This window comes from Mauremys reevesii, linkage group 6, assembly GCF_016161935.1.
Source record: "Mauremys reevesii isolate NIE-2019 linkage group 6, ASM1616193v1, whole genome shotgun sequence".
Classification (NCBI taxonomy): Eukaryota; Metazoa; Chordata; order Testudines; family Geoemydidae; genus Mauremys; species Mauremys reevesii.
Window position 1 is genome coordinate 2,761,478 of NC_052628.1, and position 121,896 is coordinate 2,883,373.

Genomic DNA, 121,896 nt, shown 5'->3' on the forward strand with positions numbered 1-121,896 from the left:
TCCCCATGGTGCGGGCAGGGGGAGGAGGGCTGTGGAAGGGGCACCGAGCGGCTGAGCTTTGCAGGTGACTGGGACCGTATGTCACTGGCTGGAGAAGAGAAAATTGGGAAGATTGCAGAGGGCCTGAATACACAGCACTGCCGTTCTACCCCGGCCCAGCCCCTTACCCCACCGTGGGGCAAAGGTCCCCGAGTCACAGAACACCCTCGCGGCCCTGCCGCGGCCCCCAGGTTGAATCCAGCCTAGGGCAAGGGGGCACATATGGCCCCACAGCTCTAGGACCAGGCCTCCAGGCTACCACCCAGCAGCCGCTGTGACGAGCTGTAGCCCTGACCTGCTGTGCACACAGACCATGGGAAGTTCCGCCTCAAGGGTTTGACAGACAGCAGCCTCATGGCTCCTGATTGGCTCCCTGCCCTATATAAACCCCAGGGGCATTCTGGGACGTGTCCAGATAATGGTGTGGCTCTTCTGTTGCTGCTGTGACTGTTCCTGCTCCTGAATTCCTGGCTTTGACTGTGGCTTGATTTGCACTTCACCTTGGTATTGGCCATGGCCTGGAACCTGCCTATGAATTCATCCATTACTCCCAGCCCAGGGTGACCAGGAGTCCAGTTTTCACCCAGAACACCCGGTCAAAAAGGGATCCTGGGTGTCTGGTCAGCACCACTGATGGGGCCGTTGACTGTCTGGTTGGCAGCGCTGCACAGTGGGGCTGGCAGGCTCCCTGCTAGCCTCTGTGCCATACAGCTCCTGGGAAGCAGCCAGCATGTCCCCCTCCCCAAGGTCCGCGCCCACAGCTCCCATTGGCCAGGAACCGCAGCCAATGGGAGCTGCAGGGATGGTGCCTGCGGACAGGGCAGCGTGCAGAGCTGCCTGGCCATGCCTTCACGGAGGAGCTGGAGAGGTAAGTGCTGCCCGGAGCCTGTGCCCCTGACCCCCTCCCGTGCCTCAACCTGCAGCCACAGCCCTCCATGACATTGAGAAGAATACCAGCCAAACGCAGTGTCTGCATCGGGGTGGGCAAACTTAGTGTCCTGAGGGCCACATCTGGGTATGGAAATTGTATGGTGGGCTATGAATGGCGGTGGGGGAGGGGGAATCTATGGGGTGTAGCATGGGAGGGTTCTGTAAGGGATGTTACTGGGGGGGAGGGGAGACTCATGGGGTGTGGCACGGGGGGTCTCTACAGAGGCAGTACCAGGGACTCCTAAGGTCCCTGCTGGCAGTGACACCAAGGCGGCTGTACCAGGCACCATCACAGACAGAGGCACCCTAGCTAGGATGAGGCTCTTGAGGGTGGGGCCATAGGAGATTGGGAGGGGACTGGGTGCGCTGCCACGTAGGGGCGGGTTCCGATCCCAGAAACAGCACGATGAAGTCGCGCTGGCGCAGTGCGGCTCTGTGTGCCGGAAGCTGGAGCGCCAGGTGAGCGGAGTGGGGCAAGGCGAGATGGACTAGCTGACCAGTCGGTGCCTTCTGGGGCTACATGTCTGTGAGCCTAGGATTTTTGTTTAGTTGTAGTAAAAGCGTTTCTTTTGGCTTTCATTTCTTAGGCGGGGAAAAAGGAGGGGGAGGGGAAAGAAAGAAAGAAAGAAAGAAAGAAAGAAAGAAGGCAAAACACACCAAAATCCAAACCACTCATTGATGGGAATGAAATGAGATTCTTTTTCTCTTCATTTAGTTTAGTTGAAAAATCCCATGAAAATGTTGAATGAAATGAAACATTTAAAAATTGTTCGAATGTCCGGCAGAAAACGCTTCATGCTTTCCGTCCCAGTGGGCTCTGTTAGAAAAATCATCCCATCTTGATTTAAAATCTGCCAGTGATGGTGACTCCACGACAACCCTTGATAAATTGTTCCAGTGGTAAATCACTGTCACTCTTAAATATGTGCCCTGTATTTCCCATCTGAATTTGTCTAGCTTCTCTTTCCAGTCAGCGGGTCATGTTAGGCCTTTCTCTGCTAGAGTGAAGAGCCTATGAAATATTTATTGGTTGTGATCAAGTCACCCCTTAACCTTCTCTTAAGCTAAAGCGACACAAGGAGCTCAATCTAAAGGTTTTCCAGTCCTTCAATCATTTTCGTGACTCTTCTCTGAACCCTCTCTGGTTTACCAACACCCTTCTTGACCTGTGAGCACCAGAACCCGACCCAGGATCCCAGCAGCGGTTGCGCCAGTCCCAAACACAGGGGTAAAATAACCTCTCTGCTCCTACTCGAGAGTTCCTGGTTTATGCATCCCGGAATCACATTAATCCCTTTGGCCACAGCTGGGAGCTTATGGGCAGCTGATTATTCACCCCACCCCTCCTAACCTTTGTCAGTGTCAGCTCTTCCCAGAACTGAAAAACCCAAACCCAGTGATGTTCCAGTCAGAGCTGTTTAAGAGCTCGCTGGCCAGGGGGTTCCCACCCCCCCATCTGGGGAGCCAAGCACAAGCTTACGGAGCTCTGAGCTTTTCGTTCTGTTTCTTGGCACCCAGTCACACTCATTTTTGTTTCAGCTTCTGAATATTGGCTTGAGTCCAAACACGATCTGGGAAATGGAGCTCACAGAGATGGCGGAGCAAGCGACCTTCCCAGGGCCAGGGCTGAGGCGGGTCCCTGCCATGGCTCCGAGGAAGGCCGTGCCTGGCTGTGTGCCCGCCCTGGGGTTGGGGAATGGGGTGTGCTGCTTCCTTGTTCCTTAGGGAAGTCAGAAGCACCCAGGGCTAGATTATGATGCCGGCTGCTCCTGGGGCCAGGGGAATACGCAGGGAGACCCTGCCCTGTAATGCAGCCAGCGGGCGGCAGCCGTAATGTTGCAGGTGGTGACTGCAGTATTTTGTAGGGGGGGCCTAAGCTAGAGCTCTGCCGTCAGTGGGTTTGGGTCTGGCTAGCGACGGGCAGTGTCCGGGCTTAGTAGCATTATTCCTGGGGTGGGAGGACGGGGTCTCACTAGTGCTCCGTGCCCCAGAGCAGGCATGTCCCGGTGGGGCGGGCACTGGCCGTGGCCCAGCCTGCCTGCACACTGGCAAGAGACTGTGCCGGGGTAGGTAGGGGCCTGCTGCTCCACTGTCCTCCCATGGGGAGCTCCCCCCCACACCCTGCCCATGTCCCCACTGGCATCCCTGGCCTCCACAGGCCTCACACCACCCGGCTGCGCTGCTCGGCCAACGGCCTCTCTTCTCCCACCCCTCAGGGGTAGCCCAGGCCCCTGGAGCCAGGCCCGAGCCTACAGAGCATGGCATTGGGACTGGCATCGAATGCACCGACCTCCTGCTTCGGAGCAGGGACACTGAGCGCAGACACTAACACGGTCCCAGCCGGGCCTCGTTTGAGCCAAGAATGCCCATGAATGAGGCAGACTCGGAGCCTGGACCTGCTCAGTGCTGGGGCCGCGGCTGCGGTCTGGAATTGGGACCCGGATCCGATGCTGTGCCCTGAGCCTGGCTCTGCCCCGTGCCCCCGCCTGTGCAGGACAGCAACTCAACCGGAGAGGAGGGAAAACCTCGCCGAGCAGCAAACACGGCGTGGGGTGGGGGAAGGAACAGCAAACAAATGGAGGGAGCATTTCTGTCCTGCTGCCAAAACCCAGCCTGGAAAGTACCTTCCCCGGCACCTCGCCTAGGAGCCTGAGCCTCCAGGAAGTGAGGCCGGGCGGAGCGGGAGAGCGCACCCAGCAGAGTTCCCCTCCCCATTCCCGCCGGATGCCGCATCGCATGGGCCCGATGGCGATGTGAGCTTGTGTCGCAGTCCTGTCAGTGCCCCCGCCCCTCCCGCAACCTTGTGTCTCCGTTCATTGGGGTCCCCACCAACCAGGACACCCCTCCCCTCTGCCCCGGCAGTCCCAGGGGTGGGTGGGAAGCACAGAGTCCAGGGCCCACTCACTCCTCGTCTCTTTGCCAAGAGCACCAACGAGGAGGCCAGCTGGAGGCACTTATCACTGTGGGATTTGGGATGTAAGGACACCACCCCACTGGGAACTAGAGGGAGAGCCACAGACTCATTTCCCACAGGGTCTCCAAAGAGGCGTCGGTCTCAATGATTATTCCCAGTCCAGCCAGCTTGGAGCCGGCCTCCCCGGGGTGAAAGGCTCCCTGTGCCATCACTGCTCCCCTGGGACCAGCAAACATGGATCATTTAATATCCCAGTCAAAGAAACTGTGTGTGTATGTGCAGAAGGAGAGGAGCAGACCCCTGAAAGTGACAGCCCCCACTAGAGAGCGGTTGATTGCCCAAGCTTCAGCCAGTTATTCAAAGCACGAGATCTGCACGTGTGCTGCTGCCACCTGTGCATTCACAAGTAGCCACTGGGGCGAGAGGAATCGAGGGGAATATGGAATATGGGGGGAGAGAGGCGAGCAGGTGGCTGGGACGGGGCGGCTGCAGATGTGCTGGTTGTCTGTCCAGTTTTTCTATTGGCAAAGTGGTTAGTGCTTTCTGGTCTCTGGGGTTTGGCTCTGGTTTCCATCTGTTTTCAAAAAGGGGAAACTGGATTTCACTAGGAGGAAACTTCACTTTCAAGAAGAACAGGAGTCCTTGTGGCACCTTAGAGACTAACACATTTATTTCAGCATAAGCTTTTGTGAGCTACAGCTCACTTCTTTGGATGCATAGAATGGAACACACAGACAGGGGATATTTATACATACAGAGAACATGAAAAGGTGGAAGTACCCATGCCAACTGGAAGAGTCTAATCAATTGAGATGAGCTATCATCAGGAGGAGAAAAAAAACTTTAGAAGTGATAATTAAGATGACCCATAGGTGTGAGGAGAACTTAACATAGGGAAATAGATTCAATTAGTGTAATGACCCAACCATTCCCAGTCTCTGTTTAGGCCTGAGTTAATTGTATCTAATTTGCATACTAATTTGAGTTCAGCAGTCTCTCTTTGGAGTCTGTTTTTGAAGTATTTTTGTTGCAAAATTGCCACCTTCAAGTCTATCACTGAGTGGTTAGAGAGGCTGAAGTGTCTCCTACTGGTTTTTGAATGTTATGATTCCTGATGTCAGATTTGTGTCCATTTATTCTTTTGTGTAGAGACTGTCTGGTTTGGCCAGTGTACATGGCAGAGGGGCATTGCTAGCACATGATGGCATATATCACGTTGGTAGATGTGCAGGTGAACGAGCCCCGATGGTGTGGCTGATGTGATTAGGTCCTATGATGGTGTCACTTGAATAGATATGTGGACAGAGCTGGCATCAGGCTTTGTTGCAAGGATAGGTTTCTGGGTTAGTATTTATGTTGTATGGTGTGCGGTTGCTGGTGAGTATTTGCTTTCAAGGGAAATTATTGGAGGCGCTCCAGGCTGCCCTGCTGCACGCACGGGGGTCCCAGGTGGTGGCTGTGTTACCCTTTCCTGGAGGAGGGAAATAGAACCAGTACAATATAAAAACCAGTGAAACTGAGGCAACAGGTTTAGTAGAAACCCGAGGAAGTAAGTTTCCACACAACGCACCACTAACCTGTAGAATTCATTGCTATGGGATGTCATGATTGCCAAAAAGTGTAACTGGGTCCAAAAAAGAATTGGATGAATTCCTGGAGGACAGGGCCAGCAATAAATTACTATCAATGACCATTAGTCAAGATGGTCAGGGATGCTAAACCTCTGACTACCAGAAGTTGGGAGTGAAAGACATGAGTGGATCTCTCCAAATTGCCCTGTTCTGTACACTCCCCCTGAAGCTCTGGTACAGGCTACTGTTGCAGACAGGATCCTGGGCAAGATGGACCATTGGGCTGATCCAGTGTGACAGCTCTTAGGTTAACCATGGTCCCAACAAGGATCTTCCAAGGTGGGACTGAACGGCTTTCTCTGACATACGTTTTCGGTGCCAGGAGCATGGTCAAGGTACACAAAAGCTGGGGGTTGTAGTGTAAAAGCCATGAAGGAACCTGGATCTTTGAAATCACACCCAAATTGTACACCCAGCGCACACATCTGAGCTCCAAATCCCAGGGTCAATATGTAGGCCTGAGATGGAATTCTGGGTTTTTTTTCACCTTTTAACTTTTGATACTTTTATATTCTTAATCAATTCTTGATTTAGTCCTAAGTGGAGCACAGGATCAGGTCCAAGAGGTGACTATAGCTGGACCGCTTGGTAACAGTGACCATAATATAATGAAATTTATCCCGCTATTGTGGGGAACTTTCCTGGCTTCTGTGCTACCCCGGTGAAGTGGGCTAGCGAAAGGATCTGAGTCCTCGCTCCCACTTCCTTTACCCAGAGGCCTCCCTGCCCTTGAGGGCTCCCCTTCCACTCTCCTGTCTGGCAGAGTCATAGAATCATAGAATCATAGAATTCAAGATCAGAAGGGACCATTATGATCATCTAGTCTGACCTCCTGCAAGATGCAGGCCACATAAGCCGATCCACCCACTCCTGAAATAATTCTCTCCCTTGACTCTACTGTTGAATGCTCCAAATCATGATTTAAAGACTTCTAGTAGCAGATAATCCACCAGCAAGCGACCCCTGCCCCATGCTTCGGAGCAAGGCAAAAAACCTCCAGGGCCACTGCCAATCTACCCTGGAGGAAAATTCCTTCCCGACCCCAAATATGGCGATCAGCTGAACCCCTAGCATGCGGGCAAGACTCTCCAGCCAGACCCTCTGGAAAAAGGCTAACAATATCCTATCATTGACCTCGTAACCTCAACAAGGCTGGGCCCAGGATTCCTGGGGGGCTCGACCCCCAACCCTGCTGTGGTCACCTAGGACAGGGGCTAGGGTGTCCCCACTCCGGGGGGCTCTCTCTGCACTGCGCACATCCCTGACCCACTGATCATTTCATACAATTTAAAGCAAATACAAGTTGTTTAATTAACAATTAATTTTAAAAAGGAATAAGGAAAATGGGAACGGTTAAAGGAAACACATCACCCTGCTCTGTGGCAGGGAACATCACAAACAGTGTCTCTGGACGTCAGGGCACTTCACAGCAGGGCCGACCAGAGGATTCAGGGGGCCTGGGGCAAAGCAATTTCAGGGGCCCTTTCCATAAAAAAAAAGTTGCAATACTACAGAATACTTTATTCTTGTGGGGGCCCCTGCAGGGCCCGGGGCCTGAGGCAAATTGCCCCACTTGCCCCCCCCTCTGGGCAGCCCTGGTTCACAGTCTGTTCCTTGTAGGTCCCAGGCCACCTTCTCAGGCCCTGGCTGTGCTGCAGGGACACTGCAGGTCGGACACTTGCCCGGGTGGTGGCCACACACTCTCAGGCTCTGGGTGGCAGGACCCTGCTTCCCAGCGTCGCCCCCGCCCCATCAGGGTTACGATCCCCCCCAAGTCTGGCCTGCAGAGCCTCTTGGCTGAGGCATCTCCCTGCGCAGGGTCCCCCGCGCTCTCCCCAGCTGCTCACTGCTCCTGGCTCCGGACTGCTCCAGCCCCAGCTCTGGCCCCACTCTGCCTCAGCGTGGCTGCTGCTGCTGCTCTGCATCCAGCTCCAAGGCTGCTTCCCCGGCCTCTCAGGTTCTGGTGGCTGCAGCTCTGCTCCCAGCACAGGCAGAGGCGGCGAGTTATATGGGCCCATGGTGCCCGTGCTCCACCAATATTCAGGAACTTGGGCCTGGCTCCACCAATGTTTGAGTTTATATTTTCAGAGCCATTTATAGGTACGGGACAGCTCTGCTTGGACCCATTTTGGGCACCACCAAAAATTATACAAACCTGGCGCCCATGAGCACAGCTCTGCTCTCTGGGCTGCTTCTGTGACTCTGCTCCAAGCTCTGACCTGCTCCCTGGGCTGTTCTCTGGCCCCTCTGGCTCTGTGGCTACAGCTCTGCTTCCAGCACAGGATCTGCTCTGTGGGCTGCTTCTGTGACTGCTCCCAGCTCTGGGCTGCTTGTCTGACTCTGGCTGCTACAGCTCTGCTTCCAGCAGCTCAGCTTGGGACCCTGCTCTCTCCTTAGCTCGGCCCCACTCCTCTGATTCAGGCAATTCCAGCTCGCATGGAGGCTAGGACCCCTCTGGCCTCCTGACTCCCTGATTAGCCTGCCCACCCTGTCAATCAGGCTGGCCTGGAGCATTGGCCTCTCGTCATTGTTCCTGGGGACTGTCAGTCTCAGGGTCCTGATTTCCCATTGACCCCTCCCCTTTTAGTGCTGGGAGCTAGCAACCAACCCCTCCCCACACACACACACTGACTGGTAGTAACGGGGCAACAGTGCCCTTACACTGGACTGCTTGGTAATAGTGACCATAATATAATGAAATTTAACATCCCTGTGGTGGGAAAACACCCCAGCAGCCCAACGCTGCAGCATTTAATTTCATGAAAATGAGGTCGTTAGTTAAACAGAAATTAAAGGGTACAGCACCAAAAGTGAAATCCCTGCAAGCTGCATGGAAACTTTTTAAAGACACTGTAATAGATGCTCAATTTCAATGTTTACCCCAAATTAAAAAGCATAGTAAGAGAACTAAAAAAGTGCCACCGTGGCTAAACAACAAAGTAAAAGGAGCAGCGAGAGGCACAAAAGCATCCTTTAAAAAATGGAAGTTAAATTCTAGTGAGGAAAACAGAAAGGAGCAAAAACTCTGGCAAATGAAGTGTATAAATATAATTAGGAAGGCCAAAAAAGAATTTGAAGAACAGCCAGCCAAAGACTCAATAAATAATAGCAAAAAATGTTGTAAGTCCATCAGAAGCAGGAAGCTGCTAAACAACCAGTGGGGGCCCTGGACGATCGAGGTGCTAAGGAAGCACCCAAGGATGATACAGTCATTGCGGAGAAACTCAATGAATTCTCTGCATCGGTCTTCACAGCTGAGGATATGGGGGAGATTCCCAAGCCTGAGCCGTTCTTTTTAGGTGACAAAGAGCCCCCAGACTCAAGACCGTCCAAAACGGAATATGGCCATAAATTGTCAGGGCTGGGACTAGGGGCAGCACTGCCGGTATAATTATACCTGCGAAACTGGGACACTGGGACAAGGCTCTGTGGCGTCAGAGCTCTGGATATGCTTGCTTGAAACTAACCCCAATAAACATCCCATTGCCTGTACTTCGGACTCCGGCCTTCTGCTTTCAGCCTGCGTGACAAGAACCAGAGGAGGGATGAAGGGAAAGCCCCGAACACCCAGTCACTGCCCCATGATGATGATTTGAATTTCTAGACCAATGGAGCCCAGTGTCCACATATGGATGAGGATACGTGTTACCCTGGCACAGTCGGCATTTGCTCTTTCATGCCCGAGAAAGCCTCAGGGTGCTGCAGCCACGGTGGGGTATTTGAATGGTGATGATTCATGGAGATCTGATCCAAGATGCATTCGGCTTGCCAGACAGTGCAGCAGACTGCCTTGTGGGATGATTATTGCTTGTTAGAAGCAGAAGATCTCATGCAATTTAGTGTCTTTCATAACGACGTAGCTAATTGGCAGACTAATTTACATTACCCACCCTTAGCGGATCCAGGAGTTTGCCTGCTGTATCCAACAGAAACTCTAAGGCGAGCACGGGGAGGCAGGATGTAATTAGTAGCGCTGGAGTCTGGCTGACACACTTTCATTGTTACAAAAAGCAGCTCTGGATCTTTCATGTACAGGCTTTCGGTTTTCATTCTCCTGCAAAAGCTGACACATCCACTGGCACTGCGCCCCTGTGCCTCATAGAACAGCGAGGTCCAGATGGAATCGGAGAAAAGAGAACTGTCAGGACGACACTGGGAAGCCTAGCACCCCCACCCCACCCCCCGGGCTATGCAAGGGCATTGGGGTCAGCACGGACCACAAGGGGAGCGCTTCCCCTACTGAGCCCCCCGCCCTGCTCCCTGCAGCACAGTGCCCCATAGTGCCACACTGGGGCGAGCACCCCCGGGAATCCCTCCCCCCACGCCTTGCAATATCGAGCTCCCTACCACTGCTCTGGGGAGCAGGGGCAGAACTGACTCCTAGGGGAAACCCTCAGTAGGGAGCCCATGTCCCACTCCTTGTGGTGCTGCACTGGGGCATGGAGTCAGCGCTGACTCTAAAGGAAGGGCACCATCGCCGAGTTACCAGTGCTGGGTCTCTCCAGCCCGTTGGCTGGCTGCCTCGTCGCGCTGTGAACCCAGCCAGCGCTTCGTCTGGCCAGCGGGACCAGACAACGGCACAAGGTGTGGTGGGCCCCAGGCCAGGAAGCCGTCTGATAGCGGGGCCCCCACCTCGGCAGGTCTGGGTGTTTGCTCGTCGCGCCTGAGGATAACCTGATGGAGGCAGCGGCCCGTGCCCACGCTGGGGTATTGGGCAGATTTATATTTTAAAGGGGACCCTGCTTTCTTTGCACTAGGCCCGGGGAATGCATGCTGCAGCCCCGGCTGCACGGTTACCCAGCGAGGCGGCGGCGAGCTAGAACTGCTGGCAGTGGGCCAGCTGCCTGCCATCACTCCCCGGAAAGGGAAAGCAGAGAGACTCGCCTGGTTAAGTGCTTCCCTCTAGCTAGGTCGCACCCTCGGGGGCCACTAACGCCCCGTGTCCAGAGCAAGGGGAGGCTGTGACCCCCAAGTCTATTAGTAAGAAAGCAGGGAGGGGATGAGAAGCCAAACGGACTGTGCACCTGGGTGACATTCTCTGGCCTGTGAATTCTATGAGTAGCTAGCGAGGTGGAGGGTGCTTGTCCTCTCTCTCTCTCTGCCCGTCCCATGCTCATGCCCAGGGCAGCCTCGCTGACTCTTACAAGATTATATTGGTTTTTGTAAAGCCCCAGCTCCTGGAGTCAAGTGAAAGCTGAGCTGGGTTCAGACTGCCACTTCTATCCCTCCCCTGGCTGATAAAATCTGGATCGTTCTATAGCACGTGAGTTTCGTGAATCCGTGTGTCTCAGTCTGCCTCTGGTTGGAAATGGCTCCCCGGGGTTGAATCGACGGGCACCGTCCGCACTAACGTGCTCCCCTCCTGGGCAGGCTCAGCAGAGAGCGGCCACGGGCTGAATGGGGCCTGGAGTCCTCTTTGCTAGAGGGCAGGGAGGGTGCAGTGCGGAGGCTCGTTTGCTGCCCCTGCTCATGCTGGACCCCTTCTTTAGAGGCTTCCTGGGCTGCCTTTCACAGCACTACGTCCACTTGAATACCCAGAGGGCACAAAGCAGGAGTGGCAGAATCGCAGGGCCATGTATTTGGGGTCCAGGTCGCGGATGGCTAAGGACGAGCCACCCAGGCTGTGTGGTGTCCAGGCTGGTTCGTTACAGGAACAACCAGTTATTCTGTGGTTTAGTTGAAAAATCCAGCTCTTGGGAAAGTGGGAGTGAGCAACCCAGCGGGTTCCGTGAAGGAGGAAAGGCCCCCGGAGGTTGTGTCTACACTCAGCCCCTCCTGCCAGCTTCCCAGGGCAGCGCTCCGGATGGGGCTAGTGTAGGCAGGGCATGGGCCTCTTCGTCGCCCTGGGGTGCCAGCCTGCTCCCAGCTGCTCAAGGCCTTGGGGGGAGGAGGGGGGTTAATCCCAGCTCCTGGACACGAAGCGGGGAGGGGGCAGCTGTAAATCAGGGCTGGCTTCTTCACTGCTCCCCAAGTCGCCCTGGGCTGTGCAGTGCGAGCTCGCCGGGGGTGGGGATCGGAGTACAGCCGTGCCGTGTGTTTGTGTGGGTGACTGGACAGTGGGCGGGTGAGTGCAGGAAGAGTGGGTTGCAGCGGGCAGTGTGTTAGCCACATGCCACAGAGCCCAGCCCAGCGGGCGCCTGGCACTAATGTGCTAACTCTCTCGCCGCATTCTCCAGTGCCTGTTGGCTAGGACAGGGGTTCTCCGCCTGGGGGTCCCAGCTCCCCAACAGGTATCTGGGGTTGGGACCACCCTGGCCTCCCCATATTGCTGCATGGGGGGAGCCTCCCTTGGCTAGACAGAGGCAGGTGCTCTGCTAAGAGTTTGGCTTCTGCTATGGAGCCAAATGCCTGCCTTGATTAGCAGCAGCAGCATGACGAGCACTAACTCCTTGGCCGAGATCAGACCCCCCCCCGTGCTGGGCGCTGCACAGGCACAGGGTGAGAGAGCTGCGGCCCTACGTGGGTGTCTCCTAGCTGCCCTTTGCTGCATCCTCTCCCCGCACCACCCCGATTGGCAGCAAAGTCTTACAAACCGCACTCAGGCCGCACCGTCCATGACAAAGCCCTGTGCCCCTCCCCGTCCGGCCCATCACTGAACCAGCACCTCACTGCGGCAGCTGGGGTCACTGCGCCGCCAAAGGCACGGGCCTTTAGGGAGGACAGTCAGTGAAAATATGGCCTCCTGAATGGGCAGTCAAGGATCTGAGGCACTCTGAGGAAGTGTTAAGCTTTGCCTTGGCTAAAATCCAGCCTGGAATCCCTGCCTTCCAAGTTCCTGACAGAATTTAAATGACGTGGGAAACAATGTCCCTCCCTCATGCCTGCCTTCATATCTTTGTCCTTTGGGAAATGTGTGGCGGCCATTTTGCGCCTCTCTCACAAGGTTTCTTTCGGTTGCCTTAGGCCCAAGGCAGGCATATTTTTATCCAGCCAAGTACATAGCGTGCCAAAGGCACAAAATGGCTGCTGCCATGCAGTCTGGAGCCACCGACGCTGCAGCATTTGTGAAGTGATCCTAGCCCCATGGCTCATTCTAGGTTGCTCTATTCTCCCACGAGAAACTTTCCTCCATGGAATCATGGATGTTGCAGCTGGAGAAGACCCTATGGCCTTAGGTCCTATTTTGTCCATCCGCACCTCTGCCGATGCAGGATTGTTCCTTTCATAGAATCATAGAAGATCAGGGTCAGAAGAGACCTCAGGAGGTATCTAGTCCAACCCCCTGCTCAAAGCAGGACCAGGGGATCCTTTGTGGATTTTGTTTCAATTGCTCAAGCAATGAGGCCCCCAGGGCTCCCTTGGGAGAATGGTCCACAGCCTGGTGGACCTCCCAGTAAGGAATTTTCTCACGATAATCAGCCAAAGAGTTGGCTTTGAGTGTGAACCAGCCATTGTCCTGTGCCCATGCTCCTGTTCCTGCCTTGTTTTTCAGAAGAAGCTTCTGGAATGCACCTTTCACCTCTACTGCGATGACTGGCCCAGTGCCACTTCAAAGGAAAGGAGAAGTGTCATCTGGAGATGCCTGGAGCTACTGTTGCTTTCTTTGCACACCACTGAATAGTTCCACTTTCTTTTTGGATGACTCAGCAGTTCCCCAACCAACCGCCTTCCCCCCGTCCCCGCCAGCCAGTTGGAGGAGGAGAAGAGAGTTTCTATACCCAACTGGAAACAAAAGCATCGGTTTAAGTGCCAAGACTCTCTGAGTGTCTCAAAGGCCGTGTCCGCACGGGATGCTGGGACTGAGCATGTGGGACAAGATGGTTGTAAGCGCAAACAGCTCAATGCCACCTCGCTAGCTGTGCTGAGTTGTTCTCTGAACCAAGGCCCTTTCAATTCCCCTCCTCGCTCATGCTGTTCTAAGCCACTTCAGGTGCTTTGCCCTCTGGCTACCTTGCCTGCCAGGCCCACCATGTGCTCTCAGAAGAGATTTTTGAAAGGCGCCGTGGGAGGACTATTTCAGCCATTTCAGTTTGAGCCATTTTTGTGCTGTTTGGATTGGGGCGGTTCAGAGTAACCTGGTGGCTAGCCCTGCTGAAAGCAAGTCTAATCCAGAGGGTATGCAGCAGGTGCGCACACCTCCTGTGTGCATGAATACCAGCTGCCTATTAGAAAATAGAAGCTCCTCCCAACAGACAGGGACAGGAATTCACCAGAGACGGGCATCTACCTCAGCTCATCCCTCGGCCCTTGCAGGAGTGTTCCCTCCAGCACGTGCTCCATGGCCTTCTCCAGCCCTCTTGGAATGAGCTCCCATCTCTTCCCCTGGGGAGCCTAGTAGATTTAACTACTAGCAATTTCCTTTCTGATTATTCAAGCTAAACTCCTGGTCCTGGTTCAAGTCCCAGCTGTGCTTAAATGAAGGCTGCATCTGCACACGGAGTGTGGCCAGCAACAGACGACTCCCCGGCCTGGCTGGTATCTGCTCAGGGCACCCTGATGGCAGAGGCCTGTGACGAAGTGGGACTGTTCGTACTGGGGGCTGGGGATGCTGGGTGCAGGCCTCTAAGTATCTAGCAAAGCAGAAGGCCGAATGCCTGACACTCTGTCTCCTAGCAACTGATGGCCGGGCCCCTCCTTGCAAAGGTGCATCTAAAGGTGTTGGAGACAAAGGGGTCAGGTGACCTCCTGGCCCGGGAAAGAAGCTGAGCAGAGAGGAGGGGCCGGAGGGGGTTGGGCAGACTGGAGCTGGCTGGGGAAAAGAGGGGAAGCAGGGAGAGAGGGCTCTGATCCCCGAGGGGGGTTATGGGGCCCCAAGATGGACCTAACGGGGGAGATCCGGTTATCTGTGCCTGCAAGACCTGTCCTGGACTGTGTTCCTGTCATCTAAATAAACCTTCTGCTTTACTGGCTGGCTGAGAGTCCTGGTGAATCGGCAGGGAGCCCGGGGGTGCAGGGCCTGACTCCCCTACGAGGCCACACAAGGCCGATATTTTCCGAAGTCCCAACTCATTCTGGGCACCTCCATTTTTGGGTGCGCAGCCTGAGACCCTGTGGGGCCCCCCCTTACACAAGCAGGGAGCCCTTTGGAAGATGTAGCATGAGGACCAGACTCCTCTGTGCAGTAACTCCATGGACTGAACCAGGGTTCCCCCCGGGACGAGCGTCGGCCTTGGCCAGCGCTGGGAGAGGCTAATAGGCCTGGCTGGAGAAAGCAGCTGCTCCATCTCCAAGAAGAACAGGTCATTCATGCCCACGTACGAACCCCCACCCTGCCTGAGTGGGCCAGGCGCTCGCTGCCGGGGCACGGAGCACGAAGACGCTGTCCTTTCCTCCCTGGCAACTGCCTGGCCCGCTCACTCGGCTGCTGCCAGCCGGGGTCTCGACACCGCCAGCTCTGTCTGCAGCAGAACGTGGGAGCTGTGGGGTATAAATAATAACCGGAATATGCCGGGGACGGGATGCCAAGGAGTTTAGCATCAAATGCCTCTTGACTGCAGCTGCAGCACTTGATGCTGGGATAAATAAAGGCTGGATTGAGGAGGGAGAGCTGCCTGGCAGGACGTTCCCTTCTCATCGCTCCAGATCCTTTCCCTGCCACCTGTCCTCACTGGCGCTGGTTTGTTCTGGAGCCTGCAAACCAGGGAGGTGGAGCCAGGGCAGCTTGTAACGGCTCATTTCAAACACCAGGCTCCCCCGGTGTGTTGGCAGGGCTGGGGAGGGGGGACACGGCTCCCCTTGGATCACCTGGAACCCCCAGCAGAAAGCAAACAGGAGGGCGCTGGCCCCACTCTCAGCTCCTGCCCGGCGCGGCTTTGGGCCCGATCCTGCCCAGGGCTGGTGCGAGGTAGAACATGCTGAGCAGGACGGGGAGGACACCTGGTATTTAGCACCTAGAAGCCCCCGCTCAGATCAGATCACCATGCAGACCCTGAACTCCTCATTTCTGGCCCCACCCCAGAGCCCGCACCCTCTCCTGCACCCCAACCCCCTGAGTGAGTGAGTGAGTGAGGTGGGGAGAGCAAGCGACAGACAGCGGGTCGGGGATGGAGTGAGTGGGGGGGTAGCCTTGGAGAATGGGCAGGGCCTCGGAGGAGGGGCGGGGCAAGGGTGTTTGGTTCTGTGCGAGGAGGAAGTTGACAACCCCACTGCAGGCTCAGGCCCTGGGGGGCGGGGGTCTGGCCTGCGTGTGGCCTGGAGAAGGAGGAGGCCTTGTGTATTTTTCTGTTTAATCAGCGGGCACGGCCCAGTATTTCCCTTCCCTGGCTCACACCTTGGGGACTTGCCTTCCCCCCCGAGGCCCCGCAGGCTGAGGGGTGGGATGTGTTCATTGTGAGCGCCACAGATGACTGCGAGGTTATAACAAAGACAGATCTAGGCTTGTTCGACCCTGAGGCTAAGGGCAAGGTAGTGCCATGGTGTCGTCAAATCCCTGGGGAGAAAACAAACCTACAAACGGGAAGGGGCGGAGGGGAAGGGCCGTGAAAGAGCCAAGTTCTCTGGGTCCCTTTGCTTTTCTTGTGCAGAATCCTTAAGTAAATGCTCTTGAGTGACAACTGTGCCTTGCCAGCCAGCCTGGGCAGCCCTGACTGCCAGAACAAGCCATTGTGTGCTGGCTGCTCCCAGCAGCTTTTGTCTTCTTTGCCTTATCCATTTTATTTGGCAGCCTTTTCTAGTCTGGGGCTAAACGTGCACATGTAAAGATCCACTGCTCTCGAGCGAGAGGTTAAACCCAAGCCCCGAGGACTCCGTGAATGTGAAATGATCCTTGGTACTTTCTAAAGGACACCACAGGGCCCTGGGCCAGCGGGAGTACTGACATTCTCCCTGCCTAAAATCCCCTCCACAACTGCAGTTGGCTACGGGATTCTTTGTGGGTTTTTAATTTAAACTGTGGTCTGGCGTTCCTCTGCCCTGTTAAACGGCTGACACATTCTCCCCTACAAGTGGTTGCATATCTGTGATGAGTGATGGGTGTCTCTCCTTCTCTCTGTGCTGCTGTCTCATGCACACAGAGTACTTTCTGGAGCTGATTGACTTCATTGGTATTTTGGGTGCACAATGCAATATTTCCATGTCCAGCATTATCTCTTGTCATGGCTGATGTATTCCTCACACTCCCGAGCGAAGCTGCCCTGACAGTCCCAAGTGAGATTGTTCATCAACCCCTGGCAGAGGGAGCTGCATCATCGCTATCTGAGCATCCATGAGTAGGGATGTGTCCAAGGCTGTGCAGCCACTTGATGGCTGGAGGACATGCTATGGCCTGAAGGTGGAGGAGATGGACCTGGGTCACCCATTATTGGGTTCTGGTCACCATCTTTTCAGTGATTCTGGGTAGGGTGATGTGCCCAGTGTGACATTCCTGAGAGCTGACAAGCCCGCTGCTTACCTGTGACGGAGCGATTCTGGCGGGACCCAACTGAGAGTGCCAAATCAGGACCAATTGCTTAAACTGGGCAGTCACAGCCCTAGGCTGGGGTTTTTCCACCTCTAAGGCAAACCAAAACAGCAGAGAAAAAAGGACTTTGGTCTCACCCCTGGCTAACCACACAAGTCACAAGCAATTTCCAAGACAGTCTCCAGTCTCCCACCACCACCAATGTCATCTTGTCCTGATGATGAATGTGGTTACCCCAACACCCCAAAAAAAAAAAAGTTCCCCTCTCAATCCCAGGACACCAGACCCAGACCCCATCAGAATACACACACATATCACCCCCACAAATCACCAATTGCCAAATCTAAAGAAAATAAAATCTAAAGGTTTATTTAAAAAGGGAAAAAGGTAGGGTGGAGAAATGGAGGTAGAATTGGTTAAATGGAATCAATTACATGGCAAAGTTCTTCGTTCAGGTTTGCAGCAGCAGCAGAGTAGTCAGCAGGTTCTCTGGAGAACATCCCCGCTGGGATGGATGGGTCGGTCAGTCGGGTCGGAGCAGTGCTTCTTTGTGCAGTAAGTCCAAGTCCAGGTAAGAGAAGAGATAAGAGATGGAGATGAGATGATGATGATATGGCCTTATATAGACTTTTTAGGTGTGTCTTTGTCTCTCTTTGTGGAAAATTAAAGCAAATTGAAATGGAGTCTGCAGTCACATGGACATCATACAGTCTTTTGCTGCTGCTGAGGCGTGTCTGCCTTCTCTCCATGGTGGGGTTGATGGGATGGTGATTGGTCCATCTGGCCATCAAGCCAGCTACTGGGGGCTAACATCCGCTTGTCTGGGACACTTCCCAGAGGCAGATACATACACAAAAGACAGAGACAACAGATACAGATTATAACTTCAACTACAAAATGACACACAGACAGCACATCATAACAAGCAGCCAGCATATAACCTGGACTTGGACTTTTAGACACCTTTATGACCCCCTTTACTTAAGATTTGGTGCCACTACAGGACCTCTATTTGCAATATGTTTATATCAATAACTATATATTGCCTCAGCCTGGTTGCAACTCTGATTGTGGTCTGAGGAGCCCAGGGGGCTTTCTCCATCCATTAGTCACAGGGATCTGCTTCCCAGAGCGTGATTGCAACCTTCCTGCAAGTCCCTGTCTGTGTGATGGAGCCGCTCCCCATGAGGGGTGGGCATGGCTTTCTGCATTACTTCGCTTCTTTGGGCCTTCTGATGTTTTCATGATGAGAGACCCAGCTACTAGGGGATCGGAAAGGCAGAGGAGGAGGATGCTCTCCAGACCCCAGCCTTCTGCTGTCCCAGCAAGGTTCCCCTCCAAACAGCTGTGTTATTCATGCATCCATGATCTTTGCTCCCTCGTGCCATATTAGGACAGAAGAATCCCATGCACTGCTACAGACTAGGGACTGAGTGGCTCGGCAGCAGTTCTCCAGAAAAGGACGTAGAGGTTACAATGGACGGGAAGCTGGATATTAGTTGACAGTGTGCCCTTGTTGCCAAGAAGGCTAACGGCATTTTGGGCTGTATAAGGGGCATTGCCAGCAGATCGAGGGACATGATTATTCCCCTCTATTCAACATTGGTGAGGCCTCATCTGGAGTACTGTGTCCAGTTTTGGGCCCCACACTACAAGAAGGATGTGGACAAATTGGAAAGAGTCCAGCAGAGGGCAACAAAAATGATTAGGGGGCTGGAGCACATGACTTATGAGGAGAGGCTGAGGGAACTGGGATTGTTTAGTCTGCAGAAGAGAAGAGTGAGGGGGGATTTGATGGCTGCTTTCAACTACCTGAAAGGGGGTTCCAAAGAGGATGGATCTAGACTGTCTCAGTGGTACCAGATGACAGAACCAAGTTGGCCTCAAGTTGCAGTGGGGGAGGTTTAGGTTGGATATTAGGAAAAACTTTTTGACTCGGAGGGTGGTGAAGCACTGGAATGGGTTCCCTAGGGAGGTGGTGGAATCTCCTTCCTTAGAGGTTTTTAAGGTCAGGCTTGACAAAGCCCTGGCTGGGATGATTTAGTTGGGGTTTGGTCCTGCTCTGAGCAGGGGGTGGGACTAGATACCTCCTGAGGTCCCTTCCAACCCTGATATTCTGTGATTCTGTGATTGCACGTGGCTTCCCCAACGTGCGCAGCAGAAGATGCCCGCAGTGAAAATTAAGATTGTGCAGTCGGGGCTCTATAGTAGGAAAGAGGTCATCCTGCTATGGTTTTTCGGAGCAGTGGGGGTGGACAATGTTATCCTGGCTCCCTTCACGGCTAGAACTTCTCCCATTGCTGTCAATGGGACTCAGAACAGAACGGATGCCCTAGTCTTCTGCCTTGTGTCAGTGGTCCATGGTGACTGGTGTAGGTGACCGAGGGGTGGAGAGAGCAGACAGTTGTCCTGCTCTGCTCGCTACTCAGCATGTTGCTCTTGAAGCTGAGTGAATTTCTCCTCCAGGCTGGTTTGGACAATTCCAGGGTGCAGATGCCTCGTGGGAGTCAGCTCACTGTCTAGATGGGAAGATTGAAACCCTTGATCTCCACGTAGGAGGCGATGGCAGAGGGAGGAGAGCGATAAGGTTGTTTGTGTCCCAGAAGTCCACCCCAGGGTTGAAGATCAGTTCCCTTCTCAGGTTTGACGTAATGTCCTACTCCCGATCTGCCCAGCACAGAACGGATTGAGCAGAGCGACCCCAAAAGCAGCCTGGCCATTTACAACCCTCGAGGGACACCCCAACCAGACCCGCGTTCCGTCTCAGGACCACCCTCTAGGCGATGCCAGGGACAAAGCCTTAAGACAAGAAAGAAGGAGGAAGAAGCCAACACAATGCACATGTGGGCTGAGAAGGCAGCGAGGCTCTCACCATGCAATCGGAGCCCAGGCTAGCTTTCCTTGCGGCATGGCACATAGATACTGTGATAATCGAAAGACCATAGATAGACAGTGTGTGCATGGCTGAGTGGGAGAGACCTGAGACAGCCAGACAGCGAGGTAACAGGAAAGGAAAGAGAGAAAGCCCCGGGGGGCTAGAGCTGCCAGGCAGAGGGGAGACCACCCGGGGACAGGGAGAGGAAGAGACGCCGGGGGAAGGTCCCAGGGAAGAACACAGTGTTATTGCATTTGGTGTTTGAAGCCACCGGGTGCTGTGTCAGAACTGCGGAAAGTCCCTGGCCTCCTGTTCCATGTTTACTATTAAACTATTTACTATTCTGATATGCGGGGCTGGCCTGGAGCCGAGCAAGGAGCAACTTGCTCCTGGATCCTTTTTACAAGAAATGGAGGCGAGAGGCTTGTGCTTAACCCCTTAGCAGGACCCCGTGATCAGCCGCTGATCTCGTGCTGCCCCCATGTGCCTGTGGCCAGCTTTAGGAACCATTGACTCGCTAGGGACAGACCTGCCCGCTGGGGCACCCTTGCTGCTGGGTAGCTTTGACTAGGAGCCTGGGGCTGGGTGGTCAGGGGTGCAGGCTTCCACCAGAGTTGGAATCAGTCCCATAGTTATGGGGAGCAGTCCAAGAGCAATGGACAAATGGAGATGGAGTGGGACTCATTCAGTGCTCAGACAGAGCTGTGAACCCCTCCAACCAGGCTAAGCTGGCCCAGGAAAGCTGGTGTGAGATGTGCAGGGCAAATCCACACAGCTCCCACTTGTAATTATCGTTATTATGGCATATGTTTGCTTGCAATGTATTATTCACACACTAGATGTCCCTGCATGCTGGATCAAGGTCCAGACAGGGCATGGACCCTGGTGAACAAGGGAGACCAAACTGGAACTGATCTGTCTGCAGCTCATACTAAACTTTCTGACTTTTTTTCAGGTTCTCCTGCACTAAATTCATCAGAACCTGTAAATTCTCCTTAAAACAAGAGACACACTCCCCCAGGGGCTGTTCTGTTTCCTCAGTATTGCCCTCCTAAGAGCCACCAATCAAATCTAGGGGTAGGGTGACCAGATGTCCCTATTTTATAGGGACAGTCCTGATACTTGGGGCATTTTCTTCTATAGGCTCCTATTACTCCCCACCCCCTGTCCCAATTTTTCACGCTTGCTGTCTGGTCACTCTATCTAGGGGCAGGGGCGGCTCCAGGCCCCAGCACGCCAAGCACGTGCTTGGGGCGGCATGCCGCGGGGGGCGCTCTGCCGGTCGCCGGGAAGGGAGCAGGCAGGGCTCCGGTGGACCTCCCGCAGGCGTGCCTGCAGAGGGTCCGCTGGTCCTGCGGCTTTGGTGGAGCCGTGAGACCAGCAGACCCTCTGTAGGCACGCCTGCGGGAGGTCCACTGGAGCTGCGGGACTGGCGACCGGCAGAGCGCCCCCCGCGGCATGACGCCGTGCTTGGGGCGGCGAAATGTCTAGAGCCGCCGCTGTCTAGGGGTCCCCTCCCCTGCCTCCCATACAGCAGATCAAAGGGGACAAAGCCGATAGATTCTTGGGGAACACTTCTGTAGGTAGATAGAAGATAAGGGAGAAACACGTCCAAATCGTTCTCATGCCTGGACACAAAACCTACTCGGTTGACTAAAGCTGTAGCCACTGTTTCAATACCTGCTGGCTTCAGGGTATCTGGTGGCAGAAACCAGCGCAACAAAAATCTCTCTTTCCATTCCTGGAAGGTTTAGTGAGAGATCCCACAAGATCTACAGAGATTCTGGCAACTGCCTGTTTAATAATGGGCAAAGGGTCCCTTTAATCTCTTATGCGTCTGGCATAAGGCCCTACTCTGACAGTCCTCTTTTCCTGGCTCAAATTGGTGAGGCCAATAGAAATTCTGGTTCAGTCTGTCACAGGCTTTGTCCACTCCTACGTGTCCTGCCAACGGACGATCATGAGCTACTTGCGGCAGTTCCCTCCTGTATTCTCAGGTACAATTACCAGCTTGCAAACCTCCCCAGGATGCCTCTTTTTCCTGCTAGGACCCGCCCTATACAACAAACATTCTACCAAAAAAAATCTACCTTTTCCTTCCCCAGCCGGGGGATCATTCTGAGCTGCAAATTTCCCTCGTTCCAGAGAAGGGTCAGCTTGCTGGGCAGTCACAAGCTCCTTCTGAATTTCACTTAAGCCCAGAGAAGACTCCGGCACGACAGAAGAATTTTCAAATTTCTCCTCAGGGGCAGTGACACTACACAATTATGTCGACCCCCAGCCAAAGCAGGTGAATCAGATCCATGCTTTCTCTGGGACCTGACTACAGCATTCATGTGCTTAGACATGGCTAAAATTTTATTATCTATTAAAATATCATCAGGTAGCAAATTCCTGGTGCCAACCACCACATCACCCTTCAAATCTTCCCACGCGAGGTGGCCTTTAGCTAGAGGTACGGTCATAGAAAATTCATCCAAAGCTGACAGTAAGACTTCTGCCAGGAAGTCTGTTCTCGTCCCTGACCAAACTTTGCTTAACCAAAGTGACGTGTGATGCAGTGTCTCTCCACCCTGTCTATTCAATGCCATTCACTCTCGCACTTTTAATAAACTCTTCTCTACCTTCCCAAGCCTCCATCTGAATAGTTTATGGGCCCAATCTCCTCCTCTGCAATCTGCTTTGGGATCTGGGGGTAGCACTGGCACTCATGGTGGGGGTTGTGGATGCAGATTGTGGGTGACATGAAGAGTTGGGCAATTTGGTTTTATATGGCCAGGAGCCTCACGGAGACGGCAGACGGCCTGCCTTCCCTTAGGGCAAGAGGTTTTAGAATCTGGGCTCCCTTGAGGCTTTTTAACAAAGTTGGGAGTAAGTTTATTCCTAGAACCCTCCTCCCTCTTACCCTGGGGAACAGGAGGATTTTCCTTCCCCTGGGGTTTGTCCCCCCTCCTCCTTGACTGACTCAATATAATTGTAAGCAGAGTCAGGCTGAGCTCTACCCTGACATCCGGTGGTGAATGTGGAAAAGAACTTCAGGGGCTGATCTTGTTTGCATAGGCACACCCACCCGCCGCCTGGCATGAGCCCACAGCAGCCTAAAATGGTCACTTTGGCTGCTGTGGGATCCCCAGTTTCTCTGTTATTGGGGCAGGAGGAATAAAGTGCTGTTACCCTGATTATGTGAATCAAAGCCAGTGGCACTGTTTTATGGCAGAGGGACTCACCATCAACTAAGTAGCACTCGCCAGACAAGGGACATGGGTGCCAAAACCCAGTGAATTGAGAGAGGTTGGGGGCAGGTATGTGTACTTGATTGTATGGGCCCCTTTTGAGGGCCTGGAACACCAGCAGCACTGTGGGATGTCAGAGCTAATTTTGATTCCATTAAGAGTCTAGTTACAGGTTGATGTGCTGAGTTCACTTTGGGTCGATGGTGCACCAGCACTGGGGCTCCCCTACTCCAAGCAGAAATCACTAAAGAGCTAAACTTACTGAGCTGAGATCACTGAGTGCTGTGTTAACTAGTGGGGGAGCCTGAACATCTATTGCTAAGTGACTGGCAGAGCAGAGCAGGTTGTGGGTCGGTTGGAGTGGCCCCCACGGAGCAGTGAGTGGAGCGGAGCGGAGCTGAGCAGTTTGCAGGGACAGCTGGAGCGGCTCATGGGACGGCTGGTGGAGCGGAGCAGCTGGCAGAGTGGAGCAGTTTGTGGGATGGCTGGAGCGGCCCACGGATCAGGGAGCAGAGCAGAGCGGAGCTGAGCAGTTTGCGGGGACAGCTGGAGGAGCGGAGCAGTTTGTGGTGAAGGCTGCAGCAGAACCCCACGGAGAGGCGGGGCAGTCGGCCTCGGACCACGTAAGGTGCCCCTTAACACCCTGCGCGTGCCCCCCTTTCCCCTCCCCCCCATTTCCACCCAGGCTGGGGAGGTAAAACTCCGCCGATAAACTTTTGAACTCTGGGGCTGCACTGACCAGGGACAGAGACTTTTGGGTGTGTAGCAGGGTGGACCCCTGCTCCTGCCCTGAGGGGTTTAAAAGCGGCCTGGCAGGGCTTGAGAGCGGTGGCTCTAAAAGCTGGGCTGATTGGGGAAGTGGCTGCAGCTGGGCCACACCCCAATCAGGCCACAACTGGCCCCTATAAAAGGCCAGGGAAGCCAGAAGCAAGACAGTCTCTCATGGCCTTCAGAGAGAGAAGGGCCTGGCTGCAGGGAGCTTGAGACTGGATACCTGAGTGAAGCAGGGCTGGGGCAAGGCAGGGGAGCTGGGGAGCTCCAGCCTGGAAAGCCCCAGGCTGCGGCCTAGCGAAGGGCTAACAGGTACTGGTGGTTGCAGGGGGCAGCCCAGGGGGAGGCCAAGGCAGCAGGTCCAAATCCTCCTTGCCAGTGGTGAGTGGCTGACACTGCAGCCTGCCCCAGGCGTGGGGCTAGACTATGACTGGCAGTAGCCATACACTGAGGCAAGGTGGGGATAGAGGGTGGGGGTTCCCTGAGAAGGGGAAGCCCAGAGAGAAAGGGGTTACTGCCAGGGGGCAGCACCCCATGTGACAGGGCACCGGGTCCAGGGAGGGACACAGGGGCCTGAGGACAGGCGGGTCACCAGCCTGCAGAGGGCGCTCCAGTGCTGGAACGAGCTAATTCCCGGAGTCACCAGCAGGAGGCGCCGCAGGGGTGAGTCGGCTCGTCTACAGGGTTGTTGGACTTTTGGGTGATTTTTGGGTTGCTGGACTCAAGAGACTTTTGGAACTTTGGGGTGATCTTTTGGGTGGTTGGACTTTGGGGTGATTGGACTTAAGACCCTGAGGGGAAAGGACACTGCCAAACTTACTTGGGGGAGGGTCTTTTGCTCATGGTTTGTGTTATGAATCCTGTTTGTGGGGTTTCCCCAACATAATGCCACATTGTTTCCCTCCTTTATTAAAAGGATTTTGCTACACTCAGACTCCGTGCTTGCGAGAGGGGAAGTTTTGCCTCCTAGAGGCACCCGGGGGGGTGGTATGTAATTGTCCCAGGTCACTGGGTGGGGGCTCGAGCCGGTTTTGCATTGCGTTATTGACACGGACCCCCTGGATACTGAACCCGGCCCTTGTTGCTGCCAACTCAGAGGGGCAGAAGGGTATTACATATTCATCAGCAGTTTCTGCTGCCTCCAAAGCAGTGGAAGATTTTTTGCCATGGATGGCTGCTTTTATCTCATTGGTGACTGTGCACAATCATTGTTCTTGTGCCATCAAGTCAAACAGCTTGTCATAGCCACCTTCAGCCCCTGCCCCTACTAGCCATTTTTTCATATAATTACACCTCTTAGCCACATATGCCACACACGCGATGCTGTCAAACATTTGCAGATTTCTGTACTTCAATCGATAGGACTCGGGGTGATCTTAAGCCTCTCAAGACTTTTTCTGTAAATTTCTTATACACCTTAGCACCAGCCTCCTCCATATCACTAAAAACTTGTCTGGTTTTCCCAGTCGACCTGGCTGAGAGGATGGACAGCCCTTTATCCTCCGGACTCTGACGGATCCCACGGAGCTCCTCGCTGCAGTCAGTCTCTCCACAAACTGGGCCTTTTCTCCCGCTCCCTGCTGTTGAGAGGGGATGAACTCCCAGTCTGAGGCGGCTCCTCGTGCTGCTCCAGGGCTGTGAGCTGCATTGCATGTGTTCTCTCCTCAGCTGCGAGCTGTTCCCTGCTCTTTAGAGGGCTTTTCCCTCCATTTCAGTGTTTGGCATATGTTCCCCGCATCTTTGGTGTGTGCCCTCCTCAGCCTCAGTTTCCCTGATCCACAGCTCCGTCATCATTATTTCTTGTTCACATTCTTTCTGGGTTTCCAGGAGTTGCAGTCGGGCCAGTTCCCTTGCAGTGTCCGGAGCTGCAGGGCCCTTGGACACCTGGTCATAGCTTATGAGCAAAGCTTTTCATTCCTGATCTGATATTTTCCTCTTAAAGGAGAATCCCCTTAGCAAGCACGAATGTTCCAGGTCTTTTGTCCCAAGCCCTCCTGTGAGTCCCCTATTGGGACCAATCTTTCACCCTTAAAAACTCTCAATATCCAATTTAAACTTTTAACAGCGCTGGGGTTATGATCTACAAACCCTGCTGACCTGGGGCGCCGCCGCCAACGGTCACGCTGGCTGGAGTGGCTCCTCACCTCAGGAAACGGCACGCGCCCCCAGCTGGTGATGTGCTCTGTAATTAGATTTCACCCAGCCAGTAACTCCTAGGTCACGCTAGCAGTCTCACCCTGGAGTCACAGACAGTCCCCTGAGACTCTCCAGCCTGTCTCGGCTCCCAGACAAGCTGGGCTTAGTGACACCAAAAATCACACCCCATTTCAGTTGCTTCCAGTTCCAGCAGACCAGTCCCGTACCCAGATCCATTGGCTCTTACACCAAAGACAACGCTGGCAGCCAACTCTCTGGTAAACTAACGAAAGGTTTATTAGCTAAGAAAAAGGAAGGAGAGTTATTGAGAGGTGAAAGCCGGTAAAATGTGTACAGGTGAGTTGCGGTTTGTAATTCCAAATGGTGGCAGTGGTGTCATAAACTGCCAGGCTCCCAGAAGTCTTTTCAGGGGACCCAGATTGTCTCTGGGGGGGTCTCCGCTTTGCATCTAGTGCCCTTCCCTGGGAGAGTCCAAACAGCCCAGAGGAGAAAGATTTCCCCAGAATCCTGCTTAGAGCTCTCACGGAAACCAGGCTGCCAGGCTGCCCTGCTCACATGGCCTCTTCCTTTGATGCCGGGAAGTGAGGAACGTGTGTAGAGTCTTTGAGCGCCGATCGCCACCTACCGTGACCACTGGCTTTGAAATTAGTCTTTTTCTATTAAAGTTCTTCATCTGCCCTCCACAAGGCTTCTCTCTCGTCGGGTGGGTTATGTAGTGACTGGGGTCTACACCACGTACGTGTTTGCTCCTACCTCATACCAGGATACAGCTACGTGAAAACAATGCATGTAACATCCCGTAGTTTTCATGAAGTTTTAACACCAAATGCACTCTTAGCTGTTCAGCAATCACATTGATCTATCCTGGTACATAGCTGAATGGGGCTGGCTTCCAGCCATGCATCTGTAAGCATTCAGTGAGGCTTTGGCATGAGCTGGCACCTGGTCTGCCAGTATCACAAATGCTCCCCATTTAAGGACTGCCGTCCCACTGCACCATGCCACGGAGCACCAGCAACCTGCCTGGGGCTGGCTGAGCCCCTCCATCCAAGAGCTCCTAGTCGAGGCAGGAAACAGAAAAGCACATGGATGGGGAGGGGAAGAAATTGTCTTGTCAACCCCATCAAACCACCATAACAGGGGGCATAGCACAGGGGGGAGCCCAAGGCTGGCATAGTCCCTCCCTCCCCCGCCTATGAAGAACTTGGCTCATCCCCAGGGAGCTGTTCCATTGCAGAGAGGCCCCCGAGCGCTATGAGAACATTATGAGACATTGCGTTCTGGAGCCAGCAGGGTAAAACCCAGCCCCAGCTACACTAAAATCTCCCCTGGAAACCCCAGTCAGGCGGAGAGAGCCGGTCCTCCCCGGTGTTTGGGTGGGCAGAGCGCAAAGCTATCCCGTTACCCAAAGCCATTACTGGCTACGCTGTGTGCACCAGTGCATCCCGGAGCCCAGCTGAGAGCTGAGAAAAACAGCCCTGGGAAAGAGCTCACCTGCCCACTGACCCCTGGGGGCTGTGGCTGGCTGTGAACAGGCGTCTCCGGCCCCCCAGGGACCGAGGAGAAGGGTTTTGCAGTGGGGCGGCATGGCCCAGGCCTGCTCGGTCGTGTGCGTGAGTGTGCAAGGCCAGGCCAGGCTGGACACCACTGCAGCTAACTCTGCCTGGGGGCACAGGAAGGTTGTTTTAGTAAGAACCCCGCCTCCAGGAGAGTTCTGACCTGACCCAAAACGGGGACTCCCTGGAGACAGCGCTGCCGCTGTTGCTTTTACATGGAAGGAGCCCAGGTACGGTGGTGCTAGGCAGCAGGCTAGAGCCCAAAGATAGACAGACACGTCGTCCCAGTTATAGCGGTTGCATTTAGCGGAGAGATTTCTGGGCTGGTTTGACAACACATGGAGACTATCCAGGCCCAGCTGCGATGCAAGAGTGTTTTACTCCAGCGCTCCTTAGCGTTTCTGCTGCCAACCAGAGAGGCAGTTAGTGTCAATCGCAGAGCAGATTGCTGTGATCTGGGTGACCGAGCCCCGCCAATGCCTCTCCCATGGCTGGATTAGGACTGGTGACCTTGTCCCTTGTTACTGCTACAAGTGGTGTGCTGCCCTGGGACCCCAGGGGTGCAAAGTGCTGGAGCCCAGCTGGGCATCGCACTGTGGGGTCATCAGATGCACCCCGCCAGCACAGCACCGGGCGCTGGGGAGAGATGGTGCAGATCGAGCACAGGACTGGGAGGCAGCAGCTCCTGGGGTGCTAATTCCTCCTCTGACACTGACTCGCTGTCTGACCTGGGTGTGACAGGTACGGAATATGGGGGACACTTTACGATATTGTTGACACCAACATTATAAAATTGCAAGCGTGTGCAGTGTTGCTGGGTGACCCCCCTTGACAGCTTGGCATCCGCACTGCCTAGCCTGTTTGATGGCCTATCAAGGGTCATTGAACTCATTGAAAGGCACCAGGGTCACACCTGAGCACTCAGCAAGGCATGCAGAGGCAGGCCGATAGGGGACAGAGGACTCCACGGCTTTTCCATGCCATGGGCTGGACAGTTTGTGTCTGGGACACAGGAAGTACCAACCACACGGCAAAAGGAATATAAAAGGCAGCTGCAGCGTCTCCAATCCAGCTTCTGACCTCTGGAGCAATTCTCTACAGACCGAAGCTCTGACCAAAGGACTGAATGACCCATCCAGGCGGTGGATGTGCTCCAGAGGGACGTTCAAGCTACAGACTCACCAATACTGCTAAGAACCTGGTCTATGGACACTGACAGTCTCTGTATGTATTTGAGTGATTTATCATTTAACAACTCTCGCCTTGTTCTTTCTTTTTTTTTTATAATAAATCTTTAGTTTTAGGCCCGAAGGGACTGGCTGGCAGTGTGGTGTTTGGGGTAAGAGCCAGACCTAGACTGACCTGGGAATGTGGCTGGCGCTTTGGGGTCAGAAGAACATTTTGTACAGTGAGCAGAGTTTTGAAATAACTTCTCACTGTCCTGGAGCTAGGTGCCGACTGGGAGCCAGAGAACTGGGATTCAGTAAGGAGGCTGCGTGACTTCTTCTTTTTCTTCTTGCTAACCAGTGCGGGGGATCAGATGCACAGTTTGTGACTGGCTAGGGAGCTTAACTCCACTGTTACTCACCAGTCTTGGGAGGATCTGCTCTCCTTTTTGCAGCCTGCCCCGACTTCGGCATTTTCGGGGAGGGCTACCCCAGGCACCCTGGGTCACACTGGGGCAAGTCACTTCCGCGCTCTGTGCCTCAGTCTCCCCAGCTGTTGAATGGGGATGATAATAGCGTCCTCCGGCAGGAAAGGGCAGGATGGATTAACGTGTGTGCAGTGCGATGGTTAATCACACAGTGCTGGGATTAATCATCTGTTATTTCTTGGTGCATTGAAGTTAGCCCAAGAAGGAAGGAGGCAGCTCAGAAGGAGATCACACTAGAAACACTCCTGATGATTTCTATCATAATTAGTTGCTGTTCCTAGTCTTAGATTTGCTTGCTGGATGCTGGGAGAAATTACCCCTGAGGCACATTAAACTGTGGAGAATTTACAAGCGGGCAGAGACTTGCTGAGCATGTGGGAGTGATGGGGATCAGCTAATTGAAATATTATTCAGTGGCAAATTAGATCTTGGTTTGCCCTGAATGCAGGTGTCCTAGACAGCAGCGTTGTCTATATTAATAGTACATACAAAAATAACGATGCTCAAAGAACACGACTTAGGGGGTCAAGTCAACAGTTAGGAAATTGCCGCATTAAGGCTGCCTGCACAAGCTGAGCACCCGCACGATGAGACAGTCGTCAGTGACATGCTCACATCCCATTTTTTCCACAGGTCCCCTGCCTCCATCAGTGCATGGGACGTCTCCGGTGTCCTCAGCATAACAGAGCTGAGACGGGCGCCCTTGGGAAGAGGAGAGGCTCCCAAGCCTAGATCCTCAAAGGTATCGTGGTTTGCAGCTCCCACTTCAATCGAAACGGCGTTGGGGCCCTGCCCCTCAGCTAGCAGCAGACAGGTGGGATCTAAAATGAAGAGAGGGAGCGGACGGACTAGAGGAGTTTCCCATGACAATGTCCCTTTCAGTCGAGACTTTGGGTTATGTAATTCTGAATGTTTAAACAAGCACCACACAGCTGTGTACACCGTGTAGATGGTAACAAATGCAGCGCTGCAGTCAATGTAACTTCTTCCTTTTGTCTCTTTTCTTGGAAACATTTATGGTGCTTGTGTATCTTGTACCCAATAAAGACAATAAAAGCCCTTGGATCAGCCGCTAGGTCATCAGCCAGCCAGCCGCACCAGGAAGCTTATCCGCAGATGATATTTAAGCATTAACTATGGAACTAATGAACGATACTTACGACCCAGCCCGAGGAAAGCAGTTTTGCAGCTCCCTGGGGAATTAGCCACAATCTCATTGCACTAAGGCATAAGTTGCTGGTGACACTTGCTGTCCCACCTAATTACAGTGAGACACAACAAAATAGAATGCAAACACCCCCCCCCCCATGGCGCGGGAACACACTCACCCCTCTGAAAATCACGTCCTTTTGTTCATAGATTCGCAGAGTTTAAAGTCAGAAGGGACCATTAGATTATTTAGTCTGAGCTGTAGATCAGTGCTTCTCAAAGTGGTGGTCCACGGACCGGTGCCGGTCCGCGAGCCATCAGCTGCCGGTCTGCGGCGAGTTTCCTCATAAGAGCGTCGAATGGGATAATAATATGGCACCGGTCCCTGGCACATTGGGAAAAAAAATTGCCAGTCCCCCACATCCGATAGCTTGAGAAGCACGGCTGTAGATCACAGACCAGGAAATGCCATCCTAGCCCGTGACTTTGCCTGAGTTCGAGTGCCCCTACTGGAAAGCCCTTGAGTAGCTTACAACCCAAACCGAGCGGCTCGGCCAAGAGGAGAATAGAAATGTTACCCCATTGTACACCTAGAGAAGAGCCACAGGGCCGGGAACTGATCCCAGGACCAATGCCTTGACCACAAGTCCAGCCTTGCTCTCGGACAGAGTCTAGAACAGGCTCCTGGGAGATGCAGCTCCCTCCCGGAGTAATGCTCATCCGAGGGGCATAGAATCATAGACTATCAGGGTTGGAAAGGACCTCAGGAGGTATCTAGTCCCACCCCCTGCTCAAAGCAGGACCAATCCCCAACTAAATCATCCCAGCCAGGGCTTTGTCAAGCCTGACCTTAAAAACCTCTAAGGAAGGAGATTCCACCTCCTCCCTAGGTAACCCATTCCAGTGCTTCACCACACTCCCAGTGAAATAGTTTTTCCTAATATCCAACCTAAACCTCCCCCACTGCAACTTGAGACCATTGCTCCTTGTTCTGTCATCAGGTACCACTGAGAACAGTCTAGATCCATCCTCTTTGGAACCCCCTTTCAGGTAATTGAAAGCAGCTATCAAATCCCCCCTCATTCTTCTCTTCTGCAGGCTAAACAATCCCAGTTCCCTCAGCCTCTCCTCATAAGTCATGTGCTCCAGCCCCCTCATCATTTTTGTTGCCTTCCGCTGGACTCTCTCCAATTTGTCCACATCCCTTCTGTAGTGGGGGGTCCAAAACTGGACGCAATACTCCAGATGTGGCCTCACCAGTGCCGAATAGAGAGGAATAATCACTTCCCTCGATCTGCTGGCAGTGCTCCTACTAATGCCGCCCAATATGCCATGAGCCTTCTTGGCAACAAGGACACACTGCTGACTCATATCCAGCTTCTCGTCCACTGTAATCCCCAGGTCCTTTTCTGCAGAACTGCTGCTTAGCCAGTCAGTCCCCAGCCTGTAGTGGTGCATGGGATTCTTCCATCCTAAGTGCAGGACTCTGCACTTGTCCTTGTTGAACCTCATCAGGTTTCTTTTGGCCCAGTCCTCTTTTGGCCTGTGTGCGTGCGTGCGACCATCCTCATGTCCTCTCTGGGGTCTTACATTGATATCGTCAGCCGCTTGCCTGCCTGGCAGGGGAGTGCGTTTGCTTTGGGGTTAGCTGAGGAGGCTGTGGCGGCTTGGAGCTTGGATGTCTTTCGAAAAGATCAAACCGTCCCCTCAAGCTCCAGGGGACGGTAGGAGCTGGAGGATCAGGGTTAGGCTTATGTGGGAGGCCAGACGAGATGATCAGAACGGTCCCTACTAAAGAAAGGAAGGAAGCTGCAGAATGAGGAATTACAGGAGAGCGGAATGGGCCTCACTATAGCATGTGTGTGTGCATTTCACTTCCTCTTCCTGTTCGCCCAAAAAGCTGGGGACTGGCTGCAAGGGCAGATTAAGGTTGTGACGTTACAGCTGGGGATTAGCCCCATAGAGCCCTAGGGTTAGGAGGGACCTCCGGGGTCATCCAGCCTAACCCCCTGCCAGGATGCAGGATTCTTCCTTTGTACTGTCTGCCCCAGACCGTCCTGCCCTGGCCTTTAAAGGAGACGAGAGCAAAGGCAGTAAAGGACCATGTAGAATAAGCCTGGAGCAAATGTTGGGTTCTGCTGGGAACCCTGAGCCGGCAGAAAAGCCGGCAGGCAAAGGGGTGTGAAATGCCCTCGGACAGGGAGTTCCTGGGCCTGCTATTTGAAGGAGACACAAGCGGAGTTTCTGGGAATGGCTTCCGGGTTGTTTTCCTGGTCACTTACGATCCCGCTCTTTGTCTTTCCCCGAACTCGGAGGTGTTCGGAGCCGGCATCTTCTGCTCTCTGCAGGCAGGCTGCAGCCCCGTGGGAGTGGCAGCCCCGCGCCGAGAGGCGGGACGCGAGCAGGGAAGAGGAGCGTTGCCTCCTTCTCCTCTTTGACAGGGGGATTTAAGGGCCACGGGCTGCCCAACCTGCAGCCCCAAACCTCCCTGTTTGGCCACCCAATTGGCACAACACAGGCAGCAGGAGTGTGAACTCGCCTCACACACACACACACACACACACACACACACACACACACACACACACACACACACACACACACACACACACGCTCTCTCTCTTCCCCCCAGCCCTGCCCTGGAGGACAGAGCGGAGAGTTTATTCTCCCTTGACCTCGCTGTGTAGGTTTGTGTTTGATGCTCCCCCAGGGCATTATTACAGGTTACTGAATTAAAGAACAACAGGGGGACAAACTAGTGCCGGCCAGGAATGGAGACCCCAGCAAACCCATTTCACAAGGAGCCATCGCCCTCTGATATTGCCTCCCAGCCCCCAAGGGTGCATGGAACCAGGGACCTGGAGGTGAGCAGCTCCGCAGCCCACCGGGTTCCTGGCTCTGGCCCCACCGCCTGGCCCCAAAGGCGGGACAGAGCCAAAGGAGAGACCCAGCAGGCGGCTGCATTGGAGTCCATGATGCTTTGGCTCTGGCCCAGTAGCTGCACGGGTTGTGCATAGAAGCCACAGCCACCGACTGAAGTCACGGAGAGGGACAGGGCAGGGAAGCGCGTGCTGGGCTCACTCCTGCTTTAGCCAAACACCCCCCTTGGGGCTCAATCCAGGGGCGAGGGGGTGAAACTCTCTGGGCTGGGCTGCACCCGAGGTCAGACTCAATGGCAGAACGGTGCCATCTGGCCTTAAAATTTGTGACTCTGTGAATTTCGACCCCCCACCCGTCCGATCCCCACTGCAGTGCAGCCACCGCTGGGCTGGGATGCAGCAGCTGCTTAAGGAGATCGTGTGACCCCTGTTCCACGGGTCCTGCAGGAGGGGACGTTGAGAATCACGTCTCCAACTGGCCGAAGGTTACTAGGGACTGTCTCTTGGTTCAACCAGTGCACTGGCCCCAATTCTAGACTCTTCTTTCAGAGGGGCCCTGGGGCTGCGTTCCCCAGAAAGGGCTCTGTGGCTCCCAGCGATGGCTGATGGGACCCCTCACCAGTGCAAAAACCGGCAGCTGCTGGCACCATCTCCTGCTCCTTCTCCATCTCTGGGGATTTGGCCTTCCAGTGGGGAGGTGTTCACGTCCCACAGCCTGTGTGGGCCAGGCCACCCTTTGCACCGGGGTGGGCTGCCCCCATCCCAGCATGAGTCTGCATGGGACCCGCACATGTTAGAGGGGTGGTGGGAGCCCATGGGGATCCCTAAGGTGCCCGGAGGCAGCTCAGCCTGCTTTGTTCATGGCTGCACCCCGGTGAGAATTGGAGCCTGCCTGGCCTTTCGCCAAGGCCTCTTGCCTGAGCTGGGCTCGGTGTGCTCAATTTCGCTGTGAACTCAGCCTGTGGCGTGTCAGTTTCTATTCTCTGACAGTCCGGCCCCTTCCTTTCTTTTCCCATAAAGAAGCCGCTGGCGGGGACTTCCCGCTGAGAGAGAGGCCGTCCAGGGTCCGGGCCCTCTCTCTTCCTAGCGGAAGTGTGACCTCCAGTCAGGAAAGCCAAGGGAGTTTTCCCGCTCTGGACTAAGCGATGCCAAGTAACATCCTGCGGCAGGAAATGTTTGAGGCAAAGCCTCAAGCCTCAGACGCATCACACAAACATTGCTGAAGGGAGTGGGCTCACTTACCGCACTTTGAAAGGAAACGTTGGCTGCTGGGTTTCGTTTATTAACATGTCAGGCGGTTTTATTAGTTTCAGCCGCAACATGAACACAGCCTGAGGCATCTCTCAAAGGGCCGAGCATGCCTCTTCTTTGCTGAACTGATTTGTGCTTTGGCATTAGTTCACACAAATATGTACACAGTGGTAGACACTATATCATCCTGGAAGGCAGGTGTTGCATCACCCCCGTGCCCGAAATGCTCTTTACTGTTTCAATGGGAGATAAAACCCTTCACTTCCCTGCCTAACATTCATGAGCGTTGCCGTGTGTTGCTAAGCAGCAACTGTGTTCCATCGCCGCGCTGGCGGCTAACGCTGCTCGGTGAAGCGAGTCCTGGCTCTTCAGAAACCCAACAAGCCGTGTTTCAGAGACCAGGTAAAGCTATGTGACCTCCAGTGCCTCCTGGAAATCCAGCCCTGGCTGGGGCCGTCAGGTGTGACCTCCGACATACGGTTTGCACACCTGATTCTGCGGTGTCTCTGCAGGATAAAACATCTGGACTGAAGTTCTTCTCTGCAGAGTGTTGGAGGCTGGAGCTGCAGGTGGCCACGGCAAACGACCACCTGTGTCCATGATCATGGAGCTTGGCGAGAGCCTGAGCATCGGTCGATGGGTTATTGCTCATGTGCACAGAGTCCTGGGTTATACCGTCTACCACGGGCTTTTATCGCCAGTGTCCGAGCTGGAGAAGTCTCTAAATAGGACGAACCCCAGCTGAGAAATGCCACAGGCCTCAGGCTAGCCGGGTGCTCATGGTCTAATGCAGATCTTAGTCCCCGAGTGTGTACAAAGCTCCAGCAAAGCAGGATTTCCTCCCATGGGCCACAGCTCACCTCGTCCCTCTCTAATTGGCTTGATTTGTCTTTATTAAACATTTACCAGCCCCAGTTACATTCTTTAATAACTTATGGCCCAGTGTGTTTAAATATGCACCGATAACGCGCAATCGGGAGCTCCAGAGCCAGATGAGAGTTGGTAGAAAGACATCAGGGTACGCTCATTACCAGGGACGGTAATGCTGCCCCAGAGGGTCAGTTGGATAAACGAAGGCAAGTCTGGACGTTTATATGAACCGATCAGGCCTTCTGAGAGATGTGCACCTCTGAGTGTGTGTGCATGCTTGTGAGGTGCGTGCAAGCCCCAGTTGTGTGTGCACGCACACTTCTGAGATGTGTGCACCCCCGATTGTGTGTGCACATTTCTGAGATGTGTGCAACCCCCAGTTGTGTGTGTGTGCACACACTTCTGAGATGTGTGCACCCCCGATTGTGTGTGCACATTTCTGAGATGTGTGCAAGCCCCAGTTGTGTGTGTGTGTGCACACACTTCTGAGATGTGTGTGTGCACATTTCTGAGATGTGTGCAAGCCCCAGTTGTGTGTGTGTGTGCACACACTTCTGAGATGTGTGCACCCCCGATTGTGTGTGCACATTTCTGAGATGTGTGCAAGCCCCAATTGTGTGTGTGTGCACACATTTCTGAGATGTGTGCACCCCCGATTGTGTGTGCACATTTCTGAGGTCGCACACCTCCCCTATTGTGTGTGCACACTACTGAGGTCCCTGCACCCCACGATTTGCACCCACACATACCTACATGTGCAGGGCTGCATGCACACACTGGAGGCTCCATGAGCACAGGTCGAAGTGTGCGCACTTGTGAAAATCTGTCCCTTGGAGCCTGCAGAACGGGTCTAGACATCTTGCCCTCCAGGCTTTCCCACGAGTCCCCGATTCTGGCCCCGCTGTCAATGCCATGAGAACGGGCTCCCCAGAGGTACCTCAGTGCTTCGGGCTGCACCCCACAGCGTCACGGACACCAAGAAAACGAAGAAGAAAGTGACTGGAACGTCTCTGATTCTCGTAAAAGCTGCGAGGTTTGGCTCGAGCTGGAGCCAAGGTTCAAGGTGTTACGGGTGTCCCAGTGGAGCTAATCTAAGCTATTTATGGCACTTCTCAAACGCCTATCACAGCTTTATCTGAACCCTGGAGACTTTGTTCCGCCCGGTCCCGCTATGCGGGTTTAACTCTTGGTAAAATTGCTCCAGGTGCCCAGGGCCACTGCTAGACCCGGCTCGAGCAGCTGGCTGCCATTGACCACCTCATGGATTTCAGCCGCAGGAGGGTTTTATCTGAGCCGCAAGATGCTACTTGACCCATGTTAATTGCTTTACCTCCAGGAGAGTTTTCTCCTTAGCCTCTGCTCCTAGCTAAGGGAGCCGGTGTCTGCAATCGATCGGAAGGGACCGTCTGCCATCTAGTGGGAAACCTGACTGCAGCCGGTGGGTGAACACGAGCTGGAGGTGTGATTCCAGTGTGGGGAGACACACGCGCACTAGCCCTGAGCGGGCGAGGGCACTGAAAAGGCTGCGTGGGCGGCAGGCAGGGCCAGCCCCCTCCAGTACACACCTAGGCTTTCAGAGGGGGTCGCACTGGGTCGTACTAACCCATCCCACTGCCAGTACAGCTGCAGCGACACTGCTGGGTTTAGCGCACTAGCTGGATCAGAGCTGGCAGGGGTATGGCTACCCAAGCTGGGAATCAGAGCTTCGGCTCCAGTTGAGACATACCCTGAGACGGGCTCACAGCACCATCCCTCTTGTCCTGCTGGGAAATGTCTAGGGGTGGCTTTAGGATTTTATTCCTTCCCCACCCCACCAGTCACTGGCCCTTTGGGATTGCTGGATGGAATGCTGCCTGCAGTGATGCAACCTCAGGCTAGGCTGGCAGGACGCTGGGCACAAACCCCACATTGACTGGGAGTTCGATAGTATGAGCCGCTCAAGCATTAGAACAGCCTCTCCGTGGAATCACAGAGGGTCCCCGGGGGTACTCCGATCTGTGGCACCACCAGGTGGGCCTGCCTTTGCGATAGACCAAGGATCACAGCAATATTCAGGTTGCTCCCAGGCTCAAAGGACCAGCAAGTGCTCTATGTCCTTTAGAGCTAACCCAGGCTATGCACTGGGGATCTCTTGCTTATGCTTAGTAAATCTTGCCCCCACTCCCTGAGTGCAAGCAGTAAAGAGATCCAGTTCCTTCTTGTTGGGGCTTTTCAATCCCCTTTCACCCTTGTGCTCTGAGCTGCAAACTCAACTGATGGGAGGAATCTGCTTGCGTAACTTCATGGGGGAAGGGCAAATCAGTGCCCTTTGTCCTCTTTATCATCCCACAATAGTCCGTCAGGTGTTGATGGACCTTTCCTGTAGAGCAGGACGTAATGCCTCCTGTTGGAGCTCAGCACTTCCCACTACTTCTTTCCTGCCTGGTGAGTTACACGGTCGCAGAGATCCCCCACTGCTCAAATATAACCTTACAATAAGGGATACAGCTGTTATAAGTGAGATTACTGCCAGCAGCAACTCACCAGCATTCAATAAAGTTTAAGCACCAAACACAGTTTGATAATCCTAATACCTGTCTGAACAATTCTAACATGCAGGTGAGCCAGCCCAATCCCAGCAAGGTATTTGTCAGGGTTGAATGGCGGCATGGGGACCTTGGCATGAGCTGGCACCCGCTTTGCCAGTGTCACACCAGACTGGATCAGACCCAGCATCCATCCCGGCCAGCCTGCTGTTTCCAACAGTGGCAGCACCAGCTGCTTCAGGAGAAGTAGGTGCTTGTGGGGTAATCTGACTCCAGGGAGCGTTTCTTCTTACGAGCTTTAGTCGTGAAAGCTCCCAAGCCTCGCCTGCACCTCTCTGCGCTGTTGGCATCTTCACACCCCCACACAATGGCAGCAGCACCCTTGTGAACTGACAGTGCTTCCGTGCATGTGGCTGAAAGGCTCCTAGCACGGTGAAGCCCCAAATACACGTCGGCCTTTATAACTCTTCCCATCCAGCTGCTGGCAGGAGATGTGGCAGATGCAGGACAACTGGGAGTGATCCAGGAATTTCAGGATGCAGGGTGAGTGCCCTGGCAGAGTCTCATGGCCTCCGGAAGGGAGGGTGCCTATCGCCTGCTCTTGAGGGTTTCATTTCTAGGGTCAATAACAGTTTGCCCTTCGAAGGCTGACATTTTCCAGGCTCCTGGCTCAGGAGGCTGTGTGGACATGCACCTCCTTCCTTCCAGTGAATGGAATTTGGTTACACCCAAATCCCCAACTGATACGTGTTTTTGAGCGAGTCTGCTTGTGTCTCACGCGGGACTCAGCTACGCTCGCGTTAATAAATACATACCCTGAATCCTACAGCACATCCGCTAGAAATCGGATCGCAAAGCAGCAGCATCTCTGAGCAAAGGGCCTGGGTGTAGCCAGGGGATTTACTACTGGAAGAGGCATCCCACATATTGAGTGCAGGGGACTGGACTAGATGATCTCGCGAGATCCCTTCCAGTTCTCTGATTCTCTGATGTAAAAGGGGATAGAGAATAAGACGGAGAGTATCTTATTACCCTTATATAAATCCATGCTACACCCACAGCTTGAATACTGTGTACAGATGTGGTCTCCTCACCTCAAAAAAGATATTCTAGCACTAGAAAAGGTTCAGAGAAGGGCAACTAAAATGATTAGGGGTTTGGAACGAGTCCCAAATGAGGAAAATTAAAGAGGCCAGGACTTTTCAGCTTGGAAAAGAGGAGACTAAGGGGGGATATGATAGAGGTCTATAAAATCATGAGTGATTGGAGAAAGTGGATAAGGAAAAGTTATTTACTTATTCCCATAATACAAGAACTAGGGATCACCAATGAAATTAATAGGCAGCAGGTTTAAAACAAATAAAAGGAAGTTCTTCTTCACGCAGCGCACAGTCAACTTGTGGAACTCCTTACCTGAGGAGGCTGTGAAGGCCAGGACTGTAACAGGGTTTAAAAGAGAACTGGATAAATTCATGGAGGTTAAGTCCATTAATGGCTATTAGCCAGGATGGGTAAGGAATGGTGTCCCTAGCCTCTGTTCGTCAGAGGATGGAGATGGATGGCAGGAGAGAGATCACTTGATCATTACCTGTTAGGTTCACTCCCTCAGGGGCACTTGGCATTGGCCACTGTCGGCAGACAGATACTGGGCTGGATGGACCTTTGGTCTGACCCGGTACAGCCGTTCTTATGTTCTAAAGTGGGGAGGGTGGGCAGCAGGGCTGGCCCCAGGTTTTCTGCCGCCCCAAGCGGAAAAAAAAAAAAAGCTGCGGCAGCGGGATCGCGCCGCTCCACTCTTCGGCAGCAATTTGGCGGCAGGTCCTTTGCTCCAAGAGGGACTGAGGGACCCTCTGCCAAATTGCTGCCAAAGACCCAGACGTGCTGCCCCAATAGTGGCTGGAACGCCACCCCATGGTATTGGCCGCCCCAAGCACCTGCTTCTTTAGCTGGTGCCTGGAGCCAGCCCTGGTGGGCAGAGGGGAATGACCCTGGGGACTGATGGTAAAATCCCTCAGAAGGGGGGTTGGCCCAGACCGCAGAGATTTGCCAGGAGAAGGCGTGGATGGGGTCCCGTCACCAGGACTAGCTAAATTACAAGGACTGGAAGGAAGAATTGCTTTCATCAACAAACAGGGCCAGGAGAATAAACATGGTACAATATTTTTTAAAATGTGTGAAATCTTGTTTTAAAATATTGTGAGGCGCTCTGAGCTGGGGTTGCCAATCTCTTCCATGCCTGGGCCCCCTCCCCAGGCCCCACACCCGTCCAGCTGGGTCCCCTGCCCATTTCGCCACCCTTGACCCCTGTTTGTGACCCCCGGGAAGGTCCCAGCCCCAGGCTGACATGGGCTAGAGCTTGAGCCAGGAATCGCTGCAGAATCCAGCCCGTGACTTCAGGCCTGGCTTACGGGGGCCAGACACGCAGGCAGTCCCAGGCTGCTCGCTGACACAGGCCCTGCCCAGCACCCGCTTGCTGCGTGTGCCCTGCCCCGGCTGGCGCTGCCACGGGCACACAGGCCGGCCCCTTCCCCACGGGGCTCTCGGGGCGGACGTCATCAGGGCCCAGCCAGAGCCCTGACCTCAGGCCCCGGCAGGCTGCGGCGGCCCCCCAGGGCTCCATCCCGGGCCCCGTCTCTCTTGGGAACCTCAGTGCTGTGACCTCAGAGCCTTGGCGACAGAACCCCGGCGCAGGGAACCCGGCAGCTCCAGCGGGAGGCCATCTTGGGGTCTCCCCTCAGCGGCCCCATCTCTTCCCTGCTCCGTGAGGGCCCAGGGAGCCGTGCGGGCCGGACGGGACCTCCCAGCCGCCGGGGGCCTCGTCGGGTGAGCGCCTGGCCCTGGCACCTGGAGCTGGGCTGCTTGGTGGCCAGTGCCCATGGCCAGGGCAGGCCGCGCTGCCCTCCTGCCGCGAAAGGCATGGAAACCAGGGGGCTGGGGGGCTGTTCTGAAAGGACACGTGGCGCCTCCTGCTGGCAGTGGCCATCTCATGACGGTGACACCGGGCAGGCCAGTGCCAGCGGGCGGAGCGCGGGGCTGGGCGGCTCCGGCAGTCGGGCACAGGGTGAGATACGGCTGGAGCCTTTCTCTGGGGCTCGCTCCCAGCCAGGCCAGTCAGCGGGGAGCCAAAGTCCTGACTCGAGGCGGGCGGGACCCAGAACCTCAGATCCAAGCCCCTGGAGGTTCAGATCTGGGTTCGGGGCAGAACCTCCTGGCTTGGGCCCATCTCTGGCCATCACCTCTCGCTCGGTGGCTTATGTGCAACGAGTTGTTGGGTCTCAGGCCATTTCACCGGATGAAGGAAACTCATCACCACTGGCCCCACCAAGAGAGGCCAGGCCCTCCCCTCCCTCCCCTCCACATAGCAGGGGGCTCAGACACACCCCACGGCTCATGAGACGCCCTCCGGCCCTTGCCGAGGTGCAGGCTGGGCCCCAGGGCACAGATGGGTGGTGGGCCTGGCCTGGATTCTCCACCCTGGCTGTGGGTGTCTCCTGGAGTCTCTGCAGGCCTGGGGAGCATGGTACCTGGGCCTTTCTTGGGACATTACAGCCAGCACTGCCAGGCAGAGTGCACAGGGGCCCGGTTCCTTGGGGCAGGGACTGGGGTGGGATTTTTGTTTGGCAGTTGTACGGCACCTATCCCGAGGAGATCCGGGCCCTGGCTGGGCGTCGCGATGCTACGGCCATACAAATACTAGGATCCGTTGGTACCATTCTCCAGCGCCATCTCAACCTGTAGCCATGGCTTGTGAGCTGACCAGAGCCTTTGCCTGCCTCAGGAATTTCACCGGGACTGTCGCCCCGGGCCACGGCCAAGATGTACCAGCTCAAGATCCAGGCGGAGCTGCCGGTCCAGTCGGGGTCTGACATGCGTGCGCAGGAGCTGAAGGAGCTGCTGTGGTCTGGGGGAGAATGCAACGCCGCCCTGATAAGAGATGGCGCCTTCCGGGTCAGTGGGCGTCGGACAGGCTGCAGCATGGGCAGGCTGGGCAGAGAGAGGGTGCAGGGGCATACGGTACCGTGGCTAGCAGGGCCTTGTCCTCACAACGGCTGCGTCTCCCTTCCCCAGGAAGCCTCCCACTGGTGCCCTAGCAATGGGGGGAGCCCTAGTTTAGGCAAGTCCCTGGTGTTCTTACCACCACGTCGTGCCATTCGCCCCCCACTTGGAGCAGGGCTGACTGGCACAGACGTGAGTACGCCAGTGCCGTACCGGCGGTACACAGACATCGGGGTGGAGCTGCGCTGGTGGGAACGTGCTAGTGCTGAGAAAAGGTGGGGGTGGAACCCAGACTTCAGCAAATACCTGATCCAAGCGCCGACGGGCACGCTACAGAACAGAACTAGGGCAGCCGGCGAGCGTTGTCTAGCCAGCTCCCTCGCCCTGGAGCCACCCGCAGCGTAGGCAGAGCCCACTGACTTTTTAACTCACTAACGAGACCCCCTTCCCGACCCACGTTACAGTCAGAGCTGGTCCAGCAACAGTTGCTCACTGCTTGTGACTGCACCATGTCCACCTCCAGCCAGCAAGACCCAGCCCAGCCACTCAGGGTGTGAACACCCTGGTGCAGGCCATTTGTTCTGGCTGTATAACGGCGCCCCAAGGGAGGCTGGCAGGCGATGCGAGGCAGGGTAATGTCTGTCTGTCTAGATGAGCTAGGTGATACCTACCAATCAGCCATGTAATCTAGCGGCTGTGACACAGAAAGGGCAATGCCCACGCGGGCTCAGGGCAATCCCCGCTGCCCTCGCCTGGCTCTCATCGGCCATGGCCTCTCCTTTCCCTGCAGCAGAAGAAGCTGGCGCGACAGCTGGTGGAGGGAGGGGCGTGCAAGGAGCAGCTGATGGCAGGAGAGCAGCAGGTAGGGTTGGGGGCAGACGGGGTCTCTTCTCCCGTGTCCCTGCTGGGGACGTCCCCCCGGCCCCCTGGGATGGGACTCTAAGCATTTCTCACTCTGTTTCAGCCTCAACTCTTCCAGAGCGGTTTCGAGGAGAAGCTGGCGTTTCAGCCGGAGGCGGAGGGGACAGAGCGCCGCCCCAAGGCAGGGGAAGCACTGGCGTGGAATGGGGCGGGAGGGGGGGGACAGGCCCATGGAGGGCTCAGGTGTCACCCAGCAGAGGCAGTGCAGCGGGGTGCTGTGAAGTACCCGGGGCACGGCACAAGCTCAGAGCCAGCCGACCCTGCGTTTCACCCCCTCCCTGGGCGGAACCCGGCGGGCGGTGGAATACGCTCCCCAAACACCTCGCTTTCCAAGCAACGTCCGCAGCACCTGAGCATCCCTCCCAGGGTTTAGCAGGCCGGGGTGCAAACTGCAGGACTTGCTTGGAGGGGAGCCAGGCAAGTCGCTGCAAGGTTCATGGGCCTGCCACATTGCTAGCCTTGTCCCACCCCCGATCACTGGGGAGGGAGCGAAGCCCAGGCCCCCCCGACCAGTGCAAGCTCCCCTGGCTCAGCTGATGGCAGGAGGCCTTGCGGAGACCGGCCTCGCCAGAGGAGGAAGGGGGTCGAACCCCAGAAAACGAGGATTAATCACCCCCACCCAGGGCATCACCGTGAAAGCAGCAAGGGTTAGTCCCAGCTCTTCTCCTGCCAACAGTCGCCAGGCCCCTCCCTGCAGCCACTGCTGCTCCCTCATGGCAGCACTGTTTGGGGGTGGCCAGCACTCAGGGTGAGGTGTTACCCCTGCCCTCTGCCGCACGAGTGCCCTGGCAACAGCAGCTGGTCCCCGGCAGGGCTGTGTCTCCCCGAGCTGGGCTGCCCGGGGCTCTGGCATGGTGGGCATAGGTGGGCCGTAGGGGCTGGGCCCCTGGAGCTATCTCCCCCCCCCTCCGCCCATTGACCCTGCTGCAGGGGGGCCGAGCACTGATGCTGACCAAGGTCCCGTCCTTGCAGAGGCTGGTGCGTGGCCCACGGGAGGCCTATCGAGTGATGGACGCGGCTCTGCAGTGTGTGAGTGGAAACCTTCATCCCAGCTAGCGTCTCGGAGGAGCACCCCACCTGGGACTGGTGTGCTCCTGGCAGCCCCCCTGCCTGGCATCGACACAGGAGAGCGGGGCCAAGCTGGGCACCCCTGGCAGCCCCTTCCCCTTCTCCCTGAGCCACGGGGCTATCGGACAGCAAGGCCTCTCCGGCCAGGCCACGGCCCAGCTCACTCTCCTCCAAGCAGGGAGCGGAGCTGCCCCCAGACCTGCTCCGTGCTCTGCCCTGCCCCGGGGCACGCTGCAGGGACAGACAGAGCTTAGCCCTGGGCCCCTGCTAAACCGGCCGGGGGAGATGGCGCCTCGCGCCGCTGCCAGGCGCCCCTCTAGGAGAGCTCTGTTCTTCAGGCAGGAGAGCTGATGGTGGGGAAGGAGGAGCCGGGGGCAGAGCGCTGGCAGCTGCCAGGGGAGCCCGACGAGGAGGAGTGAGTATCGGCAAGGCTGGCCCGCGGTCAGACGGGGCGGGGGCGGAGATACTGTCACAGCCCGGCGGGTGCGGGGTCTGCCGCTCCCAGCGAGCCGGGGGCAGGTGTGTGACGGTTCGGGTGACCAGCAGGGAGGGGTCACTACGGCTGTCACGGGGTCCCCGGGCGCTGCTCTGGGACTGCTCCCCACAAAGCCAGGCAGGACTCTGGGGAGCCTCCTCTCCCTTGGAGCAGCCTGTCTGCAGGGCAAGAAGCTCCCACGGCTTCACCTCCTGGGTCTCTCCTTGGAGCATTCAGCATCCTCTGCCCCTCCGTGCGCTTCCCCCAGCGAGTCCGCCCAGGCGGGGTCCTGGGGAAGCCAGAGGGTCCTGCACCCCCACTGCGCAGTCAGACGTGACTCTCAGCCAGCCAGTAACACAGAGGTTTATTCGATGACAGGAACAGGGTCTAACACAGAGCTTGTAGGTACAGAGAACGGGACCCCTCAGCCGGGTCCATCCTGGGGCCCAACAAGGCAGATCCTCATGTCTGCCCTCACTCCCCATCCCCAGCCAGCCCCAGACTGAAACCCCTCCAGCCCCTCCTCTCTGGCCTTTGTCTCTTTCCCGGGCCAGGAGGTCACCTGATCTCTCTGTTCACCTTTAGCGTCCCATTGCAGGGGGAAGGGCCCCAGCCATTTGTTGCCAGGATACAAAGTGTCAGCTGTTTATGCACACTGGAGACTTAAGAACTGCACAGGGGAAACTGAGGCACCCACACAGCATGCAGAGGAAACATTAAGAACAGTCCCAGTTCGTCACAACAGCTACTCATTGCGCCGACACCACGGGGCTGGGTGCCGATCTGGGGGCCCGGGCGGGATGCGCAGTAATGTGCAAGCCATGGGGCGCTGGCACCCCACTAGCCCCACTAGCACAGCCAGCCTGTCTCCCCACTCACCCCCGCTGTAGCGAGATGGGTGTTGTCTAGCTGGGCTTTAGCTGTCCCGGGGCGGGGGACCCCATTGTTCCTGTTGGGAGATGGGAGGGGGGCGCAGCTCACTCCAGCCTGTGTTCGGGCCGTGCACCCTGAGAGGCAACCTGGGTTTTCCCTTTCATCCTACCCTGTCACGCCTAGCTACACCCCGTCCCATCCACGGGCTTGCAGCCTGCAGCGCTCTGTGCACCATCATCGGCCTAGCTAGTGCCAAGCCAGGCTACACCCACGGGGCTCTCCTGGCCCTGCAAAGCAGGCCGCTGCCCCGGGGGGGTTGGTGCTTAGGATGCCAGCATCTGGGACACTCACCATGTGCCATCCAGCTCCCCCCCACTGAGCCATCCAGCCCCCCCCACTGACCCATCCATCCAATAGTACCTAGCTAGCTACAGCTCAAGCGATGTCAGCCCCTGCATCCAGCCATGCATATATTGCAAGGTCCGTGGGGCAGGGGGCCGTCTTTGCCCTATGGCTGTACATTGCCTAGCACAGGGGGGGCCTGGTCCATGGCTGGGGTTACTAGGCCCTACAATAACGCAGCTAAGAATAACATTGCTTTCTCCTGCCTGTGGATTTTCCAGGATCTACTGGGGCTGCTTTTACTTCTTTCCTTGGCTCCGGATGTGGAGGAAAGGGAAGCGGGTGCAGCCGTGAAGAGGTACGTAGTGACTGCATGGCCCTTCACACCCCCCCCTCCCCCCCCCGCACACACACACAGGTGACTCCTCGCTGGGGAGGGAGGCAGGGACCGAGGGGAAGGGCGGACTCAGGGTAAGGGGCAGCATCGACCCTGCCGGACCCAGCCAGAGCCCCGTGTCCAGGCTTTTCCCAAGTGGCAGCTGGAAGCGAGACCCCAGCAGAGCCCTGCTGGAGGGCTGGACAGCAGCTCCCAAGAGGGAGGGGGCTGCTGCCCTGGGGGGCAGGGGCGACCTGCTCCCACTCCCCATGGGGGCACGCTGCAGGCCGCCTTGGCCTGGCTTGTGGCCCCAGTGTGAAATAAGTTGCCCAGGGGCTTTTCTGGAGCGACCTGACTGCGCTGGCCCTGGCCCTAACTAGCCAGGGCTCTGTCCCCGAAGGGGGGCCGTGGGGCGCAGGGCTGGGAGCGGCTCCCCCCCGCAGCGTGCCCCCACCGTGCGTTGTAATACAGCTCAGTGCAAGTGTAGCCATCTGGGAACAAAGCCCCAGCCACACCTACAGGATGGGGGCTCCCCCGGGAAGCAGCGACGCTGAGAAAGATTCGGGGGGGGGGGATGGACAATCAGCTGAACAGCCGCTCCCAGTGTGACCCTGTGGCCGTAAACCGGGGAATCTCCAGTAGGAGCAGGGAGGTGATTTTCCCTCTGCACCTGGCACTGGTGCGACCGCTGCTGGGCTCCTGGGCCCAGGTCTGGTGGCCACAGTCCCAGAAGGATGTTGAGAGATTGGAGGGGATCAGAGGCTGACGAAAGGACGAGAGCCCCCAGGAGCTCGGTCTGCCTAGCTGGGCAAAGGGAAGGTTACGGGGTGGCCTGATCCCAGTCTGAGAGCTCCAACGGGGGATATTTATTAACGAGCTCGTCAGGCCAGCAGAGGCAGGTCTAACAGGAGGAGGCAAGCTCTGAGGTGCTGCGGGGAGGGGGGGTTACGGCAGCCCCCGCAGCTGGGGACATGCCTCCCCCGTGCACTGAGTGTGGTGTGTGTCCCACAAGAAGGGGCACGTGGAGGACTCGGGGGGCTGGGAACGGGCCCAAGGCGGGGCCTGGGGTTGTGGGGTGCTGGCGACAGGGAGGGGTCAGAACTGGGGCTGCTTTAATGGCTCTGCCTGTTCCTTACAGCTCGCTGTGACCGGGGGCGAGCAGGCCCCAGCCCCTCCCCAGAGTTATACGCAGACCGTGCGGCTGCACTTGGCCCAGCCGCCTCTATTTGCATCTCCACCGACCCTGCTGAGCGCAGCAGCCGCCCCCTCGGGCCACCGCCCATGGCACCCCCAGGATTAAAGCACCTGACACCACAGCTCGTGCAAGGCCTCGTGCAAGGACTCGGGCATTGTTTCTGACCCGTCCCATGCAGGGCTGCAGTACCTGCCTGCTCCAGGAGGGGGCGGCACTGGGCCAGGGGCATCAGCCGCTGTTCGGGTCCTCGACGTTATTCTGGGTCCAGAGTAAAGCCCCCCCCCGTCTCTGGGCCGCTCCCCACGGGGATTGCTCAGGTCTCTCCTCTTGCCCCTTACGAATGGGACGTTTCCAAAGCGCCCTGAGCGTATAGACACCAGGCGAGTCCTGCCCCCCTCCCACGGGGGCCGGGGGCCGCTCCCCACCACAGCCTCTCGCTCTGCTAGGCCCATGGTCAGGCCTGGAGCCCGGCTACGCTCCAGCCTCCTCCAGGGAGATGCTGTGACCCCTCCCACGCCTGGCCTCTCACCCAGCCGCCCAGCAGCCTCCGGGGAGATGCTGTGACACCCCCCGCCCCCCCACGCCTGGCCTCTCACCCAGCCGCCCAGCAGCCTCCGGGGAGATGCTGTGACCCCCCCCCCCCCCCAGCGCCTGGCCTGCTCACCCAGCCGCCCAGCAGTCTCCGGGGCAGGCAGGGGGTTGTGTCTCCCGGTGCTAGGCCTGGCAGAAGCTGACTGAGCAGCTGGGCGCCCATGGGGGGTGGAGGGGAGAGCGGTGTGAGCTGGGCTCACGGCGGCTGCCTGAACAAGCCAGCGTTGGCTGAGGCCCTGGGCCAGGGCTGCTGCGGTGCTGGGCAGGGCAGAGGAATAGTGCCCAGTCCCTGCCCCGGTGCCACGGAGAGCCAGCTGCCAGGGACGGGCCGAGCTCCTGTGCATGGGGGACAGAGGCTGGCTGGTCTCTGGTGTGAGTCCTGCCCACGTGGTCCCATCTCTGGGCTTCTAGTGGCCTGAGGGAAGGCTGGGGTGGGGGGTCTCAGGAAACCCACCTCAGCTCAACCAGCAGGACCGGCAGGGAGTGACGGGGTCCCAGGGCTTGGCCACCATTCCCCGCACGGCCCCGCCACGCCGGGGTTAGCCGGGCAGGCAGCCCTGCCGCCATAGCTGTTCTGCAGCGAAACACAGGACGTGTGTGTGCCCAGGGCACCCGGCACGCGCTGTCCCCCCCCTGCCCCACTGTGTCGCTCACTGGGGAAAGGGCACCAGCCCACAGCTGTAAAACTGGCATTTGGGGAAGGGAAAGTACACGGCTGGGGCAGCCAGATCGTTCCTAAAGCCGATGGCGCCAGCTGGGCAGCGCACGGTCCAGCACCCTCCCTGCCTGGCGGGTGGGCCCGACTCCAGCCCGCCCTCAGCGCGCACTTGGCCAGACAGCTGCCTGCCTGCGAGGCACCGGTGGAGACGCCACACTGGCTAACCACCCGCTGTTCAAACGGCGCGGGCCCAGCGGGCAAACCGGCCCCTCCGGCTGGCTAGCAGGACTGCCCAGGACCGAGACCGTCGCAGGCCCAGGGCAGGCCAAGGATGGGCTAGTGCACGCTGAAGCCACCTTCCGCCAGAGCAGCGATTCGCTGGCCGACTCCGAGACTTGGACCCCGCCATAACCAGCTGCTGAGTGGGGCCCATTTGCGACCCAAAGCCTCGGGCAGAACCGGCTCCCGAGCCCCCCCCAGCGAGCGGGGTGCAGAGCCCAGCTGGGTAAGTGGGCAGGTCCTCAGGAGCGCGCTCACACCAGGTGCAGCTGGGAGCCGGCACACGGGAGCTGTCCCGGCTGAAAACCTGGCCCGACGGTGCTCAGGGGGCTTGGGGGGGTGCACCGGTGTCGCTGGGCAGAAGCTGCCCCCTTTGGGCCCCAGGACAGCTTGCCAAACCATCCGCGCCCGGTGCTCGTGGCTCATCCCAAGCCAAGCGCACAGACCTCAGCTCCGAGATGCTCGGGGCAGAGTCTCAGCTGGCAGAAATTGGCACATCCCTGGCGTGCTCGGAGCAGGGGGCTTACCCCACGCACTGCGGGCGGGTGCTCTGTCCCACACGCCTGCACTAGAGCCTTCCTCCCCTGGGCTGAGGGCTGCTTGCACTCTGCAGGCACTGCCAGGCGGGGGCCCGTGTGCCAGACTCGGGGGGGTCTCGTGCCTGCCGCCAAGCCCTGCCCGTTACAGTGCTGTAGCCCTGTAGCAATGCACACGTGGCTCAGGCAGACGGAGCCTGGGGGGGCCTCACGCTACATGTTTATAAGCCAAGCAGCTTGGCCGCCAGGAAGGGGTGTCAGGCTCCGAGCCAGCCCCAGCTGCATGGGAACAAGGCTCGGCTGCTGGTGTTTGAGCAGGGGCCAGCAGGCCTAGTAGGGTGGAGTTCCGGTGCCCCCACGTGTGCTGGGGCTCGACAGAGCCTTTCCAGCCAGGCCCCGGCTCCGGCAGGCTGGAGCGTGGCCAGGCCATGAGTGAGGGGGCTAAGCACGAACTGGGGGGAATCTGCCCCAGGCAGGACCTGCCTCCCATGGTGCAGGTGTGGCTGAGGAGGGGGTTTAGGGAGGGTTTCCACGCATGGGGGGCATGGCTGGCGATGGGGGGGCAATGGAGCCCCGAGGGAGTGGCCCCAGCAGCCCGGGGGGCAGGAGGAAGGGCCAGCGCCGGCCTTACCGCTCCCCAGCCGAGCTCTGTGCACGGGTAGGGAGGGCCCCGGCCTGGCGGCAGCAGGAATTCACATGTGGTGGCAGCATGCTGGGTGTGCCGGAGCCCGGGCCAAGGCAGCGCACGTGTGCTCACCGCTGTTCCCCGCCTCGCCGCACGTGCTCGGCGGAGGGATCTGGCTGCACAAAGCCTGGCTGCAGCCACGTGGCATGTGGCTTCCCCCTCAGACCCGCAGCCTTTAAAGAACCAAATCAGCCCTAGTGCAGGAGCACGGCTTGGCCCCAGGCCCCACAGTGCTGGGTGCTGTACCACACATGTGTGCACACACAGACACACGTGTGCACATGCACAGAGACACACACCTCAGGAGCCTCTGCCAGCCTCATCCCTCCAGGGGCCCCTTAGTTCCCTCCCCCAGTTCTCCTAGCGCCGCCCTTTGGGGCTCCAGGAACAGCTCCCCGTTTCGTGGCACCAAGCCCAGTGGCTGCCTTGCCCCTGCGCCAGTCACTGCTCCCCTCTGAACCCCCAGCTTGGCGAGGGCTCCTGGCACGCAGCCACCCAGCCCCGGGTGATGCACCATTGCAGGGGGCTGTGCCCAGCGACCCCTCTAACTTTCCCACCCACGTGCGCAATGAATTTTGTTCTGTGCAGCAACATGGAGGTGACGTGTGACACCTCACACCTGTGAGATACGCCCCGTGTGACACCTCACCTCCATATTGGCCGAGGGGTTCAGAGTGTGGGAGCAGGCCCAGGGCTGGGGCAGAGGGTTGGGGTGCAGGGCTGTGAGGGCTCTGGCTGGGGGTACTGGCTCGGGGGTGGGACCGGGGATGAGGGGTTTGGGGTGCAGGCTGCCGCCCCCACCCCCCAGCTCTCTCTCGCAGTGGCAGCTCCGGGGCTGGGGAGTGGGAGGCGTTCGTGGCACTGTGCAGAGCTGGGCCCTGGGGGGGGGGGGCTGGATGGACCAGGCACAAGGGGTGACTCGGGGTGCTGTGCTCAGGGCTGGCGCCCAGCTGCCAGCTGAGAGGGAGTCTGGGGAGCTCTCCAAAGAGCCAATGGCACCTGAGAGCCCCTCCCCGCATGCCCCAGGCGATGCCCATGCTCACCGTGTCTCTGCTTAGCGCTTCCTTGGCCGCAGCGAGCCCTCCCCCAGTCAGCACTGGGACTAGGGAGAGACCCCTGCCCGTGAGCACTTGAGGGGCTCGAAGATTGACCCAGCGGCATGGGGCGCAGTCCTGTCCTTCCCCACCAACCGCACCTGAATGCCCTGCACTGGCAGGGGAGGGGCCGCACTCCTGTCAATCACAGAATATCAGGTTGGAAGGGACCTCAGGAGGTATCTAGTCCCACCCCCTGCTCAAAGCAGGACCAACCCCAACTAAATCATCCCAGCCAGGGCTTTGTCAAGCCTGACCTTAAAAACCTCTAAGGAAGGAGATTCCACCACCTCCCTGGGGAACCCATCCCAGTGCTTCACCACCCTCCTAGTGAAATAGTGTTTCCTAATATCCAACCTAAACCTCCCCCACTGCAACTTGAGACCATTGCTCCTTGTTCTGTCATCTGCCACCACTGAGAACAGCCGAGCTCCATCCTCTTTGGAACCCCCCTTCAGGTAGTTGAAAGCAGCTATCAAATCCCCCCTCATTCTTCTCTTCTGCAGACTAAACAATCCCAGTTCCCTCAGCCTCTCCTCATAAGTCATGTGCTCCAGCCCCCTAATCATTTTTGTTGGCCTTCACAGGACTCTTTCCAATTTTTCCACATCCTTCTTGTAGTGTGGGGCCCAAAACTGGACACAGTACTCCAGATGAGGCCTCACCAATGTCGAATAGAGGGGAATGATCACGTCCCTCGATCTGCTGGAAATGCCCCTACTTATACAGCCTAAAATGCCATTAGCCTTCTTGGCAACAAGGACCACTGTTAACTCATATCCAGCTTCTCGTCCACTGTAACCCCTAGGTCCTTTTCTGCAGAACTGCTGCCGAGCCACTTGGTCCCTAGTCTGTAGCAGTGCATGGGATTCTTCCGTCCTAAGTGCAGGACTCTGCACTTGTCCTTGTTGAACCTCATCAGATTTCTTTTGGCCTAATCCTCTAATTTGTCTAGGTCACTATGGCCTCCAGCGTATCTACCTCTCCCCCCAACTTAGTGTCATCTGCGAACTTGCTGAGGGTGCAATCCATCCCATCATCCAGATCATTAATGAAGACGTTGAACAAAACCAGCCCCAGGACCGACCCCTGGGGCACTCAGCTTGATACCGGCTGCCAACTAGACATGGAGCCGTTGATCACTACCCGTTGGGCCCAACGATCTAGCCAGCTTTCTATCCACCTTGTAGTCCATTCATCCAGCCCAGACTTCTTTAACTTGCTGGCAAGAATACTGTGGGAGACTGTATCAAAAGCTTTGCTAAAGTCAAGATCTATCACATCCACTGCTTTCCCCATATCCACAGAGCCGGTTATCTCCTCAGAGAAGGCAATCAGGTTGCCCAGGCATGACTTGCCCTTGGTGAATCCAGGCTGACTGTTCCTGATCACCTTCCTCTCCTCCAAGTGCTTCAAAATGGATTCCTTGAGGACTTGCTCCATGACTTTTCCAGGGACTGAGGTGAGGCTGACTGGTCTGTAGTTCCCCAGATCCTCCTCCTCCTCCTTTTAAAAGCTGGGCACTACATTGGCCTTTTTTCAATCGTCCGGGACCTCCCCCAATCACCACGAGTTTTCAGAGATAATGGCCAATGGCTCTGCAATCACATCAGCTAATTCCCTCAGCACCCTCGCATGCATTAGATCTCAACCCATGGCCTTGTGCACGTCCAGCTTTTCTCAATAGTCCCTAACCTGCTCTTTCACCGCTGAGGGCTGCTCACCTCCTCCCCATGCCGTGCTGTCCAGTGCAGCAGCCTGGGAGCTGCCCGTGGCTGTGAAGCCCGGGCTTCTGCAGTGCCCCCCGCCGGTGCCCATGGAAGTCTCTGCCTGTAACACAGCAGCAAACCAGGCTCCTGGAGCCAGCGCAGAGACCCCCGCCCCAGCCTTTCCCCCAGGAGGGGTGGCAATCTGTGTGCAGCTCTGGCCCTGGCCAGAGCCCGTGCCCGCGGTGGGACGGGGAGAGCAGGGCCAGCCTTCGGGGTAGCCGTGGCCTGCTGGGGCAGTGGCCACATGGCCAGGATGGTGTTAGCCTGTGAAATGCCACCACAGAGCCAGCAGGGGGAGCCAGCATGCTGGGCCTGGCCCTGGCTTTGCCCCAATTAGCCGGGTGTGTTAACGAGCTGTAGAGCCTGAGGGTGCCCGGCCCAAGGGGGACCCCAGACACACAGTGCGGATCCCTCCAGCGGTGCCCCATGCCCACTCCCAGGGCGTGCGCCAGGACGGGCGCCCTGCACGTTCCCCCCGGCTTCCCGGGGCGCCCACCCGGCCCCTCAGCTCTGGAGCCGCGCCCGACGCCTGCCAGGCGCTGCACCCAGCCCAGGCCTCCGCTCTCAGCAGGGCCGGGCAGCCCGGACCCCTGCCAACCTCAGCCAGACACTGTGCCCAGAGCCCGCGCCAGGCCCCCCCATGGCCCTGAGCAGAGGGGCCCCCGAATGGGGCTTGGCACCTGGGGCGGCTGCCACCACACACAGGGCATGAGGGGCTGCCGGAGCCACGTTGGGCCTGTGCTGAGACAGGAGCCGGGGGAACTGAGCCCTCACGTCCCCCTTCCCGCCCCCCAGCTCCTCCGCGCTCCCCGCCAGCTCCAGCTCCGCCAGTTTCCGTCTGGATGTGGCTGCAGCCCCAGCCAGGTGCCAACACGTGGGAGCCAGTCCCGGGCGGCTGGAGAGTGGATCCAGGCAGCACCTCGGCTGCCCCCCTGCCTGAGCCCCTCTGGCTGGCAGGGGGCCCCGTCAAACCTCCCCCGGGGCCCAGCCGTCAGCGCAAAGCAGCCCCCCATGGCGCCAGGGCCCCCCATGGCGCCTGGAACAAGCAGCGGCAGGGCTGGCGGGCAGGTGGCCCCCCCTCAGGCCCCTCTTCTGAGGGGTCGAGCAATAACCAGCCCAGCCCCCACTGGCTCTGCCCCCGCGGCGCTGGGCACAGAGAGCCGGCCTGGACCCCGCTGTCACAACCCCCTTTATTGGGATCCCAGCGCTGCCCGAGGGGCCGGACAAGCCCGGGGAAAGAGTCCTCCCGGCCACTGGAGGGGGGGGGTTCAGGGTGGGGAGGGGTCAGTGTCACCCTCACTCGCCCGCCGGCACCCCGAGCCAGGCTCCCAATGTCCACAGACCCTCCAGGACCCCGTCCGCGCCTGGCAGCAGAGCGGGCTGGGGTGGGGTCCCCGTGTCCCCTCTCAGCTCCGCGGACGCCTCACCCCCCCGGCCAGTCCCCATCGGGTGCGGATCCGGCTCAGGTCCACACGCTGGCACCAGCGGCACCCACGGCGCAGGGACGGACCATGGCACCGACCCCGTCGTCTCCCTCCACGCCAGCGAGTGTCTGTGCTGGGGTCTGGGCGCGGCGCTGGCAGGGGCGGGTGGCACAGTCCTGGGCGGGGCGGGCGGGCGAGCGAGCGGCGGTGTCTGCAGCTCCTGCTACAAGATCTGGGCCTCTGCGAAGAGGGAGAGAGCAGGTTGCAGGGGGAGGGGATCAGGGGACCCCCCCCGCCCCACTGATCGGCACTACCCCGTGCCCGTAGTCAGCCAGAACTGCCCTGCCTGTGGGCAGTGCCCGGCCTCCCAGCCCCAATCTCAGGGCAGACACTGCGCCCCGGCCTCATCCCAGCTCTGATCCACCAACCCGCTGCCCCCCCTCGGCCCTGTCTCCCTGCCCCCATGCCTGCCCCCCTCACCCGCACCGTCCTGACGTCCTGCACCCGGCCGGACAGGCCCACGGCCCGGGAGCCCAGCGCCACCCTCTGCTAGCCTGTGCCAGCTCCACGCTGCCCCGGGCCACTCCATGCCATGGCACGCAGCGCCAGTCCGTACCCCCACCCAGAGCCGTGGGGTCCCATAGCACCCCTGTGCAGCCCCACGCCCGCCTGCCGGCCGGCCAGCACACTGCCCCACGTCCCCCAACACAGCCCCATGCTGCCCCACGCCCCCCCGACACAGCCCCACGCCCCCCCAACACAGCCCCACGCCCCCCCAACACAGCCCTACGCTGCCCCATGCCCCCCCGACACAGCCCCACGCTGCCCCACGCCCTTCCCCTGTGCAGCCCCACACCCGCCTGCCAGCCAGCCAGCATGCTGCCCCACGCCCCCCCGACACAGCCCTATGCGGCCCCACGTCCCCTCGACACAGCCCCACGCCCCCCCGACACAGCCCCACGCCCTCCCCTTTCCCCCCCGGACCCCAGGTCACTCACTGGGCAGGCCTCTCATGTGCACGGCAGCTGCCAGGAAGTCGTGCTTCTTGGTCTCGTCTTTGCTGGGTTTTCTCAGACGGAGGCTGGGGGCAGAGCAGAGGGTTTGGGGGCGCTCAGGGGTCTCCACGCGCTGGCCATAGCCTCAGCCAGGCCCCCCGCAGCCCAGAGGGCACCCGGCCAGCTGGTGCAACCCCCTGCTCCGTAACCCCTTACAAGGATTGGCACTCGGTGCCCAGGACTGTCCCCCCAGCTCACCAACCCTTGGGGAGTGGGGTCTAGGTGACTCTGGGGCATGGGGGGTTTCCCTGGGGTGTGGGGTGACCCTGGGGAACATGGGGGGGTTTCCCTCGCATGTGGGGTGACTCTCCGTGTGGGGTGACCCTGGAGCATGGGGGGGGGTCCCTGGGCTGTGGGGTGACCCTGGGGCACATGGGGGTTTCCCTGGCATGTGGGGTGACCAGCAAGGAGGGGTGCAGCCAGACACCCGGTCCCGGGGAAGGGGGTGCCGCAGCCTGGTAGGGATCCAGACCCATCGCCGGCTCCCACTGTGGCCCAGAGACAATTCTCCAGGCCAGGCCCCCCTCCCCCCACCCCGAGCTTGGCCCTACCGAGCGCAGCAGGCCGGGGGCAGGGCAGGACCCGGGCTCGGGGTGCCGGGGTGCAGCCGGCGGCAGCGGGGTGGCGACAGGACTGGGAACTGGGAGCCGGGAGCCAGGAGTGGGGCTGGGCAGCGCCAGCTCAGGCTGCGTCCCCGCGGTGCCCGGCCGGCTCCGGCTTGAGGGGTTCCCTAGTGGTGCCGCCCTCCCTTGCCACGTGCCCGCGGCCTGGCATGAGTCAGTGCCAAGCCTGGAGCCCCCCGTCCACAGCCAGCTTCCCGCAGAAGCTGGGCTCTGCCCTTCTTCCAGCCGGGTGCCCGTCCTCAGCCCGCCCGCTGCTGGCGCCTGCGGACGTCGGGGTGCCAAGGGCCCTGCCCACTGGGGTGAGGGGCTTGGCTGCCCTAGTTCTCCTACAAAAAAGCCACCCAGAGACCCGGCTCGCCTGACCGACTGCCTGCGAGCAGCCCAGGGGCTGCGGGTCGGGAGTGAGGGGCACCGGTGGGGCTGGGTGTGGGGGGGCTGGGGCTGGGCTAACAGGGGCTGCGGGTCGGGAGTGAGGGGCACCGGTGGGGCTGGGGGTGGGGGGGCTGGGGCTGGGCTAACAGGGGCTGCGGGTCAGGAGTGAGGGGCACCGGCGGGCTGGGGGGGCCACAGGGCTGGCAGAGCAGGGGCTGCGGGTCGGGAGTGAGGGGCACCGGCGGGCTGGGTGTGGGGGGCACAGGGTTGGGAGAGCAGGGGCTGCAGGTCGGGAGTGAGGGGCACCGGCGGGCTGGGTGTGGGGGGCACAGGGCTGGCTAACAGGGGCTGCGGGTCGGGAGTGAGGGGCACCAGCAGGCTGGGTGTGGAGGGCACAGGGTTGGGGGTGGGGGGCTGGGGCTGGGCTAGCAGGGGCTGCGGGTCAGGAGTGAGGGGCACCGGCAGGCTGGGTGTGGGGGGCACAGGGCTGGGCTAACAGGGGCTGCAGGTCGGGAGTGAGGGGCACCGGCGGGCTGGAGGTGGGGGGCTGGGGCTGGCTAGCAGGGGCTGCGGGTCGGGAGTGTGGGGCACCGGCGGGCTGGGTGTGGGGGGCACAGGGTTGGGAGAACAGGGGCTGCGGGTCGGGAGTGAGGGGCACCGGTGGGGCTGGGTGTGGGGGGCACAGGGTTGGGAGAGCAGGGGCTGCAGGTCGGGAGTGAGGGGCACCGGCGGGCTAGGTGTGGGGGGCTGGGGCTGGGCTAACAGGGGCTGCGGGTCGGGAGTGAGGGGCACCAGCGGGCTGGGTGTGGGGGGCACAGGGCTGGGCTAACAGGGGCTGCTGGTCGGGAGTGAGGGGCACCGGTGGGGCTGGGTGTGGGGGGCTGGGGCTGGGCTAACAGGGGCTGCGGGTCGGGAGTGAGGGGCACCGGTGGGGCTGGGTGTGGGGGGCTGGGGCTGGCTAACAGGGGCTGCGGGTCGGGAGTGAGGGGCACCAGCGGGCTGGGTGTGTGGGGCACAGGGTTGGGAGAGCAGGGGCTGCAGGTCGGGAGTGAGGGGCACCGGTGGGGCTGGGTGTGGGGGGCTGGGGCTGGGCTAACAGGGGCTGCGGGTCGGGAGTGAGGGGCACCAGCGGGCTGGGTGTGGGGGGCACAGGGTTGGGAGAGCAGGGGCTGCAGGTCGGGAGTGAGGGGCACCGGTGGGGCTGGGTGTGGGGGGCTGGGCTCACTGCTGAGCTGCGAGTGGAGAAGCGGGTGGGGTCACTGTTAACCATTTCACTGCTGATCAGAGGATGCGGGACGGGGGCTGGCAGATTCTCTTGCCCTCGCTATGTGGGGCAGAGCTCCATGGCATCACTGGCGGGTGGGGGGGACACGGCCGCATCCTGGTCGAGCCCAGAGGGTGAGCCCAGCACCCCGGCCCCTTCGCCCTGTGCTCCCGAAGGGCCCGTCCTGGCCGCGGGCGCAGGGCACCTACCAGACGGTGCTGGCGATGCCCAGGACCACGGCCAGGATGACGAACGCGAAGATCCCGAGCGAGATCAGGACGGCCACTTTCTCCAGGGGGTCGCTGCGATCTGCGGGCAGCGGGGACGGACGTCACTGCCGGGGTGCCAGGGCTCCCCACCCTGGCCTGGCCTTTGGGGAAGGGGCACGTGCCCCTTTCCCGGGGACAGCGGCCGGGTGGCTCATTCTGCCAAGCCAGGCTGCCCCCTGCGAACCTCAGCCCCTGCAGCTCCCCCTGCCCTGGGCAGCTCCTCCCCCCTCAGACCCCGCGTGCTCATGCCCCCTCCCCAGGCTCTGGGTGTCCTGAACTCCCCCAAGGCCCACCTGGCCCCCAGGCTGCCCTCTGCAGGGCGCGTGGCAGGGAGGGGACAGAGCCAGGGGCTGGCAGGCCCAGCGGGGTGAGGCGGGTGCAGCCGGTGGGGAGATGGAGATGGGCTCGCCCCATGGCACCCAGAGGACAGGGCCAGTCTGTACCTGGCTCCCGGGCTGCCCTCGCTGCCCCCGGGCATCTCACTCTATGCGGGGCAGGTGTGGGCCCGGCGCCCTGCCAGGCACGGGGGGCCTTGCTCCCACCCACCAGGGTGCCAGGTGCTGCCCGCTGCACTGGCTGGGCCGGGATCTGGCCCTCGCAGCCCCCTGCCTCCACCACGGGCCCCAGCCGCCTCCCCTGGCAGCGCCGCGAGGGGGCCGCTCACCGATGGGCTCCGGGTTGGGGGCCAGCGAGGGCTCCTCGGCCGGGCTCTCCAGGCCGGCGTCGGTGGTGGCTTCGTCACCTGGTGCCACCGTCAGGCCTGCAGCCGAGGGCAGGAGAGAAGCAGGTTACTTGGGCCAGGGGCCGTGCCAGGCTGGGGGGAGAGGAGGGCGGGGGGAGGGCAGGTGGGGGCTGCGCCAGGCTGGGGGGAGGGGCGGGAGGGCAGGTGGGGGCTGCGCCAGGCTGGGGGAGGGGAGGACAGGGGGAGGGCAGGTGGGGGCCGTGCCAGGCTGGGGAGAGGGGAGGGCAGGTGGGGGCTGCAAGACCTTCACAGTGACAAGCGCTGGCCCAGGAGCAGCTTAGGGTCCCCAGAGACGCCTCCCTGCCCCGTCCCTGCAGCCCCGGCCCGGCCTCCCCACCTCCCCTGGCCCGGCCCGGCCTCCCCTCCTCACCCGGCCCGGCCCGGCCTCCCCTCCTCACCCGGCCCCGGCCCGGCCTCCCCTCCTCACCTGGCCCCGGCCCGGCCTCCCCTCCTCACCCGGCCCGGCCGCCCCTGCTCACCTGGCCCGGGCGTGGCCCGCGCCTCGGCACTCCACTCGCTCCAGTTGCCGGCGTCCAGGAAGTCCTTGGCGCCGACCTGCACCACGTGCTCCAGGCCGGAGAAGGCGTCGGTGATGACTTCAGAGAGGTTCACGGTCTCCACCTGGGCAGGGAGCAGGCAGAGGCTCGGACGTGAGGCCAGCCAGCCCCAGCCCCCCCCATCCCCTCGCCCCCGGCACTCACCATGGACCAGGAGCCGTGCGCGACGGGCCGGTACTGGAGCCGGAACTTCAGCTGGAAGTGGGGCTCCTTGGGCCAGGAGGCCGGGTACTGCCAGCGGACCCGCAGCCGCCGCGGGGCCGACGGGACCAGCTCCACCACCAGCCCTTCCGGAGGGTCCGGCTTAACTGGACGGAGACAGACATGGGCAGCACCGTGAGCCCACACCGCTGGGCTCCCCCGGGGGCTCTACCGGGGCGGGCGCCCTCAGCCCAGTGCACCACAGCCCCCCCCACTCGGCACGACGCGGCCCCTTGCTGGCAGCCGCAGCCCAGGGGGACGGAGCGGCCTGCCCATGGGGCAGCCCGCCAGGTGCCCGGGGTGGGGTGGGGGGGCGGCACTCACTGATGGCCTGCATGGTGACATCGAGCAGCCGGAAGCTGGAGCCCAGCGGGTTCACCTCGGTGACGTTGAGCCGGTAGGAGCTCCAGAACTCACACTTGGGCACGGTGCAGGTGCGCGGGCGCCCGGGGTCCTGCACACACGGCCCCACCTGGCTGCTCTGGGTCCTGCTGATGAGAGCACAGGGCAGTCGGTGCCGGGTGGCCGAGGCAGAGCTGGCAAACACAGCCGGGTCGGGGTGCCCAGGCACCTGAGCCATGGCCCCGAAGTACCACGCACCTGCATTGCAAACCAGGAAAGCTGGGGGTGCCTGTGTCCCAACTGCCCCCCAAATAGCGGGCACAGGGGGCCCCCTTGCACCAAAGCACTGGGCCAGCCAGTCTAGATGGGCATGTGCCAGGTAACCCCCTGCCCAGGCATGCCCTGCCACACACACACACACACACACTCACTTTTGCTCACCAGCCCCTCGTGCAAAGCCGTGCTGGCAGCCACGCAGGCACCCAGGTGCAGGCACACCCCTGCGAGGGGCAGGCCCGTGCATGCAGGCCCGTGAGTGCAGGCCCGTGCGTGGCACACTCACACTCATGCAGACAGCCCGTGCACTGAGAGCCGGACCTTAGCACAGGGTCTAGGGCCCGAATGCCCGTGCCCGGCAGAGCAGCTGGCCTGGGAACCGCAGCCGGTGAGGAGCAGCAAAGGGAAGGCAGGGCACAGAGGCCATGGGACGGGGTGCTCTGGGGATGGGGCAAGGGCCATGGTGCGGGAGCCCCGGAGGAGGGCCGGGGCAGCGGTTCCAGCCAGGCCTTTTCCTCCGGTGGCAGGAAGGTGGGCACCCGGGCTGGGCATAGCCACCGTGGCTCTCACACGCTGGCACAACAGGGAACGGGCCGGGATGTTTATCGGGTTGGAGCCTCCCACGGGGGGCTGCAGGGTGACGTGTGGGGGCCGGATCGGGGGGCACTGGGCCGTGCGCAGACGGGCTCCGGCTGTAAGGCGGGGACCCAGCTCCGCAGGCCGGACACGGTGGGCTGGGGGTGAGCGGCTCCGTGCTGGGCAGAGGCTGGCAAAGGGCTTGCCGGGCTGCCGTGGGTCCAGGACTGGGGGCGGGTCTCTGAGTCCCTGGCCGGGGGCTGGGATCGGGGGAGGGGGGTGCTCTGACAGCTCCAGAGTCTGCAGCCCCCCCAGAGTGGGCAGTGCCAGGCAGGTTCCCCCGCCCAGCCCCATGCCTTGCCTGCCCTGGGGGACCGGACACGCCGGCTAACTGCTTATGCCTTGCCAGGCTGGGCACTGGGCAGCACAGACACGGTGGGCGCTGTGGCGTGGATCAGAGATCCCCAGCGAGCGCAGCGGTGCCCCGGCACAGTGCCAGCCATCCCGGGGCAAGGGCACCCTCGGGAGCTGCGGGCAGGCAGGGTCCGGACTGGGCTGTAGCGGGGAGGGGAGGGGCCGGGTCCTACCTCCATTTCTCGTCGCCCATCAGCAATTTCTTCCTGTTCGTGGAGAGAAACGGGAATTGCAGCCGATGAGTCTCGGGCCCAGGAAGGGGCTTTGGAAACGTGCCGGCAAACCCAGCCGGGGGGCCAGGACCAGGGGCAGAGGCGGGCAGGGAGAGGGCACCGCTGGCACTGGGGGCTCCGGCTGCCACTGGTCCTGGTGCCCAGGGGCTGGAGAGACCCGTGCGCCCAGCGGAACCCCCGGGCACTGCAGGGGGCCAGATGGAGTCAGCAGGGGGCGCTCTCCCCTCAGAGCCAATGCAGGCGCCCAGGCCCCAGTGCGGCGCTAGGGGGCGCTGTGACACTGGCCGTGTCCCTCGCACACCAGGATCACTAGTGCTCCGCGCCTGGGAGCTGGGCACTGCCTCACGACGTGCCAGGCCGCTGGCTCTGTGCCAGTTCCTAGGGCAGAGCTGGCGTTGCACCGTGCAGCCGTGAACAGTAGCTCAAACGCCGGGGGCAGAGCTGTCAGCACCAGGATCCCAGGTGGGACTCGCGGGGGCGGCGGGGGGGGGTTGAGGATCCTGCTCGGTCTCTCGTCCGTTCCTGGGAACAGGCCGCAGTTTGTCACTTCCCGGCCTAAAGAGCGGCGTGGAGCTGCCCCGTGTTGACAACAGCTGCTGTGCTCCACCCCAGAGGTGGCTGCATGTCTGTGCTGAGGGAAGCATACATGTGACACTTGGCAAAGTGCCTGGGCGTGAAGAGGAATGACTGCCCCACAGGCAGCCCGCTGGCGACTCCTCGCCCCCCGACAGCCCTGCCCCAGCCCCGGCACCAAACCTCAGTCACGTCACACGTCCACGTGTCCCGGAGCAAGTCTGGGAATCCTGGGAGCGGCCCCACCAGGGAAGACCACGGCCCCCCCTGCAATGCACTGGCCTGGGCCGTCTGGCTGCTGGTGACGTCCCATGAAGGGACTGTGACGAAGTGGGACTGTTCTTAATGTTTCCTCTGAATACTGTGTGGGGGCCTCAGTTTCCCCTATGCATTTCTTAAGTCTCCAGTGTGCATAAATGGCCGACACTCTGTCTCCTGGCAACAAATGGCTGGGGCCCTTCCCCCTGCAAGGGGATGCTAAAGGTGAACAGAGAGATCAGGTGACCCCCTGGCCCGGGAAAGAGACAAAGGCCAGAGGAGGAGGGGCTGGAGGGGGTTTCAGTTTGGAGCTGGCTGGGGACGGGGAGTGAGTGCAGGTGTGGGGGTCTGGCTCGCTGGGCCCCAGAATGGACCCGGCTGAGGGGTCCGGTTCTCTGTACCTACAAGCTCTGTTTTAGACCCTGTTCCTGGCATCTAATAAACCTCTGTGTCACTGGCTGGCTGAGAGTCACGTCTGACTGCGAAGTGGGGGGGCAGGACCCTGTGGCCCCCCAGGACCCCGCCTGGGCGGACTCACTGTGGGAATCGCACGGAGGGGCAGAGGATGCTGAATGCTCCAAGGAGAGACCCAGGAGGTGAAGCCGTGGGAGCTTCTTGCCCTGCAGACAGGCTGCTCCGAGGGAGAGGAGGCTCCCCAAAGTCCTGCCTGGCTTTGTGGGGAGCAGTTCCAGAGCATCGCCCGGGGACTCCGTGACACCACCTATCTACAGTGGATGAGAAGCTGGATATGAGTCAGCAGTGTGCCCTTGTTGCCAAGAAGGCTAATGGCATTTTGGGCTGCATTAGTAGGGGCATTGCCAGCAGATCGAGGGAAGTGATTGTTCCCCTCTATTCGGCATCGGTGAGACCACATCTGGATATTGCATCAAGTTTTGGGCCCCCCACTACAGAGGGATGTGGACAAATTGGAGAGAGTCCAGCGGAGGGCAACGAAAATGATGAGGGGGCTGGAGCACATGACTTATGAGGAGAGGCTGAGGGAACTGGGATTGTTTAGTCTGCAGAAGAGAAGAGTGAGGGGGGATTTGATAGCAGCTTTCAACTACCTGAAAGGGGGTTCCAAAGAGGATGGATCTAGACTGTTCTCAGTGGTGGCAGATGACAGAACAAGGAGTAATGGTCTCAAGTTGCAGTGGGGGAGGTCTAGGTTGGATATTAGGAAACACTATTTCACTAGGAGGGTGGTGAAGCACTGGGATGGGTTCCCTAGGGAGGTGGTGGAATCTCCTTCCTTAGAGGTTTTAAGGCCTGGCTTGGCAAAGCCCTGGCTGGAATGATTTAGTTGGGTTTGGTCCTGCTCTGAGCAGGGGGTGGGACTAGATACCTCCTGAGGTCCCTTCCCACCCTGCTAGTCTATGATCCTAGGATCCATCTGCTGCGGCTCTGGCGAATGCTTCATTCACACACTAGCAGACAGAGGCACTCGGCCACTCCCTGGCAGCTGGCTTTGCCTTTTCCAGCACTCCCAGTGCTTTCCATCCTCGCTTCCAAACCGATCCCTGTGCAGATTCCCGCCCCCCGCGGGTTTGCCTGGGGAGGGCTCTGCTCGCCCGGCCAGCATTCCAGGGGGTGGGGTGATGGCGCTGGGCCGTGAACAGGGCCTTCCCAGCTCCGACTTCCACCGCCGCCCGCAGCCGCCCTGGGCCGGATTTCTGCCTCGTGAAAGCCACGCTCCGGGTGTGGGACTGGACCGGCTCCAGGCGCCTGGCCACGAACCCCCAGCTCTGGGGTTGTTTTAACTGAAGGAAAACAGGTTCCTCGAGCATGCGCCCCGCAGCAGCCGCCAGAAAACACCGCTCGGCCTGTTTTAATAAGCAGGGCTGGGTTCAAAGAACCCCTGTCGGATAACTGAGAACTGTGATAATGAAAAACACGGTTCTCTTCTATTTCCCCAACGCCTGTCATCCGCGCGGGCCCCAGAGCACTTCCTGAGCGACAGGCAGCAAACCTCAGTCACTCTGATCTCAGCCCAGCTGCAAAACCACCTCACCCTCCTGTTTGTATTTTGTGTAACGCAGGATGAAGGATAAAGGATAATCATGTCGTATGTATTCAGTGTATTGCTGCGTGGTATGACTGGGTTGGAGTCTGCTGCCACCCAAACTGGAAAGCGGGAAGGAACAACCCTGGGTCATTGGAAAAAACACATCAGCCAGGCTGCCTGGGTCTGAACTGATGGTAAGGCAGGAACAGAGCAGAACAGTCCTTATGGCTGATTCTGGTACCTTTGGTTTTAGGCTAAGTTTTCATTACAGTATTTGCTAGAAGGTCTTGTTTCTTATCTGCAGTGCAAGCGAAGTTGTGTAAGGTTCTTTTGTAATCCCGTCAGTAACCATACAACCCTTTCCAGAATGGATCCTGTCTGAGATCCTCTGGGCAATTGTTTGGGGTCACTAAAGGAGGGTGCATGGTTAAAGCCACCCCAAATGGCCAGATGGTCAGGAGGAAGTGAGAGACTTGGAGAGACAGCAGGAAACATCCATTGTCTCTGGTGCTAAACGAGTTAGCAGCAGCGACAACCTTAGAGGTGAGGCAAACACTCCCCCCCCCCAAAAGGTGAGACAACGAATCAGAGATAACAGCGGAAAACCCCAAGATTAACCCCAGGGAAGGACTAACAATCACAGAATGACATTGCAAAAGCCAGAGACTAAAATGGGCATTTATGCGTATAAAGCTGGGGTGTTTTGCCACAGAACTCTGGGTTCAGCCCAGAGCCCAGCTCCTCTCTCCTGCGCAATCTAAGCAGCCATTAGAGTGACTCTGTGTGTGTGTGTGTGTGTGTGTGTGTGTGTGTGTGTGTGTGTGTGTGTGTGTGTGTGTGAGATTAAAGGCATATGCTAACTGATTTATTTTCAATACATGCAGCGTGTTGCCTTTTCCCATGTGCTTCTTATAAGCATAACTCTCCTGGGGACGAAACGCCTCCAGGTGCCTCGAGAACCAGCCAAACCCGGAGCCACTCATCAGCAATACTTTTACAGCTCCCTCCATCTCATCTGCATAAACAAGGTTGGACTCTGCGTCTCCCCTGAACTGCAGCCAAGTCTGGGGTGGAGCGCAGTGCACAGGAACGCTGCACAGCGCGAGGCCAGGAGGTGACAAGGACTCCCGTCTGCAGGGAGAACCGAGGGTGTTCCCCGAGCTGAGGCCGGGCGAGGCCGCCGTGGCTAACGCCCCAAAGCGAGTGGCATTCCCCACCCACCCCCTGCCTACCCCGCACACATGGCCCAGCCCTACCGGTAGGTGGTGATGTATCTGGTGGGGAGGAACGTCTCCACGCTGGGTGTCCAGGAACAGGAGAAATTCTCGTAGTCAGAAGCTCGGCAGGTGACGGACGGGATCCCGGGCAGGTCTGGTGCCGGAGGGAGGAGACATTCAGGGGACTCTCCAGAGCCTCCCGCCCCGACACCCGGGGCTTTGGGCTGTGCTGTGGTGAGAGGGCACTAGGGGGCGCTGTGCTGAACGGCACTGGGCTGGGTACCAGTGTCCCGGATGGAGCCAAGGGCGCCCATGGGGGTGACTGGGTGAACGGATGGGGGGCGCTGCCCGCTGAGGCCCATCCCCTGGCCATGGAGCAGACGCCGGGAGCAGGCAGCCCACGCCCGGCACAACCGGCCTCCCGGCGGCACAGAAAGCAGCAAGCTGGGCCGGTCAGGTCCCAGAAGGGGCATCCCTGTGCCCAGCCCTGCCCCCGGGGGCCCCGCTTGGGAGCTGACTTACAGCCCAGCCGGAGGGAGACGGAGCGGAGGAGCTGCCCGGTCCCGTCATGGCAGCTGTAGGCTCCTCCCGCAGCGAGCTCGGCCTGTGGCAGCAGCAGGTCGCCGTCCCGCAGGATGCAGCCCTCTGGGAGCGCGGCCGCCCCGTCCCGCCGCCACTCCACCCCCGAGCTGGGGACAAGAGGCCGGGCACTCGGTTAGCAAGAGAGAGAGGGCCTGGCTCCAGGGCAGAACCGCTGGCACCTGGCACTGCCACGTCCAGACCCAGCAGGGCTGGTTTGTGAGCACAGGAATAGCAGGGGATGCAGGTTGGGAGTGAGGGGCACCGGCAGAGCTGGGGGATGGGGGACCCAGGGCTGGGCTTGCAGGGGGCTGCGGGTCGGGAGTGAGGGGCACCGGCAGAGCTGGGGTCGAAGGGGGCTGCGGGTCGGGAGTGAGGGGCACCGGCAGAGCTGGGGGATGGGGTCCCCCCTCCACCCCTCCCGCTGGGAGCTGGATCCGTTCCAGCCCTGGTGTGAGCAGCCCCGGACCTGGGACCAGGCACCCTCCCCCGCCCGGGGGGGACCTACCGTCCGGGGGGGCCGGCACACGACAGGATGACGTCCGCTCCCACCTGGCCGTACTGCACACCTGGAACGGGCACAGAGCGGAGTGTGAGCGGGTGCCGTGGGGGGCAGGGGGAGCGGCTCCAGGGGCTGATTAGGGGGCGGAGACCAGCCAGACCTGCAGGTCAGAGGGCGATGCCGCTGCCCTGCGCTTCCCACGCTCAGGCAGGAGCTGGTGGGGGGGGTGTCTGCAGAGCCCAGTCCCCACCTGGGGATCCCCTGCCCTGGGACCCCTCCCCCAGAGCCCAGCCTCCTGCCCGGGGATCCCCGCCCCCGAGACCCCTTCCCTCCCCTCCCCCCGAGAGCCCAGCCCCACCCCCCCGGGGATCCCCGGCCCCGGGACCGGTCTCCTCTCCCACAGCCCCCACCCCCCCACCCCAACACGCTATTGTGACGTTATTGATATAAACTGGGACCATATAGAACATGGGTTGCAACCAAGGTCCTGTAGTGGCATCTTAGGTAAAGGGGGTCATCTAAGGTGTCTAAGACCAGGTTATGGGTTGCTGGTTAGGATTATGCTGTCTGTGTGTCTGTGTATCATTTTGTAGTTGAAGTTATGAGTATTGGCTCTGTACTGTCTGTATTTCAAGTTGGTGATGTGCTTCTGGGTGACACCCCAGACAAGTTGGTGTCAGCTCTGCCTAGCCTGCTTGATGGCCCATTAAGGACCATCAGCTACACAATTGACCCATGGAGAGGAGGCAGACACGCCTTGTGACTCAGCAAAGTGCAGGGACTGGCCCATGTGACTCCAGACTCCATTTTGCTGTAATTTTCCACAGTGGGGACAAAGAGGTTCTTACACCTGGAAAAGCCTATATAAGGCTGATGCCTCATCTCCATCTTGTCTTCAATCCTGCTTCTTACCTCTGGAGGGACTTTGCTACAAGCTGAAGCTCTACACAAAGGACCCATCCCAGCGGGGGATGTTCCAGAGACTTGATTTGAACCTGCAGTTTACTCCATCACTGCTGCAAGCCTGAACTAAGAACTTTGCCATTACTGTATGTAATTGATTCCATTTAACCAATTCTAGCTCTCATCTCTACCTTTTTCCCTTTATGAATAGACCTTTAGATTTTAGATTCTAAAGGATTGGCAACAGTGTGATTTGTGGGTAAGATCTGATGTGTAAATTGACCTGGGTATGGGGCTTGGTCCTTCGGGATCGAGGGAACCTTTTTCTTTTACTGGGGTGTTGGTTTTCATAACCATTCATCCCCAGGACGAGTGGCACTGGTGGTGATACTGGGAGACTGGAGTGTCTAAGGAAATTGCTTGTGTGACTTGTGGTTAGCCAGTGGGGTGAGACCCGAGTCCCTTTTTGTCTGGCCGGTTTGGTGCCTTAGAGGTGGAAAAACCCCAGCCTAGGGCTGTGACTGCCCTGTTTGAGCAATTGGTCCTGAATTGGCGCCTCAGTTGGGTCCCGCCAGAACCGCCTCGTCACAGCTACTTACAAACATGGAACTGAAGGGGCCCCAAAAGCAAGCGACACCATCCAGAGCCTGGGAGGGGCCTGGCCCAGGAGAGCAGAACGGGGGCGGGGGCTGGGGATCAGCAGAGCTGGGTGGGAACAGCAGGGGCTGCGGGTCGGGAGTGAGGGGCACCGGCACAGCTGAGCGGGGGGGCAGAGGAAAGGGGAGGCCCGGGGTGGGGTAGCCGGGGGCTGCGGGTCGGGAGTGAGGGGCACCGGCACAGCTGAGCTGGGGGGCAGAGGAAAGGGGAGGCCCAGGGCTGGGATAACGGGGGCTGCAGGTCGGGAGTGAGGGGCACCGGCACAGCTGAGGGGGGGGGCAGAGGAAAGGGGAGGCCCAGGGCTGGGATAACGGGGGCTGCGGGTCGGGAGTGAGGGGCACCGGCACAGCTGAGCGGGGGGGCAGAGGAAAGGGGAGGCCCAGGGCTGGGATAACGGGGGCTGCAGGTCGGGAGTGAGGGGCACCGGCACAGCTGAGTGACGGGGCAGAGGAAAGGGGAGGCCTGGGGGGGGGTAGCAGGGGGCTGCGGGTCGGGAGTGAGGGGCACCGGCACAGCTGGTATAGAAGAGAGGATGAACTGCTGGATTATTTAGCCTGAAAGCAGGACCAGGCTGCCCCCCCCCCCGCAGCCTGGCCATTGCTGGGAGGTCACAAGGGTGGATGCTCTGAGCAGGTTTCTCATCCTGGTTCTGACCCTGACTCGTTCCAGGACCGGGGGGAAATGCACCGTGCCTCAGTTTCCCCATGTGTAAACTGGGGATGGTCCTACTGAGTCCCCACCCGGGGGTCTGGGGGGGCCAGTGCTGTGCTGTGCTCGGCTTGCATGGCCGGTAGGAGCCGAGCCTTCCTCCCACTCACCTTCCTCTCGCCAGCCTTCCCCCGCGGCGACCAGGGCTGCAGCCAGAAGCACCATCACCCTTCTGAGGCCTGGGGTGGGAGCGCACATCTGGGGGGAGAGAAAACACCCTGTTACCCCAGCGCAGAGTCCCCTGCGCCCAGCCACTCCCACGCACAGACCTTTGCTCTGGCCGCGCCGGCCAGGGCTGCCTGCCCCAGAGCCCAGAGCCCCTCCCTGAATACGCACACACACACACACACACAGCCTTGAACACACACACACGGCCCTGAACACACAGCCCTACACACACACACACACACACCCCTACACACACACAGTCCTGAACACACATACACACACACACACACACACAGAGCCCTATACACACACACACACACACACACACACACACACACACACACACAGCCTTGAACACACACACGCACAGCCCTGAACACGCACACACAGACACACAGACACACACACACACACACAGCCCTACACACACACACACACACAGCCTACACACACACACACACACACACCAACACACACACACACACACACACACAGCCCTATACACACACACACACACACACACACACACAGCCTTGAACACACACGCACAGCCCTGAACACGCACACACAGACACACAGACACACACACGGCCCTGAACACACAGCCCTACACACACACACACACAGCCTTGAACACACACGCACAGCCCTGAACACGCACACACATAGACACACACACACACACACAGTCCTGAACACACATACACACACACAGAGCCCTATACACGCACACACACAGCCTTGAACACACACACACACACACGGCCCTGAACACGCCCACCCAGGGATCTGCCTAGCCCACTCCCGTCTCCAGCACCTGCCAGGCGGGTGGCACCCCTGAGCCAGCCGGGACGGCTCCATGGCCAGCGGCTGTCCAGGCCCGGCTGGCTCTGGCTCTGGCTCTGGCTGGCTGCCGGCTCAGAGTGGCAGGGTCGCCCCTTGTGCCCACCCCTGAGCTTGGCCTCCCCCAGCCAGGGCCCTGAGGCTCGGAGACTTTCTGCCTGGCTGCAGGGCCCCGCGGGAGCCGCTCCCGTCACCAGCCCCGGCTCGCCCCGGTTCCCTGCAGAGCCGCGCTGGAGGGACAGAGCGAGCGGGGCCTCGGGCTCCCACAGGTGGGGAAGGACAGAGCCACGCCGGGCCCTGGCCACCTGCCCCTCCCTGCCCAGCCGAGCCCGGGGAACGTGGCCACCAGGCGCTGCGGTGGGAGAGCCCTGCAGGGACGTGCCGTGTCTGGGGCCAGCGCAGCCTGGTGCGTGGCTCCCCCTCCGCGCCCGTGGCACCGCGCCACACCCCCAGCCAGGAGCTTAGGAGACAACAGCTGCCCTGCCACAGGCCTCTGCCCTGGCTCCTGCCAATGCCGCTCGGCTCGCGGCCCGGCCCCTCTCTCAGGACACAGTATCTCTGCGCAGCACTGGGGGGATGGGAAAACAGGGCTCCGGGGTCCCCCCATCGCCCTGGGGGGGACCGAGCCGTCTGGGCCAGCTCAGCTCCAGGGACAAGCCGCCCAGCATTGGCCTTCTCCGCGCCGTGTCTGCGGGCGAGGAGCCGCGGCCCAGCTCCTAACTCCCTTGGGCGTCAGGGACAGTGTGGAGCCTAAACACCTCTGAGGGGCTGGGCCTGAGTGTCCAGCTGCTGTGGGCAATATAGAGAATCGGGGCCCAGCTCCCCTAGGGCTCCCCGCCCCCAGGGCAGAGCACCCAGCTGCCTCCTCCCCCGGTCTCCCGGGTCAGCCCCCCACCCCACGGCACACAGCCTGGCCTGCCGCCCCCCAGCGCCAGGGCCGAACCCCGGCACAGGCACCTCCTCGCCGGGCAGACGCAGGGGCACGGGGACCCCGTGAGACCAAAGCGGCCCCCGGGCCTGGCCCCGTACAGGAAGCTGCCCGGTAACCCTGTGAAACAGGCGGTGGAGGTGCCCACGTCGCCGCACAAGGACAGCAGGTGGGGGGCGGAGGGGGCTGCGCCTGGCATGGGGAATCGGGGCTGGTTCACACAGCCGGGCGAGAGACCTGACTCCAAACACAAAGGCCACGGGCACAACGCCAGGATCCCGCCTGCCCTAGGACCCTCAGCCCAGAAACCGAAGACCCGGACCTGGTGCGTTGGGACCAGGCCTAACGGGGGACCAAAGTAACTGCCCCCCCACGCCCCTCGGGGTCCTCGAAAAGAAACGGGCGGCGCCGGCTGACAGGCGAGAGAAGGGGAAGGAGCGAGGTTCACCCCCCCCCACCCCCCAGCTGTCTCTGGGACCAGGCTCCTTCTTCACCCTCGTCCTGAGAGACGTCCTGACCGGCGCCGGCCAGAGCGAGGGACCCAGACGTCATCGCCACCTCCCTCTAAATCCCACGTGCGCCCCCTCCCCGTGTGTTCACTCCCCCCCTCACTTCTCGCTCCGATCCCCCGTCTCAGGGCTGCCCAGAGGATTCAGGGGGCCTGGGGTCTTCGGCAGCAGGGGCCCCCCGCCGCCGAATTGCGACCAAAGACCCGGCAGTTGGGCAGTAGGTCCTGGGCTGGAAGGACTCCCCGCCGCTGAATCGCCGCCGAAGAGCCGGGGCGGAAGGACCCCCCGCCGCTGAATCGCCGCCGAAGAGCCGGGGCGGAAGGACCCCCCCCCCCCGCCCCGCCGCTGAATCGCCGCCGAAGAGCCGGGGCGGAAGGACCCCCCACCGCTGAATCGCCGAAGAGCCGGGCGGAAGGACCACCCCGCCGCTGAATCGCCGAAGAGCCGGGGTGGAAGGACCCCCCACCGCTGAATCGCCGCCGAAGAGCTGGGGCGGAAGGACCCCCCCACCCCGCCGCTGAATCGCCGCCGAAGAGCCGGGGCGGAAGGACCCCCCACCGCTGAATCGCCGCCGAAGAGCCGGGGCGGAAGGACCCCTCACCACTGAATCGCCGCCGAAGAGCCGGGGCGGAAGGACCCCCCCACCCCGCCGCTGAATCGCCGCTGAAGAGCCGGGGCGGAAGGACACCCCCCACCCCGCCGCTGAATCACCGCCGAAGAGCCGGGGCGGAAGAAGCTCCGGGGGCCTGGGCCCCGCGAGAGTTTTCGGGGGCTCCTGGAGCGAGTGAAGGACCCCACTCCAGGGGCCCCGAAAAACTCTTGTGGGGGCCCCTGCGGGGCCCGGGGCCTATTGCCCCCCCTGCCCCCCCCCCCGGCGGCCCTGCCTCTTCTGCCTCGGGCTACCGAGCGCCCGGCGTAGCCTGCGAGCAGAGAGGCAGCGGTGCCGGTCGGTACATGGCCGGGTCTGCCTGGGGCCGGTCAGTGGGGTCGCAAGGCCAGGGATGGACGCGGCAGGTTCCCTCTTTGCTCCTCTTTTCTCTCCCGTTTGGGTGGGTTTGTCTGGTTCTAGCCACCTCAGCGAACTCAGAGGGGCAGCCAGCGCCACCCGATACCAGCCAGGAGCGGCCAGGCTCAGGCGCCGCCAGAAGCCGGACTCAGCCCTGTCCCTGCCTTTCCCTGCCTCGGAGAACAGGCCCAGCCAGCGCGACTCCGACCTCAGCGGTCCGGGGTCACTTCCATTTACTCCCGTGCTCGAGAGTCGTATTCCCACAACGAGGGGGGGACGAGAGGAGAGTCTCATGGCAAATCAGGACGTTCATAACTGAACTGGTTAATAAGAGAGTAAAAGCTTCCTGAGTGGCTCGGTTAACACTGAAATCAGCCCGTGTTTTACCCCGCGTGCTGCACGGAGCCGCAGCAGACGCACCACGAGACACTGGCAGCTCGCGGGCTGCGGCTGGAGCCTCGCCGGGTCAGCGGCTGGTTCGGGGTGTGTGCCAGGCCGAGCTCGGTTCTCCAAGCCCTGGGCCATGTCTGACTCTGATCCCGGACGGCTTCAGGGCCACGTTACCCCTTTGACTCTCTGGGCTCATCCATCAGGTCACTCGCCGCCGGCGCCTCCAGAGGCTAGTCAGCCGCAGCCGCCTGGGCCCTGCCCGACCCCCACGGGGAGCTGGGGCTGCCGAGGGGAAGCGGTTGGAGCCCCAGGGCGGCGGAGGGCTCGGCTCTGGCCCTGCGTGGCTCTGCGTGGCTTTCTGGCTCTCCTGGCCACCCGGGCACGGCCTGCAGCGATCGGCAGCTCCAGTGTCTGTCCTGGCCCAGCCCCCATCTGCCACGCGAGGAGAGCAGCCCAAATGCATCACTGTTCACCGCACACGGAACATGCGTGTTGGGAATATGTTGTCACGTGAGTTAATCCAACCCAGGGGAAATGTCCCCGCTTCCCACCGCCAGCCAGGCTGGCTGGGGGCTTCTGGCTGCCTCTGCCCCCACGGGGCAGGCGAGGTTCATGGAGAGGCTCCCAGCAGAGACAGCAACATTGCAATGAGCTCCCCACGGGGAAGGATGCCTAGTGGGCAGAGCACTGGCCTGGGCATCAGGCGATTTGGCTCCATACCTCAGACCGTCCCCGCCCCTGTGCCTGTTTGCCCTCCCGCCCTGTGTCTGTCACGGCTGGTCGGACCGTGAGCTGAGCAGGGCAGGGACCCAGGCGCTGCTTTCAGTTCCACAACATACAAATATCACCGACACGCAGCTCAGCTCCGGGGAGGGGGAAAGGGCTCCCGGGACACAGCGTGCTCCGTTCCCGGGTGTTAGTGTCAGAGCCGGCTCCCGGGGGCTGGGGCAAGCAGGCGAGCGGGGAGGTCCCTGCGGAAGTCTGCCAGGCCGCTCCGGGGCGTGCACGGGGCAAAGGTCGGTCCCCGGGAGGGAGGCGCCGGAGGCTGCACTGAATGAAAGTCTCTCTCTGGAACTTGGCCGGCTGCCTTGGCTGGCCTGTAAGTCCCGGGCCGTGAACACTGCGAGCGGCTCAGGGCCCCATGACTCACGCCGGGAGCCCGGGGAATCGGTGTGCTGGCTGGGGGCCGGCGGCACAGCTGACGGTGCGTTGGCCATTCCACAGCGCTTACTGGGAAACAGGAGCCCTGTGCCAGGACGGAGCCCCGGCTGCCATTAACCCTTTGCACGGCCGTTACGGAGAAGTGTCTGCCAGCCGGGGCAGGGAGCGTTCCCCGAAGTGCCTACAGGACGGGGGCAGCTTTTGGGGCAAGAGGGGAGCGTAGACGACACCGCAGTTTATTATCGATGGTGTGGGCCTGCCCTGGACCACCAGCCACGGACCCCATGGCGCCTGGCGCCACACACAGACCAGTGGCTAGAAATTGGTACTGTTTGTTCTCACAAGTTTGCTGCTTGATCCAGGCTTCCATCCTGTGCCAGACAGACAGGCCTGGATTTCTTAGTATTAATAGGTCCCCTGCAATGGCGGCCAGAGGCACCGATCAGCCCAAACTCCTCCCTCGGGGCAGGATCTGGACTGGGGCCACGGAAAGGTGGCAATGTACGAATGGGCCTGGAGGACGCAATCCCTCTAGGATCTTGCTTTGCAGTCCTGGCACAGCAGGTTGGCGGGAGCAGCCGGGGGTGTGGAGGGGGCAGGGGGAGGGGGGGGGCGGAAATTAGAAAAAGATGTGACTGGCGTGTTTTGCACTGGTGAGGTTTCATTTCTCTGGCGTCTGTTTTTGCCTGGCTCGTCTGTTGCAGTTGTGAGCTGCCGGGGCGGGGGGGGGGGGGGGAGCATGGCTGTCTGTATTGTGTGTTCGTACAGCACCTGGCTTCATGCCTCACAGGGGCCTCTGAGTGCGAGTGGAGTACAAGGAACGAGTGTTATAATCAGACAGTCAGGGTCATTTAACGACAATTACACGCCTCCCGCGTGCAAGGACAGCGTTTGTGCACAGGAGCGGCTCGGAGCAAAATCAGCCTCCCCGTGCGCTAGGTTCAGTACACACACGTAACTATCCCAACAGGCACAGGGTGGGAAGAGAAACTGAGGCACAGAGTGGGGACGTGACTCCCTGACCCCCCACTGTGCGGAGAGCAGCGTGCGGCGGGATCCCCCCTCAACCCAGAGAGCCGCACGCTACAGCTGGGCGCAGCTCAAGCCTTCCATCCCGCAGGGCCCTACTCGGCACGAAACGGTGACATTTCCAAACACGGTTCACTTCAGAAATACTGACCCAGCCTTGGCCAAGCACATGCACGTGACCCAACGGCCACTGGATGTCATAGAATCACAGAATCACAGAGTCTCAGGGTTGGAAGGGACCTCAGGAGGTATCTAGTCCAACCCCCTGCTCAAAGCAGGACCAACCCCAACTAAATCATCCCAGCCAGGGCTTTGTCAAGTCAGGCCTTAAAAACCTCTAAGGAAGGAGATTCCACCACCTCCCTAGGGAACCCATTCCAGTGCTTCACCACCCTCCTAGAGAAATAGTGTTTCCTAATATCCAACCTAAACCTCCCCCACTGCAACTTGAGACCATTGCTCCTTGTTCTGTCATCTGCCACCACTGAGAACAGTCTAGATCCATCCTCTTTGGAACCCCCTTTCAGGGAGTTGAAAGCAGCTATCAAATCCCCCCTCATTCTTCTCTTCTGCAGGCTAAACAATCCCAGTTCCCTCAGCCTCTCCTCATAAGTCATGTGCTCCAGCCCCCTAATCATTTTTGTTGCCCTCCTCTGGACTCTTTCCAATTTATCCACATCCTTCTTGTAGTGTGGGGCCCAAAACTGGACACAGTATCCAGATGAGGCCTCACCAGTGCTGAGTAGAGGGGAATGATCACATCCCTCGATCTGCTGGAAATTCCCCTACTTATACAACCCAAAATGCCGTTAGCCTTCTTGGCAACAAGGGCACACTGTTGACTCATATTCAGCTTTTCGTCCACCTAGGTCCTTTTCTGCAGAACTGCTGCCCAGCCATTTGGTCCCTAGTCTGTAGCAGTCAATGTCCCCACGGAACAACCCCCTGGACCGGATAGAAACACAAAGAGTGTAGATCATTTCCCGTCTAAACGCGCCGAAATCGGGAATTCGGAATTGGGAAACGTCTCAGCGTTCACCGTGGGAAACTTCCCACTGGTTCCGGTCATCGCCCGGAGCCCTGAGCAGGCAGCGAGGTCGCGCTCCCTTTGGCCGGCCCCAGCCGGGCGCAGGGCAGAGCACCGAGATGTCTGAAATAGTTTGACATGGAAAAAGCACCAGGCAGCTCCCGTCCCAAGGCTGGAGTGTTTGTTTACACACAGATTCCTGGGCTCAGCGTGCAGGGGGGTGGATGGCAACAGGCAAGCCAGGCTCCATGCACCGGGCACCGAAACATGACTCAGGACCCACATGAAATCCACGAGGCCGGTGGGGCTGACGCTCACTGTCTCAAAGAGGTCAGGGAAGAGGGGGGTGGAGGGAGATTCAGATTCCCTTAATGCTGGAGTCAATCCAGAGCAACTCTACATCCCTTTTAAAGAGCACCCTGCTCCGCCCCCCCGGCCGGATCTCGCCTGCACCGTGCGTCCGAGCTCACGCAGGTGGGGGTCCCTCACGCCGGCAGGGGCAGGCCCAGGCCCAGGGGGTTCCCGGAAGTACCCAAACAGCCGGGAACGTGCAGTGCCCACCCCATACAGGTCAGCGTAAGTCCAGCCCTCGGCCTGGCCTCTGTCACAGCCCGGCTGGAAGAGTCGGCCTGGCCTGAGTGCCCCCGGCTTTCCCCCAGACGCGTCTGGTTTCCAGTTACACTGCGGGGAGCTCGCAGGGCAGGGGAACCGAGCCGAGCCGCAGTGCCGCGGCGAGAACGGCCCCTGAACCCAGCTCCAGCGCTGTGCCAATGGCTCTCGCCGCCAGGATCCCTCCAGGCCCCGGCACCGCGCTGAGCAGGACACAATGTCCTGCAGAAAATCACACGGCTGGCGCTGCCGGCGCCCGTGGCCCTCTGGCCCGGCAGGCTGCCCTGGAGCGCAGCAAGGGCCCCCGGGGGGCTCGGCTCGGGCCGGGGTTTACTCGATGCAGTTTATTATTGGCTTGTTTGTTTATCGTCCGCCCAGGCCAGGGTTTTCTTTTTCCACATCCTGCTGGGGATTTATTTGGACAAGCTGTGACCAGCGATGTTTGTATTTCTGTCTCCTCGGGCAGCACCCAGAGTCCTTGCGAGTTACAGATTAAACCTGCCCTGGACGCCGCGCTGCCACTGTCCAATGGCGGGACGCTGGGCAAAATCCAGAGGGCCTGGAAACCGGGGGCTGCTTCAGCAACCTCTGAACTGTAGGAGGCGCCACCAAGCAGGTTTGCAGCCGGCTCCGACATTCGTGCGGCGCTGCAGCCCGGCCGGCCTGCTGAGGGTGCCCCAGTACCCTCCCCTCTAGCCCCTGGGTTTTCACTTGCTCTGAACTGCCTAAAGGACTCACCTGCTGGGCTGAAAATCCCCAGGTTTGTGTGTGCCCAGGGGGCAAACGGGCGTGGAAGGTTTCAGCAAACTCGGGCAAGCTGCTACGGAGCCGGAGGAGAACAAAACCCATGTCAAAAACCCACCGCCCCGTTATTAAACCAAACCCAGGTGCCTGGCTGCAACCACAACGGCCGGGCGAGAAGGGACCCGGTCAGCACCGTTAACAGTCTGGATGGTGCGGGGCTGGCAGGCTCCCTGTCCGGCTCTGCAAGGCTCCCCGGAAGCGACAACACGTCCCCCCGGCTCCTAGCAGAGGCACAGCCAAGGGGTCTCTGCACACTGTTCGAGCACCGGCTCCGCAGCTCCCATTGGCTGGGAATTGTGGCCAATGGGAACTGCAGGAGCAGTGCCTGCGGGTGTGGGCAGTGCGCAGACCCCCCCCTCCCCCCGGCCGCCCCTCCACCTAGCAGGCAAGGGACATGTCACCACTTCCGGGGAGCCCCCTGAGGAAAGCACCACCTGGAGCCCACTCTCCTGTCCCAGGCCTGAGCCCCCTCCTGCACCCAACTCCCTGCCGGACCCCACACCCCAGAGCCACTCCCACACCCCAACTCCCTGACCCAGCCCCCTCCCAGAGCCTGGACCAAATTCCCTCCCGGAGCTCGCATCCTGCACCCCCTCCCGTGTCCTAACCCCCTGCTCCATCCCAGAGCCCCCTCCTGCACCCCTCATCCCTGGCCCCACCCCAGAGCCTGCACCCCCAGCCGGAGCAGGGCCTTGGGGAAGGGCTGGGCAGGGGGCAGGGCTAGGGGTTCGGTTTTGTGCAATCAGAAAGGTGGGATCTTCATTTTGCACAGCTTGGCCGCCCACGTGTGGTGCAGGCCACGGAGATCTGGCAGGAGACGGGGCCTGGCCGAGTGAGAACTGCCCTGGAGAATTCTAGTGCAAACAGCTCTGGATTTGGCCCGCCTGGAAAAACACACTGCAGGCTGCGCGGCCGTGTATTAAAGACGGTGGAGCGGCCATTAGGGGCTGGCTGGCCCCGCTCGCTCTGTTCGTGTAGTGACAGGGTGAGAAGTGTTTGCACGTCCAGAAAGGATCGATTTTTCTCTCTGGCTAGGTTCTCAGACGGCCCTGGCCGCTGGACGTTTACCCACACGGACCAGAAAATGCAACACGCGAAAAACCTGGGAAAAGCCAAAAAACTCCACATAAAAACCCCTTAGATGAGGTTGCTACATGACAACAACAAACTCCTGTATCAGCTCACACAGACACTCCAGCGTTCAACGGCAAAGGCCTGGATGGATGGTTCAGGGCATAGACCTTTGCCTAGGCAGATGATCAACACAAACCCATTAGTCCTCCCCGCAGCACCACAATGCACCACAATGCCTATTTCCCCACAACGCAACCTGCAGCACGTTAGCCCTTCTGTCACTCGTCTCACAGTACACGTGCAACACAAAATCCTTCGGCAGCCTCCAATGCCGGCTCCACGCGTAAAGAATTCGTCTGTAAGTCTTGAGACTGGCACAAGCTTTTCCTGTTAAACCACACGGCCAAACCTAGACACAGCAGTTGCCAGACCTCTGCCAAAAACGTTCTAGCGACAACTGACATGTCAACTGGCACCATCCACACAATGAAACCGTTAGATCCTGAAATCAGGATTTAAAACCAACAGAACCAGCCCCTAGGCCAGAGCTACGGTTGTTGTGTTGTGACAAAATGGGCATTTGTATAGTGGTTACGCACAGGGTGTTTCTTTGGGCATATAACAGAGGATGGCTGGAGCTATTCGTCCTCCTGCTGCCAAATGCCTGGCTTTTGTCAGTGATGCAACGGGGCTCTCACTCAGCCGAGCTGCTTTGCTTTGGGGAGAGTCTGTGCATGCACACAGAGTACTGATGAAGTTTTCACTCTCTTCTTAATCCCCTTAATCACCTTGCAGGCCAGTTCAGCCGGGGATTTACGCAGCCGAGAGCTCAGAAGCAGTGCCGCGCACTGTAGCTGGGAGATTACCTAACGGAGTGAAACCACAATTGCTGGGTGGTATTGCTGTGGTTACCCGCCTTAGCAAGAGCTCGCTAAAGGTTACGATAAAGAAAACCCTTCAGGTTAACTCCTTGGTGGCCGAAGGCACTCGCAGCTCCCAGGGGACAGAACAGCAGAGGAGCTCAGGGGCCCATTCACCAGACGGCAGCCCCCACGGTGGGGTTTGCCCCGTCACTGGCCTGGCCTGCCTCGCTGAGACAGCGAGTTCAGGTCCCCAAGGCAGGCCCAGCCTGGCACTGTTTTGATGGCGCTGGGCTTGTGTGGCAGGAAATATTTTTCATGAGTTTTTGCATATGTCACTGGGTGCCAAGGGCCCTTGGCTTCACCACAAAAGCCACTGAAACTTCCCCAGAACCCCTCCCCTGCGGGCCCACCCCCGGCTGGAGACTTGCCATTTTCAGCACAACACAATGTGTGTGGGGGGTGGGGGTGCAACCCCCCCCCACTCTGAACTCGGATACAAGCTGAAAGCTACACACAGAACCACACCAGCAATTCAGAGCTTCGCGGCCCAGCTGGGACCATGAGATTGTCTAGTCTGAGCAAGTCGTCCCATTTCACCGTGACCCCGGTACTGAGCCCAAACACTTGGGCCTGGCTAAGACCTTCCAGAAAAGCCTCCAGCTGGGTCCAAAGTCAGAAAGAGCTGGGGAACCTGCCCCGCCCCTTGGCAGTCTGTTCCAATGGTTAGTCACCCCCCCCCGCCCCCCAACCCCGGTTACACATTTGGGCCTTGTTTCTAATTTGTCTGGTTTCTGCTTCCAGCCGTTGCTTCTTGTCCAGCCGTTCTCTGCTAGACTCGAGCGCCCGCCAGTGCCTGGGAGTTTCCTCTGGTGAAGGTGGGGATGCAGTGAGCGCGTCACATCTCAATCTGCTCATTGGTTAACTAGACAGAGGTGAACTCCGCCTGGCTGTATTAACCCGCTTCGCTTTTCACAGGCCCAGCTTCCGCAGCGACCCCGATCGCCCGGTGTGGCTGCCCGGCCTCGTCAGTGTTTGCCACTCCGCCATTCCGCGTGCCAGCCGCACGTCTTACTAGCAGGGGGGTTATATTTACTGCCCGATCGGGGCGGGGGGACGTTGAAAAGCGTCAGGCCTAGGACCGAGCCCGGCGGCATCCCGCCAGGACCCCAATCGATGAGGATTCCCCCTCCCGTAGCCAGCCCTGAGTCGGTTACCGTGGGCGCCGGTGACACTGCACAGCAAGCGCTCGCTTTCACCGTCCGCGTCTCCGTTCCCGTCTGCCTCCCTGGCTGCGCAGACCATGAGCTCTCTGAGCCAGGGACCGGCTGGGTCTGGGCAGCGCCCGGTGGGACCCGATCAGGGTGGGGGGGGGCGGCTCTGGGAAGGCAACATCCCCATGCCAAGCCCCAGACAAATTCTGAGCCTGCGGATTCCCGCAGGGAAAGCCCCCAGGGCAAGGGCCTGCGGAGGTGACACCGACCCCCGCTAGGAGCCAGCCCAGAGCCGAGGGATGACAGAGAGAGGGGAACCGGGCCTGGGTTGGAGCTGGCTGCTAATCCCCGAGCACAACCAGCCAGCACAGCGGCCTGGCACCATGGGGTGCCTGCCCTCGCCAGGAGGAGCTGAGAGGGCACATGCCTCGTGGGGGGCAGAGAGACGGACGTGGGAAGCCCTGTGCCAGCGTCGGAGCGCGGCGCCCTGCCCTGCTCTCTGCATGCCAGCCGCTCTGCCCGTCGCTGCGGAGAGCGGGGAGGGCTCCTTTCTCCCCGTTCAGTCCCCCCCGCCAGCGGGCAGCGGCGCTGGAGCGGCTAAGGGCTGGCAAACGCCATGTGGCAGGCAGCCCCGGTGCCAGCGCATACTTCGCAGGGCACGGTTATGAAAGCCTGCAGTGCGGGGCCACATGCAGAGCCGGAGCGGCTCAGAACAGCCAGCTCTCTGTGCCTCTCCCGGCTCCTGTGGCGCGGCCCCGGCGCTGGCAGCTCCCGGCCCGGCCCCAGCAGCGAGGAGGGAGAGGGCTTTGTGCTCAGAGTGGGGAGGGGCCTTCCCCAAAAGGCACCTGTCCTGGTATCGGCCTGACGCGCCCACCACCACCAGAGTTTGCCGGGCTTTGGGACACCGCACAATTGCAGGCCCCCGCAGGGCAAGGGAGCGGGGCCGAGATGGAAGCGAATGCTACACACGACAGCCCCAGCGTAGCTCTGCGCAGCGCCCCCGTCAGGCAGCTCAGAACGACGCTGCCACCCTCAGCGGCAGCACCCAGCCCAAAGAGGCCCGGCTCAAAGTCACGGGGCCGAGAGCTGCCAGCTCGAAAAGCTCTTGCCCCGCTGCGAGGACAGGAGCCCGGAGCTCACGAGGAGCCGCAGCCCCGAGAAAGGGACGAGGCAAACCCTGCCCCTGGCTGTGCCGTGCCTGCACCCCGAGAGCCTGCAGGGCCAGGGCTCAGCGCAGACGGAACCGCAGCTCTAAACCCAGCATGGCCCAAGCAGTAACACCCAGCTCCACCGACAGGGCTCGGCCCCGACCGCTCTCCGGGCGCTTTGCCAGGGAGCTCAGCGCCGGAAGCCTGCAGCCCGGGGGGCTCCCAGCACTCGCAAAGGGTGAGACACGTCTGAACCCTACGGACGAGCGCCCAGGGCCTGCCCACGCAGAGCCTCCCCGCAGAGCAGGGACTGGGCGGAGCGGGCAGGGTCCCCTCTGGGCAACCAGGCAAATCAATAGACTAAAGACAGTTAACGCCATTAATTACAAATAACTGGCATCAAATGCCACCCGTGGAGCTGCACAAAACTTGGCAGCCACAAATCTTCATCACCTCTATCCGAACGGCCCCCGCGACGCCGATCCCCCGCCCGCCCCATCCACCAGCCACCAAAACGTCGGCGAGCAAAGCGAAACCCACAAGCCTTCCCCAGGCAGAAGCACCCCAAAGGAGGAGAAAGTCCCCCGCCCACCCCCGGAGCTCACAAGGCATCCACTGTGGAGTTTAGTGTGGATGGTGCTTAGATACTACGGTGATGGGTGGCAGGATAGATAGATAGATAGATAGATAGATAGATAGATAGATAGATAGATAGATAGAGGGGGTGTATGGGGATAGATAGATAGATAGATAGATAGATAGATAGATAGATAGATAGATAGATAGATAGATAGATAGATAGATAGATAGATAGAGGGGGTGGATGGGGATAGATAGATAGAGGGGGTGGATGGGGATAGATAGATGGGGGGTGGATGGGGATAGATAGGTAGACAGACAGACAGACAGACAGAGGCAGCAGAGGGGGGTCTGGAGAGATGAAGCTGGCCGGATACAGATGCCCCACATCTAGATTTGCTCCAGCGATGACCTAATCCCCAGCAAAGGGAGTCCCCAGCCCGGCAGCCGCAGAGCCAGGCCTCAGCAGGGGAAACAATGGGACACTTTCTTCCTCCGCTCGGTGGATTCCTCTGCTGCTAATTACAGAGCAAGAGGCGCCTGCTGCCCACGGCCTGGTGCAGCCGGGAGCTCTCCAGGCCATGACCGGCCTCACCCTGGCCCGGCCCGGCCTTGCCATGGCAGGCGGGGCTGGCTCCAAGCTGAAATGCAGCAGCTGCTCCCAGCCCTCCCCGGGCGTGGGAAGCCATGCTCGGCGCACACACAATCAATGTGGTGCCTTGGGAGGGTCGGCGGAGGGGGGTCACCATCTTCCATTGCACGGCGCCAGGGCGACGGCCGGAGCCAGCTGCCCCTCCCATCCCAACACCCTCCATGCAGCTGGAGGCTAGCGCGGGTCCAAGCAGCTCCCCCCCTCCCCCCGGCCCCATGCTGAACCCAGCCAGCCGAGGGGCGGCCGTGGCAGCCCCGCTGGGGCAAGCCGCCAAGCTGCTGGCCGGGGGCGACTCGAGCCTCGAGGCAGCAGCCTGGGCGGTCCCCTGCCCCCCACTGCCCCGTGCCCCTTGCTTGGCTCTGAAGGGAAGGGCTGGGCGTGGGCGGGGCCGCCTGGCCCTTGGCGAGTGTCCGCCCTGGCAAAGCCCAGCGTGGCACAGAGCTGTGGCGAGCAGGGGGCTCGTTACCTCTCGCCCTGCTGGCTGATGCCTGCTCGGATCAGCACCGGCGGCAGCGACGTGCAGACATCTGCCGGGGGCCGGCTGGGCAGCAGGCGCGGGGGAAAACCTGCCAGCAGGGAGCTGCAGAGCAGAGACGAGCCCAGGCTGGCTGGAGTAAAGGGGGTGGGAATCACCCAGAGCGCCCAGCCTTGGCCTAGCTCAGACGTGGGCAAACCACGGCCCGCGGGAGCGTCCTGCTCGGCCCCTGAGCTCCCCCCGGCCCCTCCCCTGCAGCCTCAGCTCGCCGTGCGGGCAGCGCTCTGGGCAGGGTGGGGGCGCGGCCGCCAGGCCTGCCACTCCCAGCGGCACGGCAAAGGGGACGGGGAGGCTGGATAAGGGGCAGGGACTCCCAGAGGGGCAGTCAGGAGACAGGGAACAGAGGCGGTTGAATGGGGCGGAGGTTCGGGGTGGGGCGGTCAGGGGATGGGGAACGGGGGTTGGGGTGGAGTCCTGGGGCGGTTAGGGGCAGGGGGTCCCAGGAGGGGGCGGTCAGGAGACAGGGAACAGGGGGGGCTGGATGGGTCAGGGTTCTGAGGGGAGCAGTCGGGGCGGATAGGGGTAGGGGGTCCCAGGAGGGGGCGGTCAGGGGACAGGGAGCAGGGGGGGCTGGATGGGTCGGGGTTCTGAGGGGAGCAGTCGGGGGCGGATAGGGGTCGGGGGTCCCAGGAGGGGGCGGTCAGGAGACAGGGAGCAGGGGGGGCTGGATGGGTCAGGGTTCTGAGGGGGGCAGTGAGGGGGCGGATAGGGGGTGGGGGCCAGGCTGTTTGGGGAGGCACAGCCTTCCCTACCCGGCCCTCCTTAGAGTTTTGCAACGCCGGTGAGGCCCTTGGGCCTAGCTGCTCCCAGCCAAGCTCCCGGAGCGTCAGCGAGAGCTGAGCTGAGCTGAGCGTGGTCCGGATCAGTGTGGCTCACTCGCATTTTCTCACAAGCCTCGTAGCGTGGGACGGTTGTCTTACAGCCCCACCTCCCGGAGTCCTGGGATTCGAGGGGACCCTTGGCTTGTGTTAAGCAAAGCAGTGAGTTTCCAGCCCTCCTGTCTGCAGGGAGAAGCTCGGAAACGTGACCCCTACATCCTCGAAGCCCAGAGGACGACTGACCAGACCCCCAAGCAGGTTACTTAAAAAACCCAAAACCTCATGATTTTTCAAGCCAGTCTCGTGATTTCTGGGGAGCCCGACTCTTGATTTTGGAAGGTTTGAGGCTGGACACACACCCGCCGGTCCCAGCTGATCCCAGGGCAGGCGGGGAGCTGCTAACACGGCCCTCCACAAGAACCGACCCCTTTCAAACGACGCGAGCCCGACTGTCCTGGCTTATTCCCGAATGCCACGCCACACGGCCCCCCCTGCAGGCCATTGCGTGCCAGTGCCCGCTGCCACTCGGACACAAGTTAGCGGTGTCACCGCCTCGGGAGGCTCCCGCTGGCTGCCAAGCCCGAGGCCAGGGGAATGGAACCTACATCTCGCTTTCCAGACGGCGTGTCTGTGATTTCCTTGGGCCTATCTAAATGCTGAGCTGATCCCCAAGCGCCTCTTGGGGGGCCTGAACCAGCCAGCACCCCAAAACGCCCAGCAGTTATGGGCAGGACCTGCTCCCGGCACATGGCCCCTGGCATGGCCCATCGGCACCCGCTGCCCGGCTCTGCCCCATCCACTGCCCAGAATCTCGGCTGGGTTTGCTGCTCGTTTTGTTTCCTGCTGAGGGTGATGAAACACGCCGTGTGCGCACACAACACACACACACACACAAATACACACACACGTGCATGCACAAACACACGCACGCGCACACACACACATGCATACGCACATGGACACGTGCACACACAGAGAGACACACATACTCACCCACATATGCACGCACAAACGCATGCACAGAGACACATGCACACACAAACACACATGCACATGCGTGCACACACACAGACAGGGACACACACACACACGTGCGCACACACACACATGCACATGGGAGCGCACACACGCAGACACACACATGCATGCACACACACAGAGACACACACATGCACACGGGAGCGCAGACACACACATGCACACAGGAGCGCACACACGCAGACACACACATGCACACAGGAGCGCACACACACAGACACACACATGCACACGGGAGCGCACACACGCAGACACACACATGCACACGGGAGCGCACACACGCAGACACACACATGCACACAGGAGCGCACACACAGAGACACACACATGCACACGGGAGCGCACACACGCAGACACACACATGCACACGGGAGCGCACACACGCAGACACACACATGCACACGGGAGCGCACACACACACACACACACATGCACACGGGAGCGCACACACACAGACACACACACTCATTCTGCGCCATGCCCCGCAGTGGCCTGGCAAGGCGATGGCAGGGATTCCTGGGGGAGGCACCAGGGCTGGGCCAACTTTCCACTGAACTGAGTGCTCTGTGCTTGGGGGTTTTTTGCTTCATTTGATGTCGCTCTTCAAAGCAAAAGGGAGAGGCGGGCAGAGATTGGGCGGGGAGGGGGGAAGAGACGCTCAGGGACTGGGGTGGGGAGAGAGGCTGCTGCCAACCAGGCCAAGGCGCCATGGGGGCCTCCGAAGCTCCCTGCTGCCACTGCTCCCCGAGGGTGGTCTAGGGCAGACCCAGTGAAGTGGCGGCACAGGGAGCCAAGTGGGCTTGGCAGCTTCTCCCCCTGCATGCTTGGCACGGGCCTGCCGCCACCAGGGTCACCCGCCTGCAAACACAGCGTCAGCCACCCTGGGTGCTGGGCGACGTCTCGCCCACGGCGCCCTCGCCATGGCAGAGGGATCCAGGCTGGGCTGGGTGCCACGCGCTGACGAGCCTGGATGGGGCCTTCAGCCCTGGGGGGCGTCCTGGGGAAATGCACCCGGGCACCGTCTGGCTGGGGCTGCAGCTGCAGCCGAGAAGCCAACGGGCTTCCAGCCCGACTGGCTGGTGAGAGCCCGTCTAAGCCAGCCCAGGACACGGGGCTCAAAGCTACTCGCTGCTCAGGACACGGATCAAAGGCTGCGCCTCGCTCGAGGTAACGCAGCCGCTTCTGTCTCCGAGCTGGCCAGGGAAAGCCCCGGCCCCCGGGCCCACCCGTCTCTCCGCCCCGCACCGCGGGACGAGGGCGCCCGGCCCGGGACGAAGGAGATCAGACAGCCCCAAAGTGCCTGGAGAATGAGCTAGAACCACATCCTGGGCATGGCTACCCCGACAGCTGCCAAAGTGCTTCCCAACCCGGGGGCCACCCCTCCATTGACTCCCCCCACGCTCTGCACCGGAGCCGGGGATCTGCCCCTCCGGCCCTGACGCCTCAGGGACGAGCCGTCCCGGCAAGCGAACAGTTCAAACCAAACAGCCTCATGCAGCACTTCACGGGCTGTGGGTCCCAAAGAGAAACAAACCCGCGGGAGGGGTGTCCCTTAAAGAGCCACTGGGGCCCCGAGGCGATGGAGGGCTCATGGACACCGTCCTGGACACGGCTCCGCCCGAGACGGGGATCCGCCAGCGGGAAGCCTGCGACCCGCAGGGCTGCGCGCACTGTCCTACCCACGCACAGAGCCCGGGCAGCGAGCGCATGTCTTGCTGTGGGTGCGCCAGCCTGGGCCTCACCCCACGGAGCTGCGACGACTCGCACCAGGCCCAACTCCAATTCGCCCTCCCAGCTGCAGAGCTCCGGCGGGAGGTGGTTGGAGCTAAACCTGATCCCCACCCAACCCCTCTGTTCTCCTCGGTGCTCCTGGAAAAGACCCCGGCCCAGATCCCCAGCGGGGCCCAGGGAGCCTTACTGCCTCCTGCCTCTCGAGAGGAGGGATGCTCCTTCCACCGGCCCAGTCCCGGCCAGGATGGAACCTGTGTCGGACTGCGCCCGCCACCCCCCGCAATACCCCTCTGGCCCAGCAAGCCTCGCGCCCGTCGCTTTCTCCCTGGACACCAACCCCAGATGTCTGGGGGAGGGGGGACAGACTCCTCCCCGCCTCGGCGCTGCCTTTGCATGGCCTGTCTTTAACGCTCCCCCGAGTTACCGGCCCTAGAAGGGAAGCGGTTCCCCCCCGGGAAGATGCCAATTAAATCAAGAAAAACTCTCTGCAGACTCTGCCCTTGCTCCGAGCGCCACAGCAGAGCCCTGGAGCCACACACGAGCTGGGAGCTCAGGTACAGCCACGTGGCCTGCAGCCAAGTGACCCCAGAGCAGCCTGGCGCCCGGTGCCCCCCAGCGCCTGCCCGCCAATCCAGGGCCAATTCTGCAGCGGGTGTGAATGTGCTGGAGCTGACAGAGCTGTGCCCATGTGCCCGCTGCAGATCTAGCCCCAGTCGCTCTCCCGCCAAAGCGCAGCGCTTCTCCCAGGAATATCCCCAGCCAACACCCATGCAGATCCGCCAGCCCTGCAGCAGGGTTCTGGCGTGGGGGCTCCCACCGAGGTATCGCACGAGGACCAGCCACTTCCTTGCCTGCATCCGCAAAGGGGTTCTCCTGGGTGCTGGGGCCAGAAGGGACCAAGGCATAACCCAGACCAGGGCATTCGGGCAGCCCCCACCGGCCATGCGGCTCCCCTCGAGTGGCTGACCCCTCCTGGCCCAGTGGGCCTGGCATGCAGGGGCCCAGAACAGATGCAGCAGAGCTCAGGTGCAGAGGTGGACCTGGAGCCTGCTGCCTGCTCCCCGTCATTCTGCCGCCTGCTTCGGTCCGTTTCCAGCGGAGTCCCGGGGGCAGAAACCCCAATCCCAAGCTGGTGTCAATCAGCAGAGAGTGGAGCGACACCGAATTACCCAGGCGGCGTGCGTGCGTGTTGCCATGCCCAGAGCAAAGCCCCTTGCCCGTCCCAGCTGTGGGCCATGTCTAGGGACCGGGGAGCCCACGGGGGTTCGGAACGACGGGAAGGCACTAGAACAGCTTCCATTCATTTGTCTGCTTGTGTCCCCCAGAGACAGCTCTGAACCCCGGCTCTCCGAGAAATTCAACCCCCTCTGTTGCAACAAGCGCAGGGCGAGTCAAGGCGGACAGTCGCTCCTGCCTGGCTTCTGGGATCAGAGCTGCACCCCGCGCTAGGATCAAACAGAGAGAGCGTCTCTGGGGCCCCCAGCTCCCCTCACACTGTAGGGTCCCCGAATGGGCTGAGCCCGGCCGGCGAGGACACCAACACTGCCAGAACGAGAGAGCCCCAAATCCCTTCGTACGGACTCGTGTCTCACTAGTGAAAGCCCTCCCCCCCTCCCCCAGCCTGCGCCGTACGGGCAGGAGCCAGCAGCAATCCCCTGCAATGGTGACATCCAGCGACCCGCAAGCAGGCCGAGTGCCTGGCTCCAACGTGGCTTGTAACCACCTGCCGAGGGGCACCGCCCAGCTGCCAGCACTGCTGCCCACAGAGCCTGCCCGAGCGCAGAACCGGCCGGAGAAGGACGCTGCTTGGATTGCACATTGTGCCACTCCCCGGTGCGGTGCCCTGGTGACACGAACCAGCAGAGTGCGGTGACTGCACCGGCTGTTCTGGTCTCCCCAGGGAGAGAGCGGGGAGGTGGCAGAGGGGTGCCAGTCCCTCGTCTACCCAGCCTGGCACACCTGGCAGAGCTCACCCAGTGACTGTCGGCGGAGCACGCGCCAAGCTCCGTCAAGCCGTCTGCTACCCCCTGCAGCAATGACACCAGGGCCGGATCCTCAGCTCACGTCTCCACTGGAGCTGCTGGAGTGTGGCTGGTTCACACCAGCTAAGGACCTGGCCCCACATGTGATTGGGTCGAGTGGAAAAGCCATGATGGGGACAAGGTTCATACAATCACCATCAGGACAGGACAGGGGCCAGGTTCCCACCTCAGCTACTCCACCGAAGTCAGCCGAGGTACATCGGCATTAAACCAGAGTGACTCCGGATTGGCACCGGGGGCAAGCAGGACGTCCCTCGGCAATCCCCTCTCTGCCTCAGGGCTCCCCCAGAGGCGGGACACTCCCTCGGAGGGACGGGGTGAAAGGGCTGCGTTTGTTGTGAACGCTAGCAAAGGCCTCCATCCGGCCGGCTCCGGGCACGCACAAAAATAGAAGACAATAGACATAAGCAGCCAACAAATGCTAATGCAGACAGATTAACGAGCTCCCAAGGCAGCTGGGGAAATCTGAATGAGCCCGTGGCTGGCCAGACCCACAGCTGGCATAGGGGGGCGCCGGGGTGGCACCAGGAGGCCGAGCAGGAGAGCCTGGCAGGAGGCTGGCGAAGGCGTGTGCACAGCCAGACTGGCGTTTACACTGCTGCTGGGTCCCCACCCGGCCCCTGCTGCCCCCTTCCCCATCACACTGAGCTGCAGAATGGCTGCTTCCCACCTGGGGCGCCCTGCCCCCCTCACACTGCACGGGGGTGGGGGTGGGGGGCAGCCAGCCAGGGACAGAGCATGACCCTCAGTGGCAGAGACAGAGCCCCCGTCCCTCTCACTGGGGCAGGCCACTGAGACAGTGACACTCACCCAGGGGACGGCCGGAGTCACTCCATGGACTCAGCTGGGGCAAACCCGGAATGTCCCCCCCCAGCCAACCCGGTTCCAGTCACCCCGGGGCAAACCCAGAACACCCCTCCCCCAGCCGACCCTGATCCGGTCACCACGGGGCAAACCCACAACAGCCCCCCCTGCCCCGGCCCGACCCTGATCCGGTCACCCCGGGGCAAACCCAGAACACCCCTCCCCCCCGCCGACCCGGTTCTGATCACCACGGGGCAAACCCAGAACACCCCTCCCCCAGCCGACCCTGATCCTGTCACACTGGGGCAAACCCACAACAACTCCTCCCTCCCCACCCCAGCCCGACCCTGTTCCAGACACCCCAGGGCAAACCCAGAATGGCCCCCCCAGGCCTGACCCTGATCCCGTCACATTGGGGCAAACCCACAACAACCCCCACTGCCCCGGCCCGACCCTGATCCGGTCACACTGGGGCAAATCCGAAACAGCTCCTCCCTCCCCGCCCCTCCCCAGCCAACCCGGTTCTGGTCACCGCGGGGCAAACCCAGAACGGCCCCCCCAGGCCTGACCCTGATCCGGTCACCCCCTGGGGCAAACCCAGAGCAACCCCCGGAGCCTGGCTCCGGTCACCCTGGGGTAAATCAGCTTTACCCCCCCCCCATGCCCAGTCAGCCCCAGGGCGCTCCAGGCAGCCTGGCTGGCAGTGCCGCCTGTGCGGCCCCAGCCCACGAGCACTCGGTGGCCTGACGTCCCGATACCATCGGACCATCCTGATATTAGGGGCTTTGTCTCATATACACAACTATTCTCCCCCCCCCCCACGCCGCCCACCCCCAGCAGCCTCCTCCGGGCCCAGCCCAAACCAGCCCTGCGCCAGCCTGGCTCCCCGCCCCTCCATCCTACCTTCAGAGCCGGCTGCCTCGGCCTCGGCTCCCCATGCTGGCCCGGCTGCCCCGGCCCCGCGCTCGGCTGCGGAGAAAAGGGGCGATTCACCCCCCGGCCTGCGGCGGGGGGCTCGACAGCGCACACCAGAAACCCCGGCCCCGCTGCAGGGAACCAGAGCTTCTCGCTTCCCAGCGGTAACCTGAGGCGCTGGCAGAGCTGCACACCAGGGCACTGAGCGCGGCCGGCAGCCAAGCCCGGAGTCGCTGCCAGCTGGGAATAGTTTTTATTCCAAACAAAAAAAACCCTTCTTCCCGCCCCCTCCCCCGCCCCCCTCCCGCCCAGGCCGCCCGCCCCTCGGCCCCCAGCCATGCCGACCGCACGCTCCAGAAATTCCTAAAAATAATCTCCCGGCAAAGTAACAGCTCAGCAGCTGGGGGAGCGGGGCGATTTCAGTACCCAGCAGCCGCAGGTCGCCAGGCGGATGGGGGCTCTGCAGCGCGGACCCCAGCAGCCAGACGAGGGGCCCAGAGCTGGTCCGGTAGTGAGCCCCCTCTCGCCCCCCACGGGATAAACACGCGTGGCACCGCCCGCTGGGACCGGCCGGGAGCCGGGTGTGGGACGGGCCCCTCCCCTCATTAACCTCTGGGACCCCGGGACAGACGCTCCTCCAGCCCCCCTGCAGGGAGGGGGAGGGGAATGTCCCACCACCAGGAGAAGGGAGAGATGCAGGCCTGGAAACCCCTACAAGAGACGGCTCCAAAATGGATCTGAACCAGGCCCCCAAACCCTGCCGGGAGGGGGTGTCAGTAGCGGGCCTGGCCATCGTCAGCCCTCAGTATATGAAGAGTTTGCCAGGCCGGGTGCAGACGGGCCTGGGGATGAGGGTAGCGGCGCTCCTGGAGGCTGAGAGCGGGCGCTGCCCGGGCATGGCAAACTGGCCTGCCTCACGACAGCCACGGGAAGGCTGGTGAGTGCCCGGACCTGCCATGGGGCCGTGATGGGGCACACGGCCCAGCCAGCAGCGTCCGCAGCCCGAGCAGGGTACCAGGGCAGGACGAATCCCAAGCCGCACAACGTCCCTGTGCCCAGCGCGTGCCAGCCACTGGTTCGCACCTACGCCAGTTCCTCAGCCCCCACTCAGCTGCCTCCTTCGGAGCCATGAGCCCTAAATAAATCCCACTACAAACCCACCTTCCACTTTGCCCCGGTGGCACGCCCGGGACCCAGGAGCAGGGGATGCCCTCTGTCCCTTGCCTGCCTGCTGCCGTGCCCTGCCCCCAGCCAGCCCCGTGGCACTGCCCCCACCAGCGGGCAGGGGAGAGGGAGCCGTGCTCCAGCCCGGGAAGCTTTCTGGCAAACGGCCTCCACTCCCTTCCAAGCACGAAGGCTCCCGGGTCAGCCAAACGCTGCAGCGAGGTGGCTCCAACCCAAACAGCCGCCGTTCCTGCTGGCCTCCGGCGCTGGGGCACAGGGGAGCCTGCAGCCGGCCATGTGCCGTCCCTCCCTTTCAAAACAAAGCCTCTTTGGGCACCCACGGGGCCAGGTGAAATACACCCCTCCCCCCGCAAACACACGGGGTCCCTGGGGGCTGCTGGGGACCAACCCTGCCAGCTCCTCGGCGCCTGCACAAGCGGGGCCGGTCATCAGGCAGAGGTGGAACGACACAGGGCTGCAGCACCCCCCCCCATCCCCAAACCCCTCCCGGGGCCGGACGCAGCGCAGTGGCTAGACAGATGCCGAGCACCCTTGTCCTCTGCTGAAGTCCACGGGCTTGGGGGCTGCCCCGGCTGCAGGAGGGTGGCCGGGGTGGGCAGTGTCACAGAAGGGATGGGGGGACAAAGGGGTCGTCGCTGCTCAGCCCAGCCCCACCCGGGATGCAGGGCCAGTGCCCCCTGGGAAGCAAGAGCCCGGGGCAGGATGGGGAGGGACCATGTCTGCAGCGCTGAGACCAGGCGCCCGAGACAGTGCCTCCCCCATGGCCGTCAGCACCGGCCCGGTCCCAGGGAACCGCACCTGCCCCGCCACTCAGCTCTCTCCCTCCAAGCCGCCCGGGCAACCGCCTTGCTGAGCTCGCAGCGCCCGCGCCAGGAGCCAGCCGTGGGCAGATGCTGCCTGTGGCCGCCTGCCATGATCACAATGTCAGCCAGAGGGAGAGGCAGGAGGGCACCCCGGGTGGATGTAGGGCCCGATCCGGCAGGCGCCCCCAGTGACCTCAATGGGGGCAGGTTCACTCTTCTGTCCCCACATGCCAGCAGCCTGGGGCTGGCCAGATCCCCGTGGCCAGAGGCTTGAGGGCGGGCGCAGCTGGCAGGGCACCTGGGGCAACCTCCGAACTGTCAATGGCCACTCCCTGAGCTAGGAATCAGTCAGAGGAGTCGGGCACCGACAGCGGCAGGCTCTGCTGGCCCTGGGCACAGGGCCCTGCCTCCAGCCCTGCCCCGCCCTGGTCTCCATCAGCCTGGCAGCACCGTGCAGCCCCTCGGGGGTCCCTTGACTTAATCTCTCCTCGGTGACTTTACCGGCATGACAAAGAAGGGGGGTGATGGCTGACAGAGTTAATCCACCCGCACCACTTCCTTGCAGGACACCTCCCGCTCAGCAGAGTCCCTGACCAAGCCGTGCAGCCGTGGAGCGAGGCACAGGAAGGTGTGATGGGAAGCAGGTGCCACGAACCCAGGGCTCAAGAATCACCCTGCACCCGGGGGCCTCTCGGTCAGAAAAGCTCCAACAGGTCCCCATCCTGTCGCAAACGCAGCTGCGGCCAAATCCACACCCTTCCACAAACAGAAACCAAGGCCTGCGTCCCATTTCTGTCTGCCGGGCTGGAGTAGCCGTGTTGGCCCCAGGATATCGGAGAGACAAGGGGGCTGAGGTGAGATCTTTCATCCCCAGACAAGCTGTCGTGCACCACAGAGCTCTTCTTCGGCGCTGGGACCCGCGGGAAGGTACGTGCAAGGGGGAACGGACCGCTCAGCGGACGTCGCTCACCCGCATTGCAAGAGACATTCGAGGCGCAGTGGCCTGGGACCCGCGGGAAGGTACGTGCAAGGGGGAATGGACCGCTCAGCGGACGTCACTCACCCGCATTGCAAGAGACATTCGAGGCGCAGTGGCCAGCGGACAGCTCAATTCCCAGACCTGAGGAGGAGCTCTGCGTACCCCCGAAAGCTTTTCTCTCTCCGCAACACAGGTTGGTCCAATCAAAGGTTTTCTCTCCCCCACCTGGTCTCTACCGTCCCCTTGCCACATGTGCAGACTGGAACATTCCCGGTGCTGGTTGTGAACGGGCTGTTTTACACGACGGCGCGTCTCAGAACGGGGCGTAACCACAACGGGTTAAAAAGGAAACATTTCCATCAACCAAAACTTGTTTTTAAATTTCCCTTTGGAAAATGTCGACGTTTTCACGTTTCGCTCCAGTTCAAAATGAAGCTGAGTTTCAAAATCTCCAAATCCTCCACGGGACGGAATTCCTGGTCTCTGCCCAGCGCTAGCTTTGGACAACAAAAACCAGGGCCCCTATGCTGTGCACAACAGGCACAATTGCTACAGAAACCTCCTCACACACGAGGGCAGCGGGGCTGGAAACCTGCTCCAAGTCTCATCAGCTGCAGGAACAAGGGCTCCTAACACTTGAGCTAAAGGAGCCTCTCCATAGCTAGCAGCAGTAGTAGCTCCTTTATCTTCCACTGGTGTCTCACACACACTCTGACCCCCATCAGCTGCAGCCGATTGCAATGGTGTGTAGCTGCACAAACGCTGCAGGAAGAACGCAGGCATTTTGTAGCTCCAGCCCCCCTCGAGCCCAAGCGTCTCTGGCTTCCCCGTGGGAGCTGCAGGCTCCAGTCTGAGAATGTCCCCAGGCCGTCAGACAGGCTGGGCAAGGGCAAGACGGTGGTGAACAACCTTCTGGTTTGAAAGTTGTACCGAGTGTTAACGTCCAGCCAGCAGGACGAGGGAACCTGGCCCCACGTGAGGGCGCATGCGCCATACTCCGCAGAGGGCACAGCCGGCGCAGGAGCTGACATGCATGTGATGGGGCAGGAGACACTCGCCCAGGAGGGGGCAGCACCGCATGGGCCAGCTGTGGCCCCAGTCCTGCAATCAGACCTGCGTGAGCAGAGCTGCTCGGTTACCCCGGAGCCCGGGTTACGTTCCCTGGCTCTTTGCTCCCGGCAGGGGCAGGATGGGCAGCTTGGCAGGCGATGCTCCCGGGGTTCCTGCCAAATCCCACCGACCCAGGGGGGTCCGGGAGCTGATCTGCAGAGCGCCCTGATCCGCAGTCAACACCTCAGACACTGATTCAAGCCGGGCCAGGCCGCACTCTCTGCAGGTTCACTATCCTCCACCCCCAACGTGTGGGGAGAGTATCGGGCAGCAGACAAGGCTCCCTCATTGCCCCAGGCCGAGGAGCAGAGACATAGCCACTCCCCCAGAGGCTGCCGCAGCTTGCACGGTGCTTCCCCCTTCCTCGGGCCTCCAAGGGGTTCGCAAACGCGAGTGCACCTAGTCAGCCATCACTCTGCAAGCAGGGTCGGGGAACTATGCTCAGGACACAGATGGGGAAACCGAGGCACGGGGCGACTAAGTGACTTGCCCACAGTGAGCCACCGACAGAGGTGGCCATTGCTCATTAAGAAGAAGAAGAAATGACTCGCTGAGCCCCGAATGTGCTCTGTGCCGGAAGGGACATGGCAGGAGATTAGGCGGGGACCCTGCCCCAGCGAGCTCAGCCTCAGTGAGCGTTTGGTGATGGGAAACAGGCCTCCGGCTCCCTGGCCCGGCCCATTACACAGCCCCCTTTCCTGCCTAGGTGGGGCGGAGGCTTTGCAGGGCCCAGATTCCTGTTGGGCTGCAAGGGGCCCCATTTTCAATAGCAGTTCCCCACCCTAGACGTGCGCTCAGCCGGACGAGCCTAGAAACCCCCAGCTGGCTGGAGAGCCGATGCCGCCCGGCACGGAGGTACCTAGTACCTGCGTGCAGACAGCAGGAGAATTGCCCCTTACGCCCGGGTGAGACATTCCAGCCGCTCTCGCTCCGAGCCCTGCGGCAGCCTGGGGGCCGGATCAGGGCGAGGCCGTGGCTCTGTTCTCGGCTCTGCCCCGTCTCCGGAACGACCCCCACACGACCACCGTCCTGGCACGTGCCCAGACGCAGCCCCGGCCTCTCACCTCCTCACACAGACGGCCCTTCATGGGACGCACACAGCTGCTGCGGCGCCGGGAGCACCCCCCCATCGGCAAGGCCGGCCCCCACCCCGGCCCCTCTAAAAGAGGCCAGATGCCGAGCTGGTGTTCGGGAAGGGGGAGCCTGCGGATGCAGATTGTAAAGCAAACCTCCCTCAGGTGCATTTGCCTTGGCCGCCGCTCAAGCCAAGCCAATTAGGCTACAGAAAACAGCTATTAAAAACCAAGGAGAAAAATAACGTTCCCCCCTGCTGGGCCCCGGGGCTGGGCCGAGGGTCCTTGTCAGGCTGAGCCCTGGCACGACCGGGCCCGGCTGGCAGTGGCGTGAGGGGCCGTGAAAGGGCAGCCTTGTTTCGGAGCGAGTCCTGCGGCACTTCCATCTCCCAGCATGCCCGGCACCTGGCTGGGGGGCGTGGGCTGGGAGGACAATAGAGACCCCCCTCCTGTCCCCCAACTCCGCCCGCCCCCCAAAACTGCTGGGAGCCGGAGGCACTCGGCTCGGGGGGGGGGGAAACCCGGCCCCAGGCGCATGTCACTGGGGAGGGGAGGTGGGAACAGGGGCGGGGAAGGAAGGAGCCCATTCACACCCGCAAACGTGAGATCGCCCCGCCACAGGGGGATTGCTCCCGTCCTGTCCCCGCCCTCCGGCACGGCTCGGGCAGAACCCAACCACGGCACACAGCAAACGGAGTAAAAGCTGGCGGACGGCTCCTTCCCGAAATGTAGCTGTAAAGGGGTGTGACGGAGTGGGGGGTTCTCTTGGGTTTCCAGTGGGTGCAGGCAGGGGGGTGGGACTCAGTGTCCCCGGGTGTTACTGGTTTCACGAGGGGAGGGGAGAGGGAGTTTGCTGGGACACAGGCCCAGCGACAGAACGTGGGATCCCAGCCGATGGCCTGGAGGATGGAGACCCCAGCGACTGGGGACCTGGGGACTGGGAGGCCCCGCTCGGGAGTCGCAGCCGGTTCTGGCCAGTGGGGGACAATGGGCTGCGGGGAGAGGACCCCAGTGACCTGACCAGCTGGGTCCAGCCAGAGGGGCCAGAGGACAGAAAAGGGGAGAGGGGACCCAGGCAACCGTGTTTCCCCGGAGAGAAGCCAATGGACAGAGGGGGCCTGGGGCCGGGGGTATCGGAGGCTCAGCTGGGAAGCAGGGGGGGCTCTGGGCTGGAGGAGGGGAGCAGGCAGAGCCCACCTGGCTGCAGGGGGACTGGGATGTGCTGGGCTGAGAGAGGCCAGGCCTGAGGCCCTGAGAGTTTCCTGTGCTGGGTTCAACTCTCAATAAACCCTCCTGTGTTACGCTGGCTGAGAGTCGCTCCGGGCTAGAGAACAGGGGGCATCAACCCCTTTGGGGGTGAGGAGGCCCGGGGGGTCCAGAGCATGTGAACTCCCTGGGGGGGCCCACGGCAGAGACAGACGTGCTGAGGCTCAGAGAGGTGGAGAGGCCTGACCCCGAGAGAGAGTGGCCCCCCAGGAAGGGCTGTCGCACTGAAGGGGGCTCCCCCCAGGGACCGCCCGGGGCCACGAGTGGGCACGATCTGTGAGGCCGTGACAAGGGGGACCCCTCATCCAGCGGGTCTGTTTCCAGTGGGGTCCTGGCAGACAACATCAAATCCTCCCTGATACCGTTTACAGCTGAGCCGCAGATGAGGGAGGGGCGACTACCGAAGGGGGCAGGTTACCGATACCAAGCGGCCTGGTCACTTGGTAAGCAACAAAATACGCATTTGAATACAGCTAAACGTAAACGTTCATACACCCGGGAACCAGGAATGCAGGCCAGACCCAGAGAAGGCTCCAGGGCGATTATCGATAAGAACCTACATGGGGGGGCGAGAAAGGGCTTGTGAGTCCAGCAGAGGAAGGTCTAACACGATCCAAGGGCTGGAAGCTGAAGCCAGACAAATCCAGGCACATTGTTAAGGAGGGTCATTAACCACTGGAACAATGTACCGAGGGGTTCTCCATCCCTGACCATTGTTAACTCCCGGGCGGGCGGCTGTTTTGTGATGAGATCTGCTCTGGGGAGTCCTGGGGGAAGGTCTCTGGCCCACATTCTCCAGCAGGTCAGATTCAATGGTCACACTGGCCCCTTCTGGCCATGGACTTGACGACTCTATGAGCCTGGCGCGGACGCAGACAGACACTCTCCCTCGCGCCGCACGTCGGGAGGAGACGGTGGCCGGGGACTCTTGCTGGGTGAGCACAGGCTGAATCGCCCCCTCCCAACCCAGGCCTGGCCAGGAGCAGAAAGTGAAAAGGCCTCTCACCTCCTGGGGTGCAGGCCGGGTCACCAGGAGAGGCAGCTGGAATAGCCCCACTCAGGGGCCTCCAGTGTGGCCATCTGGAGCAGGATCGCTCTGCCCGCCCCCCCCGAAACCTGGGGGTCCACAGGCCACCGCTGGATGCCCCGTGCTGATATGGCAGGAGTAACAACCCATGTCCTGCAGGGAACACACCATTGCTAGTAAAGCCGTGCAGCTGGGAGCACAGGCTGTGGCCAGCCGAGCCCAGGGGGGTCACCTCGAAGGGGTAGGAGTAGCAGATCCTTTGTCTTGTCCCTGAGCCCAGCCACGAGAGGGCAGTCACGCTCCCCCCGCAGGGCAGGGAGGCAATGCACCCCCCCGCAGGGCTCTCCAAGCAGAGATGGGCCTTATGACCCCGCCCTGCTTACATGGGAGGGGCTGATTCCCTGCTGCCGAGCTCGTAAAACCTCCTCACCTTAGGGACACCTGAAGAGAAGATGGGGGTGGGTTGCTGCTGGCAGCGTAATCTGAGCATCCAGCTCGGGCACTGCTAATATCTGTGGGTTCAGGACAGCCCAGGGCTCTCAGGGCACCGTACGGAGAGCAGAGAACCCGCCCAGCCCCCCCGGGAAGTCAGGCGTCATCTCCCTCCTCTGACAACAGAGGGAACGGAGATGATTTGCCCAAAGTCATATAGAGAGTCAGTGGCACAGGTACAAATAGAACCCAGGAGTCCTGGCTCCCTGCTCTAACCACTGCACTACACTCCCCTCCCAGAGGTGGGACTAGATCCCAGGAGTCCTGGCTCCCAGCCCCTCTGCTCTGACCTCTAGGCCCAGACACACAATAAGCGGCTGGCTCCTTCTCCCCAGCCCCTCCGATCCTTGCCCTGGCAGCGGCCGTGCCCGGGGAGTGGCCAGAACCCAGCTTCCCCAGCTCAGCGTCCTGCTGACAAAGGCAGAGGATGGAAAGGGAGCCGCTTTCAGCACAGCCTTTGCCAGCTCCGTGTTGTGCTTGGCCCCGGGTTCGGGTCTCACCCGCATTCGGGTCTCTCGGGGAGCAACGCAGCCAGCTGGGCGCTGCCAGCCGGGAGGCCAAGTGCAGGGATCCGGGGGAGGAGCGTGGACCCCAATCACAGCCAGCACGGGGGGTAACGCAAAACAGTGACAGGCGGGTGCGACCCCAGGGCGGTCGGTGACATTACACCAGGGCTGACCGAGGCGCTCTGTGCCGTGGGCTCTCCACACCCTCCTGCAGGCAGCCAGCGAGGAGCGTCACACGTGCCCCTTTGTGTTCGCCACGGGCAGGGACGCCCCACGGGCAGGGACGCCCCACGCACCCCTCCCCGGGAGGCTGGGCCCGTGGGGGCACAGAGAGGGGGGGGGGCTCCAGGCAAACACCAGGCAGTGCAGGGAGCCCAGGGCAGACTCCTGGGGACGCTCCGGTTTTGGGATGAGGGATCCGTGGCAGGACGGCTGAACCCTGCCCCTAGCCCAGGTTCAACCGCCGGGGCATCTGCAAGAGCTGAACTGCATCACTTTGAAGAGTCGTCTTAAGTAAAGTTCCCGTCCCCCCCCCCAGTGTGTCCTCTCTCCCCGTCCTCCCCCCATTCCCTTAGCTAGCTCCGCCCCTCCCCACCCCGCCCCCTCCAGCCCAGGTGTCTGGACACAGCTGGGACTTCGTACCACAGCGGGCGCGGAGCCAGGGAGAACAAGCCGCCAGTGTTCGGCGGGCGTTTAACCTGAGCGTGGGGCAGAGGGCTGGGCTCCAGGAGAGTGCACTGCACAGCGCGACTTGCCAGCTGGCTAATGGTACAAACCCAAACCACCCTGGCCCCGCCCCCGCCCCCTCCATCGCTCGCTCTCCCCCACCTCCCTCACTGTCCCCGGGCTCGGGCACGGGGGGGAGGTGCGGGAAGGGCTGCAGGCTCTGGCTCGGGGCCAGGGGGTTCAGAGTGTAGGAAGTGGCTCTGGGAGGCTGAGCCTGGGACAGGGGGGTGGGGTGCAGGAGGGGGTGCAGGGTGCGGGCTCTGGGCTGGGGCAGGGGTTTGGGGTACGGGAAGGGGTGAGGGGGCAGCACTTACCTCCAGCGGCTCCCAAAAGTGACAGGCTCACCTTTCTAGCAGCGACTCCGGGGGGGGCACCAGGGGGTCTCCGCATGCTCCCCTGTCCACAGGAACCGCCCCCACAGCTCCCATTGGCCGCAGTTCCCAGCCAATGGGAGCTGCAGAGCTGGTGCTCAGGGCAGGGGCAGCACACGGAGATCCCCTGCCCCACCCCCAGGGACCACAGGGGTGGAGCCGGCTGCTTCCAGGAGCGGCCCAGGGCCAGGGCAGGCAGGAAGCCGCCTTAGTCCTGCTGCGCTGCCCAAAATCTCCGTTTGGCTTCAGCAGCCTCTGGGAGACAGGGCCTGATTCTGGGAGAGGGTCCAGCCTCCCGGGGAGGGGTGCGTGGGGTGTCCCTGCCAGAGGGAGGCCAGGGGCCGTGGAGCGCGTGCTAGCCAGGGGGGACGAGGGGCTAGGGGGGCCAGGGGCCCAGGTTTCAACAGGAAAGTCCTGTCGCAAAGGGGACCGGCAGTGTCCAGTCAGATCTACTGACGGGACACCCAATGCCTGGTTGCTTTGGGCGGGGGAGGCGGGGAGGTGTCGGGTCATCACCCGCGCCAGCCCCTGCTCAGCCGGGGCCACCTCCCACCTGCGTCGGGCGGCTGCAGGGTGACCAGATGTCCCCATTTTATAGGGACAGTCCTGATTTTGGGGGCATTTTCATATATAGGCTCCTATTACCCCCCCCACCGCCTGTCCCGATTTTTCACACTTGCTGTCTGGTCACCCTAGGCGGCTGCAGCTCCCAGGCCCGGCTCCGCAGGCGAGTCCCTCCTGACTGGGGGGGGGGGGGGGCGGAGCTGGGGGACGGGAACTGGATGGGGTCGGGGCCTCGGGGGTGGGGCAGGGGAGGTTCCTGCTGGATTGTCTGGTTTTTAAATATTACCAAGCTGGCCCCCTCCGAGGGGCCCCGGATTTTTAGCCTCTTGCTAGCCCAGGGGCCGGCTAGTGGCCAGAGCCCAGCACCACCGGCTGGGGCGGCACGTCCGTCCCGCGGGGCTGAGTGAAACCAGCACCGAGAGCGCGGAGCTGCGGCCCGGCTGGTGCTTCGTCCGGACCGGCCGGCCAGCCCCCCTCCCTCCCTCCCTCTCTCGGAGCCCTGAACTCCCCCAGGCCTCACTTTTCTGCAGCCGCCCCCCCAGCCCTGCCTGGCCCCCCCGCTGGGAGCAGCCGCAGGTCCCTCAGCGCAGTCCCTGCCCTTTCCTGCTTGGCAAGCGGCGCCTGAGGCACAAGGCCGGGGGCCCGGCTGGCACCTCCCCTTCCCATTGAATGTGGGAGCCTGGGCTCCCGGCCCCCAGCTAGGCCTGGGATGGAGGCATGGCTGGATGGGAGCCAGAGGGTCCCGGGTGGGAGAACAGAGCCCCGAGCCTGCGGAACTGGGACAGGCGCCAGGGCGAGCCCCCCGGGGCCTCTTCCAACAGCGCCCGTGGGACGGTGCTGCCCCCCTCCACCCTCCCTTGGCTCTCTGGTGCCCCGGGTGCCCCCCTCACCCCCACGCCACAGGTGGGCACCTCCCCCTCCGCTCCTAGGCTGGCTCTGGTGCCTGCTTCAGAGAGGGGCTCTCTGCCCACACACTCCAGCACCAGCCTTCGGGGAGGGGGGAGACCACAGACTGGGGCCCCCCAGCTCGCAGCGCCGGGACCCTGCCCCCCTTTGCACCCGGCGGCCCAGACCGTGTCCGCGTTAGCAGCTCAGGCGGGAGGATTAACTCTCTGCCAGCGAGCGGGTGGCCCCTGGGGCTAGCGGGGTCCTGCCACTGGCTGCACTCCCCGGGCGGGTGAAGTCACGTCTGGGGAAGGCTCTGAGCCCCCTGCTCCTAGCCCGGAGACTCCCTCCCTGCCACCCCACGTGCCCGGCTCCTGGAGGGCAGTGTGCCAGGGCCCATGCCGGGTGGAAGTCAGCAGGAGGCCAGCCTGGGCACCCAAAAAACCTTCACCCAAGGGGGCATGGTAGCCTGACTCCCTCCGAGCCCTGGGCTGTGCTGGCGGGGGGGACCTCACCCCACAAGCTAAGGGGGGAGGGTGCTTCGTGCCCAGGTGCTGGGCTCTCAGGAGCACCCCCTGCCAGCTTCCCTAGCAGAGCTGGGGGTCCCCCAAACTCTCCCCCTTTCTCCCTCCCCCTCTGCCCTGCCTTTCTCCGTCTCCGCACCCCCACTCTGCTCGCTCCCTGGAGCCTGCCGGGGGATGCAGCGAGGGGCTTGCTTTGCAGAGCCATGCAGCGTGCGAGGTGGGGTGCGTGCGAAGGGCAGACGGGGGGGGCTTCCTGGCCTGACAGGAACCGTGCAGGGCTGATGATGGATTCCTGTGGGAGCGGAAGCTGCCGGGGAGGCCGCGCCCCAGCGCACGCTCGTAAATCTCTGAGCACCAGCGAGCAGAGACCTCTGGCCGCCTCGTGACCTCTCTGGAGCAGCGCAGCCCCAGGGGAGCTGCTAATGCCCTGCTCTGCTGTTCCCTGCAAGGGGAAGCGACTCCGGCTCACATCCCGGGGGTGGGGAGGGGACCAAGGGATGGCAAGTCTGGATGCCTGGCCTCTATTTGTGGGTCTGCCCCTCCTCCCGTCAGCTCGGTGCCTCAGTTTCCCCCCATGTGAAATGGATCGCAACCTGCTGGGCGAAGCACTGTGCGACCTAGGGCTGGCGAGATGTAAAGAATCATAATCACGGCTCCCCCGGGGCCCTCTGTGCAGCCTCCAACCTGAGCCGTGGAAACGCAGCAAAGGCGGGTGGAGCAATCGTGGATTTTCTCATCGGCTCTTCGGAGGGGGGCCCCAGCCACTTGGACCCGGGAGGCTGCACCGTGGCCTCTATGTCTCCGCCCTGCGGGTCACCCTGGCCCTAACCCCCCCTTCTCTGCACTGGATTTGTGTGTCACTAAATGCCAAGCCCTCAGAGCCGACCCACTGCACACAGAGCGGGGGACACACAACTCGAAGGGCCAATGGTCCGTTGGGAACGGCACATGCAGAAACACGTGTGCTCACACCCCCGGGCACAGCTATCACCACTGCACCTGCTCCAGGGCACGTTGGACGGCAAAGCCTTCATTTGCACACGCAGCCATAGTCAAGGCTGTGCACGCTGCACCACCTGTCCCAGGGGGAATCTGGCCCTGGGCTCTGTAGACCGGGGTAGGCAGCCTATGGCGCGGGTGCCGAAGGCGGCACACGAGCTGATTTTCAGGGGCACTCGCACTGCCTGGGTCCTGGCCACCGGTCCGGGGGGCTCTGCATTTTAATTTAATTTTAAATGAAGCTTCTTAAATATTTTAAAAACCTTATTTACTTTACATACAACAATAGTTTAGTTCTATATTATAGACTTATAGAAAGAGACCTTCTAAAAACGTTCAAATGTATCACTGGCACGCGAACCCTTAAATCAGAGTGAACAAATGAAGACTCGTCACACCACTTCTGCCAGGTTGCCGACCCCTGCCGTAGACGCTGCATCTCCCGGCGCGTTTTAGAACTAGTCCAGACAGAATCCAAACCCCATGCAGGTGCCTGCAGCTGCTCCCGCCTGGATTCTGCCCGTGGCATTCACAAGCATTTGCACGGACCCTGGGTACGGGTGGAAGATCTTCACCAGACCCCACGTTTTCACATCAACAGACTGTTCTGCTACAAACCCCCAGGGGGAAGCCGCTAGTCTATATGACACGGGGCATGTGCCCAGCCAGGGACCCGAAACCTGCCCCCACGCACCACAAATAGCAAACAGCCTGGGGTGGAAACAGCCAGTCCCAACTCCTCGGCGTGCATTCCCCAGCGACACCCCAGCCGGCCGGCCCGTGAGCTGCCCTGCCCCGCCCGGGGGGAGGGTGGCCACGCGTTGGCCGGACAGCAGGCAAGCAGAGGAAAGCCGGCGTTAGCCATGCCCAGCTGTGTGATTCACTCTGCTCTCTCAGGGCCCCTCCAGGCACCGGAGCGTGTGCTCGTTAGGGTTTAATTAGCTTCCTTTCTCTGGTCTCTGTGGCCGCGGCTCTCCTCTGCCCACGAGGCCACAGGAACCACGGGGAGTGTCCCAACCCGGGGCTCCCGGCTGAGCGGGCCGGCGAGGGACCTGCCTGGGAATTGCACAGAGTTACAGCTCAGGTCTTAAAAAGGCAAATGCTGCGTTTAGCAGCCCCATGGAAGGCAGGCGCTGGGTGACTCAGGGATTAACAGACGAGCCTTACCCTCCTGGAGACCTGGGTTCGAATCCTGCCTTGGCCATTCGCGAACAAAGAGAACCACTTGCCACCATCCCTTCCCCGGTTTGTTCCCAGCCGGGTAAGAGCCGGCAGGATCAGTACTGCTTGTGTGAACGGCCCAGGACTGGGATAACAGCTGGGACGGAGGGGCATTGGCAGAGCTGGCTATACGGCGCTCAGGACCGGTGCGGGGCTCAGGGCAGAGCTGCACTGAGCAGGCCCGGGCCGGAAGGGCCAGGAGCTGATCTCCCTTGGCAAAGCCGGAGGGGAAGGGCAGGTCTGGACTAGCTGTGTGTGCTGTGGGATGCTGGCACAGGGGCTACCCGCAGTGCCCACTCGAGGGCCCGGGCCAGCACCCCCAAGCTCACATCAGAGCAAAGTCAGGAACGGGGTGACTTTCTGAGGGCAGCCCTGCCATTGCTGCGGTGAACCAGCAGGGGGCACTGCCATGCCACGCCTGCAAGGGCCCATCTCTAGTGCGGTGGCTGCCACCCGGCCCTCGGCATAGCGTCACCTCGTCGGGCAGCGCCCAGCCTGAGCAGAGAGAGGCCGCGTGACGGCCCAGTGCTGCCTGCCGGGCCCCTGTGGCTCTCCCAGCAGCAGGCGGCCACAGCAGCACATCCAGTGCAGGGGCTAAGCGCGCTCAGACGCATGGCTGGTGCCCGTCTGTTTGCAATGGGCTGCAGAGCTGTGACGCTCGGCATCAGAGCAACAGCGGGAACCCGCATCCCAAGGGCATGCTGGGCACTGGCGGGCATGCTGCTGGTTTTCTGGAGCGCGTCTGCCCAGGTGCATTAAGCACCATCGCGGCAACCCGGCACCAGTCCCAATCTGGGGGTGCGGAGAGCGGCCCTGTCTCTTTAAACCTGGAGCGGGAGGCGAGCCGGAATGGGGCTGGGGCTGGGGAACGCAGAGGCACAAACAGGCTCCCTTGCACACACCTCTGCTCCCTGACAGGTGCCACAACCCCCGATGCCTCCAGCCTCCCTCACCTCCGCTTCACCCCATTCGCACTGGCCCCCCCAGCGCCGCCACTAACCTACCCGAGCGATGACCGTGCTGGAGCTCCGAAGCAGCAGCCGCTCCCGCGAGCCGAACCCCAGCCCTGCCCTTGTCACACGCACACGGGTCTCTGGAGGACGCAGCGCCTGGGAACACAGGCTGGTAACTGCGTCCGGCATCGTAAAGCTCAGGGGGCTGACGAGAGACCCAGAGCTGGAGCAGGACGGGGGCCCGAGCGACCCTGAGAGGGGGTGGGGGGGCTACGAAAGATTAACCTGAGCCTGGAGGGACAAAATGAGGCAGGCCGAGGCGCAAAGTGAGATTAAAGGGGCGCAAAGGGAGACAAGCCAGAGGAAGAAGTGGATATTCATCCACGAAAGCTCATGCTGCAAAACATGTTAGTTTATAAGGTACCACAGGACTCTTTGTTGCTTTTACAGATCCAGACTAACACGGCTACCCCTCTGATACAAGCCAGAGGAAGACCAAGGACGGGGCAGGCCCGTTACTCAGCGAGGAGGGAAAGTCAGTGACAGAAAACCTCAGCGATGGGCGAAGGGTTAAACGCCTGGTTCCCCTCCCTTTCCAGCAGCAGCGACTGGACGACTAACACAGCGACCCCCGTGCACAGGGGGTACGATCGGCGGCTAGGCCAGAACAAGCAGCTCAGGGCTACTTGGCCAAGGGTCTGTCTACGCAGTAGTAGCCCCTCGGGCTGTGGGGCTGTTTCATTGCTGCGTAGAGGCCCAGGTTCGGGGGCTCTGGGACCCTGCGGGGTTGGAGACATTCCCTGCAAATCGGCAGGGCCTGAGGGAAACACAGCCGGGAATACCCGGCACTGGCTGGAGACCTCGGAGCCATTAGCGAGCAGACAGGAGGGATCCAGGAGGCGCATGGGAACCCTGTGATCAGCCCAGGCGGGTCGCTGGGGGTCCAGCTGGTTGGCGATGCTGCGTTGGCCTCTGACAGACGCCCCAGGCTCAGGCCGGATGGAGGTGCCCTCTTGGGCTGTATTGGACAGGAGAGAACAGGCCTCTCCCGCTGAAAGCTGGACAGATCCGAGCCCTGCTCCCAGCCCATCCCTCCCGGCAGGTGGGAGCTTCCCGCTGGCTCCAAGCCCCCTCTGCTCTGGGGGCAACTCCCAGCAAATGCTCTGAAGGGGCCAACCTGGGGGGACTTGGCACAGAGCAGGAAGATGGCTAAGGGCCAGATTCTGCTCTCTGGCACGGGTGTCAATCCGGAGTGGTTCACACGTGTGCCAAGGCAGGATCCCACCCAAACGCGGCTGCCTTGAACCTCCTGTTTAGATTTCTCTGGGATGAGGTCACCACGCCGGGAGTTTTTCCGCCAGGAGCTCAGTTACGTTGTCCTCCCCGTTGCCCCCCCCCCCCGAGGCCGGAGCCTGCACAGGCTGGTGCACAGGCTGCTTCTGCAGGACCCATCAAGCTGCTGCCCTTCGCCTGTCACTTGAAAAGCATCTGGCGGGTCACCCAGGGTTCATTAGCTGCCGCATGCGGCTGTTTGGGAAGACGGGAGAGGGTTGAAATGCCAGCGGCCGCGAGGAATCTTCCGGCTGATAAACCCCCCCCCCCCCCCGGCGTGCCTGCAGCTTCGCTGACCTGACCTCGGGTCCCTGGCCCGGGCTATGCCGGGGGCCTGCCCTGAAGTCTACTAAGCTCACAGAGAAAAAGTGACCAACGGAGCCTTCCAGGCTCGGGCTGAGGGCCCCTCTGGTGGCTGAGGAGGATTTGGGGCTTTTCCACGGTGCTCAGCACGGTCATGAGCATCTGGGCACCTCCAGTCGCTGGACGGGGCTAGACAAGCTCCCCAGGCAGCCGGCTGGGTCCCTCGGGCTGAGACTTTTCTCTCGCACAGCTACAAACGGTTCTGCTCCAGCGCCTGCGTGTGCCTCCCACCACACCTGCCACGCCAGAAGGGCCAGGCCGGGTCGGCCCGCAAGGCTGGACGTTGCTTCCCCGGCCAAGCGCTGGGCAGTTTCTGTTCCATGGGGGCTTTACGACGGTCTGCCATTTTAAAGCAGTGGTTCCCAATGGGGTGCCCGTGGGTGCCATGGCATCCGCCGGGGCATTTACATGCGCCCGCCTACTGACAAGGGAGCGCGGCCGCCGGGCAACCCGCTGCCGAGAAGCGGCAATGCCAAGAAGCGTCACGGCCGAAATGCAGCTGCTTCTCGGTGGCATTTCGGCGGCTGGTCGTCCGGCGCCCGCCACACTCTTCTGGGAACACGACTATGCTATTGCAACAGAAAGGTTGGGGACCACGGGTTTAAAGCATTCGTCTGGGCTGCAGCGAGTCCCCGGCTGAAGTTCCTGAGCGGAGTCTGGGGAACTCGGTGACTTTGAAGCATGTTCAGTCAACTAATGTGAGGTCAAAGTTCCATGCTCCGGGGTCACTTCTCTCAGGCCGGGGAGACTGTACAGCTGCACCCATGGGACGCTGCTACCGTCGTCCCCTGAGGGTAGACCAGACTTCACACCCGGCCAGACACGTGTGGACAGGGATCAAAATGACAGGGCAGCCGAGCCCAGGCCTGAGATACGTGCTTGTGACGGAGCGATTCTGGCGGGACCCAACTGAGAGTGCCAAATCAGGACCAATTGCTCAAACAGGGCAGTTACAGCCCCAGGCTGGGGTTTTTCCACCTCTAAGGCAAACCAAACCAGCCAGACAAAAAGGACTTTGGTCTCACCCCACTGGCTAACCACAAGTCACACAAGCAATTTCCTTAGACACTCCAGTCTCCCAGTATCACCACCAGTGCCACTCGTCCTGGGATGAATGGTTATGAAAACCAACACCCCAATAAAAGAAAAAGGTTCTCTCAATCCCAAAGGACCAAGCCCCAGACCCAGGTCAATCTACATATCAGATCTTACCCACAAATCACGCTGTTGCCAATCCTTTAGAATCTAAAATCTAAAGGTTTATTTACAAAGGGAAAGAGGTAGAGAAGAGAGGTAGAATTGGTTAAATGGAATCAATTACATACAGTGATGGCAAAGTTCTTAGTTCAGGCTTGCAGCAGTGCTGGAGTAAACTGCAGGTTCAGATTAAGTCTCTGGAACATCCCCCGCTGGGATGGGTCAACAGTCCTTCGTGCAGAGCTTCAGTTTGTAGCAAAGTCCCTCCAGAGGTCAGAAGCAGGATTGAAGACCAGATGGAGATGATGCATCAGCCTTATATAGACTTTTCCAGGTGTAAGAATCCCTTTGTCCTCACGGTGGAAACTTACAGCAAAAATGGAGTCTGGAGTCACATGGGCCAGTCCCTGCATACTTTGCTGAGTCACAAGGCGTGTCTGCCTTCTCTCCATGGGTCCATTGTGTAGCCGATGGCCCTTTAATGGGCCATCAAGCCAGCTATGCCGGGCTAACATCAGCTTTGTCTGGGACACTTCCCAGAGGCAGAGCATAATACAAAATTACAGACATTACAGAGCGAATACTTATAACTTCAACTACAAAATGATACACAGACATACAGACAGCATAATCATAACCAGCAACCCAGAACCTGGTCTTAGACACCTTAGATGACCCCCTTTACCTAAGGTTTGGTGCCACTACAGGACCTTGGTTGCAACCCATGTTCTATATGGTCCCCATTTATATCAATAACGTCACAGCGCTGGGTCGGGACCCCGGGATATGGACAAACTGGAGGGAGTTCAGAGCAGAGGCCAAGGGAGCTGAGAAGAGACGCGGCTAGGCGGGGTTCAGGTCAGGGTAACGGTCGGTAACCACTCCGAGGACATGATAACAGGCAAAGCACCCCAAGGCGGCAGGGAACCGGGACCGGGAACCGGAGGCTGCCTAGGTGCAGCTGGGGGCTGCCTCGGGCCATCAGTTATTCAGCTGAACTGTGCCCAGAAATCAAAGCCGATGGCACCGGATGGCCCAGGGAGGCTGCGGACTGGGGCACGGTGGGCGCCGTGACACAAGACAGGGCAAAGCCCTGGAGAACGCAAAAGCATCAACCCCAGGGAGAGGCGCTACGCGAGAGCAGGTCACGCCCATCTGCAGCGTCTCAGATCTGGGGCTGGATCCAAAACCCATGGGCGTCGCTGGAAAGACTCCCCCTCCCCAGGGCCCTGAGCCTGCAAGGAATGCATTCGGTGCAGGTGCTGCATTCAGCTCACACAGGTCAGGGCAGGCCCGGGGCTTTTACGGGTAACAGCTGAGATGCCCCAACTGGAGCGTTACAGGAATGTTCTGCGCTGCGTCCTCTGCATGGGAACGTGCCCACACGGGCCCCCCGCACTGCTCGGCACTCAGAATAGCGCTGTTCTCCTCACCTGCCACCCCCCAGCGCAGGGCTCGCCACGGCCCCAGGCTGGCGTCAAAGTCCTTTTGCTCTTCTTGCTAATTGAGCAGAAAAAACAACTCGTCTCAATCGCTCTTTTTAGAAGCGGAAAAAAGCATAAGTGGGTTTGAAAGAACTAGATAAGTTCCTGGAGGACAGGTTGTGACGTTATTGATATAAATTGGGACCATACAGAACATGGGCTGCAACCAAGGTCCTGTAGTGGCACCAAATCTTAAGTAAAGGGGGTCATCTAAGGTGTCTAAGACCAGGTTCTGGGTTGCTGGTTAGGATTATGCTGTCTGTATGTCTGTATCATTTTGTAGTTGAAGTTATAAGTATTGGCTCTGTAATGTCTATATTTTGTATTTGTGCTGTGCTTCTGGGTGACATCCCAGACAAGTTGGTGTTAGCTCTGCCTGGCCTGCTTGATGGCCCATTAAGGACCATCAGCTACACAATTAACCCATGGAGAGAAGGCAGATACGCCTTGTGACTCAGCGAAGTGCAGGGACTGGCCCATGTGACTCCAGACTCCATTTTGCTGTAATTTTCCACAGTAAGAACAAAGAGATTCTTACACCTGGAAAAGCCTATCTAAGGCTGATGCCTCATCTCCATCTTGTCTTCAATCCTGCTTCTGACCTCTGGAGGGACTTTGCTACAAGCTGAAGCTCTGCACAAAGGACTGAATGACCCATCCCAGCGGGGGATGTTCCAGAGACTTGATTTGAACCTGCAGTTTACTTCATCACTGCTGCAAGCCTGAACTAAGAACTTTGCCATTACTGTATGTAATTGATTCCATTTAACCAATTCTAGCTCTCATCTCTACCTTCTTCCCTTTGTAAATAAACCTTTAGATTTTAGATTCTAAAGGATTGGCAACAGCGTGATTTGTGGGTAAGATCTGATGTGTAGATTGACCTGGGTCTGGGGCTTGGTCCTTTGGGATCGAGAGAACCATTTCCTTTTATTGGGGTGTTGGTTTTCATAACCATTCATCCCAGGACGAGTGCACTGGTGGTGATACTGGGAGACTGGAGTGTCTAAGGGAATTGCTTGTGTGACTTGCGGTTAGCCAGTGGGGTGAGACCGAAGTCCTTTTTGTCTGGCTGGTTTGGTTTGCCTTAGGGGTGGAAAAACCCCAGCCTAGGGCTGTGACTGCCCTGTTTGAGCAATTGGTCCTGATTTGGCACCTCAGCTGGGTCCCGCCAGAACCGCACTGTCACACAGGTCCATCAATGGCAGTTAGCCAGGATGGGCAGGGCTGCAACCCCATGCCTGGGTGTCCCTAAACCTCTGCCTGCCAGAAGTTGCCAGAGCTGGCAATGGGCGACAGGGGATGGGTCCCTCGATCGTTGCCCTGTTCTGTTCATTCACTGTGAAACACCTGGCACCGGCCACTACTGGCAGACAGGATCCTGGGCCATACGGCCATTCGTATGTTCCTACGAGCCTCTCTCCTCCCCTCCCCACACATAACAGGGACTCAAAGAACTTTGTTAATCATGTCGGGGCTGAGACAACCTGTGTGGAGTCTGAGCCCCACAGGAAAGTGCTGCAGAAAGCTCGGGTGAGTCAGTGCCGGTCCATGGACGTCACTGGGAGCCGACCCAGTCCCCTCGCCCACCAGTGCCCCACTTAGGAGGACTATGGCACACGCCGAGAACGACCACATGCCATACATGCGTCCGGGGGACGTTTCTGTCTAACCCCGTCAGACGGTGGTAGGTCTGTATCCTAAGCTATAGATTTGGTTCCCCAACACACGTCACTATCCTCACTATTCGGACACTATTGAGTCCCTCTGATCTCTTGGCTGGAGCGATAGATATCTTGTGGCAGTGAGTTCCACGGGTTCATCGGGTTACTTAAAAACACATTGTCCTGGGTCAGTTTTGAATTTGTTGCTTTTCAGTTTTGCTGAACGTCGCCTTGTTCCTGTGTTACAAGACAGGGTAGAAAGACAGGCCCAGTGACTCCCCCCACCCCCCCACGCGCTGTACCCGTCCACAGCACTCCTGGCTCGGTGTGACAGCCCTGGTCTTTGCCAGGCTCCTCTTAAGCCAGGCTCTCCAGGCCGGCAATCATTTTTACTAGCCTGTTTCTATTTCTGCTCTATCCTTTTTGAGACGAGGGGACCAGAACTGAACACGCTCGCCCATGTAAGGGCATCCCACTGATTTAGAGGGTAGCGCCACCATATTTTCAGCTGCATTCTCCAGCCCTCTCTCAGTGGGGCCTAACAACTTTCCTGCATTTTTGCCCACGGCTGCACATGTCACCGAGCGGCCCACAACGATGCCTGGATATTTCTCCTGAGCGGTTACAGTCAACTGAACCCAGAACCGTGTGTGATCGTTTGAAAGCATCCTTCCAACCTGCCCTCCTCACACTTGTTTAACCAGCCGTCACACAGCCCAAGCACCCAGCTGCGTTCAGTTCCTCTGAAGCTCCCCTGTCATGTGGTCCCCGGGCGCTGCTCTGGAACTGCTCCCCACCAAGCCAGGCAGGACTCTGGGGAGCCTCCTCTCCCTCGGAGCAGCCTGTCTGCAGGGCAAGAAGCTCCCACGGCTTCACCTCCTGGGTCTCTCCTTGGAGCATTCAGCCTCCTCTGCCCCTCCGTGCGCTTCCCCCAGCGAGTCCACCCAGGCGGGTCCTGGGGGGGGCCACAGGGTCCTGCACCCCCACTGCGCAGTCAGACGTGACTCTCAGCCAGCCAGTAACACAGAGGTTTATTCGATGACAGGAACAGGGTCTAAAACAGAGCTTGTAGGTACAGAGAACAGGACCCCTCAGCCAGGTTCATTCTGGGGCCCAGCGAGGCAGATCCTCATGTCTGCCCTCACTTCCCGTCCCCAGCCAGTTCCCAACTGACACCCCCTCCAGCCCCTCCTCTCTGGCCTTTTCTCTTTCCCAGGCCAGGGGGTCACCTGACCTCTTTGCACGAAGACAGAGGGTCGGCCAGAAACTGAGGCCCCCCCCAAGGTATTCAGAGGAAACATTAAGAACAGCCCCACTTTGTCACATCCCCTCGCAGTCTTGTCTAGAGCTGACCCTGGTCCAATTCCCGCTGCAGTCAACGGGTGCCTTTCCACTGGCTGCAGCAACAGCTAGGCCAGGCCATCAGCGAACCAACTGTCCGACATCGGCACATTTTCCCACCTTCATGAGTGACGAGAGGAGAGAGACAGAAACAGGGCTGCGGGGTGCAGAGAGTCTGAGGGAGAACCTGGGCTCACCACGTTAATGACAAGGGCAAAGGCGGGACACAGGAGTGCAGGTGAAACTCGATTCATTTGCTCGTTTGTCGTGCCGCAGTCACGCTAGGAGGTGCTGCACAAAGGCAGCCCCTGCCCCCAGGAGCGTGTGTCACACTGCGGAGAAATGTGCCTTAGAGCCTGTGTCAGAGTTTTCGCACTGTTTGGATGGGAAGGGGCCGATTTTCACATCCCTCTCCCCGGGTCCCCCGTTTGCCTCAGAGCGGGCGAATTCCCCACAAAGATATTCTGCAGAAACAAACCCTTTTCTTTTCCTTTGAAACCCAAACACTGCCGGGCTTTTAACAACTGAACCAGTCTTGGTTTTGCATCCAAGAAAGGAAAGTTACCAATGAAATGAATTTTCACGGAAAGGGTTTTTTGGTTGGTTGATTGGTTTTACAAACAGCACAAAACCAGATGGAAAATGTTCAAACTATTGTCACTCTCGTTACGAAAACCTCACCTCTGAAACCAGCCCAGAGATCCCCGGAGAGCCTGGAGCCACTACTGACTGCTGGGTTTGGGCAGAGGCGCCAGCCGTTGTACGCGGCGTCCGGAGCAGTCCCTGTCTGCACCCCAATTCCTGGCCCATGTCTCTGGAATGGGCAGAGCCCAAACCAGGGAGACCAGACAGCAAGTGTGAAAAATTGGGACAGGGGTGGGGGGTAACAGGAGCCTATATAAGAAAAAGACCCAAAAATCGGGACTGTCCCTATAAAATCAGGACGTCTGGTCTCCCTACCCCAAACCCTGAGATCCGGGCATGCCCCAAATCCACCCCCAGCTCAGACGCCTCTCTGGGGAAAAGGGAAGTGCCAAGCTGGAGCAGATGGAAACATGGGAAGTTCCCGTCCTGTGGGCCCGGCCTCCAGCCAGTTCCCCTGAGAGGGATTTTCCTTTAGTGGAACAGAGCACAGGGAAAAAATCACTGCGGCGGAGGAGGGGGCGGGGGGGTTATGCATGTGCACCCCTACGTGGGTCCGTGTCCGTGCGCGCCCCCGGGCATACACCCCCCCCCACATGAGTCCGTGTCCGTGCGCGCCCCTGGGCATACACCCCCCACGTGGGTCCGTGTCCGTGCGCACCCCCAGGCATACACCCCCCCACGTGGGTCTGTGTCCGTGCGTGCTCACAGGCATACACCCCCCCACGTGGGTCTGTGTCCGTGTGCACCCCCGGGCATACACCCCCCACGTGAGTCTGTGCATTCACGCGTGTGCACGCACAAAATCAGACTTTGGCCAAGTTTCTGATGGGAAGTTTCTAGCGGCTGCTCTCAATCCAGCAGCCTTCATCCCGACTGAGGCCCAATGCCCCCCAGGCCCCATCACACCAGCGCGGGCCCCCCGTCTCGCCAGCGCTGCATGCAACACGGTTCTGTCGGGTCGCAGAGGGGGCTGCCTGGAGAACCACGTCACAAAATGATTGCGCCTGCATAACCAGCGCCTGGGCTCGTCCAGAGCCACTGCCAGCCCCGCAGATCCCAGCCAGAGCACAACACACGTCCTCTCCTCCGGCCCCAATCTCCCGCCTCGCCCCGCCCTCTGCTAGGGACACTCAGCCACCAGCTGGGGAGGGGGACGGAGCACTTATGACACTCAGAGCCACTGGCGGCTCCCACCGCTGGCCTGCGTCTCCTGCCGTGACATGGGAGCCATTCCCCTCTGCAGCGCTTCCCCGGGTTAACCAGGGGGATGGAAGGGCTAGTGGGTGGAGCACTAAACTGGCGCCCCAACAAATCTGGATTCAGGTCCCTGCTTCGCCACAGACTTCCTACCTGACCCTGGGCAAGTCACTTAATCTACTCTGTGCCTCGGTTCCCGTCCGTACAATGGGGGGGCACTGCCCTGCCTGCGGGTCACTACGCCAGCGACGGGGAGGCAGTCAGATGCTCTGGCAACAAGGTACTTGGAGAGAGGCGCGTCCATCACACGAGCAGCGTAACCATCCACTGTCAGCCAGCTGCATACGGGCACCCGTGGGGAAGGGATCTGGGCGTCCTGCCCCACTGAGTGAGATGGGGGCCCCCCACCTGCACCCGGGGAGATGGGAGCGTGCCCCTACCCAGTGGGCACACACCCAGAGGTGGGTAGGAGCGCCCTGTATCGCAGTGCCTCTGAGCCATTCCTCCTGTAGGGGACGGACGGACGGGGACGGACGGACGGACACACACACACACACACCAGGCACTTGGCCTGAGACTCCCAATCTAGTGCCCGTGGCTAATGCCCAGGGACATTCCAGTTTGGGGGAGAAAGGGGGAGCCCCCAGGCTCCAATGTACCTGACACTGCCAGCAAGTTACAGAAGTCTGGGCTGGATGAATGGAGTATAAGGTGGACAGAAAACTGGCTAGATCGTCGGGCTCAATGAGGAGTGATCAATGGCTCCATGTCTAGCTGGCAGCCGGTATCAAGCAGAGTGTCCCAAGGGTCAGTCCTGGGGCCGGTTTTGTTCAGTATCTTTATCAATGATCTGGATGATGGGATGAACTGCACCCTCAGCAAGTTTGTGGATGACACTAAACTGGGAGGAGTGGTAGATACACTGGAGGGTAGGGATAGGATACAGAGGGACGTAGACAAATTAGAGGATTGGGCCAAAAGAAATCTGATGAGGTTCAACAAGGACAAGTGCAGAGTCCTGCACTTAGGATGGAAGAGTCCCATGCACTGCTACAGACTAGGGACCGAATGGCTGGGCAGCAGTTCTGCAGAAAAGGACCTAGGGGTTACAGTGGACGAGAAGCTGGATATGAGTCAACAGTGTGTCCTTGTTGCCAAGAAGGCTAACGGCATTTTGGGTTGTATAAGTAGGGGCATTGCCAGCAGATCGAGGGATGTGATCATTCCCCTCTATTCAACATTGGTGAGGCCACATCTGGAGTACTGTGTCCAGTTTTGGGCACCACACTACAAGGAGGATGTGGAAAAATTGGAGAGAGTCCAGCGGACGGCAATGAAAACGATTAGGGGGCTGGAACACATGACTTATGAGGAGAGGCTGAGGGAACTGGGATTGTTTAGTCTGCAGAAGAGAAGAGTGAGGGGGGATTTGATAGCTGCTTTCAACTACCTGAAAGGGGGTTCCAAAGAGGATGGAGCTCGGCTGTTCTCAGTGGTGGCAGATGACAGAACAAGGAGCAATGGTCTCAAGTTGCAGTGGGGGAGGTCTAGGTTGGATATTAGGAAAAAACTATTTCACTAGGAGGGTGGTGATGCACTGGAATGGGTTCCCTAGGGAGGTGGTGGAATCTCCTTCCTTAGAGGTTTTTAAGGCCCTGCTTGACAAAGCCCTGGCTAGGATGATTTAGTTGGGGTTGGTCCTGCTTTGAGCAGGGGGTGGGACTAGATACCTCCTGAGGTCCCTTCCAACCCTGAGAATCTGTGATTCTATGACATGTCCCAGTGGAAACCTGGGCCCTGGGCTCAGTTCGCCCTTTGCTTCCCAGCCCTGCCCTGCTCTCAGGAGGCCGCGTTCCCCACGGAGCTGGGCTCTCTGCTGAGCCAGCGCCGCCCCCTGGCAGAGCTCGGCTGGGCACAGACAGCGGAGCTGCCCGGCCGGGCTGGGGCCCGGCTCTGCTCCTGGATGTTCTGCAGCAGGAGGGCCACGGGGGTTAAACTGAGCGCAGGGGCTTCCCACAAACCCGGCAGCTGCACCGGGGAACCGGGGCTGGGTTCAAGTGTCTCCGTGGGCACGAGTCACTCGCTCACCTCTCTCACAGCCGGCGCCGCACAGGCCAAGCGCCCTTCCCCCGTGCACCACCGAGCCCAGGGACTTCACCCGCCGGGGAAAAAGCGGCTTATCAGGACTCATCTGCGCGTCAGCTTTTCCCCCTTCGGTTTCTGCAAGAGCGAAGAGCTGGGGCCAGCTGGGCACAGGCAGAGGAAGGGCTGGGCCCGTCCCCCTCAATGCTGAGCCACGACCCCCTGCTATTCCTGTGCCAGGCTCCCCCCGCAGCTCCGCCAGTGCCCCCCACTCTGCCGGCCCCTGCCTGAGATGCCCCCCAGCCCTGCGGGGCCCAGGGTGCACTGTGCGCCGGGACCCCTGCCTGGTGATCAGCAGAGACCCTGCCCCCTCGCCCTGGTCAGGGGATCCCCCTCGCGCCCGCCGCTGGGCCACAGCACGGGGCGGCTGGAGGTTCGCCCTGGTCCCGGCGGATCCGTGCAGGCCCTTGGACGGCGCTGCAGCGCCCGCAGCCCCGGGCACGGCGTGGCAGTGACCTGCGCCCGCACAAACACCCTGGGGCACGGCCGGGTGCAAACACCTGGGGCTGGGGCAAGCTCCGGCCCGAGGGGATGGCGCCGTCCAGGGCCCAGCCCGGTCCCACGCCAGCTGCCAGCAGGGCGGCGCACCGAGCCCGGGATCCACTGGCCCCTGAGCTTCCCTTCGCCAGGCGGTTCTGGCCCTGGCCCTGCTCCCGCTGCAGGGCGGAGCGAAGCTCGGCCCCGGCTCCGGCCCCCACCGCGAGCCCCCCGCGGCCCTGACCCCCAACACGGGGCGGGGCGGGTCTGGGTCAGCTCCGGACCCACAAGTGGCAGCTGGCAGCGCAGGCTGGTCCCTGGGGCGGCTCGGAGCAGCCCTGGGCGGCGGGAGTCCGGCTCCAGATCGCTCCAGAGACCGGCTCCCCCCGGGGCGGCCGGGCCGGGCCGCGGGGGCTGCTCGGGGCTCGCACCACAATCAGCGGCGCATCGCTCGTGTTCCGCCGGGGGACCCCGGAGCGCAGCGGGGGGAGCCCCGGCCCCGCGCCAGCCCCCACCGCAACCGGGCCGGGGGGGGGTCCCCGGTGGCGGCTCCGCGCCCATCCCGGCGGTGTCTGGGCGCCCCGCTCTTACCTTCCCCGCCGTCACCGGGCCGGGAGCCGCATGGCGGCCGGTGCGCTCCGCTCCGCTCCGCTCCGGGGCTCTCGCTGCGCTGCGCCCCGGCCGGGCTGCCGGAGCCTCCCCGGCCCGTCGGAGGAGGCGCTGCCCCGGGGCGGGGGCTCCCGCAGCCCAATGGGAGAATCCCCCCCCCCGGCCCCGCCAATCCGGGCCGGGCCCGCGGGCTCCCCCTGCCTGGCCCCGGACCGGACCCGCCCCACCGCCGCGGGCGATCGGCGGACGCGGCCTCGGGAGCCGCTGGGACCGAAGCGGAATCGGGGGGGTCAGAATGAAGCTTTTTCGGTTTGTGTGAAATGTTTCGCCCAACGCGGGTGTTTTGAGGGAAACTTTCACAACCTCTTTTTCTTCTTTTTCATTTTCGTTTTGTTGGGCAAAACCCCCTTTTCCTCCTCACTTTTCACAACTTTCCCTCCTTTCCTTCCACGGGGGCGGGGGTGGGACACGAGGAGATTTGCACCGCAATTTAAAAGGGTGAGTGTGGGAGAGAGGAGAGAGGAGAGGATGTTTCTGGTTTCCTTGGAAATTACAATGAAGATGATTTGTTTTCAGTGAAAATAATCGTGGTTGTCAAATCCCCATTTTCTAATTAAAAAAATATTCAGCAAAAAAGTTTTGAGCAGCAACATCCTGAGCCACATCCCGGTGACACCCACGTCCCAGCGACACCCACGTCCCAGCGACGGCCTGAGCCACGTCCCGGTGACACACGTCCCGGTGACACCCACGTCCCAGCGACGGCCTGAGCCACGTCCCAGCGACACCCACGTCCCAGCGACGGCCTGAGCCACGTCCCGGTGACACACGTCCTGGTGACACCCATGTCCCAACGATGCCCTGAGCCACATCCCGGCAACACCCACATCCCAGCGACGCCCCATGTTGATCGCAGGGCCCAGGAGTGTGTGTGCCCCGGTGCCAGCCCCCCCAGCCGACCCTACAATAACACACCAGCCTGCAGAGAGCAGCAGGACTGAGCCATCCGGCAATAACCAGCCGTCCTGCAGCCGTACAGTCCCAAGCGGCCTGGGTGCCTCCGGGTGCGTCTGCTCTGCTATAAAACACCCGCCGCTGGCCCGGTGCCCAGCCCCGCCGTACCACGGCAGCGCTGTCAGGTCTGCGTGTCTGGGGGAGGGTTACGGCTGGGTTCAGCCTCCCGCCTGGGGGAGGGGAGCCGCGGAGGTCATGGAGGACGGCTGAAGTGCGGGGGTGGGCACGGGAGCTGCAGGTCTGCCAAGGGCCCTGGCAGCAGGCGTGTTGCTGTCTGCCAGACGCTTAGCTGGAGCAGGGCTCCACTGGGTGCTAACTGGGTCCCCGCCACCCCCAGGAGGGGCCTATTCACCCACCGCAGCCCCGGCTGGAGGAGACGGTGTTAAACCCAGCAGGGCCCACTCCCTCCCTGTGCCGTGCCACCCGAGGGGGAGCCGGTGCTCCGATAGCACTGGCAGCTGGGGCCCTCGGCCTGGCACTCGCCCGTGTCACGGAGCCCCCAGACACACTCCAGGGCCACCGGGGCGGGGGGGAGTGGGGCGATGGGGGGGAGTGAGCTGTGCTGCTCTGAGTCGTTAGTGTCACTGGTAATTGCTGTGCTGGGGGGCTGGGGGGATTGGGGTGGGCGCACCTCAAATCACCACACCCAACTTCCCTCCAAGACGCAGAAACCGGAGGTCAGGAGCCTTCCTGGGGAAGGGGCTGCAGCTCCCCTGCTCCCTGGTCGCCCCCCAGCATCCCAGGCTGCCATTGAGAAGCAGGCGGGGATTAGCCGCAGCCGGGGGCCACACCGCCGCGCACCGGGCACGGCCGGGCCTGTGATGTGCTGAACGAGCCGGACACTCCGAACGGGAATCCGGAGCAGGGACCCCCGTGACGGGCAGTGGTTCTAGCCTGGGGGCTTCCCCTCCCCAAATGGGGGAGGAGAGCAGGGTTAGGGCACTGCTCCATGACCGCCACAGCCCAGGTGGGAGGCTGAACCCAGCCAGTTACACCGTAACCCTCCCCCAGACACGCAGACCTGACAGCGCTGCCGTGGTACGGCGGGACTGGGCACCGGGCCAGCGGCGGGTGTTTTATCCCAGAGCAGACGCACCCGGAGGCACCCAGGCCGCTTGGGACTGTACGGCTGCAGGACAGCTGGTTATTGCTGGATGGCTCAGTCCTGCTGCTCTCTGCAGGCTGGTGTGTTATTGTAGGGTCGGCCGGGGGGGCTGGCACCGGGGCACACACAGGCAGATCTGGGCCCACAAAACTTCCCCCCGCCCCAGCCTCCTCACTCCTGCAGCCCTGCTGGCCTCCTCTGGCCCTGCTGCTGGACGGGGCCAGGGCCCCAGGGCGGGTGAGAGCCCCGGCATGCTCAGGGCACAGTACCCTCCGGCGGCTCCCTCTGCAGGCTGGGCCCGGGGAAGGGCTGCCCGGGAGCAGAGCCGGCCGCCCCCTCCATGGGACTGGGGGGCTGGAGGCAGCACGTGTAGGTGATACGTTCGGGGACGTGCCAGCTGCAGCGTGCCCGGAGGGAAATGGGTGGCTGAGACGAAGGCAGGGTCCCCGCTGGCCAGACACAGGAGCGGGGGGGCTGGCAGGCGCCCTGCAGGAGGCGCTCTGGAGCTCAGAGCCATGGCTGTATTTGGGTGCCAAGCTTGCAGCTGTTGCAGGAGGCAGCATTGCCAGGGCCTGACAGGGCATCAGAGCAGGATCGCTGGGACCCCCGGGACCAAGCCCGAGAGGCACAGACCTTGGGTTGCCGATGGAAACAGCTGCATAGCGCGAAGCAGGCCGGGGGGCTCTTGGGCCAGTGGTGGAGCAGGGCCGGGGTTGGGCTGGGAGCAGGGAGGGAGGCCATGCCCAGGGCAGGAGAGACCCCCCTCCGGAGGAGCTGAGCAGTAGCCACTCCAGGGAGGGGCGCTCAGGGCCCAGAGTCGATTCAGCACAAGTGCTGGGCCCGGGGAGCAGCTGCTGCTGGGAGCTGAGGGGCTGGTGTGAGGGTGGCTGCACCCACTCTGCAAGAGGCTGCACTGGGGCAGGGTCCCTGCCCGGCCGGTCCTGGCCCACCCGCCGGCGGCTCCCTGGCGCTGCTCAGTCCCACTCAGCTGCAGCCTGAGGGGCTCCGCCACGGCCCAGAAGCCTTTGCCCAGCTGGAGAGAGAAGCCCGGGCACAGGGCTGTGTGGCTGCGGAGCCGGATGGCACGGCAGCCTCTGGAACTCTGCAGCCCATCTCTGCACGGGCAGTGTGCTGTTGGGGGCGGGCACTGCGCGCTGGGCATGGCGCACCACAGCACGGGCACTGCACTGCTGGGCATGGCGCACCACAGCACGGGCACTGCACTGTCGGGGGCAGGGCACCATGGCACAGGCACTGCACTGTTGGGGGCAGGGCACCACAGCACAGGCACTGCACTGCTGGGCACGGGCACTGCGCCGCTGGGCATGGCGCACCACAGCACGGGCACTGCGCCGCTGGGCATGGCACACCACAGCACGGGCACTGCGCTGCTGGGCATGGGGCACTACAGCATGGGCACTGCGCCGCTGGGCATGGGGCACCACAGCACGGGCACTGCACTGTCGGGGGCAGGGCACCATGGCACAGGCACTGCACTGTTGGGGGCGGGGCACCACAGCACGGGCACTGCACTGCTGGGCATGGCGCACCACAGCACGGGCACTGCACTGTTGGCGGGGCACCATGGCACAGGCACTGCACCGCTGGGCACGGGCACTGCGCCGCTGGGCATGGCGCACCACAGCACGGGCACTGCGCTGTTGGGGGCGGGGCACCACAGCACGGGCACTGCACTGTCGGGGGCAGGGCACCATGGCACAGGCACTGCACTGTTGGGGGCGGGGCACCACAGCACAGGCACTGCGCTGCTGGGCATGGCGCACCACAGCACGGGCACTGCACTGCTGGGCATGGCGCACCACAGCATGGGCACTGCACTGTCGGGGGCAGGGCACCATGGCACAGGCACTGCACTGCTGGGGGCGGGGCACCACAGCACGGGCACTGCACTGCTGGGCATGGCGCACCACAGCACGGGCACTGCGCTGCTGGGGGCAGGGCACCATGGCACGGGAACTGCGCTGCTGGGAGTGGGGCACCATGGCACGGGCACTGCACTGCTGGGGGCGGGGCACCACAGCACGGGCACTCCACTGTTGGGGGCAGGGCACCACAGCACGGGCACTGCACTGTTGGGGGTGGGGCACCACGGCACAGGCACTGCGCTGTTGGGGGCGGGGCACCATGGCACAGGCACTGCACTGTCAGGGGCGGGGCACCATGGCATGGGCACTGCGCTGTCAGGGGCGGGGCACCACAGCACGGGCACTGCGCTGTCGGGGGCGGGGCACTGCGCTGTCAGGGGCGGGGCACCACGGCACGGGCACTGCACTGTTGGGGGCGGGGCACCACGGCACAGGCACTGCGCTGTCGGGGGCGGGGCACCACGGCACGGGCACTGCGCTGTCGGGGGCGGG

At 60.7% G+C, this 121,896-nt stretch overlaps 2 protein-coding genes across 5 annotated transcripts; one reads left to right on the forward strand and one right to left on the reverse strand.

Annotated features, from left to right (window-relative positions):
- Nucleotides 1-40,437: 40,437 nt before the first annotated feature.
- On the forward strand, nt 40,438-47,139 carry LOC120408292. Of its 3 annotated transcripts, none has more exons than XM_039545031.1 (8): nt 40,438-40,595; nt 41,551-41,720; nt 42,559-42,630; nt 42,733-42,810; nt 43,662-43,718; nt 44,096-44,172; nt 45,729-45,805; nt 46,962-47,139. In XM_039545031.1, exons 2-7 carry the CDS (start codon nt 41,589-41,591, stop codon nt 45,799-45,801), a joined length of 489 nt encoding a protein of 162 aa, XP_039400965.1. In that variant the 5' UTR covers nt 40,438-40,595; nt 41,551-41,588; the 3' UTR covers nt 45,802-45,805; nt 46,962-47,139. The 3 variants fall into 3 exon arrangements, with proteins under 3 accessions (XP_039400965.1, XP_039400964.1, XP_039400963.1); XM_039545029.1 differs by lacking the exon at nt 40,438-40,595 and adding an exon at nt 40,656-40,833; XM_039545030.1 differs by lacking the exons at nt 40,438-40,595; nt 44,096-44,172 and adding an exon at nt 40,648-40,833.
- Nucleotides 47,140-53,867: 6,728 nt separating this feature from the next.
- Nucleotides 53,868-117,505, reverse strand: IL11RA (interleukin 11 receptor subunit alpha). 2 transcript variants are annotated; one of them, XM_039542764.1, is made up of 14 exons: nt 117,382-117,485; nt 116,260-116,391; nt 68,491-68,578; nt 66,119-66,179; nt 65,554-65,720; nt 65,071-65,185; nt 60,919-60,951; nt 59,462-59,628; nt 59,081-59,244; nt 58,859-59,000; nt 58,302-58,397; nt 57,578-57,677; nt 55,053-55,135; nt 53,868-54,294 (listed from the first exon to the last, which is right to left on the reverse strand). In XM_039542764.1, exons 3-14 carry the CDS (start codon nt 68,576-68,578, stop codon nt 54,278-54,280), a joined length of 1,233 nt encoding a protein of 410 aa, XP_039398698.1. In that variant the 5' UTR covers nt 116,260-116,391; nt 117,382-117,485; the 3' UTR covers nt 53,868-54,277. The 2 variants fall into 2 exon arrangements, with proteins under 2 accessions (XP_039398698.1, XP_039398699.1); XM_039542765.1 differs by lacking the exon at nt 116,260-116,391 and having other exon boundaries at nt 59,462-59,625; nt 117,382-117,505.
- Nucleotides 117,506-121,896: the final 4,391 nt, after the last annotated feature.

Excerpts from the sequence above, each read along its gene's own strand:
- IL11RA (XM_039542764.1), bottom strand. The coding sequence starts at position 68,578 with ATGTGCGCTCCCACCCCAGGCCTCAGAAGGGTGATGGTGCTTCTGGCT. Across the intron at positions 59,629-60,918 it reads ATGGGCGACGAGAAATGGAG|CAGGACCCAGAGCAGCCAGG; the intron begins GTAGGACCCGGC and ends TGCTCTCATCAG. Across the intron at positions 59,245-59,461 it reads TGTCACCATGCAGGCCATCA|TTAAGCCGGACCCTCCGGAA; the intron begins GTGAGTGCCGCC and ends GTCTCCGTCCAG.
- LOC120408292 (XM_039545029.1), top strand. The coding sequence starts at position 40,689 with ATGGAAACCAGGGGGCTGGGGGGCTGTTCTGAAAGGACACGTGGCGCC. Across the intron at positions 41,721-42,558 it reads TAAGAGATGGCGCCTTCCGG|CAGAAGAAGCTGGCGCGACA; the intron begins GTCAGTGGGCGT and ends CTTTCCCTGCAG. Across the intron at positions 43,719-44,095 it reads TGGACGCGGCTCTGCAGTGT|GCAGGAGAGCTGATGGTGGG; the intron begins GTGAGTGGAAAC and ends TCTGTTCTTCAG.